Source organism: Lissotriton vulgaris, unplaced genomic scaffold (genome assembly GCF_964263255.1).
Source record: "Lissotriton vulgaris unplaced genomic scaffold, aLisVul1.2 SCAFFOLD_3102, whole genome shotgun sequence".
NCBI lineage: Eukaryota > Metazoa > Chordata > Amphibia > Caudata > Salamandridae > Lissotriton > Lissotriton vulgaris.
The window spans coordinates 7,595-151,773 of NW_028245668.1; the positions used below are offsets into that span (position 1 = coordinate 7,595).

General features: G+C 45.4%; 1 protein-coding gene across 1 annotated transcript; it reads left to right on the forward strand.

Annotated features, from left to right (window-relative positions):
- The first annotated feature begins 24,400 nt into the window (after window positions 1-24,400).
- LOC147666319 (gastric inhibitory polypeptide-like) lies at window positions 24,401-120,947 on the forward strand. Its single transcript, XM_086949138.1, has 6 exons — window positions 24,401-24,446; window positions 34,726-34,856; window positions 78,624-78,770; window positions 81,386-81,529; window positions 107,354-107,431; window positions 120,617-120,947. Exons 2-6 carry the CDS (start codon window positions 34,777-34,779, stop codon window positions 120,624-120,626), a joined length of 459 nt encoding a protein of 152 aa, XP_086805264.1. The 5' UTR covers window positions 24,401-24,446; window positions 34,726-34,776; the 3' UTR covers window positions 120,627-120,947.
- The last annotated feature ends 23,232 nt before the right edge of the window (window positions 120,948-144,179 follow it).

Consider the following 144,179-nt stretch of genomic DNA (forward strand, 5'->3'; position numbering starts at 1 on the left):
TAAGATGTATAACATCAAAGATCCTCTAGAAGTTGATTCTCTTTTAGTGCAGATGCGTGATCAAATTCAAATACAATCCCATTCCTAGTCTGAATACATTTGATTACACTGTATATGCTCAAAACTGAAGCAGTAGAATTTTGTAATAGCTATAGCTATAGCAGTAGCACCTTCAAAATAGTTTTTTTTTTATGAATTCAGGCACGGGGTTCAAAGTGGGCTATAATTAAGGCCCAAAGGAAAGGGAGGCTTTCCCAGGGAGGGAGTGTGTCTCCCCGAGCCTTCTTCTTTCTTTTTTTTCTGTTTATTTTATACACCCACAACCACAATTGTTTTTTTGCACACTTAAGAAGGGGGGGGGGGGCACACGGGGGATGGGAGCAAAGTAGGGAAAAATATAAAAAAAAGTCCTCATCTTAAAGGAAAGGAAACAATCAGGACCCAGTTGGTTAATAATGGAATTCAACTACTTAACAGATAGAGATGGGAAGGAACCTTAAGAATATAAAAATAACTTCTTGGAATGTTCATGGGTTAAGAACTAAGAGCAGGAGACGGACAATCTTTGAATATCTAAAATCTATTGATAGCGAAATTTTAATCTTACAAGAGACACACTTACTTAAAAAAGAATGGGAGGAGATAATTATAACTCTCCACTGGGTCGATGATTATGTATGCACTGACCAACAGTGTGTTATAAAAGGGGTTGTTATCCTCATAAAAAATCTTTGAATGCAAGAATCTTATCATCTGAGACAGACCTTAAGGGGAGATGGGCGTTAGCTAAGATTAGTATACTTAATAACACTTTTATTTTAGCTGGGTACTATGGACCTAACACAGATGATCCTACTCCACTACAATCACTATACTCCCAATTGATTTCGGTAAATTTTCCTGTGATTTTGGGCGGAGACTTTAATATCATCCTAGATCCAAAAGCAGATCGAAATCCTAGAGGAAAACCGGATAGCTTGCCAAAAATGAGGGAATGGTTGGGAGTATACAAAAGAGATTTAAGCCTTACCGATGTATGGAAAGAGAAGGGCATCAAACAGGATAGGTATAGCTTTAATAACAAAAAGCTTGGTATACAATCGAGAATCGATTATTTTTTAATAGATCAGGGGTTAGTAGAAAACATTCATAATGTGATTCACCTTCCCGCTCACCTCTCAGACCATTCGGCTGTCCAAATGACGTTAAAAATAACTAGCGACGGGGGGCGTGGCTAGCAGCCGGTGATGGTGGCAGCTTAGAGGGCGAGCTCCGCGGTTGAAGCGGCCTCCGGACAGATCCGACTAATTATCCGATGCTGAAATTCACCCTGCGGGACAGGCACTGAGGCCCAGGACCGGACGGCACACCCGACAGCAACCAGATTGCGAATCCGACTGCGGGAAGTGAAGTTAGCCGCAGTGCCCACTCAGGCCGCAAGACAGAACTGGAGCCGGTGACCGGCGTAACGCAGAGGGGCCGACAGGAAGTGCTGTGGACTGGGCGAGGAGGTGCCGGAAGCGGCCGCTCGCGGAGGAACACCGGGAACAAGAGGAGTCCGCAGCCCAGCGCGAACGCCAGAGACCCTGATACGTCTGCCCGAGGGACACTTCACCATTAACTGCTGCCCGGTGAGCGGAGGACGCGGCCCAGGCTATTGCACGGCGGTGGACGGACCCATCTCATCTGGGCCTGGGGCCGCCATCTTGACCCCCGGTCATCGGAGGACCCGGAGCGCAGGCCTGCAGGGATGCCACGGAGAGCAACACGGCACCCTGTATGAGACGCCGGGGCCGGGGGCTACACTCGATCGGAACACAGGAGGCCTGGCGCGAGTGGCGCCAACATCGTGAGTAGTGCCGCGAGGCGGCCATTAGCATACCGGAGCGGGGCTCCACCGCAACTGCAGACATTGTCCCTCGGAAGTGATCCGGCGATCCTGGGCTCCCACACCCCGTCATTGGCACATAGTGTCCTAAACTCAGCGGCTGGGACACTGTACTGTTGATCCCCCCGGCACTACAGGGGTAGGGAACCTCACCGCTACTGGGCCTCGCCGTGCCCCCATTGACTCTGCAGGTCTGTGGGCACATCCTTGTGTGTGATTGGGGTGGACCCGGCTAGGACCTGGAGACACCGGGGAGTGCGCCAACCACCCTGGGACTATCAAGAGCACAGTGAGGGCGGCCTCCTAAGGCATGCATCACACACTCCGCCCCGGCCGGGGGTTCCCTCCATTCCTTCAGTGACGTGGGTCTGTGGGGTTGGCGGACCACGCAGCGACATAGCCTTACCTGCCCCTTTTTTCTTCGCCGGTGGGCTAGGAGACGGGGACAAGATCCGAAGCTTCTCTAGACATCAGATAGGCCCAATCACGTTCAGGAGCCACTAATAAAGCGGCGGGCCCCCACCGAGGACACTTCTGGAGGGACTCAGCCTCCTAAGAACTCTGTCCATAGCGACCACTTCACAGCAACGATAGCAGCCATGGCGGGTAAAGGGCCGAAGGGAGGTAACACACAATCGCGACTCGAGAGGTACGCCTACGACAAACCGACTTCCTCCCCTCCAGATGCTAAAACGCAGGCGAACAAGACAGCCGACCCGGCGGGAGGTAAGAAGGCGACCCTGTAGGACGTGATGCGGGCCCTGACGCAGGTACAGGCGACGGTGGGATCGATCTCAACAGAAATAACGCTAATAAGAGCCGACTTCCACAAGATGTCCGAAAAAGTTAATTCAATGGAGATAGTTACCAAATCGTTGGTGGAGGATGTCTCGGAGCTCCAAATCAGTATGGAACGGATCTCGAAGGACAATAAAGAACTGCGTGCAAAGCTGGACGAGCAAGAAGGGCGCTCGAGACGGAACAACATCCGCTTAATAGGGGACCTCTATGTGGAAGAGCTGATCACACAAGAACTCAAACCCAAGGGTCTCTCCGCCTTCTTCTCAGTGGAAAGAGCACATCGGGTCCCGGGGGGACGTCCGAAGAAGGGTGTAGCCCCGCGGCCGATCATTGCACGACTCTTCAATTTTAGAGACAGGGATGCGATCCTACAAGCGGCAAGAACTTCACCCCCAGTTAAAATTCAAAACTCTACCTTGGCGTTCTTTCCAGACTATACGGCAGAGGTCGCACGCAGAAGGAGGACATTCTTTGAAGTCAAGAAGGAACTTAGGGCGAGAGAAATCCCCTATGCCATGCTGTTCCCAGCCAAGTTGAGAATAGTGGCGGACGACAAAACTTGGTTCTTTGACACTCCGGAGGCTGCCCACGACTGGCTAGAAGGCTGGAGGCAGACAGGCCTACCTCCCCGCTCCAACAGATCAAACAAACATCGCGCTAATGGATTCCGTACAGGCTCCCAAGCATCCGGTGGAGACAGAGATCCACATTCGCCCCTGAGCGAGGCTCACGAAACTGAGAATTAACAACGTACTCGCTAGTCATAGTCCATTTCATTTGTTGTACGGGCCATGCCCCTAACGTTACTCCAACCCTTGTTTCCAGACGCATCTTGATTATTTTTCGAACTAATCTACAAACCAACCCCAGTCCCGTCGGACGTGTTTTAAATACGGCGATCGGGTGAGTGCCTCTCTTGTGTGAAGTAACAAGTAGTTATCCGGGAGTTGTTATGATTCCCTAATGGCCAATTATCATTACATTTGACAGAATTGGCATCATCGTTGAAAGTCAGGACTACGACAGGCTTTTCAAACAACATAACTGATGAAATTTATAATATGGTGAGTCATCCTTCTCCTGCTGACAAACCATGTGACGTACTGACCCTTTTATTCCTTTAATGATTACATCGTCCCTCTTTGAATTTTTAACCCCTTAGATCTACTAGATCGACCTTAATACAGACGTCATCGGGTCCTGACTATACCACTCCCGTGGTAAGTTCGACATTCGATGAGTGTATGATCAGTCTTGAACTAGTCCGGATGCCAATAGTCTGTGACATTAATAGTTCCGAACCCCTAGAATGTTTCCCTCATGAGTGTGTTGTCCATGTCCATTGACGACGGCCAGCTTATTCCCAACTGCTCTTGACTTCAGTGATCTAAATAAATTTAAATAATTGTGACGTTTTAACGCAATGTTATGTTCTCCCATTCTATGTCCTAGTAAATTTGGGCGGGATTATGTCAATTCATCTCTCCATGTGCTGATGTGCTTCTTGTCCGTGCTAGACCTAGGGATACATTTTCACGGCTCTAAACTATATATTTTTACATCGAATAGGTTATGTGTCCCACTTTCCTTGTCCTGATGAAGACCCCACAGCAAGAATATTACTGTCTGCACATATGAGGGTCGAAACGTCGACAACTACTTGTCTCTCTATATCAACTCCACTCCAGACTGTTTTCATTTATCGAACTATGTGGAGTATGATTTATGCCTGAATCAGTTGTTTGAACCTAACGGTCCTGTTTTTTGTACAGTTTTATGTAACATATACAATTAATCGATATATTTGTTGATTACACCAGCATCAAAAACTTCCCCTTCTTCTTTCACTACCTCCTTACACTACCACACCCTCCCTTTCTTCTCCACTACTTCGGGGCACTGCAAAAACCACTAATTTATTGCTTTGAATCATTGTATATTCAATATGCTTCCACAGTGTGAATAAAACATTGTGGACTAAGTTGCTTTTTGTTTGATTCTACTTTATTCGTGTGTTTATTACTCCTATGCTACTGGGACCCCTTCCTATCACTAATTGTCCACCCAGGTCCCCGTGACTGTAACTGGGTATAACCCCCCTATCAATATTGTACTTCGTGCAGAAAATGCTCTGCGAGGTTTCACTTCATGTTCAATTTATTTGATCATTACACATCATGGCAGAACTCTTATCCTACTCTGAGGATTATATAGATAAATTACTAGAAGATCCAAACAACGTATTCATTTCCTCTGATATCTCGACCATTGACTTTACACTGAAGGACAAAATTTCACGTCTTGAGCGGCTGGAGAAGAAGCTGGTCCGGACTCGGTGGCACGGCCACCTCCTTACTAAGTACCTTAAGGAAAACATTATCCCTATTGGGTTGCAAATAAAGATCGAGTCAGCTATATTTGTGGAGGTACCAAAGTTTAGAGAGGGTTTCAGTCACGTTGTGAACAACTGCTCCCGTCACTGGATGGTCCTAGGCGTGGAAACCGCCGCTGAACAAATCCAACTAATGACAGCTGAAATCAAGACCTTAAAAGAAGAAATAGCGGCTGATGCAAACTTCGCTAGTGCCAAAGAGACTCTAACCAGCCTAGAAGCAACATTAAAGGATTTTGATCTAACAACTCAAAATCGAAAACTAGAGAAGTTGGCGCGTGATATTAGGCTGTATGACAAAAAGAAAACCTATCCCTATCTCCAAGAGGACTACTTCCGACAAGATAACCAAGGTAGATTTACCAACAGAGGCCGGGGAACACCCAGAGGCAGACGAAACTATTACACCTTCTCGGACTCCTCTTACAGCTCGGAGGGCGAGCAAGAACAACCGGGTCCCAGTTTCCAGCAAAACTACTCGGACTCTGGATATCAGCAGCAATATCAGTATCAAAACCCCCCTTTTTTAGGGCAACGCCAGGGGACATTGCGACCCCCTCGTGGCAGAGGCAACACCTGGCAACGCAGCCAACAGCGTGGATCTCAACAGAACACAAATGCATGGAATGGAGGTCGTGGCCAACCACAAAAACAGGTACATTTCCAGACAGAACCACAACACGGGGAACATGTTACCAGGAACAAAACTTACAGATGGTAGGCAACCACGACAATTATCCCCGATTAAGACTTTTGGGTGGTGCCCCCGAGTCGGCTGTTAGCCCTGTTGTAAACATATCCAAGCACACTCTGAACGAGAATGAAATCAAAATACTGGGTAAAGGATTATCGTATGTACCTACTAACCACCCTGATGCCTTTACCATCCGTGCTGAACTATTCCAATTTTTCCGCAAAATACGGTTAAAATATTTCTTCCGTAACTCTGTGCCAACTATTCAATCGTCTGTAACTGGGCTAAGACCATCAACTTTTGTCCCATTCAATAGTGTCATGTCGCACAAAATATTGGCCTATGAATCGGTGGTTCTACGAGATGTATTACAGCTTCTGGGAACCAAATGCTTTACCAGATACAATACCAGCAAAGAAGAGAAACTGCCCTTGCAATCACTAGCTCGCAATGAGCAACTGATTATTAAACCTGCAGACAAGGGTGGTGCAATCGTGGTGCAGGATGTCACCTCGTACGAGTCTGAAATCTACCGCCAATTAAACAATGGAACTAGTTATCAACAACTACGAGCGGACCCTTCGAAAGCAATTGCCTTAGAAATCCTGGAGATCACCAAGGCTGGCCTTGATCAAGGCTTCCTATCGGAATTGGAATTCAATTTTCTAAACAAACAGCACCCTCGGTTGGCTACAATCTACACTATACCGAAGATTCACAAATCCATGGCTGACCCTCCAGGCCGTCCAATTGTGTCGGGATGCGGCTCCATCCTTGAGCCCTTGGGAAAATACATCGATTTCTTTCTTAAACCGCTTGCAGAGGCCACACCAGCATACCTTCGTGACACCATGCACACCATAAACATTGTTGAAAACTTAACCTTTGATACACAACAACAACGATTGGCGACTTGCGATGTTGTATCGTTATATACGTGTATTCCACAACATGAAGCACTGATGGTTATCACTCGTTGCCTACAACAGCGACCAGCACCAGTTCAAGTGCCCACGGAATTTATTGTGGCCTTACTCCGTATAGCCATGACCAAAAACTTTTTCATCTTCAGGGATAAATTCTACATCCAAACATCGGGAGTAGCAATGGGGGCTCCTTTTGCACCGGATGTAGCTATCCTATACATGGCAGCCTTTGAGCAAGACACTGTGTTGAATCAGGTTAATCCATTCAGAGACCACCTTGGTCTCTGGATGAGATACATAGACGATATTCTACTGATATGGAACGGTAATCTGGAGGAATTAACAAGGTTCTTTGATTGGCTGAATACGCAGTCTCAATTTTTAAAGTTTACCATTCAATCTGACAATCACCAAATAAACTTCCTGGACCTTACCATCTATGAGAATGCAGGACACTTACTAACGAAACTGTACCGCAAACCAGCAGAAAGGAACTCACTGTTACACTATGACAGTCACCACCCGAGAGCCCTAAGAGACAACTTGCCATTCGGGCAATTCCTACGTATACGCCGAAACTGCTCGAACAAAGATGACTATTTTACGGAATCAGAAGAACTTAAGCAGAGACTTTCAAGCAGAGGCTATCCCAAACAACTAATCAAGCGAGCAAGGAAGAGGGCTTGGTTTTACCCCCGAGAAGAATTGTTGACTCCCAAGGTCGACCAAGATCATCCGGAACAAAGAATAGTATGCGTGACTACCTTTAACACCAAAAGTAATAAAATAAGACGCATAATCAACCACCACTGGGAACTCATATCAGATGATATCAAACAAACGGACCGCCTCTACATGCTTTCAAAAAAGCGAGAAGTATCAAAGACCATGTGGTCCGCTCTTTCCTCAAGACACCAATGGATCCTACTGTCACCACTCTGTGGAACCTACCCCCGATAGTCGGTCACTTCAGGTGTGGCAGCTGCAAAGCATGTGACAGCACCATTCAAACCAAAGAATTCACGTACCGTCATCACAAGATCCCGATTAAGACGCACACCAACTGCAATTCATCAAACATCATCTATGCCATCCTTTGTCCATGTCTACTAATATACATTGGCCAGACACAGCAAAAAGCCAAAGTAAGGATACTCCAACATATGAGTAGAATCCGGTGCCAAGTGCCGGGGGCACCGTTGGTGGATCACTTTGCCACAGCTGGACACTCACCTGAAAGTCTGAAATGGGTAATCATTGAAAAGGCCACACTGGGACCCCGGGGTGGGAATATCGCCAACATCCTCAACACCCGGGAGTTAAAATGGATGTACACATTAGACTCAATAGAATCTGGGCTTAACGAACAGGATAGCTCTTTCTCTCAATTAGCCACTTTGTCCTAATTACTGCTTTAATCAATTTATCATGTGTATGGCCTTACCCTCTTGTGAGAGGTACGCCATTTCTCGTAAGTTGGGACATTGTACTAATGTATAGCAACTCCATGTTTCCTGTGTAGCAAATGGCCGTACCCTCTTGTGAGAGGTACGCCATTTCTCGTAAGTTGGGACATTGTACTAATGTATAGCAACTCCATGTTTCCTGTGTAGCAAATCCTACATGTCTCCAATGAATGACACAGTCGCTACCAAATGTTCATCCCCTTAATGATCGGTCGGCCTTGCGATGTGGTCTTTACCCTCGTGTGAGAGGTACACCACTCTCGGTCCGAGAGATGGCCTTTACCCTCATGTGAGAGGTACACCATTTCTGGTTCACATTGTATTTACTTTGGGACAGATCTTTTCTTTTAAAGGGTCTACTTGACATGATGAATATATGATTACCAATATCAGTGTGTCAGGCGCTCTGCGTTTCCTGCAATTACCTAATGTTTATCACAACGTTGATCCATGCTTTGCATTCAATGTCAAACTGAGGTCTAGATCCTATATTTATATTTACAATAATTGACTAACGTTTCAACTAGGTGTCATATAGAGTTTAAGTTACTGAGCGACGCGGATAGTCTTTTCACCATGTCTATGGCTTACAAGCGGTAACTTAGCAACCCATAATAGTCTATCTACCATGCAGATACGGTCTGAGTATATCACGTGATCCCGTTCCCTTGGTGATATTACCAAAGCCGGAACCCAACTTCGCCATTGCGATTTGGAGCAGCGATCAGGACGTGATTCATTCCGTGCTTGGTAAGCATCATCCAAAACCCTTAACAACGTACTCGCTAGTCATAGTCCATTTCATTTGTTGTACGGGCCATGCCCCTAACGTTACTCCAACCCTTGTTTCCAGACGCATCTTGATTGTTTTTCGAACTAATCTACAAACCAACCCCAGTCCCGTCGGACGTGTTTTAAATACGGCGATCGGGTGAGTGCCTCTCTTGTGTGAAGTAACAAGTAGTTATCCGGGAGTTGTTATGATTCCCTAATGGCCAATTATCATTACATTTGACAGAATTGGCATCATCGTTGAAACTCAGGACTACGACAGGCTTTTCAAACAACATAACTGATGAAATTTATAATCTGGTGAGTCATCCTTCTCCTGCTGACAAACCATGTGACGTACTGACCCTTTTATTCCTTTAATGATTACATCGTCCCTCTTTGAATTTTTAACCCCTTAGATCTACTAGATCGACCTTAATACAGACGTCATCGGGTCCTGACTATACCACTCCCGTGGTAAGTTCGACATTCGATGAGTGTATGATCAGTCTTGAACTAGTCCGGATGCCAATAGTCTGTGACATTAATAGTTCCGAACCCCTAGAATGTTTCCCTCATGAGTGTGTTGTCCATGTCCATTGACGACGGCCAGCTTATTCCCAACTGCTCTTGACTTCAGTGATCTAAATAAATTTAAATAATTGTGACGTTTTAACGCAATGTTATGTTCTCCCATTCTATGTCCTAGTAAATTTGGGCGGGATTATGTCAATTCATCTCTCCATGTGCTGATGTGCTTCTTGTCCGTGCTAGACCTAGGGATACATTTTCCCGGCTCTAAACTATATATTTTTTCATCGAATAGGTTATGTGTCCCACTTTCCTTGTCCTGATGAAGACCCCACAGCAAGAATATTACTGTCTGCACATATGAGGGTCGAAACGTCGACAACTACTTGTCTCTCTATATCAACTCCACTCCAGACTGTTTTCATTTATCGAACTATGTGGAGTATGATTTATGCCTGAATCAGTTGCATGAACCTAACGGTCCTGGTTTTTGTACAGTTTTATGTAACATATACAATTAATCGATATATTTGTTGATTACACCAGCATCAAAAACTTCCCCTTCTTCTTTCACTACCTCCTTACACTACCACACCCTCCCTTTCTTCTCCACTACTTCGGGGCACTGCAAAAACCACTAATTTATTGCTTTGAATCATTGTATATTCAATATGCTTCCACAGTGTGAATAAAACATTGTGGACTAAGTTGCTTTTTGTTTGATTCTACTTTATTCGTGTGTTTATTACTCCTATGCTACTGGGACCCCTTCCTATCACTACACGACTGGCTAGAAGGCTGGAGGCAGACGGGCCTACCTCCCCGCTCCAACAGTTCAAACAAACATCGCGCTAATGGATTCCATACAGGCTCCCAAGCATCCGGTGGAGACAGAGATCCACATTCGCCCCTGAGCGAGGCTCACGAAACTGAGAATAACGAAGAACAATGACTTCCCGGACTTACTAAGATAGACTAACTGCAACTCTGGCTGGGCAGGCCGTCAAGGACACTGGGCGGAGGTCCTCCGTGGATATGGAGGGAGGCCGCCGACTCCGGAGAGTCCTTCACCCCAACGAGCAAGTATTGTGTTTGGGGGTAGGGTCAGGCACTCTGCTAAGTTGGGGGGGCGGGCAGTTCTAGGGCCGTTTAGCAGGGGGGCAGGGAGGGGGGGAGTTGGGAATGGGGGGGGTTTGGGTTTTTTGAGTTGTTTTACAGGTATAGATTGGTTTCGCGAGGCACACACACAAAATAGGGCAAGCTCCTGTCAAGGTACTAGTCCGCATTTACTATGGTACATAGATACTCTCCTCCACAGACGCTATGGCACACAACACACGGAATGACATAGGGAGGGGGGAACCTAGGACGGAGCCGGTGGCACCTCTGCAACTTTTGTCCTTGAATGTGAGAGGCCTGGGGGACAAGGTCAAACGAGGTTTAGTGTTACAAAGTATAAGGAGATCTAATCCGGCCCTGGTCCTACTGCAGGAGACGCACCTCACGGGTACAGCCACACGTGCTCTAGACAGGAAAGGATACCGTATGATCGCTCATTCGGAATTCACTAGGGGGTCCCGTGGGACAGGAATATTACTGCACCGATCATCCAGATTCATACTCCACTCCACGAAAGTAGACACCCAGGGGCGCTTCGCAGCGGCACTTGGACAGTGGGAAGGGAGGCAGCTGAATGTAGTCTCGGTGTACATTCCGCCGGCGCTGCACGCGGTTGCTCTCCCAGAACTGGGGAAGTTTCTGTTGGAGCTCCCGGAAGGAGATCTCATAGTAGGGGGGGATTTTAATGCAGTGGCGCACAATACACTAGATAGGTTCCCGGTACGAACACAGGCTCCAGGGTCTTCCCGGCTGAATGACTTCCTAGAAGCGCAAGGCCTGACAGACCTTTGGAGACGCCTACACCCAACTGACCGTCAGTACACCTACCACTCAGCGGTACATGATAGTCTGTCACGGATAGACTATTTTTTTACTCCGGGCCATGGGCTGCTCACGGTAGATGACGTACAGATCAAACCCAGGGGTGTCTCGGACCATTCCCCATTGACGCTGACTCTTTCCAACCCGGAACGGTCCCATAAGCGCATATACCCAATATCCCCGGGGTATCTTAAAATCCCGCAAGTGACCAAAGCACTTAAAACAGCGACGAGGTGTTACCTCGCTGAGAATGTAGGTTCGGTATCATCCCCATCGGTCCTGTGGGAAGCCTATAAAACGGTTCTCCGTGGACAAGCCATTTCCACTATAACGAGTTATAGGCGCACCCAGAAACAGGAACTGCTAGACTTAGAGGACAGACTCGCTAAGGCACACGAAGACCATGTGGCCAACCCGACCGGGGACGCGCTGCACACGCTACAACTGTGTCAACAGCTCCATACTGACTTTCTACGCCGTAGAGTGGTTGACAATATAGCGGCCACGGCGAATAAAGTATACGATGTAGGGGACAAGGCGGGCACACTCCTAGCCTGGCTAGAGAAGAAGCGAGAGGGGCAGAGGGCTATTCTACAACTGAAAGACTCTACGGGGGCGGTGCATACCCGCCCTGCTCTGGTGGTCGAACTCCTGGCTGACCACTTCCAGACGGTCTATACCCCTGAAATAGGGGTTACACAGGAAATGGCGGAGACAGCGCTCGTGGGAGTGCCCACCCGCACCCTGTCGCAGGATAATATAGATGATTTAGAATCAGACCTGACGGCTGAGGAACTACACGCGGCTATTGCAGCGTTGCACTCAGGGAAAGCTTTGGGCCCCAATGGGATTCCGATTGAGTGGTACAAAATCATGTCTGAGACGCTTACTACACCGCTACTCAGCATGTACGTAGACAGTTTAGAACAGGGACACCTGCCACCTGATCAGTGCATGGCTACCATTGTAGCGATCCCGAAACCTGGCAAGCCCCATGAGGAATGTGGCTCCTACCGGCCGATCTCCCTTCTCAATGCCGAAAGTAAGATCTTGGCGAAACTATTGGCCAACAGGCTACTGCCTCACCTCGGACATCTAATTCATCCAGACCAATCGGGATTTATGCCCCACAGGAGTACGGCAATGAATCTCAGGCGCCTGCATGGTGTTATGGCGAGGGCTCCACTATTGACAGACGATGCAGCAATCCTCTCGCTGGACGCCAAAATGGCATTTGACCTGGTGGAGTGGCGGTACCTCTTTGCAGTTTTGCAACATATGGGCTTTGGCCCAAAATTCATAGCGTGGATTAGGCTACTGTATAGGAATCCTATGGCGCGAGTGACGGCAAACGGCCACATCTCCAGAGTCATTTCGTTGGCAAGGGGCACGAGGCAAGGTTGCCCGCTCTCACCGCTACTGTTTGCCCTAGTACTAGAACCCTTGGCGACTATTATTAGGACCACCCAGCTACTGCGGGGCATAACATGGGGAGATGGCTGGGAAGACAGAGTGTCATTATACGCTGATGACATGCTAATATACCTAACAGACCCAGCGGAGGGGATTCCAGTATTATTGGCACTGTGTGACCGACAAGGGTTCGCCTCAGGTTATAAGATCAATTGGATGAAATCAGTGCTTTAAATGCTGCATGGCACCCCTCCACACCTGGAGGCGGAATGCCCCTTGATGGTGGAGACCGTTTCCTTTAGATACTTGGGGATTCAGATCACGCGGGACCATGTGGCCTTTCAGGATCTGAATCTGAGGCCGCTACTCGACAGATTGAAAGCGGACGTGCGCCATTGGAAGACACTTCCGCTGACATTGTTGGGCAGAGCAGCGCTTTTCAAGATGATGGCGCTGCCCCGATTCCTCTATGTTTTGGAAAACACACCAGCACTGGTCCCGCCTTCCTTTTTTAGACAGATATCAGGGCAACTGTCGGGCCTGTTGTGGGGGGATAGACCGGCGAGGGTCGCACAGGTGAAAATGGTTAGAGACTGGTACAGCGGGGGGATTGCGCTCCCAAACCTGGAATTATATTATTGGGCGGCACACCTCAAGGTGATTAATCAATGGGTCCATGCACCGCAGGACGACCCGATGTATTTAGCGGACAGACGGCAGCTTGGCACTAATACACTTCTGGCCCCGCTCTATCACAAAGGTCTGACGGCGAAACTGATCGGCCCGACTAAGCACACTGTAACATTATGGCATAAAGCTCAAACTCGTCTGGAGTGGGGGGGTGTGATCACACAGCTTACACCCTTATGAAATTCTAAGTCCCTGGGTAACCTAAGACGCAGCAAGGGCTTCGACCACTGGGACGATATCGGGATTTCCAAGGTGGGTGATCTATGGATCAGGGATGGGGTGGTTCCGTTCGACACCCTGAGAGAACAGTACGAACTGAGTACTACAGAGACATACCGATACATACAGATTAGACATGCATTGCTGGCTGTACTGACACCGGTCACTAAGATCCCGGAATCGGCTCCTTTGGAAGACCGATTACTCACCGATTACATGGAGGCTAGCGATACTTCCCTCACATACCGCAAATTAGTAAACAACCTGCCTGATTTTACAAAAAAAAAACAACCTGCCTGACCCAGTGCAGAAACTGAAAGAAAAATGGGAAGATGATATTGGGGAATTGGATGAGGCAGGCTGGAATGCTGCAATGGCGTCGCCTAAAGAAGCCGGAATCTCGGCAAAATTCCGATTGGTACAATTCAAGATATTACACCGGGTGTACTACACACGCACCACCCTACACAAACTTAAAAGGGCGGACCACTTGTACTGTTTGAGAAACTGTGGGGAAGAGGGAACACTATTTCATACCCTGTGGTCTTGTCCTAACATGGTGGACTACTGGAGGCGAGTGACACGCACGGTCGCCCAGACTCTGCAACTCCCGGTCACGCCTGACCCTAGAATTTGTCTGTTGAATGTATGGGGCCCGACCAACCTGACTCCACATGGGCGGCGATGGGCAGTTATAGGAATGATGCTAGCAAAGCGGGACATAGCACAGAGGTGGGGGGCATCAGTGGCCCCAACCTTAGCACAATGGTGCAGAAACATGGATATGCTCATGATGAGGGAGCGGGCGGTGTACCAGCAGCGAGCTAACCCACGTAAATGGAATAAAATTTGGTTGCCATGGAACCTGTACAGGGGGGAGCCTCGTGACCCACTACCGGAGGAAGAGGAGATAGATAGCTCGGAGGAGGACGATGATATGGAATAGAGGTGGGAGGAATGACAGGGACATAGGGGTGCGGGTTGTTTCGGGGTCTTCCGGGCCCTCCTGGCATGGACAATGAGTGGACTGCCTATGAGATGTGAAGCCTTGGCCGTGGTTCTGATGCAATCACGAAAGATATTGCTTATTTTCAATGCTTCTGTAATGCCAATCTATTGACCTGAATGTTGGTTGTTATGTTAAGGAAACCAAAACAAAAAAGAAAAAAAAGTTGCAACTTTGATGGGAGGTGGCTGAATGTTGACGCCATTCCCTTTACTGCTCGAAAATACTGAATGCTTTACTATGATGCAACAATAAAAACAAATTTTAAAAAAATAAAAAAAATAACTAGCGACATAACGATTCCGAGATGGACACTGGATCGTTCAGTTCTCCTAGACCCTGTAATAATTGACCTACTTATACAGGAGACGGAACTATATTTCCAGGACAATAACGGGAGTGCCTCACCCCAAACGGTCTGGAAGGCATATAAGGCAGTAATAAGGGGCAAGATCTGTGGCCTAACTATATATAAATCAAGGGAGGCAAAAAAGAGATCCAGACAATAGAAGAGAATATAAAAACACTGGATCGACAGATCTTGATAGATACATCATCCCGAGATGTCAAGACTTAATTAAGGAAAGGCTTAAACTGAAGGAAAACTTATCAATATTACTAGAAGGCAAAATCAAGGAAAGATGGGAAAGTAGTAAACTTGCCCACCATGAATATGGAGAGGGTTGCGGGAAAATGCTTGCGTGGAAGCTTAAAACAGACCAAGCTAGAAATAAAATAAGCAGTATAGATCCAACAGACAGTTCCCAAAATGGGTCCGAAGAACAAGTAATAAAGGAAGAATTTTCAGCCTTCTTTTCCAACCTCTACACAAAGGACTGTAATCCTAAAATCGAGGAAATAATCAAATTTCTAGACGCACAGAACATCCCAGTCTTAACCCTAAGGAAAAAGAAATTTTAAATAGCGAAATAAAAACAGAGGAGGTAGTCCAAGCGATAAAAAAACTAAAGAGAGGTAAAGCAGCAGGTCCTGATGCCCTCCCTAATGAATTCTACATAAGGCTAAAAGACACTCTGGCTCCCCAATTAACAGCGCTATTTAATAAGATTTTTATAAATAATGATAGAATCCCGGAGTCATGGAATGATGCAACCATCTCTATCGTTTTGAAACCAGGTAAAAACCCGAAAAGATGTGAATCTTATCGCCCAATATCCATCCTAAATTGTGATTTCAAGATCTTCACTCAAATTTTGGCAAAAAGACTAGGGAAAATCGCGGGGTCATTAATAAACTCTAATCAGAAGGGCTTCGTGGCAGGAAGGCACCTTCAAGACCTCACACACGAGTTGATCGGGGCAATTGACATCGCCATCGTAGAGAAAATTCCACTATCAATAATTACGATCGACGCTGCCAAAGCGTTTGATAGAGTTAACTGGTGCTACTTAAGTGAGGTATTAAAGAAGTTTAAGTTGGGGATAACATCGTAAAAATTGTAGAAAAAATCTACAACTCTCCTAGAGCTAAAATACTAATTAATGGCAACCTAACAAATAATATCCAGATAGGTATAGGAACACGCCAAGGGTGTCCCCTCTCCCCCTTGCTTTTTAACTTCTATATTGAGCCGATCGCAAAATGCCTTAGGAATCTCCCTTCAATCTCCCCATTTTGTTCTCACGGGTGGCATAAGAAAGTAGCTCTTTATGCAGACGATCTCATGAGCTTTACTTCAGACCTAGAAGAGGCTCTTAAAACAACAGAAGAGACCTTAATAACTTTTGGGAGGATATCTGGTTACCAGATAAATCAAACTAAAACCGAAATTATAAGCTGGAATGAAAATTTCGTATCCCCCTTCTGTAAAGAAAAAATAAGATACCTGGGTATCGATCTAGTAAAAGATATTGATAGAATAACCCAAATAAACTTCCATAGGGTAGAGATTGAGGTAAAAAAGCTCTTGAAAGTATGGAGGGGTCTGCCTTTAACATTCCTGGGTAAATCTAACATCATAAAAATGGCAATTTTGCCAAAATTTACCTTTATTTTTAACGCTATCCCGCTCGAGTTTAATAGAGAAAAAATAAAAAAGATGCAGGGAGATTTATCCAGTTTTATATGGTCTTCTAAAAAACCAAGAATTGCATGGCATAAACTAAGGAGAACTAAAGAGCAGGGAGGTATAGCTAGTCCAGACCTCCTAAAATACTGCAGGGCCTTCCAATTTAAAAGTAGTAGAGTGTTGTTGGGCCCTTACGAAAACTATTCATTATTCCTACAAAATTTAACAAATAACACCAGCCACTTCTTGTATAAATTCGGTCACCGAAGTTCTTTAAAAAAATTAAATTGAAGGTCCTGAAATCAGCCGCTAGACTGTGGTATTGTGTTAGATCTACAGTAGATGTCCCCTTCTATAGCGATAAGGCCCCGATTTGGGATTCTCAGACTACACCAGACTGCCTTAGGGACAGTTTAGCGATCCCTCTAAAATCTGCTGGAATAACAGAATGGGGACAGTTCCTGTTTCAAAATAAACTTCTTGAAGGGGAAATATTATCGCAATGTACAAACTCCACTCTTTTGAAATTCAAATATTACCAACTATTGAGTTGGAGTAAGTCCCTCAAAGAAACTAGGAAAGGTAATATCTCCCTGGAAATAAAGATACAGACGACAAAACCATTTTTGAAAGAAATATCCTTCTGGTACTGGGCCCTAATTTTGGCTGGGGAGGACGACTTCCGAATTCCAGAGAGTATCTGGGGAAAAGACCTGCCGACGCTGGATACAAGCAATTCATGGCAAGTATCTATGAGCATATGCTGGTCGATTGTAACGTCTGCTGCTCTCAAAAGAAATCATTTTCTCACTATACATAGAGCCTACTGGACTCCGAAAAGGCTATCCAAACTGAACGGGCCACAGTGAAGAGCTGCTCAAAATGTGGTTTACAGATGGCTGACGACTTACATATGTTCTGGCGATGTCCCAGTCTTGATGGCTTCTGGAAAGATGTGGGTATTACCTTAGAAGGGGTATTTGGAAGACAACTTTCTGTAAGTATGGACTTAGTTATTTTTGAGGTCACAAGTATGAATGTAGAAAGACCCTTTTCTAGAGCTCAAGAGAACTTAATTTTCATACTGATTCTTTTGGCAAGGAGGGAGATTTGTGTAAAATGGATAAACCCTGTCCCTCCGACCCATAATGAATGGCTGGCGTCAGTTTTGAAAGTGTATAACTTAGATAGAAATAAGAAGTTTGGCTCTAAAAAAATACAAATTCTGGGATTTTGGGAAGAGTTCCATAAGAGGTGATTTAAATGGTGGTGTGTTAATATAACGTATATATATTGTGGTAGTAATATACCTGGATTTCTCATTATACTCCACTGCAATGTCCAATGATTACGCTACCGCAACAATATTGAGGAAGGCTTGCAAGAGTATCCATAATGGCTAGCTCACCCCAATCCGAAACAAGAATCCTCCTCCTTACAAGTATACGGATGTAAGGGGTTCCCTCTCTCAGAGATGCCGCGAAGTTGAGAAGGGTCCCTGAAAACTTCCTTACTTTAAACTGTTGCGTAATGAGGACTTAAAAATTCAAAAAAAAATTTAAAAAATGATGTATTGAAAATCATGGACAATATAGTCATGCTTTCTTATTTCTGCAGCATTCGGTAATGTCATTCACAATATCCTTGTCCTCACCACGAATTAGTCAATAGGTTTCTAAGCAAAGGTCCTAGAGTTGTTGAAATCATACATTGAGAACCTCTCAGAAGTGATTAAAGTACATTATGCATTCTCAAAATCTTAAAATCTCCATAGGAGTGCCCAAGGATTTGTTCTAGCTCTGGCGCTGTACAACCAGGCAGGACCACTGAGAAATCTCCTTAAGAACTCCAACATATACGATCATCAATTTGCATTTGGCACTCAACTTGCATGAGGGTCTCTCCTAGAGTGGCCATCTCTTGACAAAATACAAGCGTGGATGACCTATCATCATCTTAAGCAGACCCACTCCAAATAAATAGAGTTCCTTCTTCTTTCTTTCAACTCAACTTTAGCGCCAGTTGAAAAATGGCTAGTCACAACAAACTGAAAATGCCTGGTTACTCACCGGTAATATTCATTACTCCGAGTCTAGGTCTTCCCGTCCCATTCCTTAACAGTGAGCAGCTAGTCTGCTCCAAAGAAACCTAATACCTAGCAGAGCTTTTTGCCCCTCCCCCAATATGGCGTCACCATCATGTGACAATGAAGGGGGAAGTGCGGCAGAGAAACTTCCTGAGAATACCAAAGAAAAAACAAGAAACGAAACAATCACCCCAAAACCAAATACAGGGAGGGAGGGAAGGGATCAGTAACGGGACGGGGAGACCAGGACTCGGAGTAATGAATATTACCGGTGAGTAACCGAGCATTACCTCCTCGTCCTGTCTCCCAGTCCCATTCCTTAACAGTGAGCCCATACCCAAGCACACGGTGATTGTAGGAAAAACAGACCAGAAAGTGCGAGAAAACAGGTCCATTCAATCAACAGAAAAACAGTACATATCACAAACCATGTACCTCAGACAGGACATGAGCGCCAAAGGAAGCAGAGGCCACCATCCCCAACTGAAGACGAGAATGCGAAACAAACGTATGGGGAGCAGCCCACGTGGCCGCACTACAAATGTCCCTCAAGGAGGCCCCCTTGAACATGGCCCAAGAGGAGGAAACGCCACTGGTCCACCTACACTGAACAGAAGAGGGGAGAGGACAATGGGCAGAATCGTAGGCAGAACTCACAGCACCCTTGACCCAACGAGTCAGGGTGGACAAAGAAGGAAGAAGACCCAGCACAGAAAGGCCATAGGTGACAAACAAGGAATCAACCTTACGGAAACCAGAGGACCGCTCCAAGTAGATGCGGAGAGCCCTCAGCACATCCAACGAATAGAGGACCACCTCCTCCAGAGAGGCAGGGTCCGGAAAAAAAAATAAACTGGGAGAACAATATCCTCTTGAAGGTGAAAAGACAACAACACCTTAGGCAGAAAAAACTGACTGGGACGGAGAATGACCTTGTCTGCACAAAAGCGTAAAAAGGGGGGAGAATCCATCAAAGCCCCAATCTCACCAACCCGCCGCCCAAAAGTAACTGCCACCAGGAAAAGAACAGTAGCAGAGAGGAACTTCAGTGCCACGGAGGTCAAGGGCTCAAAAGGGGGACCCGTCAAGGCCTGGAGAACCAAGGGAAGACCCCAGGCAGGCACAGGAGAGCGAGAAACAGGACGCTGAAGCAAAAAACTCTGTAGAAGGCGAGCCACCAACGGAGAGACAGAGGACCCATAGGAACCCCGAAAGGCAAGAATGGCAGCCCACTGCGCAGGCACAGAAGAAACCGCGAGCCCCAAGACGAAACCATCCCACAAGAAGTCCAACACCCGCACAGCCTCACAGGAGGCAGAAGAGAGACCCTTCCCAAGACACCAGGAGGAGAAAGTATACCAATGACGGGCATAGGACTTCAAGGTGGAAGGGCGTCGCGACAACTGGAGGCACCGGGCAACCACAACCGAGGAACCCTGACCCAACAAACTCAACCTCTCAATTGCCAAACCCCCAGCCAGAGGCGACACAGGGAGGCAATCCCGAGAAGAGGAGCCCGCAGAGGGGCGGGACACAGGGGAAACCTCCAATGGGGGCATACAGATAAGGTCAGCAGCAGAGGGAACCAAAACCGATGAAACCACTCCCGGTACAATCAGGAGTACCTCCGCATGGGCCAACCGAAACCTCCGGAACAACCAGGAGAACCACTGCCCGGTCCAACCGAAACCTCCGGAGGACTCGCGGAAGCAAAGCAAACGGAGGGAAGGCAAACGGGAGCCCCAACGCCCACGGAACCAAGAAAGCATCGGTTGCTCACGCCAACTTGGAGGGAACGAGGCTGCAAAACCAAGGAAGATGGGCAGAATCCTCCGAGGCAAAAAGAGCAAGCCATGGAAGGCGGAACCGGAGGACAATCGGATCGAACAGAGCCAGGACAGACACATGGACACAGAGGAAGGGAACACACTGCCCAAAGAGTTTGCAGGCCCATCCTCCCACCCTAGAAGAGAGACAGCCGTCATAGACAAGAGAGCCCGCCCAGCGCAAAGACTGAACACCCTGGAAGGGAGAAACAGAGACCGGCACAAGCCCCTATGACGAGCAACATAAGCCCGAACAACCAGGTCAAAGGCCTGAACCCAGAAAGCACGGTCCGGAGGAGAGGTGCAAACCAACGAAGAGCCAACCAAACAGCCCGCAACACCCACCAGTCCGAGGACTGGAGAGACACAAAAACGGGACCACCGAGCCATGGTAGTACCCAGGACAGCATCCCAACCCATGGCACAGGCATCCATGGACAACACAACCACCGACTGAGGATGAAGAAGGCCGAAACCCTAGGAAAGAGAACCACAGGGAACACCCCGATGCCCCAGAGCGACAGGAACCAGGACATCATAGACCAGATAGGCAGGACCACCGTGCAACAGGACAAGAAGCAGGAGGGGACAAAAAAGCAGCTGGGTCCAAGGGAGGAGAGGCAGAGGGTAAGCCAACTCCCCATGACTCTGCCACCAGAGACAGGCAGACACCCGGGACATGGACAGAACCCAAGAAAGGTGAAGAAACAAAGCCAACAGGCACTCCCGGGAGAGAAATACCATCCCCAGAAAGGGAAGACACCCGGCGAGTGGCAAGGAACCCATAGGACCCCAGAAGACGACACAACAGGGCCACATCCGACAGAAGCAGACCCCCGGAATGGATAACACCAACCAGAGGTGCAAAGAGATGCGCAAAAATCTGTGGCTCCGAGGAAAGGCGGAAAGGAGGCACCCGGAACTGGAAGAGCCAAGAACCAACCACAAATCGGAGAAACCGCAGAGCTGCAGGATGGATCGGGGCGTGAAGAGAAGCAGCCAACAGGGCCACGAACAACAAAAGCACCAACACATATGGAAGGTGGAGGACGAAGAGAACGATCCCCACCAGAACCAAAACAGGGAGCAGACCTGAAGTATTGTACCCGGAGACCAGGAAGAGGAGTGAATAAAAACTCACGCTCTCACCAGAGGAGCCCAACATCTCCTGCTAGGACATCAGTAGACTGCGAATGCAGAAAAAAAATAACAGGAAGTTACTCTGCCGCACTTCCCCGTTTATTGTCACATGATGGTGACGCCATATTGGGAGAGGGGCAAAAAGCTCTGCTAGGTATTAGGTTTCTGTGGAGCAGACTAGCTGCTCACTGTTAAGAAATGGGACGGGGAGCCAGGACGAGGAGGTAATGGTTGGAGGGCCTTCTCCCTCTCTCTCCCCTAAGACTAAGACATATCCTGCAGGTATTCCGCTGGCTGCATTGGTGGGGGCTACACCTTCTTGATATAATCAAAAAGGAACACCTCTTAATGCCTGTGAGATTGCGATATGAACACTGAACTGAGGTCTTCACATGTTAAAGATTTCTTCTGTGTTTACACTTTAGTACTTATACTATTATTTGCTGTGCTCTGTAAAGTTCTCTGGTGCTCTAAAGCTGGGTGTGAGCTATTTAAAAATATTAAATAAATAAATGAAATAATTAAGGTAGTTCTTGGTGCAAACACACATTACCACTTTATTATGAAGGCGGATTTTTGAGAGGTGGTAATGTGTGGCAAGAAAATGTATGTTTATTAGTTGTGTTGTATTTTGTTGTGGAGGTAATGTGTTCTGCTGTTTTTTGTACTGTTCCATCTTAAATAAACACTTTGAATGCTGAAGCCCCATTTCTCAGTTCAAGCAGTCAAACTAGGGAATTCCCTCCCTAATAAGATTAGAGCAACTGAGAATAATTTACAGTTCAGATGAAGGATTAAGACCATGCTCATCTCAATGTGATTCATCAGAGGATCTATATGCTTTAGTTCACAAAAAAGAGTGTCATCATAAATTCTGACCTCTAAGCCTACAGACTGGAGAGCCCCTGCAGGATCCTCTATTGGAGAACCAAATCAACACAATCCCTTTTCACACATCTCCTTACTAATGTCAGAGGAAAACCAGATCCATCTACAAACATACCACACATGCGTCTGTGATAAATACCTAACAGAATGATCGATTCAAATTGGGAAGATGGATCACAAGCTCTTCTTCAGTGTAACTATTCTTTACAACCAAACAATATCTAACTCCCTCATTCTAATCATCGCACCTAAAATGAAGAAAATACATGAAACAGTTTCCTGAGAACTAAACCTAATCCCAATAAACAACAATAACTAAATACCACTGGATTAACCACAAACTTGGGGTTGTGGAGTAGCTTGCTACCCATCATAATGCGCTTCAGCGCCTCATCAGGGGCAGTTAGTACTATAAATGCAATTACAATACTGCACAATATATATTTACAGAGAGTGAAAGGTATGGAATTTGGTATTACAAACTCACATAAAGTGTAAGTGCTGACAGGTGAGAAAAGGAGAGAGGTGTTGAAGAAAACAGACTAGCTATCACCAAAGAGAATAATTGACGTGGCAGAATCAAAGATCCACCAAAAAATAAATGATTTAAGAGAGTACACATTCATTAAGGTTTCAGACACCTGAGGGTCAAGGATCACAGGGACATTCGTAGCATAATAGGAAAAGGCCTTTGGTTTATGGTTTACAACATGTTACAACATGTTAAGAACAAAAACCTCATGAATGTATAAAGAAAAAAAAGACTGCAGGGTTTAAGAATGTGGTCTGAAATAATACTGCTGCGGTTAGAATTTGTTATCAGTAAGTGATGAGGAGGCCCTGCCAAAATTTCTGCTACGCTGGAATAATCTTGCATAATTTCCAGACTTGCGTGGATTTCACTTTACGTTATTTACGAGAAATGTCCGTAATGACACAATTATGCCAGGTCATGTAATCAGGCCACAGTTTTGGGAAGAAGCCTACCGCAAGAGCAATGAGAATAGGCAGCATGTAAGCAGCTGCGATCCTGATTATGTGTGGTTTAGCACTTTTTTTGCACAAATTGCCTCCTTGCATCCAAAGACAAACTATAGTGCAAATCTTGCCTATTCTCATATAATTCTGTGTATTTTTCATGAAGTTTCGTGTAATTAGACATGAGGAAATACGCGTACACATCCTAAAGAGAGTCAGGAGGAGAGTACATAGGGTAATGGGGTGGAAGTTGGTAAACCAGTGTAAAGGAACATTTCTCATCTATAAACCAATAAATCAGTGTCTAATGTATTCTGAAAGTAGCTCACCAAATTAAACGGCATTTCAATGAGCAGAAAAATATAGCCATATGGAATAGCGCACCATTTTTAAAATCAGAAGGCCCAATGTCCAGGCCACTCCTGATAATATCCACTTAACTACAGAAATTAATGAATTCTACTGTGACAGGTCGTTTGCATCTGACCACAATTTACTTCCGACTCTTATCAGATGGTAAATGTGTGATACAGAAAGGTCAATTACCCTTCATGTGCACACAGGGATATGCCTCCCACAGCTTGGTGGGTTAATGGCTAATGACGCCGCTAATAATTATTGTGAACGGTTTGGACATGACAATTTGTATCGTGTCCTGCTGATAAAGAAAGCCCGAAAGAGTATAAAAGACCATCCCTTGAGCACCATTGTTTCCAGGAGCCTACCTGATTCTCTCGGACTTACCTGGCCCAGTCTACAAGGTAAGGCCAAATAAAATCTCTGCTATTATAATCTCATATTATGAATGAAAACATTTGTTTTTGAGTGATCTTTCACAAAAATACATAACAAAACCTAAAAGCTATGTTTAAGCAATGATGACTAGGTATTTTTTATAGAAACTACTGATCAATGACCATACCAGAAAATCATGTCACTCCAGGAGAGAATCGGGGCGTTACAGCCTGTACAATAGTCCAGTGGGGTAATGTACCAGCTGTAAAAATATATATGTGAAACCTATATTTCGCTGGCTCAGATCTCATCCAGGCCAATTCCGTTTTTGAACTGTCAAGACTAAGAGCCTGATTTAGAGTTGGCAGACTGGTACTTAGTATTAAACTTGGCGGCTAGCCGTCTACCTGATTACAAGGGCCATGCTTCACTTTTGTGACAGAGTAACCCATCCGTCAAACTCTAGATCAGGCCCCTAATGCAATGAGAACTCTTGAGTTGGGCAATACCATCTGATTTTGTCAATTTCCAAAGGAAGCTATTTTTTAGTCAGTTCTGCTAAGGTGGTAGGTGCAAAACCGTAGTTATTTTACTATTCAAATTATATACCACCTCGAACTCTCGTGAGTTTCCATGGAAGCACAATTCGAATAGCACAAGACCTCCTAAATATCAGCTAGATAAATTATTTCCCAAGAGAATGATTCGATATTTTTCTGCACTTTGTCCTTAGTTTCCTCAAGTACATAATTATTACTAGTAGCACATTCTCTAGATTTGCAGCAGTAAATACCGGGTTTCCAAGACTAGTCATTAACATGAAATTTAGGGCCAGGTCACAAACGCTACGATCCTCAACCTCGGACTGTTTGAGACCACAAAAAAGTTATTTTGAATGCACTGAACCGATCTGAGGAGTCCGTATAGATTTGTCAGCTTCTAAACTGGGTTTACAAATGCATACCAAATCACAATTTGGAAGGGGCATGTCGTGCGTGTCCCAACCAAATTGTTATTCAGATCCCAACACATCAATAGTTTGTGACCGGAATTCCGGTTGTAAACCATTGGTAAGTTATCATCTCTCAAGTTGGGGTGGTAACTCATTCTCTAAAGGCAAAGTGTTCCCTTTGCATCCTTTCCCCTTGCAAATTGAGGTATAAGCTTCAGTGGGATGAGGAGGTGGTCCAAGGGAATTTTTACAAACATTGAAACTTAAAAAAAAATGCTTAAAAAAGTATTGATTTCTTGCAAGCAGTTACATAGATTCAGACCCGTATAGGCCACAATCCTTGTGACTTTATCATATATCAATGGGTCGGAATTGCGACCTGCCTAATTAATAGTCAATTAGCAGGTCAGTTTGCGACCCTCTACAAGTTTCTATTTACAAACAGACCCATTCATATATTGGTCCACAAAGAAGGACACTGGTCACAAAAAGAAAAGTCACAATTTGTCCCACTGAGCCATCTGTCCAGTACACGAGCCTCTTCAGGAACATATGCAAACTGACAGACGGGGCTTTATGGTCAGAGATGACAACGTCTGTACAGAGGAACCAGGTGCCAATCTCCGCATTTTCATTGGATTTACAGTATGTCAGAGAGCGATAAAATAGGGATCATTAAGTTTGGTAACAAGATCCCTTCTTATTTACACATGCAAGAAGGCAATTCAGATGCGTGGCGATGGTGAAAGCATTAGCAAGTGTCCTGAACAGTGAGTCCCACCACCACCCATTACATTTTACATACCCCTCTCAGCCCCACTGTGAAAGATCAATGGATAAGCTAATCATTCTACAGACACACCCCTGCTCTGATGACTTCCACAATAGTCCTGGTGACAAGAGCTCCTGCGATTAATTCCATGCTTTGCTGCCGTTGTATCAGTTGAGGGATGAAGGGAGCGCTGCCTGGGTTAGTCAGGTTCCCACGAGTACCAGTACTCTCTTCATTCTATAACAAGCATTTACAATGCAATGGTTTCGCCTTTGGAAAGGTTAGAGCTATTGGCATTGTAAATGACAAAATTTGTTTTTATGTGTTGGTTTTGAAAACAGATAAATAAATGGCATTGTCATTTACATTGCCATTAGCTTAATCTCTAGCAGTCACTTTGCAGTCACTCTGCACTCCCTAGTCACTCTGCACTCCCTAGCACTCCCTAGTCACTCTGCACTCCCTAGCACTCCCTAGTCACTCTGCAGTCCCTAGCACTCCCTAGTCACTCTGCAGTCCCTAGCACTCCCTAGTCACTCTGCAGTCCCTAGCACTCCCTAGTCACTCTGCACTCTCTCTACTCTGCACTCTCTCTACTCTGCACTCTCTCTACTCTGCACTCTCTCTACTCTGCACTCTCTCTACTCTGCACTCTCTCTAATCTGCACTCTCTCTACTCTACCAATAGCACTTTCCCACCTCTCAAAGACCAGCAACCCTACTCTACTAAAAGTCTAACAGAGTAGCAGTCACAATATCACAAGCACTCACAGACAAGCACCACACACTACCAGCAGCGCTAACAACCCTCCGAGAGTAGCAGTCACACCCCTCACAGACTAGCACCAAACACTACCAGCAGCGCTAATAACCCTCAGAGAGTAGCACTCACACCCCTCACAGACTAGCACCACACAGTACCAGCAGCGCTAACCCTCCGAGAGTAGCAGTCACACTATCACAAGCACTCACACCCCTCACAGACTAGCACCACACACTACCAGAAGCGCAAACCACCCTCCGAGAGTAGCAGTCACACTATCACAAGCACTCACACCCCTCACAGACTAGCACCACACACTACCAGCAGCGCTAACAGCCCTCCGAGAGTAGCAGTCACACTATCACAAGCACTCACACCCCTCACAGACTAGCACCACACACTACCAGCAGCGCAAACCACCCTCCGAGAGTAGCAGTCACACTATCACAAGCACTCACACCCCTCACAGACTAGCACCACACACTACCAGCAGCGCTAACAGCCCTCCGAGAGTAGCAGTCACACTATCACAAGCACTCACACCCCTCACAGACTAGCACCACACACTACCAGCAGCGCTAACAGCCCTCCGAGAGTAGCAGTCACACTATCACAAGCACTCACACCCCTCACAGACTAGCACCACACACTACCAGCAGCGCTAACAGCCCTCCGAGAGTAGCAGTCACGCCCCTCACAGACTAGCACAACACACTACCAGCAGGGCTAACAACCCTCCGAATGTTGTAGTCACATGCAACTAAAAGCCCCCCCATCCACCACAGACTAGCAGTCACACACAACTGGAAGCATATTCACTCCCCTCATCGGCTAGCATCCACACGCTACCCGGAGTACTTTTACACATTAGCAGTCACACATTACCTTCACACTCCACACAGATTAGTAATAACACTACCGGCAACACTCACACCCATCACTACTGAAGCACACCAAGTAGGAAACACACTTTTCTAATATAAATAGAGGTGCATAGTACAAATTCGCTTAATAAAGCAAACCTATTTTAATGAGGCAACCAAGCACTCTAGCACTCACAAAAACAATGAAATGCCTGTATTGGCAGAATGTTAGTAACGTTTTCTATAAATGGTGGACATTCTTAAAATAGTGAGGCCTACTGGCTTTGTCTATGCTTCTTATTGTTGAAGTCCGGTTGTATTCATCCTCGCTTCTGCGTATGTCACTCTAGTTCCAGTGGTGCTGCTTTTACACGCAGGAGGTATTAGCGCTTCGGAGGTGGTGATTCCGGGCTGTACTGACAGAAAGAAGCACCACGCTGGGATTGGAGGATGGAATGGCACGTCACTCTGAGCAGCATCTTTTCCATGTTAACACCTCGCGTTGCTTACTTCATTCTTAGATGGGGAACTAAAGCACTCCAGGAATCCCTGACAGAACATGCGCAAGCACAGGCAACAAGCACTGGTAAAGCGAATAGGTGTGGATTTCTCAACGTTTTCAAATACATGTGCAGCACTGCAAACTTGGGAAATGATTAAAACAAAGAGCACAGAGGTACGGGGCACAGAACGAAGTAAGTTGCAAACAGAGACTCCACAATAGTCTGTGTACATCTGTCCAAACCGACATTCGCACGGTAAAGCCAGACCAGTGCTCGTTTTATACCCGAAAGAGCAGCAGGGACGATAAACACAGGATCCATCCGATGTCGCATGTACCACCAATAGAGTCTATAATGACGGCAGTAATTTAAGCACAGCCACGGCCACAGAGAGCTACTCTGCAGAAGGTTAGCGCTTTGGGTCATAAGCAAATGCAAATGCGTTACCAAGTACACTGCACCCGAGCGCTCACGGCTGCCTGTCCCACAGGCTGCGCTTCATTGCGGTCCGACATAACTCAGGGCACGCGCAATTATAATTTTGCACATTTCATTAAAACGCCATCTCCATAAACAAAATAAATAGCATGTATATACGCTTACCACCCTTGAGGAGGCGTTGTAATAATTTAAATATCACTATTTCTTTTAAAGCACTATGGCTATGGAAGGCTTAACTCTAACAAAAGGTAACATTGTTTTAGTGTGTAGTGTACAAAAGTGTGAATCTTCTGCCTCAATCAGGAGGGTTTGCAAGTATACTTGAAATGTGCTCAAATGTACTCATGATACACCTGCTAAACGTATATGTAAGGGCTTAAGATCTGATATCACTTCTTGTGATGCCAGTTCATGTGATGTCACGTGATGCGATGTCACGTGCCGTGATGTCACACGCTGCGATGCCACGCGCTGCGATGCCACTTACATACTGATTAACTAGGCAAGTCCCCCCACTTCTTTTTTAGGACTTGTGCCCTGCTTAGATTGACAAAAGGCTCCTGCTTGCTCACTTCATGTGAAATTTCTAAGGCTGCAACTGGTTTCCTTGCATACACTTCCGTGCCTCCTGGGAAACCCACGTTCCCATCTCTAGCGACGGCTGCTGGGAGCTGATGGCAATTTGCTCATAAAAGTTTTCTTTTAAATCCGTTATATCAGCACACAGTAGTATGTTCCTTTGGGTACTGCATAATCTCGCTGACAAATCAAATGCCTGGAAGTCTGGATGAGTGCGTTCACGTGTTTATGCAAAGTTACAATTACTTTTCTCATAACATTTGGAGGTGACTAAATGAAAGCATATTGGCGTTCTTATTGAGTATAGTAATGTGTCAGACGCAAAACGATGACAATTACTCGTTCTACAATGTATAAGGAGTGCTTGATGAAGTTCGGAGCTGCTGATACAAGTCATCACCAGAGATGGACTGTAACCGAAAAGAGGGATGGGCACAAAATTTAACAAGCACTGGCAAAGCCAACAGTTCTTTACCACGCAAGATCTACTCAGTTTGTCAAATTTTTTTGGCCATGTTGCATAGCAGCGTAGCTGCTGTGTAGCATGGCTGAAGGTTAAAAAGAAAGTGCTATAACGCGGCCAACGCTGGCCACGCCATAGCACTTTTTTTTCTTACTTTCAACCATGTACACCATGGCTAAAAACACTGGCAAAGCCAATAAATCTGGCATGGGCAAGGCCTATTGGCTTTGCCAATGTTTGCTTTTCAGTGCAATTACAGTGCGGGTACAGTGGCAGTGTCTTCTACAACAAGGGCCCAAAACTCTGAAGGCCATAACAGAGATGTATGTTACCTGACTTCTGATTCCCCCCCTAATGTGAAATATCCATTGCCTGTGGTAACACTACACATTTCTGAACATACTACTTCCACTTATGTAAAGGCAATCCCTTTTCAAACTCCGCTTTCTACATTTTAAATACTGTACTGGACAATTTTAATATGAATCACATTGCGTTCCTGGAAAAGTAAATCCAAGGTAAACTCTTGTGCAATAGCCGGTGGCTCACCCTAGCCAATCGGTGGGTTATGAAATGTAAAATAATTAGGTAAAGCAGAGAAGGTTAGATGGACGGTTTAGTTTTTATTTCCTTTTACAAGCTGTCTTTAGTATCTCTTTTTTGTGAACTTGCATCCTAAATCCAAAACACAAAATCAATAAATTGGTAAGATGAACCCTGATCAATTATAAACTCTCTACTAGCAAGATGCAATTCATTGCAGTCTGCATCAGCCAAACCTGAATTTCTGGCTTGTTACTAACAGAACATTGTGCAATGATATAATTATGACTGGATCGCCCATAATTGTTTTATACCTACACTGAAGCCCTACAAGCTGGATGAGAAATTATGGGACAAAATGCCTTGCCATGTGACTGTGATTCTGACCAAATTTATCTCCTTATACAATACTTATAAGAAGTTCATTAAAACTGCTAATGCTCTTTTTTAATTAGTTGAATATCTGTCCTCTTTAACAGACGTATAGAGTTGTTCCCCATTATCAATAATTGCCTAGGTGCTAACCCTCTTCTTTCCATTTCTATGGCTCCAAAAAACAAAATCAATGTTTAGGTTTCAGAAAAGATTCAGAACTATATTGGCATGCCTGAAAAATATCCAAACGTTTTTGAATTTACTTATAGCATGCCAGTTAGATTTGCACCTTCCTGATCTAACTTTTGTCTGCTGAATTGCACTAAATTATTTCTCAGTGGGCTCATGACCAAGCTGCATCACAATGTTTCAGGTAATTTCGTGAACTTGGATCCGCTTGTTTTTCCGGAAATTCTTTTTTTCAGGTAGGCAACGCATATCAGACCCTCTTCTGTTGTCATGTTGGTCCCATGCCGTTTCACCTTTCATGGAGCCTGGTGTATATGACGCAGGCCTAAGGCATCTTTATCCATTGGTATGGCATGATACCCAATTGTGTCATAGGTCCCATGGCTGGCTGACTTTCACAAGCTGGGGGTCTGTATTAGTGCCATAGAAGACTGGATGTATTGTTTGCTCTTAGGGCGGTATTTCTTATTTTAGATGACAATTTTATGTTGTACTGTGTCTTTTATGATTGGAATTATCGAATAAAGACTAACTGACTGACTGACTGACTGGATGCCACATGTTGGGACGTACAAGTCCTCCAGTGGTAATGGATGTGCACCCCTGCCCTGAGTGCCCCAACTGTACTTATGTCTGGATCCCTGATGCTGATCTTTGTTGCCATAGTCAAGCACAGATCATGCCTGTGTGCAATGACATAGGCCTGTCTTGTGGATTGAGGTCTTGTTGGACCGGAAAGGACGCTCAAAGAGCTACCTTAATTTTGGTGAGAGCTTACTGCCTTTGCCGTGATTTAAGCAGGAGTTAAGTAGCATGAGTCCAGTGGTGGCAGCATATTGTCGTAGCTTTCAGTAAGAGTGAACAGGTCCTTTTTACCCGTGTCAGTGGAGTGAGGCTTACAGGCTCACTCACTTAAAGTTCCACTGTTGTGTGTTAAACTCACCCTTCCCCTACGTCAGTGTGGTGTACATCTAGTGGGCGTATGTGTGCCTGTGAATAGTACAATACAGGGGTAATGCAGTACTGTGCCATGTATGTATATTATACGCATTTGCTTGGAGTATGCGTGCTGAGGAGTGGCACAGTATATGAAATATGTAGCGCTGTGCAGTGTGTGCATGTTGTATGCACGTGCTGGAGTATGTGTGCCTGTGGATGGTACACTACAGGGATAATAAGTACTGTGCAGTGCAATCATGTTTTATGCGTGTGCTGAATGTGAGTACACCTGTGAGTGGTACAATACATGAAAGTTGTAGTCCTGTGTAGGCAAGTATGTTATATGCATGTGCTGGGTGTAGGTGTATGTGTGCCTATGAGTGCCTCAGTACATGGCCAACTCCAGGTTCCAGTTTGGGAAACCCAGGGCTGCATGGTGAAACATGAGGAGAAGAGGTAAAGGAATCCCTCCAGACAGATTAGTGTATTGCTGCATACCTGTAAACTGGGTAGAACATACAAGAGAGATGGATAGCCATGTTCCCCAGTACACTTCAAAGGCTGCTCTTGGTTCAGACAGAGGTCACAAGGAAGGAGCCAGGGTGCATCTTGGGAAGGGGATGAAGCTTATAAGAGAATCATAAAGAATAGGGCTGAGGTCCTGGGTTAACCCGTGAACTCCTAGCAACTCCCATGCCCTGTGTTGTGGTGCTATCAGATTTGGGGTCGCTCCCGCTGTGACAGGCTGCTTTCTAGATGAAGAGAGGTCAAAGGAATGAGCACTTCAAATTGAAGCAGACCCCCAAAATTAGCTTCAAAGACTCAGACTCTAAATTACATTTGGTGTCTGGAAATGGACTATAAGAAGGGGAGCTTAAGATCCCCAAAACTGTCCCGCAGCCAGTCAGGCTGTCCGAGAAGAAGCTCTGCAGGACATCTGCCGGTGACCAGGACTGGGGGTTAAGGCTTGCTAGTCTCCCAGCTGAGTGAGGGGACATTAAGAGCACCTGCCCTGGAGCCTGGAGCACCCTCGCCTGCCTGCTTGCCAAGAACAGTCTGCCCTGTGAGGAAAAGAAGAGCTTTGAAGACAGCAAGGTCCAGTAAGGGAATCCTGTCGGATGCATTTCTTCAGCGAGGTGTGAGGAGAGTGCTGTACCGAGTGGGCTGTAGCCCATGTACAAAGCAGGCAACCTTGTATGCCAGGTTCGACTTATATGAAGAGATGCAGCTCTGAGTAAGCTATAACCCTTGTGCAGTGGTGAGCCGGCAAACCCATATGCCAGGAGAGGCTGCTGTAAAGAAACCTGCTGTGCCGAACAGGTCGCATGCATGAGACGGTGACCCCGTATGTCAGCGGGGTCACTGGGACCAAGCAAAAAGTGTAACCTGGTCGGGTTCATCACTAGAGGAAAGAGACTGCTGTGGTAACTCCTATGGGCCTGCACATTGACAGAGGATCAGAGTAAGGACTTTGACACTACCACCCCCACCCACCGTGGGAAGGACCAAAAAACTTAACCAGCTTTGAGGAGTCATGAAGAAACTCCAGTCACTGTGACTGCACAACCGTGTGTGAGGAATCGGAGGTCCACTGAAGGCAGCCCGCCTGGGCCATGATTAAAGAACTTACCAGCGACGGCAGCTGCAGCTGCAGCTCCAGCGCCCCAGGGGAAGTGAGCTTAGGGACTCCAGTCGCTCCGATGCCGCAGGAGCACATAACACTGATTTTGAGGTAGTCTGCCCCAGGGAAACTTGCTTGCCACATAGTGCTTCAGCACTTGAACACTTTTGACTTTTAAACCGAGTCAGACTCCCGAGACTCTGACTAATAAGAGTTCAACTGAAAGTTGCCTATAGTGAAATACCTACCTGACTGTGGAAATTGTCTGTGAATGTCATGTTTCCCTTTCTGCTCACAGCTGTAAAATAAACACTTCTGTTTTTATAAAAGTATTTGACTGCACAATTATTTATTGCTGCTTCGTGTATTTAGAGTTGTGCGCCTGTGTTCACCCCCCTGTATCTACCTCTCCTCCTGAAAAAAACGTAAACTGCTCGACCCCCGCTACTACTGAGAGTCAAGTGCTGAATGAGTATGTGGCCCAATTGCTCAGGATCCATTGTAGGGTGGGCCCAGGGACATCAGAATTTGAAGGCCTCAGCATCCATAGCTGGGCCCAGTAACTCCTGCTTGATCCGTGGCTGTCTGAAAGGGGTTCTGACACACCATCATGCATTTAATCAGTGAAGAGCATTGGTGTAGGTTTGCACAATCTCAGAGCACAGTTAGGTACCCACTGGTAAACGGGTTCTGTACTCCAAGTGAGTCAGTGTTGGCTTCCTGAGTGTGGAAGGGGGGCCTAATCAGACCATGTTGATTCAGCTCAACACTGCCACACTATTGTAAAATATTTTATTTAAACAAATCAGAGTGATCCCTGAGCAACTTTAACACTGATTAGTATTCTATGGATTCTCCAGTATTCTTGAATTACTTTTGTAGTTAGTAATTCCTATTCATATGTATTTGTTGTTGCTATACACTTTGATATCTTGGTAAAATATGTACAGTACACTTTACTCTTGTGGTGGATTACACTGACAAACTTCAAAATAGTAACAGATTAACAAAGACCGAAATAAAATGATAACCACAGAACGTTTAGAGATTTGTCTACTGGAAATTACCTCTGTGAGGCTAGTGTGACTGTGGCAGCGTCAGTGGCAGAGTCGTACACTCCGGTGACATCACCAGCTTATCTTTGAACACTACAAATAGTTACTCTAATAAACAGCTAATCTGGCAGGGACAAGTTATGCTGAACCAAACAGCTACTCTAATGAACAGCTAGCCTGGCAGGGACACGTTATGGTGAACTTGCTGCCTGTAATGACCTACACTTGATTCTTCTACTTCATGTAGGTCTTCAGCTTACCCTTGTGACGCAATCTGAACAGCAGAACGAAAAGAAAAATGATGTCCTTTAAGGTTCTGCCCCTGATCTGTGCCTGCTTGAGCATCGCATTGTCTGAAATAGAAAGGAGCAACCCAAGGTAAGGTCCAAACTGGGAGAAATAAAATATTGCTATGTATTTCCTTGCTTTCTTTCACCATTATTTTGTAATGTTTACAACAAATATGAAATCCGTAAGGCTATTTATTTATCGATATTCAAGATTGTACTTAGCTTGAAAGCTGCGAGCCATTCAACTTCCTAAATATTCATTTGAAGGAACCATCAAGCAATATTATATACCATTGAATTGTTCTGGAAATCCTGAGCACATGAGAATTGCCTTGGTTTTCGCAAGGGTTCTGATGCCTAAGACGGCGTCATTGAATGGCTATAGACTGAGCTTAGGGTGCTTGTGCAGGTCCAGTGGGGCTGGTAGGAGGAGGACATCTGAGGTTGACTGGTGACAGGGAAGGACCTGCTCATGGTATCTTAGAGGCCCAATGCCAGAGGGAACCAGTGCACCAAGAAAAAGTGCCAATATGGCCTGTGTGAATGCCATGATCTTGCCCGGGTCAGAACTTGAAACTCAAGGTACACCGGAGAGAGGTGCAGCATTGGAGCGGGCACCAGGACCAAAGTTGGCTCTGCCACAGGGGTGACATGGACCAATTCTGACTCAGGGAAAATCTCTGTCCATTGAGGAGATGACAGGCATGAAGACCTAACCCTGGATTGGGAACTGCACAGAATCATCTTGCCTGGGTCGCTTCTTATGCTTCTTATGCTTCCTCTTCTCCACTGATTTCAAGGAAGGACAGGACCTGGATTCTGAACAAGACAGAGAGCGCGAACAACATAGAGTTCAACATTCATTCTCTTTTTTTTTAAATTCTTTTTATTGAAGGATTTTTATATATTTACCACCCTCTGGAACACAGAGGGGGCGTGGAACAAGTAAACAATACAACATAACCCAGGAATATTCATACAATACATCTCCATATAACAGACATAGAGTAAGGTAGAACTTATTCTTCAAAACAAAATATAACATCAGTCACGATTAAGATTAACTCAATATCCTAAAATTTATATATTGATTTTGATATCCTTTTATGCATTAAGTATACACTAGATAGTATCGATTATATACAATTTATATACAATTTATATACAAATGCAGTTTATATACATTTTCTATATACATCATCCTTCTTCCTTCCATTTCGTTATGGCCTCCCATATTTTCAAGCCAAGTTTCCTCGAATTTTTCCCCCTTCTTGAGTAGATTGCTCGTTCTAAATTATGTATACTCATCAGCCTGGCTAGCCATTGCTGAAATGATGGTACCGTTTGATCTAACCATGCAGATGCTATACATAGTCTATACACTGCCATAGCGATGAAGATACAATATTTCCCTGCTTCATCTTCATTACTACCATCTGTCCCTAGTAATATAATCGCAGGTGTTAAATTAGCAACTAATTTTAATGCCCTTTGTAAGAACATTTCAATTTCCTTAAGTAATATGACTAAGTTTGGACATGTTGCAAACATATGAATGGCATCCGCGTTTGCACTCGTACACCTGGGACAATGTATACCAGTTGTCGCTCCCCATTGTGCTAATTTAGCCGGGGTATAGTAAAGCCAGTACAAGGTCTTGTATTGCTGTGCCTGTAGTGATGCAGAACACAAAATATTTATCCCTAAGTCTAATGATTCTTTAAAACATTCATGTTCTATACCCAACTTCGCTGACCAACTTTCCCCCCATTTGGCCATATCATCTGATCTATGCTCGTTTAACTCTGCGTAGAACCTTTTAATAGTGCAATCTACTCCACTCTCTATTATTTCTAGTATATTGTTTTTTTCAAATCCTCTCGTCCCCCCTCTTTTATTTTGTAGGAAACTTCTTACTTGTAAATATTTAAAAAAATGACTTCTTGGCAAATTAAATTTTTTCTGTATTGTTCCAAATTGTTTCATCCCTTGTGTCCCCATAATGTCCCCCATTTTTATTACTCCATTTCGAAACCACTCTCTATATATTGAATCAGAAAATATATCTCGCGGAAATGCCATATTATCGTATATCCTCGTATACCTATTGAATTTACCCAAACCAAATTTTTTCATAAACGCCTTCCATAACTTATGAGCTCCAAACATAGTCTTAAAGCGTGTTCTTTTAAAATATGCCATGTCAAAATTTTTCAAAAAAATATTCTTGGTTTCTTCACCCATCAAAATACCATATATTGCTAATGACCCCAGATGATCCTCTCCTTCTGCTTCGGCTCCACCTATTAATCCTATCATATACTGTAGAGCAGCAGCCCAATAATAAAGCTTGATATCTGGTAGTGCCCAACCTCCTCTTTCACGTGGAAGTGCCAGGAATCTCGCCGCCCTTCTAGTCTTGCCTTTGGACCATATAAACTTGTTAATCATGTTCTCAATCTTTTTAAACCAGACATTATCAAACCATAGGGGGATTGTTCGAAAAAGGTATAGAAATTTTGGCATAATTAGCATTTTTATAATGTTTACTCTTCCAACCAAAGTAAGATGGAGATTGTTCAATCTATCCAGCTCGCCCCCTACTTTCTGTATGATAGGATCAATATTTAGTTCTACTACTTTTTCTAGAGCTGAGGTTATAGTTATTCCCAAATATGTTCCTGTCAGTGCCACCCTAGAATCCTGACATAGAGCCTTGTTGTTTTTTATAATTTGTGTTTTTCCAGTGTTCAAGGAATACCCAGACACTTTCCCAAATTCTTTTGCCTCTTCTTCCACATGTCTTATAGCCTCTGTGGGTGAAGATGTTATAACCGCCACATCATCAGCGTACGCCAGGATCTTACACTCCCCCCTGAGTGTGACAATTGGGGGGATATGTCCATTTAACTCTAATTTTCTAATTAGCGGATCTAAATATATAGCAAACAACAACGGGGAGCATGGACACCCCTGCCTTGTGCCCCTCTCAATTTTTACTTTGTCTGTTAACCCCGCATTGATTCTAATTGCAGCGCTCGGGTCTCTATATAGTGTCTTTATCGCTGTCAAAAAGCCGCTGCCAAATCCCACTTTTTCCAGAACGCTCCATAGGTATACCCATGACACACGGTCGAAAGCTTTTTCAGCATCCAGTAATAATACCGCAAATGGATCCCCATTAGCCTCCGTCATGTCCATAAGGGTAATTAATTTCCTTACATGATGCGTGGTCCCACGCCCTGGAATAAAACCGTGCTGAGTAATAGTAACTAACGGTGTTATTACACTGGCAAATCTAATTGCCAATACCTTTGAATAAATCTTTGTATCTGTATTCATAAGGGTAATTGGTCTGTATGACCCTGGGTCAATCGGTATTTTTCCTTTTTTGAGAATAACCACTATTTCAGCCTCAGACCAGGTATTTGGTATTGAGCATCCCTTCTGTGCCTGTTTAAAAGTATACAGCATATCTCCTGCCAACTCCTCCCAGAAAACCTTATAAAATTCTAACGGGATTTTATCTGGGCCAGCAGCCTTCCCTGATGGTAAACTCTTCATAGCTGCTTTTACTTCCTCTAGTTCTAACAAAGTGTCTATCCTCTGTTTCTCTGTTTCATCCAGCTGTCCCCCCTCATAGTCATTCAGATACTCCATTATATCTTCATGATCTTTTATTTGACTCTCAGAGTAAAGCTTCGTATAAAAACTTCTGAAGACTTCCCTTATTTCTTGTACATTAGTTACCATCCTCCCTGAGATATCTTTTATTGCTTTTATCTCACCGAGAGATGCCTTCTGTCTGGTTCTAGCTGCTAGCATTTTGCCGACCCTTTCATTCAACTCATAGCAGTTCTCTCTATTCACTGTATATTGTTTCGCAGCCCTTTCTGCTATGTGCTCTTCTGCTGCCGTTCTTAATTTTACAAGTTTCATATATGAGAGGTCTACTGGGTCTCCATTATCAGTTTGTTCTGTCCTATTGGTTAATTCCTCCTCTGCCAACAACAGTTCCCTCTGTATCCGCTCAGATCTTTCTTTTTCCTCTTTCCTTTTTCTAGCCCCAAAGCTGATAGTCTCACCCCTTACTCCGGCCTTAAAACAATCCCACACTATCCCAGCCGATGCTGTTTGTCTATTTATATTCAAGAACTCAACTATCCATTTCTTCATATGCTGGATGTATGCATCCTCCACGAGCAATGCCCTTTCAAATGTCCACTCGAAAGCCTTCCTTACCGCTTTCATGCCTTTCAAGGTGACGATAAGAGGGTTATGATCCGAAAAGAGCCTTGGTATTCTTTCAATCTCTGCCCCCTCCATGCGTTGGGTACTAATTAAAAAATAATCAAATCTAACGCTTATCCTATGAGGCGATGAATAGTATGTGTAACCATCTTGTCCCGGGTTAAGAGTATCCCATACATCTAATAATCCATTATTCCTAGCTAGGTTATAAACTACTTTAAAAACTCTTCTCTTCCTCCCTTTGTATTTAACTGGAGGTCCTAACCCCAACCCCAAGCCTCCTGCTCCATTAATGTTAAAATCACCCCCTATCAGTATAAAAGGTGCCCAGGTTGCCAACTCTATGTCAATTTCTTCAAAAATCTCCGGATCATCCCCTGTAGACCCGTAGATAGACCCCAGAGTGACCCAAGTTTCTCCAACCATACACTCTACTAGAGCCCATCTACCCCATACATCCTCCCATTTTTTTCTAGTGCATATATTTCTTTGTTTTGCCATCACAGCAACCCCCCTATTCCTAGTGCCCTGCCTAGAGTGTGCTATAACCGTCAGCCCTAACTGATCTAAAAGCCTAATTTCAGATACCTGTATATGGGTTTCCTGCAATATTAAAAAATCCAATCTTAATTGCTTGATCAAGGCTGCCGCCTTCTGCCTTTTTACCCTGTCATTAAGACCACATACATTCCATGTCATGATACGAGTACTCATCCTGGGTTTTTAACAAATATAGCCATAAATTTAATCACTTTAAACAAAAAAAACTTAACACACTTTATTGCCACGGCTTTATACCTCACATATATTTCTTCCATTTTATTAATCTTCTTATTCCATAGTGTCTCTTGTTTACTATATTTCCAAATTCCTCTGTGTTCCTTGCCCCCCCTGTGCCCCCCACCCCTAAACCCCACCCCGGCTGACCCACCCCCCCTACAGGCAAATAGGTCCAAAGGACCTATGTGTGACAGCTGTGTCTGCTTGGATCCCGTGCCCCCCTGCCCCCCCGCACCTGTTGTCTACTGTCCATTGGCAGAAAAAAAAAAATGTGCAGTTTATTACTATCTTTCTACATCTTTCTACAAATTATGTACATCAGAATGCTAAACTGCTCTATTCCTGCTTCTGCTTCTCAAAACTATACCCTAGATCCTACTATCTTTTTGCCGGTAGATCTACCACCAGTTCGCTATCGGCGTGTGCTTGGGATTGTGAATGAGTATGCGAATTCTTTTCTTTCAGCCATTCCAAAAATTCAGCTGCCCTAATTTCCGAATGGAAAATTTTAAATTGGCCGTCTCTTACCACCTTCAATCTGCTAGGGTAGAGTAGGTATGCCTCACAGCCAATTCTCTGGAACGGAGTTATTAGTTCCCGCAATCTCCACCTACGCTCTACCGTCGTGTGGCAGAAGTCTGGTCTAGCGAAAAATTCTACCTCCTGATATCTACATTTTGTCTGTGGCCTTGCTTTCGCCATTATCTCTTCTCTCAACAGATAATTACCCACATATATTAGAATTGCTCTGGGTTTACTTGAACCAGCCCCCTTCCTTTGTACAAATGGGAATCTGTGGGCACGTTGGATTTCTGACTCCCAATCCCAGCCTTTTATATCTGGCAATGCCCCCTTAAGAAGCTCTATTGTGTAGGCTCTAATGTCTTTTCCTTCTCTTCCTTCCGGAATACCTAGGAGTCTGACATTATTCCTCCTCTGCCTGTTCTCAAAATCTTCAAGCTTCCATAACACATCACTGTTAGTTTTTTCCTGATCTTGTCTAAATTCCTTCCAACCTTTCATTTCATCTTCCAGATTCCCTGTTCTTTCTTCAACTTCCGTGAGTCTCCCTGCCAATTCTGTACATGCCTTACTTACTTCCCGAAGGGAGGTTTGTATTTTTTTACTTTCCTGCCTGGCTCTCTGACTCTCTACCCTCGCCTCAGTTTGGATTTGTTTGAGCATTGAGAAAATCATTTCAAGCCCCTTAGGTGAGTCTTGGCCTCGGGAATGTGACTGATTATGAGTCTGGGTGTGAATCTGGGTCTGAATTTCAGATTGCCCTTGCCTAACCCCCTCCTCATTCATCCGTGAAGGGCCCGTAGTTTCATCTAGGCCACCAGTACCCTCTTTGTACATCTGAGATGTGGCTGCGTAATCCCAGTCTAACCTTTTTGCAACGCTAATAGCAGCTGGGCTTATTGACCCTTTCGCTCTTCTCCTTTTTTTGGTCAGGACTTTTGATTTACGTTTTAAAGCTATATCTTGGATAGAACCTGATGTGGTGGTAGACCCTGTTTCTAGCCCTGACAATGTCTGGTCGCTCCCCGAATCTACAATAGAGGGATCCGACTCGCCTCCCCCAACCGCCCCCACCTCCTCTCCTTCCTCTTCACCCTCATTGACAAAAAAAAAGCATTCATCACTAGGAGAGCCAGTTATGGTTATCAATGCCTTAAGGTCGCTGGTAATCATATCCTTCATATTATTAACATCAATATCACCATTGCCATTGTCATTACCATCGCCATCTCCGTTACCGCCTCCTTTTCCAGCCCCCCCTCCATCCGAATGGGTGCTTCTACTACCCTCTTGATTACTTTTCCCTATTACGGGTAGGTTGATAGCATTCAAATTATAAATGTTGAGGCTACTTTCCCCCTCCCTTATCGCCTCAGTTAATGCCTCTGTTAGAGTCAATATATTGACTGCGTCTGCTCCGGGAGGTAAAGCGCTCTCCTCAGCATTATATATGGCTCTGTCATCTTTCGCACTTCCAGTAACCTTATCAGTAACAGTGATCACACCGCCCTCTTTTGCGCATCCTCTTATGTCCTTCTCCAAAGAGTTCTCTTCCCTCTCCTGAAGTAGACTTCCTTGTGACAATTCAGTGTTTTTATATGCTTTTTTATTCAAAATAGTCATGTTTTCTGCCTCTGTCAAAGCACAGGGTATCAGCAAGGTACTGTCTACCCCTTTTATAGGGGCGCCGTGGTCAGGGTCGGGGTCACATTCAGGTACAGGGTCTGGATCACGTACCCTTTCTGGCTGAGCTATGGCCACATTAGTATCAAGCGCCGCAGAGCTAGTAACAGTAACAGGGAAAAAAGCCTCTGAAACTAACGGCTGCCTCAAGTTCCCTTGTTCTGTTAATTTTCCTTTACTTCCTTTAGTCATCACAGCCCCTTTACTTTTCTCTTTTTTCTTTGGTTTCTCCCCCACAAAGCTGCCAGCCTCCTTACTTCTTGCAGCACTCCTTCCTTGTTCGGAAGCACCAACCTCCTCCTGGGTCCGTGTCAGTTTTTTTGCGCGAAGGTTCGCTGCCGGCACATCAGACTCACTCCATGCTGCTTTCTCCTCCTGCAAAGCCTTCGAAATCTTTGGCGCCATTACACGCCAAGCAACTGACAGCGCTGCTGCCGCCAAACTCTGCTGCCGAAAACGCCGCTGCCGCCGTGACTGCCAAAACTGCTCCCTCCAGGAATCCGCCTTCACCATCAGCTGACGAGCATTATCCAATGCACGGGTCAGCACTGTATCCGCCGCCGGGAAGGTTAGTGCCTCCGTCAATGCCTGTGTAAACAACCACATCGGCCGGCTTTCTCCTCGTTACTATACTTTCTCTTTTTAAAATCCGCCGCAACTGCCGCCAATGCACACTGTAAATGCAGTCCGATGTTGTTTTACGTTTCTGCCGATCGGTCACCTCATTGCTCTACCCAGGAACAGGGAGCGGTAGGGAGCACGTCCTCCACCTACAGACTGTCAGCGGCCATCTTGCCCCCGAAAACCCCAACATTCATTCTCACACCAATAATATAACGATTCCCTCTCCTAAATTGCTTTTGAATCCATAAGAATCCATCGGTCAACTTTGAATCGTGCATGCACTCCAAGAACTACAAACAGACCTCATAAGGGTCCAAAATGGATATCTGTCCTTAGCAGGGTTAAAGACATCCAGCCTAGGACTGCAGAAACCTACCTTTTGTAGAAAGAATTCAAATGAGAGCTTCTCTGAATCAACACTGAAGGACAAAGAAAAATATGTAACTGAGTAGGGCTATATGGCTCCAGTGATGTCATGTCCAAGGTGTTACCAGATACTGAGACTGAGTGAAACATCCCATAACACCTCAGGATAACTATAGGACATTTTCCAGATCTAGTCTGGGAATACTCAAAGGTAAAAAATCTACAGGTAGACGAGTCCATCACAAACAGGAGGTAAATGACACTCGTACAGACCTGTGGCAAAAGAGGATTGACCCAAACCTCCTCTATGTATGTATCTTTGTAAATGTATATAAATATCTGTGAGGCAATAAATAGTATATTTTAATGTAATAAACTGGGATTTGATATAAGCAGTGTAGTAATACATTCATTGAAGTGCTTTTACAAGTATAGTTGCTCTAAATAAGACTCATTTGGGTCACAATTATTTTCACTGGTATTGAATAAATATATATAAATTGAATGAACTTCTATTAAATGTGAAAAGCTGTGGTAAGATGAATAAGATTTTACAGGGTAGGAGCCCGCTCCCCCACATCACCCAACTTTTTACCTAGTGGTGCTCTGCTGACACACTCTGAATGCCACATGAATTCCAGAGTCACAGACCGAGGTATGCAAAGTGAAAAAAGGCTATTATTACAAAATTCGACAACAATATTCAATAATCTCTAAGTAAGAATGGTACAGTGTGGATGAAAGTGATGCCTCTGGAGGCATCCTGATATGTTCCTGCTTGTGCTTTTCACCCGACAGCTGTCTAGTATTGCCATGCTGTAGCACTGATTCTGTTCGTAGGTGAAATGAAGATGTGTGTGTCATGCCATCAGCAAGCAGCAAGATCGTCTCTGCCTGACTAGTTTGCAGTGTGTCCTGCTGCCAATGTTTCATGCTCACGCTTTTTAGGCAGATTTAGAGTGTAGTCAGTGTTGAAGATGATCTTCATAAAGATGAGCAGCTCGCTACTTCAAAATAGGGACCTACCCAGAAATCATAGCTATCTTAGGCAACCCTCACAGGAGACGGTCACTTAAGAACAAAATACCTGTGACAGACTAACCCAGTAAAGAAACTCCTGGTAAAAAAAAACACTGAACAGATTGAAATGGGAAAATGTCAATACAGCATGAATGATAAATCTTAACTCCACCAAAAAGTATTATCAAAATAAAGACAATTATTAAAAATGTCAAATGATGAAAAGATAATACTCAACAAAATCACATTTTAGACACAAATGAAGACGAATTAGGCTAAAGGCCTGCATGTGGGTTCATCATAATCGATGACAATATACATCATTGTTAATAGGGACCGTTCAAGCTTTAGACTTTTATGAATTTTATATTTTAAACCCTTGTTTTTAATTTTTATTTCATTTTATCTTTTAAGCACAGTATTGCCTACCATAGACATGTTTTTACTAGGGAATGCTAAATTAACATTTTAAACAATTTATTTATACAGATGACATACAGTATTCCTCGTACAAGAACCACGTATGCTAATGTTTAAACAAATCAAAGATAATTTCAATATTTCCCTTAAACTAAATTTAAATACAAACTGAAACCAGATTATTTAGATGTTATTGCTAGTACTTAATGGAGTCTGCTTTAATTTTATAGCTATGTCTTATTGTACTTTATCACTGTCAATGTTTGAACTCAAAATGCCCGTTGCACTAATCAGATAGTCTTTGTAACCTTAAACCCTCATACGTGTTGCTCAGTTTCCAAACATTAAAGAAATGATTGTGGGCTATAGTATGTTATGTGAATAAACATTTGTTCCCAAAAGTTGAAGCGGTCAGAAACTCCGCTGAGACAAGTACTTAAATAACTGAAAGGAGGGCTGGCTCTTTGTAGCGATAAGGGAAGTTGAGAGAGCTTTAGCAAATACAATGGATTACCTGGAAGAAAGGCACAACAGTAGCTAAGCACTGGAGCAGGTTGGTGTGGACTGGAATCTGAATACTAGCCAGAAACTGGGTAATACGCGCAGCAGACTAAAATAGAAAGACTACACCTATCATCCAATGAACAGCTGGAAAGGCAACAGCAAAGTATAAAATGGAAGAACGGTTGACTAAATATCAAAATTTATAGGCTACATTAATTTGTCTGCTCTGTGGGAAATGATTTGTTTGTAACAACAAATATCAAAGGAAAAGACAGATATTCTCATAGTCATGGAAGATACCCTACTACTCAAATGAAAGAAGCGTGCTAACTGAATTCCTGTGCATGAGGCACTAAGAATCAGAACTCACTGGAACACTCTAGTAATAACAATGAACATTTGAACACAAACACAAGAGAAACAAAGGAAATGGAACAAAAGAATCAGAGGCCTAAGAAAAGACCGACTGGATTCTCACAAACAAGCAACTGGGGAAATGTGACGTAGGAAATGACCATCTCCTGTAGGATGTCTCACCATATTTTTGCATTAACTGTATTTGCTGGCTGTAGAACTATGTACTGTGCTCCTGCTAACCGGTGACAATGTGCCTGTGCTCCTTCTTTCAACATAATGAAATTGGTATACTCGAAATTAGCATATTTAACTTACATATACGTTCCTAGTAGGTGGGACAAAGTGCACTGTCAGTTAAATGTCTTAGCTGACTGCAGCACCTATTGTGCCATCCACTAAAGTGACAGTACAGTATAAAATATGGCTGCAGGCCTACCAGTGTGGTCTGACTGTAGCAGTTTACAAACTGTAATTTGACCTTGTGAGAAAGTGCCATCTTTCTTGCATGGTATGCCCCCACTTTTTGCTGAATTTCGGATGTGCTTTGACTGAGTGTGCCCTGGGCTGCTGCCAACCAGGTGCCCAGGGCCTGTGTTCCTTCCCTATAACTGTGTTGAAACTGAAACCCAATTGGCATCTCTGGCCACCTGCCAGCCCATAGTAAATGGTACCCTAGGTACCCCGGGCATGGTGACCAGAAAAGAGCCCTAAAGGCTGCAGCACTCATTGTGCCACCCTTAGGGGCCCTGTACCCTGACACCCACACTGCATTTGCAGGCTGAGCGTCTAGGTGCAGAAAAAAGTCGAGATGGCACACATCCCTGTGTGCCATGCCCACAAGCTCACTGCCCTAGCATCCATCAGTCACCCCTCTAGCTGGGTGCCCTATGCCAGTGGTGTGGGCACAGGTGCATGAGCCCTGTGCCCCTACAATACCCAGGGCCATACCTGGGCACTGTAAGTGCAGTGCTGCCATTAAGAGTATATGCTGCTGGGAGGTTGTCATTACGAACTCCACAGCACTATGATGGCTTCACTGAAGAAAGTTTGATATTAAACTTCTCAGCACATTAAACCCGCATTGATGCCATTGTGGGATTTAATGTAAAATGCACGCTAGAGGGCATCTTAGAGATGCCCGCTGAAACCTAACCAACTCCTAGTGTCCTGACTGCATGGCTACCGAGGCTGCCACCACCAGACATGTTTCTGGACCCCTGGGTCGAGAGCCTGCCACTCTCGGGGGCCTGAAACAATGCACATCCTGGGACGAGGTGCCAAGCCTCCTCCCCCAGGACGGGCAGGGGAAGCTTCAAAGGCATGCCACCTTCGTGAGCTTCTCCAGGCCATTTGCTGTACTCAGCAACTGGCCCCCACCGGTTCTGACCCCTACTCTGGCGGGAAGAATGGCGGGAAACCCTAAGTGAGAAAAGGGGGTGTGCCAACCTTTGCCAACTCCACCCCTCAGGTGGGAGAGGCGAGGTGAAGCACGACTCCGGGCTCCGGCCACCTTGAGGATGGGGAGCCCTACCCAATCAGAGATAGGCTCCTGCAACCCTACCACAGGAGAAGATCAGGCCAGGGGGTGTACTCACCCCAGGACAGGGACTCATTGGTCCCTGCCGTTGCCTTAACTGTAACACCCCTAAATTTAGTATTTAGGGGCACCCTGAACCTTTCTTCCTCAGATCCCGATTGCAACAAGAAGAAGAACAAGAAACAAGAAGACCTGCAGTGCAGCTGCTAACAAGAGGACGACACCAACTGACTTGGCCTCAGAACCCTACAGGCCTATTGATCTTTGAACCTGCTCCTGCGAAACCCCGGCATCTCCTGCGGACAGCAACCTCGAAAACCCCCGGAGGACCTGCCTGCCTTTAATCTCTAAAAAGACTGGGACTACCACGAGCAGTGGTTCTGCTCAAACAGAAATACCCCTGGTGACAGCCAGGAACCGCAAATCCAGCACACTCTGCACCCGCCAAGCCCGACCTGTGCCTGAGTGACCCAAGACCACGAGGACAACCCCCCGGCGACTGTGACCCGGAGTCCAGTGCCCAAAGACCCTCCTCGATGACCCAGACGACGCCTGCAGCATCAGAACCAGGGGCCCCTCCACCCGTGACCAGCTGAGGGTAAGATTTCCCGAAGACAAAAGACACCCCTGCACCCGTCGCCACGGGGCCCCCCTGTACCTTCCTTTGGGATACTTACCTCTTCTCCAAGATCCCAACTTACCTCTCGAAGTGGTGGTCGCACCTGAAGAATCTCCGTCCCAGAGTCTGCAGCCTTTGTTTACTTTTTAACTTTCCCATTGGATAACATTGAGCGCCCAACGGCTCAAAAGCATGCTGCACCCAGCCGCCCGAGTGCCGCTGGAAGTGCAACTACTACTCTACTCTACTTCCCCACTTGCCCTGAGTAAGTGACCAGGAGCTAAACTCCCACAGCCGTGTGGCCTGCAAGCCAGCAGCCACCAACCGAAGGCCCCCTACCCTCCATAGGATTTTAGTGGCCCTACTCTCTCTGCACCCGCTGCCCCGGTGCCGCTGAGGGTGCAACAACTGTACCTTTCCGACCCTGGGGGACCCCTGAGTCTATTCCCAGAACCTTAACTGTACCAGTCGAGTACTTACCTAAAAGCCGATAACTAAGTGTGGAGTTTTTAAACTTTTAAATATTCATTTAAAATCAGCGGAATAACGAATTTAGATTTACTCACCTGTGATCAGGAGAGAAGCCAGTGCAGCACCTTTCTGCCCAGCACTGAACCGAAAAAGTAATTATAACTGTACTTACCAGTATCTTGAATTTCCTCCCATAGGATAACATTGCTTGTTTTTAACATTGCTTGGTTTTCACTGAAAAGTTTCCAAGTGTCAACTTTGAAAATACAATTATATTCCTTAAAAAACACTACTGTAACCAAAACGCTTTTACTTAACTGTTTACAGCGTATGTCCCGGGACTGAATCTAGGATCCAGTCCTGTGGTTAGAAAAGTAATCTAAAAAGTAATCAATTGCATTTATCTAGAAAAACCCATTGAGCTCAATGTTAAATTGTGTTTGAAATTGTGTTGCCTATTGCAACCACGGTAGCTATTGTACTTACAAAGTCTATTGCCTATTTGCAAAGTAATTACCTAAAGTCACTCATATTGAGAAAAGTATATTTTGATACCTTGTTGGTTCTAAAATAAAACAACTATATCTTTTGATATATAACAATTGGCCTAGAGTTTGGTCCTTGAGTGTGTGAGACCATTTGTTGACCAAATGTGTACAACAAATGTTTTACACTGTCCTGTTATACTGCCTTACTGCTCGACCAAGCTACCACTTCAGAGAGTAAGGTTATATCTAACTTTAGCCTCTGCCAAACCTCTGGGGACTTGGGACTCTATACACACTGTACCTTACATTGGTCCAGTATATATAGAGCCACTTTCCTACATTGGTGGATTAGCGGTGGGATACAAACTTGCATTTGTTGGACTACTTGGTTACCATCTGATCACACAACAGAACTCATAAATTACCTTTAGAAGTCTGAAATTAGTTTTCCCAAAATACTAAAAGTCTTGTCAGGGCCTTGCTTAAGTCCCATTAGAATTTTAGAAAAATAAACTTCACTGTAGCCAGGGTAGAGGGTTACAACTGTCAGGTTAGAATGTCTCTAAAGAACCCAGCTACTATTGAAGCTAATAACATTCAGGACCTGATGGAGGAACTTGACCTCACACCTTACTTATACTTGACTTTCAAGGATTTGAGGTCCTTATGCAAACTTAAAAACATAAGGAATTAGTTACTTACCTGTACACTATAGTTCTCCAGTATTATCTTTCATAGATTCACATGCTTGTATCTTCCCCGTCGTCATGGTGGGAGTCTCACGGTAACAGAATGACCAAGCAGTATCATAGAGAAGAAAAACTGCATAGAAAATCCCCATAGGGGCTGTACTATTTGGTAACCAGACCATTTCTTTGTTTTGGTCCAAAAGCCAGACAATCAGAATTGCTGCCCTGCCCTCACACTCCCCAGCAGCAGCTTCCTGCCTCAGATTTCCGTCCCCGAGTGAGAGACATGGATAAATACCGAGAACAAGATCTGCCTGAGAAACGGGGAGGCGGGCGGGCGCATGTGAATCTATGAAAGATAATACTGGAGAACTATAGTGTACAGGTAAGTAACTAATTCCTTCTCCAGTATTACATCTTTCATAGATTCACATGCTTGTATCAGAGTAGTAAGCAGTGCTCACCATACTTGTAGCGTTTCCAGGACAGAACCTAGAAGGAAGCTCTGCCGCAAAGCAATGACATAATAGTAGCAAGGAAAGCATCAGCAATACGATAAATGCATGTAAGTACAAGGCAAAGTACTGTATAGCAAAAAACAATATGCCATTAGGCCATACCTTACTGGAATAGACGCTTCAGAACAGCCTGTCCCACTGCCGTGTCCTCCTTCCACGCAGTGTCTAGACAGTAGTGTCTTGTAAATGAATGCACACTCTTCCACGTTGCTGCTCTGCAGATGTCTGGCAGTGCCACTCCTGCGAACAAGGCCATCGAGGTTGCCATCTTCCTCGTTGAATGTGCATACACTTTAGAACATAGCGGCTTCCCCGCTTTTTCGTGACATTTCAGGATAGCTGAGGATATCCATCTAGCAATACTCAGTCTCGACAATGGAAGACCTTTTCTCTGCCCTTCAAATGCAATGAATAATTGCTTGGACTTGCGGAACGTTTTTGTCCTTTCAATGTAGAACTTTAGGCATCTAGAAATGTCTAGAGAGTGTAAGGCTCTTTCTGCTTCCGAGGAAGGCTTGCTGAAGAACGTAGGTAAAATAATGGGTTCGTTGAGGTGAAAAGATGTCGCCACCTTGGGAATAAAGGTAGGATTTGTTCTCAATATAACCCTGTCCTGACGAAATTGTAAGAAGGGTTCCTCCACTGAAAAGGCCTGGATTTCGCTAACCCTCCTTGCAGATGTTAAGGCGAGAAGGAGGGCTGTTTTCCATGACAGGAACTGCAAGTCTGTCTTATGTATGGGCTCAAAGGGTGGCCTCATAAGCTGCGATAGAACTGTATTGAGGTGCCACGGCACAGGTGGGCGTTGGATGGGTGGGAAGACTCTAAAAAGTCCCTTGATAAATTCCTTTATTACTCTGGATGACCAGAGAGATGGTTCATTTGGCTTTCGCCTGAATCGTGATATTGCTGCTAAGTGCACTTTGACTGAAGCATGTGACAGGCCTGACTTTGATAGTGAAAGCAGGTAAGGCAGGATACCTTCAGGCTGAACCTCAAACGGATGCAAGTTTTGTCTGTTGCACCAGTGACAGAAACGGGTCCATTTTGCTGTATATGTTTTGTTCGTTGATACAGCTCTCGCTTGTGAGAGAATATGCCTGCACTCTTGCGAAATATCTAGATTCTGAAATTCACGCTCGTGAGGTTCCATGCGGACAACTTTAGAGAGTGTAGGTCCGGATGCAGAATCTGCCCTTTCTTCATGGAGATGAGGTCTTGAAATGTCGGGAGCTGGATCTTGTCGCCCCTCGACAATTGAAGGAGGTCTGAAAACCACGCCTGTCTTGGCCAGGCTGGTGCAATCATTATGATCCGGCACGGTTCCAATCTCATCTTGCGCAGGATGCGCGGTATCAACGGGAACGGAGGGAACGCGTATGCAAACCTTCCTGTCCAGTCCATGAGGAATGCATTTCCTAAGGATCCCTGTTGACGGTACCTTGACGCAAAGTGAGCGCACTTTGAATTGCTTTGAGTCGCGAACAAATCTAATGTGGGAGTGCCCCACCTTTGAAACAGAATGCGAATCTGAGTGTCGTGTAGCTCCCACTCGTGTGTCGCATTGGGAGTGCGGCTCAGGGCGTCCGCCCGAGTGTTGAGGACTCCCTGTATATGCTGAACTTGGATCGAAATTTCGTTGGTTATGAGCCATTTCCAGATCCTTTGCGCCAGTGTCGACAGCTGTTTGGATCTCGTCCCGCCCTGTTTCAGCAGGTAAAACATGGTCATGGTGCTGTCCGTTTGGATAAGTACTGACGATTGTCGTATTCTGGGAAGGAATGCTTGGAGCCCTAGGAACACCGCCTTGAGCTCCAACATGTTTATGTGAAGCTGAGCTTCCCAATCTGACCAAAGGCCCTGAATTTCCAGCTCTTGAAGATGCGCGCCCCATCCTTTCAGCGAAGCGTCCGTCGTCATCACGAAATCGTGATCTCGATGAATGAAGCTCAGTCCCTGGTTCAGGTTCTTTTGGATCTTCCACCATGACATGGCCACCTTCATACGGATTGTGATGGTAATGCGATCCTCGAAGGTTCCACTGGCCTGTACCCACTGTTCGTCGAGCTGTTCCTGCAAAGGTCTCATTCGCAGACGACAGTTTGGTACCAATGGGATGCAGGATGACATCATCCCCAACATGGACTTGTAAATCCTCACGGAAGTGGACTTTTTTGCTTGAAGGGAAGCCGTTAGCCCCCTGATCTTTCTCATCCGATCTTCGGAAGGGTAGGCTTTCCCTGCTCTGGTGCATATCCATGCCCCCAGGAACTGAATGCCTTGGGCCGGAGTCAGCGAGGACTTCTCTAAGTTGGTTCTCAGACCTAATCGCTGAAACAATCGGATGCAGCTCTGTAGAGCTTCTGCTGCGTCCCTGAAAGATGGACCCGTCACCAACCAGTCGTCCAGGTATGGGTAAATGTAATGCCCTTGCAGTCTTAAGTGGGCCGCCACCGGGGCCATGCATTTGGTGAATACCCTCGGGGCTGATTTGAGTCCGAATGGCAGGACTTTGAACTGGAAGTGGCGACTCTCCACAACAAACCTTAAATACTTCCTGTGCTTCCGATGGATGGGAATATGGAAGTACGCATCCATGAGATCCAAGGACGCCAAGTAGTCTTTGTCCTTTAACATGAGTAAGATCTCTTGCAACGACAACATTCTGAAGGGTATCTTTTTTATGTATTGATTGAGATCCCTCAGGTCCAATACCTGTCTCCATTTCTGGGCCTGTTTCTTTCTGATGAGGAAGAAATGTGAATAGAAGCCTCTCCCTCTGAGATGCTGTGGTACTTCCTCTATGGCTCCCTTTTGTAGAAGCGAGAGAACTTCCTTCTGCATTTCTTTGCGATGATGGTTGAGCCTGAGTACTGGAGGGTGGTCCGGTGGTATCTCCACAAATTCCAGTGTGTGGCCCCTGCTTATGACATCCAGGACCCATTTGTCCGATGTTATGGACATCCAGTTGGTGTAGTCTTGAGACAGATAGTGGTCGTTGTCCGGGATCTTTTGTGTGGGGAGCGCCTGCCTGAAATCATTGAAGTCTATTAGACTGCTGATTTTTCCCCCTGGCGTTGGATTTACCTCTGGACTGTTGTTGGTAAGAGGAGTTAGAGGATCTGAACTGGTTGTTGGTGTTAAACTGACGATATCCCTGCTGATTGTACGGTTGATATCGGTTGGATTGAAAACAGGATCTTTGATTAAATTGGCCTCTTGCACCCCTCTTTCGAAAGGACTGAAACTTTCCCTACTGAAGAGATCCCAGCGCTCTAGCCGTATCCGTGTCCGACTTTATGCCTTGCAATGCCTCATCAATATGTTTCCCAAATAGGTTTTCACCATCAAAGGGCATATCGACAATCTTCGCCTGCACTTCTGGTCGAAAAGAAGTCACCTTGAGCCAGCCCTGTCTGCGAAGAGAGACCGCCCCGGCCATTTGTCTGAAGGCCAAAGACGAAACATCCATGGCGATGTCGATAGACTCAGCAGCCGATTTTGCTCCTTCTTTGAGAAGGGCTGCCGCTTCTTCCTTTCGATCCTCTGGAAGCGCTGACAGGATGGGAGCTAGATCTGACCATATCTGCCTGTTGTAACGGCCAAGCAGAGCCATAGCATTTGCCGCTTTAATGGTAGAGGCTGCCATGACCGCAAACCTCTTACCTGCTCCATCCATTCTCCTCCCTTCCTTGTCTGGTGGCACTAGTGAAGTAGCCACCGGGTTTTTAGAATTTCTTTGTGCCGCTTGTGTCACAACCGATTCCGGCCTGGGATGTCCAATGAGGCAGGCTGCCGTAGATTCTGGAGCTCTGTATTTCTTTTCAATCCGTGGAACTGAAACCGCTATAGAAGCTGGTGTTTTTAGAATCTTGAGTCCCTCCTCCCATATATGCGGGATAATAGGAATTGAGCGAAGTGACCTTTTGTTATCATCCTTGAAATCGTACAAGAAACAATCCGTCTCTTGCACTTCCACATCCAGACTGAATCTCTTGGCCGCCCTTTCCATGATATCATGGAAGCCTCCGATGTCTTGAAAAGGGGAGGTAGATTTGAGTGGTTCAGGTGATGCAGCCGATGGCAAGACGTATTCGTCCCATTCCTTCCCCGAGGCATCATGAACTAGCTCTCCTTCTTCGGGCTCTTCATCGTCATCGGAGTCCGTTAGGTCGTCCCTAATAGTAACCACCTGCGGAGATTTAACCCCTTGATCTTGAGGGGCAGGTGCTTTTTTAGGTGTCTGCGTGGGAGGCGTGTGCGTAACTGGTTGCGAGGAATTCGCCTCTGGGAAGCGACGATAGTAGTCGTTTAGCATCAATCTAAGATCAGACACAAGGGTGAGGGGTATAGAAACTGTCTCTTGACGTTCCTCCTCCCGTGAGTCCTCGTGCTGCTCTTCTTCATCTTCATAATCACCAGATTCCTGGAATGATTCATATCTGGAAGAGTGTGGTCTGTCCCTAAAGGAAAAACTTTCCTCCTCATCCGTATCTTGGCTTTTTATCTGAAGCTGAGAAGGACTGTAGGCGGCACCTGAGGACTCCTCTCCATCTGAATCCTGCTCCAGCAGCGATGATGGCGGCAAGGGAGAAATCTTTGTCCAGGAGGTGAACTCTGCGGACTTACTGATGGTAGCCGAACCTCTTGTCGACTGAAAAGAGCGGATGGAGATCATGGTCTTCGACTGAGGAGAACTGTACGCTTTAGCCGATGAAAGCAAGATTTTCGTCGACGGAACCATCGTCGACGGCACCACCGTCGACGGGACCATCGTCGACGGGACCATCGTCGACGGGACCATCGTCGACGGGACCATCGTCGACGGGACCTTCGTCGACGGAACCTTCGTCGACGGAACCTTCGTCGACGGGACCTTCGTCGACGGGACCTTCGTCGACGGAACCTGCGTCGACGGGGCCCCCGTCGACATCCGTGACATCGAACCTGTCGTCGACGGAGTCGTCGTCGACGGTCCTGACAGAGACATCTTACTCATCGATGTCGTTGCCGTAGACGTCGTGGTCGTCAACGCAGCCTTAGATCCTGTCGTCGACGAAGCTGTAGTCGACGGAACTGAAGTTTTCACCACAGACTTAGTAGCAGAAGCCATCGAATTGGTAGAAGGTGCAGATCCAGGTCCTTTAAGACTTGACTGCTTCTCCTGAGGAGTAATAGGAAGAGATGATGTCGATTTTTCCTTAGATTTACTCCTTTTAGACTCCACTTTCTCCACAGAAACAGAGGCTTTTCTTTTCTTGGGAGTGGAGTGAGAAGATTCTTCCTCAGAATCTGAGCCTGATGTGGCCTTCTTCTTCTGAAGCCATAACAGTAATCTAGCCTCTCTGTCACGTTTAGTTTTGTCAGAAAATTTTCTACAAAGCTTACAGTCCTTCACCAGGTGTTTAGGGTAGAGGCAGTAAAGGCAGTCCTCATGTGGGTCCTCAGAGAAAAGTCTGGCCTTCCCACAGGATCTGCATGGCCTGAACAGCCTCTTTTTAGAGCTTTCAGCCATCATAAGCAATATGAGTACACACAATACCTCAAAGTAGAAGGCAGGAAACAAGATTCCCAAGGGTCAAAAGTTCACACAGGAACAGAAGAAAACTGAGCAGAGCTCAGGGAGACTCCTTTCTCACACGAAGGCGGTTGGAAATCTGAGGCAGGAAGCTGCTGCTGGGGAGTGTGAGGGCAGGGCAGCAATTCTGATTGGCTGGCTTTTGGACCAAAACAAAGAAATGGTCTGGTTACCAAATAGTACAGCCCCTATGGGGATTTTCTATGCAGTTTTTCTTCTCTATGATACTGCTTGGTCATTCTGTTACCGTGAGACTCCCACCATGACGACGGGGAAGATACAAGCATGTGAATCTATGAAAGATGTAATACTGGAGAACAATGGGCCTGCATCCAACCAAACAAGGGCTCCAGGAGCTCCTGGCTGAGTATGCTAAAGGCCACCCCTCTGATCATGGTGACAACCAGTCAGAGGAGGAAGAAGAGGAGGAGGAGGATGATGGTAATCCCCCCCCCCCCATCTCTAGGGACGTGAGGGTCCCAATACCCTTATCTCCAAGAGTCCATCTCTGGGAGCCTAGGAACCACACAGGTGAATCAGGTCCCAGAGAACACATTGAGGAGAGCCCCAATGAAGAGGACAGCTTTCTAGCAAAGTTGGCCAAGAGATTAGATCCAGACTCCTTACTCTAGAAAAGGAAAGGAAAGAGAAGGGTTTAGCACCCATCAATGGTGGCAGCAATACAAATAAGAAGGATAAAGAGCAATCTTATGATTCTAAAATCCCCAAAGGGATTGTCCCTAAACTTGAGGAAGGTGATGACATCACCAAGTGGTTCACAGCCTTTGAGAAGGCTTGTGATATGAGAAAGGTAAAGAAACCTCTCTTTCCTAGGGCACTCCTGTGGGAACTGTTCTCTGGTAACTGCAGAGACATGTTTCTGACCCTCTCTGGGCCCAAAGCAGGGTCCTATGACCTCATGAAGAAGACTCTGATTGAGGGATTTGGGCTCAATACTGAGGAGTACAGAATTAGGTTCAGGGAGGCTCACAAAACTCAGACCCAGTCCTGGATATATTTTGTAGATTACTCAGTAAAGACACTGGATGGTTGGTTAACAGGACACAATGTGCATGACTTTTCTGGACTTTACAATTTGTTTATGAAGGAACACAATTTGAGTACTTGTACAAAGGAAAAGTTGCATCAGCATTTGGTAGACCAAGGTCTAATTTTTCCCCAAGAATTGGGAAAGAAGGCAAACCACTGGGTCAAGACAAGGGTGGCAAGGACAGCCAGTGGGTGTGACCAGAAGAAGATGGTTACAAAACCTCCCCAGGGGAAAGAAGGTGAGAATCCACAATATAAAAAGTCAGAGTCTTCTAAAGGGCCCCAAAAACCTGTACAGGTGGGAGGGTCCCAAACTACTTTCGATGTGCCTCTGCCCTATAGGGGGAAGAACTTTGATCCTAACAAGGCCATTGTAACAACTGTAAAAAGTTGGGACATTTAACTGTAGATAAAGCTTGCCCCCACAACAAGGCCCCTAAGGCAGCCACTCCAGCTACACCTAGGATGGCAAGTATACAGATAGGATCAACAGTGTGCTGAGAGCAAATCAGGATGTACAGTTCTGGTTTCATAAGGGGAAGTTGAGTTTGCCACTGTAGCTGTGTGGCTACCTAACTTAAAGAAGTATTTGTAATACCCTTACCTTAATGGAACTAGGATAGAAGCCCTGAGGAATACAGGTGCCAGTGTCACTATGGTGAGAAATACACTGGTTTCCCCAGAGCAATACCTGATTGGGAAAACTCACCCAGTCACCAATGCTGACCACTAATCATCCAATGGCTATGGTGACATTAAGCTGGGGGTGGGGGTTGGAGGGGGGGGGGGGGGTTACGGGCCTGAAACAGGTAGTTGTCTCCTAGAAGTTGCCAGCTGACTGTCTGCTTGAAAATGACCAAGAAACCCCAGCCTGGGCTGAGGTTGAGCAAGTAACCCATGCAGCTATGCTGGGTATCCCTGAATTGGTGTGTGTGCAAACAAGAGCACAAAGCAGAAAAAAGGGTGAACAAGTAGGTTTGGAGCCTGAAAGTATGGCCCAACCAACCAAGAGAAAAAGCAAGACTGGGGGACCAGCTTCTACACAGAAAACCTCTCAGGACCCATCTCCTCAGGGAGAGGACTTTGAAACCCTAGAGGGAACTGAGCCCATGGAGCTTGAGCCGTACCAGATTGAACTCTTGGGCCCAGGGGGACCCACTAGAGAAGAGCTGTGCCAGGGTCAGCATGACTGTCCCACAATTGAAAGCCTGAGGAAGCAAGCAGTTTCAGAAGCACAGGGAGATGTCAGTGGTACCCGCAGAACTTATTGGGAAGAGGGATTACTGTATGCTTAGGCAAGAAACCCCACTACTGGAGCCACCTGGAGAGTGGTAGTGCCACAGGCGTACAGGGAGTTCCTCCTAACTTTGGCTCATGACACCCCCCTAGCTGGACATCTGGGGCAAACCAAAACTTGGGAAAGGCTAGTTAGTCACTTCTACTGGCCCCAGGTGCATCAAAAGGTGAAGGAGTTTGTGAGCTCATGTGTTACCTGTCAGGCCAGTGGCAAGACAGGTGGCCACCCAAAGGCCCCCGATACTACTGCCAGTGGTAGGGTACCTTTTGAAAGGGTAGGTGTGGACATTGTGGGTCCACTTGAACCTCCCACAGCCTCAGGGAACAAATTCATTCTAGTATTAGTGGATCATGCTACTAGGTACCCTGAAGCAATTCCCATTAGGACTACTACAGCTCTTGCAGTAGACAAGGCCCTCCTGGGTGTCGTCACCGGGGTAGGGTTTCCTAAGGAGGTGGTTTCAGATAGAGGTTCCAACTTCATGTCTGCTTACCTGAAGCACATGTGGAAGGAGTGTGGTGTGCAGTACAAGTTTATTACCCCATACCATCCACAAACCAATGGCCTTGTTGAGAGATTCAACAAGACATTGAAAGGTATGATGATGGGGCTCCCTGAAAAACTCAAAAGGAGATGGGATGTCCTGTTACCATGCCAGCTTTTTGCTTATAAGGAAGTGCCACAGAAGGGAGTAGGGTTTTCCCCCTTTGAACTTATGTTTGGTCATCCTGTAAGGGGACCACTTTGTCTTGTGAAAGAGGGTTGTTTGGGTTCTTGGAGAGGCCTCTCCCAACCCTCTTTCACAATGTATTGTTTGGGTTCTTGGAGAGGCCTCTCCAAGAACCCAAACAAGACATTGTGTACTATGTGCTTGGCCTAAGGTCCAGAATTGCTGAGTATATGGAATATGGAAAAGGCATCCAAGAATCTTGAGGCCAGCCAGGAGCTTCAGAAGCACTGGTATGACCAAAAGGCTGCACTGGTTGAATTTCAAACTGGGCAACAGGTTGGGTTTTGGAGCCAGTGGCACCAAGGGCTCTCCAAGACAGATGGAGTGTCCCTTACCCTATCCTGGAGAAAAAGAATGAGGTCACCTACTTAGTTAACCTGGGCACAAGCAGGACACCCAAAAGGGTTATCCATGTGAACCGCCTTAAACTCTACAATGACAGGGCTGCCATCACCATGCTGATGGTGATTAATGAGGAACAGGAAGCAGAGAGTGAACCTCTCCCTGATCAATTCTCTTACAGTCCTAAAAGATGGGTCAGTGGATGGAGTGGTCTTTTCAGACACCCTCTCTGCCCAACAGCAAACTGATTGCAAGCAATTCTTGCAACAGTATGCTAGTCTCTGTTCCCTGACCCCTGGTCTGACCAACTGGTGTACCCATGATGTGGACACTTGTGACAGTAACCCTGTCAAAAACAAAATCTATCGACAATCAGATCAAATCAAGGAAAGCATCAAAGCTGAAGTCAGCAAGATGCTGGAGTTAGGGGTTATTGAACCCTCTGAGAGCCCCTGGGCGAGCCCAGTGGTTCTGGTCCCGAAACCTCATCCACAGGGTGGAAAGAGAGAGATGAGGTTTTGTGTGGAGTATAGTATAGAGGGCTCAAGATGTCCACACCATTCCAAGAGCAGATTAGTAGATAGATAAGTTGGGGGCAGCCACATTTCTCAGTACCTTTGACTTAAGTGCAGGGTACTGGCAGATTGGAATGGCCCCAGGAGCAAAAGAGAAAACAGCATTCTCCACACCTGATGGACACTATCAGTTTACTGTAATGCCTTTTGGGTTAAAGAATGCCCCTGCCACCTTCCAGAGGTTGGTGACTCAAGTCCTGGCTGGGTTGGAGTCCTTTAGTGCAGCTTATCTTGATGATATTGCTGTCTTTAGCTCCACCTGGCAGGATCACCTGATCCACCTTGGGAAGGTTTTACACGCCCTGCAATCTACAGGTCTAACTATCAAGGAACCCTAATGCCAGATAGGGCAGGGCACTGTGGTGTACTTGGGCCACCTTGTTGGTGGAAGCCAGGTACAACCCTTACAGTCCAATATCCAGAGTATCATGGACTGGGCAGCTCCAACAACCCATACACAAGTCAGGGCATTCCTTGGCTTGACTGGGAACTACAGGAGGTTTGTGAAGGGATATGGGTCCATTGTGACCCCCCTCACAAAACTCACCTCCAAGAAAATGCCCAAGAAAGTCAACTTGACTGTTAGTTTCCAAAAGGCTTTTGGCACCCTAAAAGAAGTAATGTGCTCAGCACCAATTCTAAAAGCACCAGATTATTCCAAGCAGTTCATAGTGCAGACTGATGCCTCTGAGCTAGGGATACGAGCGGTCCTATCCCAGATCAATGAAGAAGGCCAAGAACAACCTGTTGCTTTTTAAGCAGGAGGCTACTCCCCAGAGAGGAGCGTTGGAGGCCTTTGCTGTGGTTTGGTCCCTGAAGAAGTTGAGGCCCTACTTGTTTGGAACTCACTTCCTGGTTCAAACTGACCACAGACTTCTCAGATGGCTAATGCAAATGAAAGGGGAAAATCCAAAACTACTAAAATGGTCCATCTTCCTACAGGGAATGGACTTTGAAGTGGAACACCGACCAGGGACTGCCCATGCCAATGCAGATGGACTTTCCAGGTCCTTCCACTTAGACAATGAAGAGTCCCTAGGGAAAGTTAGTCTCATAACCTTTCGTTTGGGGGGGTGGGGGAGGTTGTGTGAGAAAGTGCCATCTTACTTGCATGGTATGCCCCCACTTTTTACTGAATTGCTGATGTGCTTTGACTGAGTATGCCCTGGGCTCCTACCAACGAGGTGTCCAGGTCCTGTGTTCATTCCATAAAAAAACTGTGTTGAAACTGAAACCCAATTGGCATCTCTGGCCACCTGTCATCCCCTAGTAAATGGTACCCAGGTACCCATGTCATGATGACCAGAGAAGACCCCTAAGGGCTGCAGGACTCAAAGTCAAGTCAAAATATTCTTTATTCGGCATTTAAGTAACACCATAAAAGCACAGATTAAAAAAGACAATATAGACAGTTATTATGTTAAAAAACACCTCATAGGGAATACAGTACTGCTAATGGCTTATATTATTTATAAAACAAACCCACCATCCACCCAATGCTTGTGCAATTTTAGTTCATTTTTAGTCAGCAAATACCTCTTGTGTTTCTTAGTTTAACTGCTGCTCTTAAAAAGTTTGTATGCACAAAACAGTATCCCAAGGGGTATAATTGAACAAATTATTAAACAATATCTAGTCAGGATACCTATACAGTATTATCCTAAAAAGGATCAAGGAGTCATTATTTTGTTCATGGCAGTGCTGAAAAGCATCATTTTATAATTCAAAGAGCATAGAGGGTGGGGAAAAAAAATATATACTTAAAAAGTTTATCACACAAAAGAGAGTAAGGGGATCTCTGGCCATTTTCAAAAATTCAAGGGCTTCCTTCACATGTCTGAAGTTAGCTTTTGTGAGAAGACCAATTAAAAAACGACATCTGGGCATAAGATAAAATGGGCATATTAATACAAAATGAAAGTATCCTGTGGAGATCGCTGATCACAGCCGCAGGGCCCCTTTGACTCAACTTGATTAATAAAACCCACAGGACCAGCTAAAAGGTGGTGTAAAAAGTTGAGTCTAAAAGGTGTAAATAAAAACCTGTCCTAGGCGAGATAGGGCTCCAGACCTCTACAGGACCTTACTGTAACATGTTCCTGAACTGAATGTTTATTTCTGTCCTTTACCTCTCGAGCTCTGGCTCTATGTTCGAGAACCATCTCTTTTACTCTGACCTGGTCCTGTTTTACTATACGGGAAGGTGTCAGAAAGAGGTCCTTGCATCCTATGCTTTCCAAGCCTCCCTTCACGTATTTAAGCCAGGGGATGGACAGCCCCATTTCCCTACCCATACAGTCCTTTATTATCTGTTTGGTTAAACTGGCTTCTGGATTGACCCAGATCTTTAACCAGGCAATGAGAGGCCTGCACCCCACCCTGTCCTCTAAGTGCTCACATCCTAATTCTTCATGTATAATCTGGGCAGGGACAAACTGGGGAACTTTAAGGAGCAGTCTCAAGTGTTTGTTATCCTCCACTTGCAATTTAGGTACCTCCACCATTCCCCATAGTTCTGCCCCATATGCCACCTTGGCATAGCAAATGGCGTTGTCTAGAGTCAGCATCTGCTCAGGAGACCATCGCCCCAATCGGCGACCAAAATTCATAATTGCTCCTGTGCTTGATGCTAGTTTGTTACAACGTTCCTCAATCAAAGATCTAAAATTTAAACCCCAATCAAATAAAATTCCCAGATAAGAGAAAGTCTGTACCTTCGCTATACTCTCTGTCCCTGTTTTGTAATTAAAATGCTTCCCCACATTTTTTGGGCCCACCTCCATAACATATGATTTAGACAAGTTGGCCGCTAAGTCCAGGCTACTCATAAAGTCTCTAAATCCGTCTATCAACCAGACTGGAGTGCGAGCCAATAAAACTGCATCGTCTGCATAGAGCAGAACGGCAATTTGCCTGTTTCCTATTCTGAGTGAGTCCACTTTTAATTTCAATAGAGACTGTTCAAGACCATTAATGTATATGGAAAACAGGAAGGGGGCCAGAATACACCCCCGCCTGACTCCGCTGGTACACTTGAAGGGCTCGGTGGTGTCTCCCTCCAGGTTGTACCTCCCTTTGGCAGAGGTATTATGATGGAGATCTCTCAGAATCCTAATGAGGCCAGCTTCCACCCCTAAATTGGCCAAAATAGTCCACAGCTTCTCCCTATGTAGTCGAAAGCTGCAGCTAAATCCATAAAAGCTAAATATATCTTTTCTCTGCTAGCTTCTGTGTATTTGGTCATCAATAGGTAGAGATTTAAACTCTGATCAGTTGTGGATCTACTTGCCCGAAAACCATACTGAACATCAGTGAGAATGTGGTGTTCTTCTTCCCAACTCATCAAACGGTTCAGAATGGCCCTACCTAGTACTTTGGCTGATACATCCATCAATGATATCGGGCGGTAACACTAGGCAGAATCCCTACTCCTTTTTTTAAAAATGGGCACTATTGTGGCGGTTGACCATGAGCGGGGTAGCCCTGACGAAATAGCAGCATTTATTACTCTAGTAAGGACTGGACCCCACAGTTCTACATTGCTCAAAAAAGGTCCGGCGGGATTCCATCAGGGCCTGGGGCCTTGTTTCTTGTCAGGCCCTTGATACCCCCCGCGATTTCCTCTAGGGTAAATTCGGGCACCTCTATGACTCCCCCATTCTGCTCGAGCTCCACATTCTCACTGGTCCCCCTGTTATACAGTCCACTATAGTGTTCTACCCATTGTTCTGGGAGGACATTAGATGCTATTTGTGGGCAATTGGAATCCTTAAAACAGGGCCTATTGACTATCGACCAAAAGGAGGAAAGGTCTCTTCTTTCGGCCGCTTCTCTGAGATCTTCCAATGTTTGTGTTTGACGCATGGTTTTCCAGCGCATTATTGATTGTTTATAGGTTAGCCAAAATCAATGACCCTTTGCTTATCTCTTGGCTTATTTCTAAGATCCATTTTAAGGTTCCTATGGGCTAGGGAACACCCTCTGTCAAACCATTTAGGCTTGCTTCCCTTCTTATTGCTCACCTTCACATGTAGTAGGCTATCTACTAGCCGCCCTATCTCTTCAAACGCATCTACAATCCTGGGTCCATTAACCTCTGGGTTTAGGCATACCTCTATTTGCTGTTTTCCCTCTCCTAGGAGTGATTTGTAGAAGTTTTCGCCATTGATCTTGGACCATTTTAGGCACCGCCCTTGATCTGTAGCCTTCACCCAAATATCATCTGCCACCCTCCTCGATTCCTTTCTAACACATGACCCTGCCACAGTCACTGTTAGTGGATTGTGGTCACTAAAAGCACTACACTTGATAGTAAAGCCCAGGATTCTCTGTTTCAGCAGCTGGTAAACAAGTATAAAGCCAATAAATGAGCCATGTCCTCCTCCTTTAAAGGTGGGGTTGACCTGCTCATTAGGTGTAATAGATAACAGGTCCATTGTATGTTACAGGTTATGACTATTCAGTGCCTTGCTCAGTTCCCTTCCTTCCGCAGTGTGATCAAAATGGGCTCCCTCTTCTACATTACAAGATGCCCATGTGTTCGTGAGTGGTATCAGGTTCAGACAAAAATGACAGTTAAAATCCCCTGCTACTAAAATAAGTAGGGCCATGCCGCCCGTGTCCCGCTCTCTCTGTGACCCTAATTTTTCATCCAACTCTATGGTTCTACAGCCTCCTGCGTTATAGAAATTGACTAGGATTAAATTTAGGTCTTTGCATTTATACTGAACAGCAATCATAGAGTCAGAGTTCCATTTTAAGTCCTTCCAACTACCCTCCATAGTCAAATGAACCCATATAAGTAGGCCACTCTTGGCCCTAAGCATGAGCGAATTTTGCGGATCTCGCGTTCGCGAATTTTGCGGATTTGCGGATTCGCAATCCGCAAAATCCGCGAATTCCCGCGAATTTTTTTTTTTTTGTGTTCGCCCGTGTTTCTGCCAGTTCGCGAGGGTTTTGTACACTTTCGCAAATTGCGAACTTACCTGTCGGGTCGCAAGTTTCGCGAACTTGTTGTTTCTACGTGTCCAGCCTGTTTGGGACACTCTTCTTCATCACTGCCACTCTCTGTCACCACTGCCACTCTCTGACTACTCATGCCACCCTCTGGCCCACCCATGCCACCCTCTGTTTCATCACCACACCCTCTGGTTGTCCAGTGTACATTATTTTCGGCAAAGCAAAGCACACCTTCCCTGCCTCAAGTGACCTGAATTAATTTGGGGCTGATTAATGTGTCACAGAATATTTTTTTAGCTGGCACCTGCTTCCTTAGTGCGCCCTGATTAGTGATCTTTTGCACTTGCTAAGTGCTTTCATTGTTGCAAAATTAGTTACAACACCTGCCCTGCCCCAACTGACAATAATGAATTAGGGGCTGATTAATGGATTTTAACTTCCAGCCTGGCTCCTGCTTGTCTCCCTTAGCTGTAATTCAGGACCTTTGTGGCATATGTGTAACTATTCTGAGGTTCAGAGCAGGGTCACATAATAGTTTCAACTGGCAACTGAACTCTGGAGGGGCCCCTCAGGAAGCACTACAGGAAATGGCTACAAATGATGAGCCTGAACTTTTGAACCTGGTAAGTAGTTACTTTCAGTTTTGCTAAGATCGTATTTCTGCAATTTTGCACTTATTCGCGGGGCGCGAACTCACGCGAACTCACGCGAACAGTGCGAGCAGTGCGAGCAAAATCCGCTGCTCGCGGATTTGCGGATTTTGCGCGAGATTCGCAAATCTCGCGGATTGCGGATTTCCCGAAAATCCGCAAAATCCGCGAGCGGAACAGATTTTCCGCCCATGCCTACTTGGCCCTCCCTGCCCTGGATCTAACTGCTGGAGTACTAAAGGATTTGAAGCCAACTAGGTTAAACTTGGATGGTTCCACTTCCCACGTTTCCTGTAAACAGATTACCTCGAATCCATTAACATATTCCAACCACTCTGTATTTTGGAATTTGGCGGAGAGACGCGCCACGTTCCAAGACACTAATTCGAAGGAACTCCCCTGACTGCTATTAAGGAGTCCGGCGATTGGAGCTGGCTCAGTCTGTATAATCCTTGGGCTAACTTGATGTACATTGCCTTCCGCCAGATTGCTCATATTTGGGTGTACCCCATCTAGGGCCTCCTCTACTTGTTTCCTTGCTTTTGATTCCCTTGCCTTACCTGTTTTCCCTTTGGGTAGTCAATCTATATCGCTAAGGAGTCTGCCCCCCCCCCCCACCCAACGGTGTATAGTTATACAACGGGAGCGCAAACCTATCCCTCAAACTGGTGACCTGATTTTCAAGGGTGTGTGCCACCTGGTCAGAAGTTGCCCAGCCCTTCCGCATCTCACTTTAACTCAGTCACCACCCTCTGCGTGGCCGCTCCCTCCACCTTCTTTCTTCCTCCCGAAACCCTCCCAGGTGCGCTTTTTCCCCAGGGTTATAAAAGTGGCTTAAATCATATGCCTCTATATTCGATTGCCTGCACATAGGGGGATCCTGGGTAACATACCTTGCTACTTTGGGGTCCTTAAAGGTCACTACAATACAGTCCCCCACTATATCTTTTTGCCTATTTCCAACCCACCTAACTCTTCTTACGAAGAGGATCTTACAATAGGCATCTCGGGGTAAGGGTCTGTTTTGATTCAACTAGTGGGTTGCTTATTTTTAAGTTGGTCATATGATCCCTCTCCTTCTACTTTCAACCCAGGGACCCCCGTCAGGACCACAACATAGGGTGCACAGTCTGGGGGTAGATTTAAATGGGGCTGCACAATCTTTATCGTATTCCTTTCCTTCCCTTCATTGGTTGGTGCCCCCTGTGCCCTATCAGGGACTGTCGCCGCATTATCTCTCAATTCTTCCCCTGGGTTATCACTTGGTGAATTTTGCACTAGATTATCTGATCTTGGGCTAGCAATAGTAATTATGGCCTCTGCGCCTTCCTTTTTCCCCTCCCGTTCTGTGGACTTCTATGCTTACTCTTTTCTATCTTTCCCTCTATTCTGCCCAAAGTACACATTATGTCTCCCTCAGCCTTCTCTGCACTCATTGTGCCACCCTTAGGGGCCCTGTACCCTGACACCCATACACTGCCTTTGCAGGCTGAGTGTCTAGGTGCAGAACTAAACAAAGAGTCGACATGGCACACATCCCTGTGTGCCATCCCCACAAGCTCACTGCCTTGGCATCCATCAGTCATCCCTCTAGCTGGGTGCCGTGTGCCAGTGGTGTGGGCACAGGTGCATGAGCCCTGTGCCCCAGTACCCAGGGCCATTCCTGGGCACTGTAAGTGCAGTGCTGCCATTAAGAGTATATGGTGCTGGGAGGTTGTCATTACGAATTCCACAGCACCATGATGGCTTCACTGAAGACTGAGAAGTCTAATATCAAACTTCTCAGCACATTAAACCTGCACTGATGCCAGTGTGGGATTTAATGTAAAATGCATGACAGAGGGCATCTTAGAGATGCCCCCTGAAACCTAACCAACTCCCAGTGTCCTGACTGCGTAGCTACCGAGGCTGCCACTACAAGGCATGTTTCTGGACCCCTGGGGCGAGAGCCTGCCGCTCTCGGGGGCCTGAAACAATGCACATCCTGGGACGAGGTGCCAAGCCTCCTCCACAGGATGGGCAGGAGAAGCTTCAAAGGCATGCCGCCTTTGTGAGCTTCTCCGGGCCACTTGCTGTACTCAGCAACTGGTCCCCACCGGTTCTGAGCCCCACTGTATCGGGAAGAACGGCGGGAAACCCTAAGTGAGGAAAGGGGGTGTGCCAGCCTATACCAACTCCACCCCTCAGGTGGGAGAGGCAACGTGAAGCACGACTCTGGCCATCTTGAGGACACAACAGGACAGAGACCCATTGGTCCCTGGCCTTGCCCTAACTGTAACGCCCCTAAATTCAGTATTTAGGGGCACCCTGAACCTTCCTTCCTCAGATCCCGATTGCAACAAGAAGAAGAACAACAAACAAGAAGAGCTGCAGTGCAGCTGCTAACAAGAGGACGACACCAACTGACTTGGCCCCAGAACCCTACAGGCCTGTTGATCCTTGAACCTGCTCCTGCGAAACTCCGGCATCTCCTGCGGGGACAGCAACCTCGAAAACCCTGGAGGACCTGCCTGCCTTGACCCTCAAAAAATACTGGGACTCCCACGAGCAGTGGTTCTGCTCAAACAGCCAGGAACCGCAAATCCAGCACACTCTGCACCCGCCAAGCCCGGCCTGTGCCTGAGTGACCCAAGACCACGAGGACGACCCCCCGCGACTGTGACCCGGAGTCCAGTGCCCAAAGACCCTCCTCGATGACCCAGACGACGTCTGCAGCCTCAGAACCAGGGAGCCCTCCAACCGCGACCAGCTGAGGGTAAGATTTCCCGACGGCAAAAGACAACCCTGCACCCGGCGCCCTGCGGCCCCCTGTGCCTTCCTTTGGGGTACCTACCTCTTCTCCAAGACCCTAACTTACCTCTCGAAATGGTGGTCGTACCTGAAGAATCTCCGTCCCCGAGTCTTCAGCCTTTGTTCACTTTTTAACTTTCCAATTGGATAACATTGAGCGCCCGACGGCTCAAAAGCACGTTGCACCCAGCCGCCCGAGTGCCGCTGGAAGTGCAACTACTACCCTTCTCTACTTCCCCACTTGCCCAGAGTAAGTGACCAGGAGCTCAGCTCCCACAGCCGCGTCGCCTGCTAGCCAGCAGCCACCAACCGAAGGCCCCCTACCCTCCATAGGATTGCATTGGCTCTACTCTCTCTGCACCCGGCTGCCCCTACCTTTCTGACCAAGGGAGACCCCTGAGTCTATGCCCAGAACCTTAACTCTACCAGTCGAGTACAAACCTAAAAGCCGATAACTCATTTTCCTTCCATAGCCTAACATTGACTGGTTTCACTTCAAAATTCTTCTAAGTGTGAAGTTTTGAAACGTTAAAATATTCATTTAAAATCAGCCGAATAACTAATTCCGATTTACTCACCTGTGATCAGGAGAGAAACCAGTGCTGCACCTTTCTGCCCAGCACTGAACCGAAAAAGTAATTATAACTGTACTTACCAGTATCTTGAATTTCCTCCCATAGGATAACATTGCTTGGTTTTAACATTGCTTGGTTTTCACTGATAAACTTCCAAGTGTCAACTTTGAAAATACAATTATATTCCTTAAAAATCACTACTGTAACCAAAACGCTTTTACTTAACTGTTTACAGCTTATGTCCCGGGACTGAATTTAGGATCCAGTACGGTGGTTAGAAAAGTAATCTAAAAAGTAATCAATTGCATTTATCTAGAAAAACCCGTTGAGCTCAATGTTAAATTGTGTTTGAAATTGTGTTGCCTATTGCAACCACAGTAGCTATTATACTTACAAAGTCTATTGACTATTTGCAAAGTAATTACCTAAAGTCACTCATATTGAGAAAAGTATATTTTGATACCTTGTTGGTTCTACAAAAAAACAACTATAGCTTTTGATATAAAACAATTGGCCTAGAGTTTGGTCCTTGAGTGTGTGAGACCATTTGCTGACTGAGTGTGTACAACAAATGCTTTACACTGTCCTTTGATACTGCCTTACTGCTCGACCAAGCTACCACTTTAGAGAGTAAGGTTATATCTAATTTTAGCCTCTGCCAAACCTCTGGGGACTCTATACACACTGTACCTTACATTGGTCCAGTATATATAGAGCCACTTTCTTACAGATCTGTCAAAATAAACATTTTGACAGGTCAAAACCTATGTTTAAAATTTTAGTAAGTCACCTTTAGATAGGTGTTGTAGTTCACAAGGCAGGGTGCATGGGATTTAAAAGTTAGTACATGTAGAAATGTAATGTTAACATCCCTTTAAAGTGACCAGCGCCCAAAAACTATTTTTCATTATGGCATGCCTAGATGTATTATGTAGAAAACCAGAGTACAGATAAAAATCCTAATACTGTGTCTCGGGAAAGAGAATAGCTAGAAAAATAATTAAACAACTATTTTTAATAGTTATTACAAATCCAATTCCATGGGGAAGTTGGAGTCTTAATAAATATTAAAGAAGAGTAACTTTTAAAAGCTATCTTTTACCTGCCTTAAGTTCTAGGAGGATAATTTGCATTTGCACTCCAGCTTCTCATAGCCAATGATCTGCATTTGATAAGGTGTGACGTGCTTTAAAGGAGTAAACAAAGCTGACTTGATAGGGGAGATAGCTCCTCAGACCCTGACAGAATATGCAGGGCAGAGTCTGGGAGCATCCTTTTTGACACTAGTGTCAAAATCTACTTAAGCGCAAATTCCTACTTGACAGGTCTGCTGGGTTTATTTATGCAGAAAGTTTTATATAGCGCGAACATGGCCACCGAGGGTATCGGAGCGCCTTACTGATTGTGCAGTGGGACGAGTACATGCAAATAAAAATAATAAACATATCGAAAAGTACATAGACTTAGAATGTCCAAATATAAGACTTGGGAATACTTGAAAGGTAGAGAACAGGATGGCAAGACAGTTCCTGTGTATCCCCTGTCTGGTTGCTGAAGAACCCTGCTTTTGTCCTCCCAAACATCTGTCTCTAGGTTTGTTGTGGGTACAGTAGCTACCCCAAACTGTATGTTAGTGTTCGATGTGGGAGGACACTAGGATTGACACAGAACACTCCTCAATCACATCCCAACCCTTAGAACCCAAGTTTAGTGTGGCCAAAGACTTTTGCTATCTTTAAAACGCTCAAAGTGGGAAGGGTTGGCCTCTGGAACTTTTACGCCATTGGTTAGGTAGGGCATGCCGATTAGTCATTCCCATCCAATACCTAGTGCCAGGCATAAATGTGGCACCTCAAAGCACCCACTGCAGAACACTTTCCTGGACATGAGGTAAAACAAAGGAAGGCTGGACCTGCTGTGTCCTGAGAGGATCTCCGAAGGACTGGCCCTGCTTCCTCTAGTACCCAGGACAAAGAAGTGGACTTTAAGGATCATATGACGACCTCATGTTCAAGCTACTGAGATACAACAAGCTACAAGTGACCTCTCCTGCATCTGCCTAGCTGACCAGTGGCAAATGAACCTGACATGAGCCTACTGTTGGCCTCTTCTTTACATCCTGTAAGTCTCTAAGTCTCTCCTCCAAGGCCTTCGGGGGACTTTAAATGTGTATTCCTGTGGTGAATTGGGATTTAAAGAACTATGTCAGAAGGTAAATCTTTGATCAGAATCAACCTGGTAGGTGTATCCGACCCGCACTCCATCATAGTCAGCCACACTGCACCAAGATCCCTGTCTACCACGAACATGGAGTATCATTGGTGCTTTGTGGCCCTAATTCTATTTAAAACTTTAAAAGTTTATATCTCCAGTTCCCCTTATTGGATTTTTGTCATTTTGCCTTTACTTTATTTTTCTAAATTGGTTTAGGAGTTTTATTGTATTGCATTTTGACTTTATTACATTTTTTTGTACTGCATAAATACGTTACACATTTCCCTAATTTAACCCTGTCTGCTCTGTAAAAATAGCTACCAGGGGGTCAAGCTCAGGTTAATTTAATGTCTTTACTGTTTCAATCTGAAAAGGGTTGTGATTATTCCTTGGGGTGGATAGTCAACCAGTCCAAATATGAATCCAACATCTTACAAGTAACAATACAGAAATGGGTCTTAGGAAAGGTAGGACTCGATTCCAAGGAACAGAGAATGGGTTGACAGACCAATCTAATCAACTAACTGGGAATACAAAACAAATACAGTAAACAGGGAGGGGCAGAAATGAGGAGCTGGGATAAGTATATGAAAATAGAACACGGATTCCTGAAGCAAGGGATAAGGTTATACAGTTTAAGAGAACAGGTTCAAGGATAGAGGAGTTATAGTATCAAGGTAAAATCTGAGAAATCAAGGAAACGAATAAGTAAGCTCACGGCTACTAATAACAAGTCTTGAAGTACAGCAGAACAGTTTACATTCTCAGCAGTGAGTTGGATGCAAGAACATTGAGCACTGAGCTCAAACGGAAGATATAGATGGCACCTAAACAAGGAGCATGGGTGCAGAAAGCGAGCCAGGTGAAAGCAATTGGCAAGGTGCTGAAAATCAAAGATATTATACCACCAACAGTGCTTAATTTGTGCAGGTGCTTTCAGGTGCTGAGCACTGTCACCTATTTCTCAGGGCCGGGCCTATTGCATTTTTCTCCCATGCACAGCAAGCCCGGTGCACAGGCCATTGAAAAGCCCTATCCTCGAGCGAGGCTTGTGCAGCTGTACATTCAGAATTGGTGCATGATGCTAGTGTGCTTGCTTTGGCGGGCACCAGTGCCTGGTCTTCAGGGTGGGGAAGGGCAGGTGTGTTGTGTCATGCGCAGTATAAACTGCATGAACGATGACTTGGGAGCATAATTCCAGCTGCGCTACTCAGCAGTCTGCGCTTTCCAGTGTAGCCAAAGCTGCAAGGTTAGGTGAGTTGTGTGTGCGTTATTTTACACACAACTGTTATCTTACAGGTGACAGAATAGTGCTTGGCCGTGGGACACCATCAATACATTCCTGCACAGTGGCACCCGCAGGAAACTGCCCAGTAGCTGCCTGCCTCAGGAGCCCAGACAAGGCCTTGCAGCATAGTAACAAAATACGAGAAGCAGCCGAGGGTGGTCCGAAAGTGAAAACATTTCTTCCTGCCAGTCAGTGTATTAGCACCACACTCCTACCTGTCCCAGTACCATCTCGTCCCTATCACACCCGTCCTCTCCCTTCTACAATGGGCGCCGTTGCAGCCACAAGCACCTTGAAGAACACCACACATCCCTGCCACTGTGACTGTGCCCCACCGCTACCTCCGACAGTGCCCCTCTCTCCACAGTGGCCTTCTCCCACTAGCCTAGTGCCCCTTTCTCCACAGTGCCTTTCTCACCTGTATCTCAGTTCCCCTCTGCTTACAGTCCCCTTCCCCTCTGTATCACAATGCCCCTCTCTGAAACAACACTCGCTCACTCCTGTTACAGTACCCCTTGGCTCCCTCCCTCACTCTCAGAGCCCCCCTCCCCACCATCGCTTTGTATTAAAGCTTGCACTGGGCCCTGAGTATCCATACCTTGAGTTCACACGTGAGACCGAAAAGCCCTACTCAGTCTTGGCCACTCGAACCAGGAGGCTTTCCCAATTACCCCCTAACCAGAGAGAGGATTCCCAGGGAATTTCTCAGCGTTGACCTGGAGAAAAATAGCATTGATTCAAAACGTGCTATCAGAGGGGCTTGGCTGTGTTGGGCGCTCTCTACCTCCCCCCACCCCTACAAGCCTGCTGAGATCTATCTCCCCACACCTTCTCTTCAACTCCAAAGACCCATGTCCCGTAAACCCCTGCTGCATACTTACAGCCTTATGTGCCTGTTGGAGAGAGATCCGAATTTTGTCTAGTTGAAGTTTTGACTGTAGCACAGTGGGGTAATGTAGAACATGTACCATGCAGATGACAGAACTATATTTATGTGGATAGCTCAGTGGGTTTCTGTTTTTTGTCACAGATGTACTTTTGTTACTCGCTGATCATAAATTGTTGATTGTTGATTGTGGGTTTCTAAAGCGCTAGAATCGACTCCCGAAGGAGTATCTCTGCGCTGTAGACCGCTGGGGAACCCGTCCTGGCTTTTCCTGTGAGATGGTCCCTAATGGGTATCTCCAAGGTGAAACCAGGCATCCCCGGCGTATGTGGGGGGCCATTGTGGAGATGAGGCAAGCTATTGCCCAGAGTTGCCGAGTGTGATCCCTAGTTAGAGTAGGCACCGAGGCGAGAATTATCGAGTCCGTTGACCCTGGTCCAAGGCCCTGCCGCGTCGGGAATTAACCCTGGTCCCAGGCCGTCCTCTGCTCCCGGGTCTGCCGCCTCTAACCAGTGAGCCACACCACTCCACCTCCACCTCCACATTACAATCCTAATATAGCACAGGCGGCAGACTCAGTTGAATTTTGTGCTTTATTAGTAAAAAAGTATGTGTGGAAGCCTGTCTGAATGGAGTTGAATGTCTGACTGCATTTGAAAATAGGTGGCAGTGGGATTTTGCCACTTATAGTCTGAACATGTAATAGAACTATTTGTTTGAAGCATGAGAGTGTGGTTCTCCATCAAGGTGTAATCCCAATGGTATAACTGACACTTTATTATGTTTTATCAGGAATACCTATTGTGACATAACAAAACATCTTTTTATGGCATAAAATTAACATAGTTAAAGAATCGCTATTGTATGTCTTGGACAACATTGCTATGCATTGATGAGACAGGCCAAGAATGAGACACTCCTGTCACCTCTCAACTTTACATAATTAATGACTGTATATTTAATAAAGCAGAGGTGTACTCTTTGCTTGCTCTATCTCAGTATCTGCTTTTCGTCCACCCCTTCACACCATACTCCTTTACTTCTCTCCAATCTTACTTCACTTTCTGCCCTACATTTGCGTTTTCTCTTAATCACCACCTCCCCTCATTAAATGCTTTTCATTGTTCACCTTTCCATCTTTCCCTTCCACTCTACTCTCACACGCTCCCCACTGTCCGCTTTCCTTCCCTTGCCTTTCTCCTTTTTTCACTTTTTCTTCTCATCAGGTTCCACTCCAATCTTGCAATCCCAATCTCTGCTTTCCACATTTCTCTTCACATTGTCTACTGCATCTATATTTGCCTTTAGACCTCTTCTCCTCCCTCACTCTCCCTTTTAATGTTTTCCTTCTTGCACATATGTTTTTATTTACTACAGGAATCGGTGTTCTATCTCAGGATCATAAATTGAAATCTTGGTGTGGCCACTCATTCTTACATCTTTAGATAAAATGTGTGCAATTGAGATGGATAACAACATGTTTGATTTGGTGTCAAGGCCCCCTCTAGTGAATATGTGCTTTACAAACATACATGGTGTGTTTCTCCCTCTATCCCTTAATTTCTTCCTTTCACATCTTTTCTTATTTTCTCCTTCTTTCATCCATTACTTATTTCCTTACTCCAGTGCTCCTCTTCCTGTTCCTGCCTGCATTTGTTACTGCCTTCTATAATGTATTCCTTCCTTCATTCTTTTCTTTCTTTTAAACAGCGCAGTGCAAGCACATTTTCTTTTGTTTTCAAAGCTGCCTCAAGTCCTCAAATGACCTTTCTCTAATTTGAGTTCACTTTTAAGTTTTTGTCATAGGCTTCCAATATGTTATATTATGTTATATTGATTTGTATAGCACACTTATCACCCAGGAGGGTATCCAGGGATTTGGGAAGGTGTGTAGGTGTGAGGTGCCTGATTTGCTTTTGTGAAGAGCCAGCCTTTCATCTTCTTGCGTAACTCAATAAGGGAGGAGGTGACTCCGATGTGTTGAGGCTTGTGGATGTGGGTGGAGCCAATAAAGGGTAGTGGGTGGGGGCACTGGAGAGAGTGGGCGGAGCTAGGGAAGTGGGTGTGGCCTCGGTAAAGACTGTGAGCACCTGCACTTCATATTTTACAAATTAAGCACTGACCACCAATATAGTGCAGGCTGCTCTGGGACCTGGAGACGGAAAGGCTAGAGAATCAAAATAGTGTATGAAGAGAAACAGGAAAGTCAGGAAAGGAGTAGGGATTAGAGCCAAGACAAGGGAAGGTTAAGACTAGGTTAAAACTAAATCTGTCAGTTGGGGAATCTGTGGGTATCAGGAACCATAATAGCACATACAAATCCACCTCTAGGAAGTGGTTGTGGAAGGTTTGAGAAAGAAAGGCTCTACATAGACCATAATGCATCCCTATGGCACTGTGAACACCAAGATGAATCGAAAAGTGGTGTAACATTTATAGTGTGTCACAAATAATTCTACTGTACACTGGTGTGAAGGCAGATTCTACCAGCACCCAAAAGATCACCACCTAGCAGCAGGATGGTCAAATACCAACAGAAACTGTCCATGGATACTCTCTGTCCAGTTAATGGAAAAGGAATAGTGGCGGTCCGTGACCCTTAACACTGGAGAGACGTGGGGGGCAACAAAGCTGGAGGGTGGATGGGGGGAGGGGTAATTGAAAAAAAAAATTACTTATTCATGTTTCGCTCTGAATTTTGTTCTTTCTTCTGCAGTCAGCACGAAGGCACACCTCATGAAACTTCAGGCAAACCCCTTCTGCAAATCCTGACGCTGCTCTCATGCTGCAGATGAGCAGCACGACAGCAGTACCAGGATTGGCTGGAGCGGGCTGCCTCGTCGCTCCAGAAGGCCCATTAGGCCTGTGCCTGCTCTCGACTCAGCTATCTGAGACAGCTAGGTGGAGAGGTTTACACAAGTCAGGCTGGCCAGTGCAAGGCGGCCGGCCAAAGTGACTTGTGCAGTGTATACTGGTAGAATGAGCGCCACTCCCCTGCTGCCAGTCAGCAGCAGCCCCGGTTCCAAACACTGCTCGGGCTGGGAGCAATGAAAAATAAAACGGTAATTCATTTTATTACCGTTTTATTTTTCATTTTTGCTGCACTGCACAGGTGGGCGACGTTCCTCTGCACTAGTGGAGGAGGGGGGGTGGGGGGGGGGGGGAGGGAGGGGGAGCTACCAGGCACATCTCCCCACTGTTAGCCCGTACCTGGTCTTCAGGTTGAAGAACTTTTTATACTTCTTGCCATTATGCCATTGCTTCAGTGCACTGTTTGTTTTCCAGCTGCGTCAAGCCTATGCTACTTTTTCTGTCAAGAAATAGGATACTGTAATTATACTGCATGCCTCTTCCACTCTTATACAGCAACCACAAGTTTATTTTTGTGTTAGAAACGTCAAAAACTATATTTTATTCTACGATTCCAAACTTAAGAAATTCAAATGCCATCTTTAATTCCCATCTACTTTCTGTAGGGCCTTTTAATCAAAGGATTCTGACAAAAAACAATGGGGATTAATGCCTAGGATACATTGACCAAAAGGAGTATTTTTGAGAGCTGTTTCCTCTGAATGGCAATTTTGGCTGGGAGAAAGTGAGTTAGGTGACAGAAGAGTCTGAAGTTTCTACTTGTCTTACAGAGCTAACAACCAGTCACGAAATCCCAAAATGTTAAGACAACCTACGGAAAAATACTTTCAGAACTTATTCCATGGTTATGATTTATTCACCCATGTGGATTTAGAACTGTGCTACAACTCATCTCTGGGCAGGCTCTGAGTGCTTTGGGAGTTGGGCATTTACAAAAAGGGTCATAATTAGAACAAAAGGGACCAGATGACTTTAAAAAAAAAATCTTGATCTTTTTTCCAGAGATCTTGTGCTATAAATCAGCTTTGCACACGGTCTGCCTTATTTACCGGTTGGCCTTGAAAATATGATTTATTTCATATAAAAAAGGGATATAATTTAAAGTTATAATAAAATACTATCATGCTTGAATACTTATTCCAAATATCAGATCGGGTATCCACATGAACAGAATCCCATCTGTGTTTGGTGTAAGCCCATCACCATACGAACTCAAACATGACCAAATTAAATTATGCAAATATTGCTTTGTGATGGATTCTGCACCATACGAGTTTATGATGATCCAAATAGTCTTTGTTCTAACAAGAATGTCCCTGCATGGCATAAACAACATGGAGCCCTGTCCTGAATTTTCCAGAGAGCAACTCTCAGGATATTTTTTTAATTAGGGCAGCCCACAATCACGAATACAATCTGAGGAACCACATTGAAATGGATGGCGTCCCAGAGATGGGCACTGCAGTTTGGCGGGGCACACCATGTTAACCCACCCTTTTCTGAGAATGTCTACCATCATCTCACTGGGCCAGAGAGGGCTGACAATGATGGCAGTGACTGATTACAGTTGCAAGACAGGCCCTTTGTACATATTAATTGAACAGAGAGTGATGCCTAGCAGCCTTTCCCATTTAAATGGTCTGCGACTTTCATGCAACCGGGTCCTTTGCTCTATTTGTTGCATGTATGTTTACACAGTATGTTTAGCAACACGAGTGTGCTGTGGCTGACATACAGGAATACATTTAGGAACTCCTGTAGGTGGATGTGTGTACACTGGAGGATGGAGAGAGCCTGCCTCACAACGAAGTGAAATGCAGGACTCCACATGTAAAGAAGGAGCTGTGGCTAGATGCCATTCTCTCCTTTGTACATTTGTTTTGAGGTTCCGTGAGGAACTCTCACCACCCTCTTTGCTGCTGATACTGAAGAGCGACTGTGGCTTGACCACTCTAGGAAGAATACACAACATGGCAGGTAATACCTAAAATCAGTCCCAGAGTTAAGCCTGGCGAATTCACAAACTCTACCTGGTAACTGTGCACAATCATAGGGCAGAAGCCTGAAGTCAGTGATTCAGGAATGTCAAACTGACCAGTATCGCGGCAATACCATCTAGGGTGTTAAAGACTTCTGTGATTCAGGGATGACTTCCTTCACAGCCTGCCTCGTACCCAGGAACAGAACCTGAAGCCCAAGAAATCCTGTCAGACGTTTTGAAGAACTGCCAGAAGACAGGAGCATGCCTTTGGTGAAGAGAAGCACTCCTGCAGTAAAAAGTTGCCAGATGGAGATACCAGCCCAGCTGTCAGAAGTAACTGGACTAGTCCTGTATTGCCTCATAGAACTACACTGTGAGACCCGGGGCGACTAACTGAGCTGCAAAAGACTGTGTTGAGCTCCTGCACTTCTAGTGTGCTCATGGCTCAAATATGCTCGGTCATTATCGGAGCCTGGGAAGATTTGGCGGGTTCTTATCCTTGTCTGGGAAGGTTTGGTGGATTGTGGCTTTAAGAATCTTACACCACACAACTATGGCACGATGACACCTTTGTGTGGAAGTCTTACTGTCCTGAAGGACTTTGCAAACCCCATGGATTCTCCCTGAAGCTCACCGAAGAGCACAGTGCTTTGTAGCCACAAATTCAATTGCTGGGTTCCCACTTGCCAGACTTCACATATGTAGTTGTGCGAAGGTTGGGTGGTGGTGATTAGGCCTGTGGCAGCTTGAGACCCAGACGGTAGCCGCTCCTCGCTCTATCATAGCCTCTCCGCTATGCAACAGAGGAGTGAGCACGAAAAGGCAAGGCCAGGTCTAAATGCGGGAAAAGATAGGGGTCTGCATTGGCAATGCACCACAAACGGATCCACACACTAGTGGGTACATGGTAAAAATCTGTAAGCGATTTGTGCATGAGTGGGATTCGCAAAACAGTTATTCTAACACTTACAAATCTGAGATGCACAATAGAGTGCACACTGACACGAAGTATTTGGAGAGGCCTCAATGTCAAAAGACAAAAAGCTTAACTATCCTGAGTATCAATTACTAAAGGGTGTGCATGATTTTCAGTTAAAGGTGTAACAGGTAAAGGGCCCCATATCAACACAGGAACAGCTTCTTTTTGCCTGTGGTATGATGGATCTACTTCCCACTCAATCATACCTTTTCTTTTTTTCTTTCTTTCATTTTCTTTACAGAGAGGAAGTGAATACTCCGAGTACCCCTTCACTGGAACGACGTTATGCAGAGGGCACCCTAGCCAGTGACTACAGTCGGGTGATGGACAGTATGCTCAAGAAGAATTTTGTAGAATGGTTGCTGACCCGCAGGGAGAAGAAAAGCGGGTGCGTTTATGATTTCATTCTATTATGAAACTAAGGGTCTTATTTAGATCCTGGTGGATGGAATTCGCTGTCACAAACATGACGGATATCCCGTCCGTCCGTCGTAATACAAACTCTATAGATATAATGGAATCATAATATTGCGGACGAAAGATTCGTTACGTTTTTGACGGTGTATTACCCTCCGCAAAGATCTAAATCCGGCCCTTAGTCAGCAGTATCAAATAAATAAACGAGGGCATCGGCGAGGAGTAGGGTTGCTTCATAGCTCGATAAAGGGTGACAGGGTCTTTTGGGAATCTTCTCTGAGCAGCCTGAGCTGGAAGACATCATCACCAACTGGGTGTGAAGGTAACTAGCTGAAGATGCAAGAGGGGATTACTTGTCGGAAAACTTCCGCAAACACAATCCATTCACTAATCAAAACAGAAACACATATAAAGAAATGAAGAATTGATAACATTTCGTAAAAATGTTTGTGCTTCTAAAATGGCATTAAGGCTGGGCAATAATCAGTCAAATGACAGACTCAGAATAACTTCTCCAGTACTTTTAAACTTTTATGATCTACCAATCTTTCTTCAGGTCAAGTGCTTGCTGGATCTGGACTCTGTGGTGAACGCTACAACTCGAGAACAGAAAAAAAGATTATTGGTTAAGCAGTCAATGAGAAATGAGCACTTCTTCAATAAGTGCTGTGTCTGATGTATAAATAAGCAAAGCGCTCAACTTTGCAATTGTTTTCAAAACCTTTGCAGGCCCTCTAGCTGTTATTGATTCTGTGATCAATTCAAGTGAGACCAAATCTGTTATCAAAGATACTCATAAAAAGACACCAACTTGGGTAACTGTCCTTCTGTTCTACAAGTTAGTTATTTGTGGAGACCAGATAACTTGTAAACTCATGGCACATGTAATTTAGGTCTGGACTGGGCATATGACACACAAGGACAACGGCCATTTGTCTCAGGACCAGGGGTCTGGTTTTAGGGATGGATGGAATAAGGGAGCCTAGTAAAAGGTCCCGAGACAACACAGACCACCTTCTTGTGGAGTGGTATTTAATATATACCCTTCTAACTTCATGGAGACTAGGGGGTTTGTGTAAAAACATTTTTGAGAGTTGTTTAGTTCTTGGTCCCCCAATGTTTGGGTAGAGTACCTCATTTTGTACGAACGTACTGTCGATCACTAGACTATGAAGAGGATTCCAGCACCTCAGTTCTTTGTTTAAAAGCAATGTATGCCTATTTCGATTCAACATCATAGTATGCGCACAACGTGACATTCCCTCCTCCCCAAATTCCAGCACCTTACCCCCACTACGTCCAAGAACTCTCAGAATCAAGATATGTTGTCCACGGCGTAGCTTTTTATTCACATCAATCCAAGGAATTAACCACAGACCATTACCATGTAAAGTATCCTTCTTGGTTATACAATAATTATTCACAGCATCACACTTTAGCTGCATCAACATGTTAACGGCAGTAAGGAATTTAGGTACGACATTACATTTTAACTTTAACTCGGCCATACACTAGAACAACTTGGCCTTGGCCGTCTCGGCCATCAATGTCCCACTCTGCTGCGCACATTGTGCCGGCAGGCCCCAATGCGCTACAGCCAACAGTTGCACTATTTGACATCCAGGGCACCGCATAACGCACCGGCCCACCGGGGTGCCTGCACACAGGCAGCCTCCCCAATATTCTTCTCAGTCCATACCTTGTGGGTTAGAGCAGTAGAGTCCAGGACTACCGGCAGGTCAGTCCCTCCTTCCCGCCGATCCACGGCACACATGGAATCTACCCCCTCCTGGTGTCCATGGAATGGCTGCACCTCCATTGTTGTGCATACGTCTTTGTTGTTAACAGTCAGCGCTCCGCAACGCTTGCTCTTCCGCCGGGTGGGTGGGTGGTCGCCGACGCTCCTGTAATCCAGGCTGTAGTCAGAGGGGACAAAGAGAACGAAACCCCCGTGGCACAGCCTTATATAGCCTGCTAGGTTTCATTTCTTCTAAGTTTCATTTCTCAGGCCTCCCAATGATATCACCCCGGTCAGCCAACCCCCTTCGTTGGCCAGGGGCCCCGGAGGAGGCTCAGCCCTGTGGCGCAACTAAGGGCGCCCCTCCCCTAGTCGCGGGGGGCGTCTGTCATTTCTTCAAAATCGATTGTTTCATCTTGCTATATTTTTCATCGCAACAGAACACATTTAGTCAATCAATGTCACTATTTTCTGAAGAGTCTTGCAAGAGTTAATTTCAAACAAATGTCTTGATATGTTCAAAGTCTAATTTCAGCAAATATTAGAAACCCGAATGAACCCCTGTGTTTATAGTACACCCATACAGTGGGCTTCTACGGTTCTACAATCATTGTAAGATGAAGGAAGGGAATCCATTTTGATGCAGTCTTTTTGCCAACGATTAGTTGTTAATGTTAGATTTAAAATAAGCATGCATGCCTTTCCATTATTAAGGGTAACTTTAGAATCATGCTTCACTCGAATATTCTCCTCATCTGACACCCACAGCTACTGTCATGTTGTGTTGTGCCGTGCAACCATTGTATGTGTAAACTTAAAGACATATTTTAACAACTTTCTCTGCACAGTCCTAGGCAAGAACCCTCCAAGAGAGAAGCTGGATCAGAAAATGCTGCTGCTGCTGCCAGCACAGAGGATGGAGGTTCCCAGACTGAGTCACAGGGCAGGAAACCATTCTTTACTTGGATTTTAAGAAATATGCAAAAAGAAAGGTAGGTTTCTGGGGGAAGGCCAGAGGAAGTACTTTTGTTGAAACCCTTGTCCTAATTTTCTACTAAAACATGTATTTGCCTTAATTAGCTTCCATTCTCAACCCAACAATACCTCTGCACATATATCTCACCTTACACACCTCAAAAATTCAACTTTTTGACGCAGTCCTCCTGTCAGTGGATGCCAAGAAGGCGTTTGACAGGGTGGACTGGGGATACCTGGACGCTGTCCTAGCGTGCTTTGGGATTGGGGACCGGTTTCGCACGTGGGTCGCTAGCTGCTACGCCGCTCCGCAAGCCACAATCAGCGTCAACGGGGTGCGTTCAAGGCCATTAAACATCCAGAGGGGCACCAGACAGGGGTGTCCTCTATCACCTCTCCTATTTGCCTTGTACATCGAGCCACTGGCGCAGCGGGTCCGCGACAATCGATCCATTGTGGGAGTTCGCTTTGGCGGAGAACCACAGACCATAAGTCTCTACGCGGACGATGTCCTGGCAGCTCTAGAGGATCCCTCAACGTCGGTACCGGCCTTCCTATCAGAAATGGAGAACTTCGGAAAAGTATTGGGGTTCAAGATGAATGTTGAGAAGTCACTGATCCTGCCCCTGGGGCGGAATGCAAAAGCTGCACTGCGAGGTCAGCTGCAATATGGAGGTCTTCGGACCCAGATGTCGTTGCCCTACCTAGGCATCTCCCTAACCCCGAGCATGACCCAAACGGTTGAACAAAACTATTCGACCTTACTGGCTGCCCTGCAAGGCGACCTGGCGTCGGCAACCTCTCTCGTGGTTGGGACGAGTGGCGGCGGTAAAAATGACTCTCTTACCAAAGGTCCTGTATTTGTTCCAGACCATCCCAATAACCCCTCCAATAGGCATGCTTAAACAATTACAGGACAGCATTACACAATTTATATGGGCCAACAAGCACCCGAGGCTCCGCAGGGACTTGAACACACGGGCTACGTCGGAGGGCGGCCTTGGGGTTCCAGACCTACTTCGCTACTTCCACGCGACTCAGCTGCGTTACCTTTTAGAATGGCAGAGACCCAAATCGGAGAAGCGGTGGCTATTTCAAGACCGGGCTATGGCCCAGATGTCATTGTGGAAGGTCCCTTTCCTAAAGTGCGTGGACAGGCCTTCATATCTTAAAAAATCGCCCATCACGAGGACGGTGATGCGAGTGTGGGACAAGGTAGCGGTCTCAAGAGGCCTCACCACGTTTCCGTCCCCGGTGTCGCCTCTGTTTGAGAACCCGGCCTTCCCTCAGGGGATGATCCCTGGGTCGTTCCCACAGTGGCGGGCGTCAGAGTGCAAGGCAGCTGGCGACCTTTTCAACCCCGCAGGCTTCATGCAGATGCATACCCTACAGGAATACTATACACTCCCACAGACCCTCTGTATTCAATATTTTCAGATCAGACACTGGCTCACAGGGAAAGAAGTGCAACCCACGTAAACAGACCCGTGGGAACGAGAATTGGGACGCTCCCTCACGGACAAAGAATGGCAGGACATATATTTCAGGGCCCACCACACCACCAGCAATGTAGCCAGCAAAGAGGCGGCGGTGAAAATAGCATATTACTGGCATCTCACGCCATCAAGGCTGCACCAGAGCAATCCACGTAGGGACCCCGGGTGCTGGAGGGGTTGTGGTCACCAGGGGACACTCACTCATATCCTGTGGGAATGCCCGGAGGTCCAGGGGTACTGGGAAGAGGTGCTGAAGACTTTTGATGAACACACGCTTCTCGATCTCCCCAACGCCATCACATTCACACTTAAATCGCTTAGAGGGAGGAAGATGGGGCTGGCAATGGGGGCGGCCACCCAACATATTCTGTCACTCTGGGGCACTTCTAGGAAACCCACTCACACGGGCTGGCTCCATCGACTGTGGTACATCATGGGCATGGAAAAGATACAAGCCTCCCTCACCCAAACCCGAGACACGTTCCTCGACACGTGGCAGCCCCTGGTCTCTCTCCTGTCAGGGGAATTCACGGAGATCACATGCCCAAGATATCTCAGGGTCCTCCGGCTACCAGAGGACTTCAGAGGGGACCCCAGCTCGCCCACCTGAATTACACACTTTCTATAGGCCTTAACACATCCAGCAGCAGTGTACTTACCACACCGGGGAAGGGGAACGAGGGAGGGACGGGAGTTGGGGGATGGAGGGTTAGGGATTGTCGGTTGTTAATGGGACCACTTCAGAATTTTGCTACCCCCTCAGGGTCCTCACTAGCATACAAGGACACATTCTACGCAGCAACAGTGAGAAGCGCTCCTATGGTGGAGAGGGGTAGACGCCAATCTAGGGGCATTTGCCCGTACTGTCGAATGTTCCTTCTGTCCTATGTTTGTTTTTTCAGAAACTCAATAAAAAGATTTAAACAAAAAAAAAAAAAAATTAAACTTTTATATAATCAATTGATATGCGCCTTTTCAGCCCCAACACTGCTAATACGTGTTATGATGTCAAATTAATGCTGTTTCTCATTGTTATCACAAGCAAACTCTGCCAGGACAACAGATAAAAATAGAAAAAATAGGGGACGATCACATGGAACAACAAAAGTAGATCATTTTCTTGTCTCAAGGCTAGCCAACTTCAACTTATCACTTCAAATCGTCTATTTTTCAATAATTGTATCTAGTTTTTTCAAAGATATAGCAAAAGCAACAACTAAATTACAATTCCAAATTTTAGATAAGCATACATGTTATGTTATGTTAAAGGAACTTGTAGAGCGCACGTACACCAGGTGATTTCATGGCTCTGAGGACAGAGGAGGAGCGGCACTCACAGCATAATCGGCTTACTGATAGGACTGAGAAAATAGGAAGGTCTTTAACAGTTTTCTGAAGTGTTCATAGGGGTTGCCAACCTCACGTTCGTGGGGAGCGAGTTCCAAAATTGCGAGGCTAAGACAGCAAATCTGAGCCCTCCATGTTTTTTACATTTAAATGAAAGGGTGATCAGGAGATTACAATTGGACGAGCGCAAATTGCGGGGAGGAGTATAGTGCTGGATCCTAGAGGAGATAAAGTCTGGTCCTATCCTGGATAAGGCTTTAAAGATGGTACATCCTATCTTGAAGGCGCACCGATTGGCCACCAGGATCCAGTGTAGGTTTTTCATAAGGGGTGTGATAAGATGTCGCAAAGGTTGCCGGGCAATCAGCCTTGCTGACTGATTTTGCACCACTAGCTGTAAACGACGCAATTGATAAGCCGGGATATCGGCATATAGTGAGTTAGCATTATCAATGCGTGAGATTACCAGTGCTAGCACAACCAGAGTTAAGGCCTCAGTGGTTAAGAACCTACTGATCTTACGGATTCTTCGAAGATGGTAAAAACAAGAGGAGACCACTGTGCTGATTTCTGCTTTCATGGATAAGTTGCTGATGATCAAGACCCCCAGGCTCTTGACAGAGCTACCAGAAAGAGGAGGACTGCTCAGCATAGAGGGCCAAAAGTTGGAATTCCATGGGTTGGCTGTTCCTCCAGTAAGGATGAGCTCCGTTTTATCGGGATTTAATTTCAGGTGATTATTATTCATCCAGTGACTGATGAAACACAAGATAGATTGAAAATTAGACGCTGAAGAGGTGGAAGAGTAGATGTCAAACACTAGCTGAAGGTCATCAGCGTAGTTGAAAGTTTCAACCATTTTTCTGCGTAAGGAGTTAATCAGAGGCAAGAGATACAGGTAAAACAAGAGGGGCGAAAGGGAAGACCCCAGGGGAACCCCACAAATCACTTTCTTTTTGTGGGAGGAGAAGCGAGCAAGGCAAACTGCTTGATGTCTGTCGCTAAGGTAGGAAGAAATCCACCTAAGTGCCAGGCCCTGGATTCCGGCTTTGCCAACACGGTCCATCAGGAGACCATGATCGACTGTGTCAAACGCGGCAGATAGATCAAGGAGTACCAGAGCTTGGGTAAGGCCCTTGTCAGTTCCTCTTCTGAGCTCGTCCATGACGGCCAGGATGACTGACTCGGTTGAGTGGGCGGGTCTAAATCCTGCCTGGCAGGAGTCAAGGAAGTGAGATTGTTTGATAAAGGAACAAAGGCAGTCTGTTACGTGGGCTTCTAAGATTTTGCCTAAATAGGGCAGCAAAGAAATAGGGCGATAGTTACTGAGGACCAGGGGATCTGCATTGGGTTTCTTTACGATGGGAACAATTTCGGCGGATTTAAGGGTGCCGTGGACAACACCCAATTGAAGGGAGGCGTTGAGGAGTAAGAGGGGAGGATCTGGGGAGGTGAGAAAGACTTCGCGTAGGATATGGGGAGGGCAACAGTCAGTAGGAGAGCCAGAACTGACCCTTTTGAGTAGACTGCAAAAACCTTTCATTAGAGATTAAGGGAATTTTGTTTAGGGAAGATGGGTTTTTACATAAATCAGAAAATGGAAGTGGGCCTTGGAGGGGGATACTGGCCTTAATAGAGGCAATTTTCTCTATAAAATAAGAATTGAGAGAGTCACATAGTACCTATGAAGGAACAAATTTCATGGTGACTCTGTCTGGGTTGGTAAGTTCATCCACTATAGAGAAGATGTCTTTATACTTATTGGCCGAGTTAGTGACTTTTAAGGAAAAGTAGTCTACTTTAGTTTGGAGAATGTTTTTTTATATTCTTTTAGTTGAATTACATAAAGGGCTTTTTTATCTGGAGAATAGTCTTGCCTCCAACTGCGTTCAGCTTGCTGCAATGTCAATTTGTTTAGTTTCAAATCATTGGAAAACCAGCGTTGGACATTGTGAGGTCGCTTTATTCTGATTTTCTTAAGAGGGGCAAGTTGATCACTTGCGGATTTAAGCCATGTCTCGATGTTATTAGCCTGAGTGTCGAGAGATTCCTGTACCATAGGGGCAGTGGTAGTAAGTAATGAGCAGGAATCTTGAATATTGACGCGGTTCCAGTTTCTTGCCAAATGATTTCTTTCCAGTAAATTTTTAGGGGGGGAATATTAGATATCGTAAATGAGATGATATGGTGATCGGACCATGTACAAGGCAAGATTGTAGGCTTAGCGATTTCTAGGTTAGAGGACAGGCTTGATCTATGATATGCCCCTTTATGTGGGTGGCTACATTTATATGTTGGATGCAGTTCATACTGGAGAGGAGGTCAGTGAGCTCAAGAGAATCAGTGCTGTCCCGTACATCGCTGGGCCAATAATTTAAATCTCCAATTATGATAAGTCTGGCATGGTTGATGGCTAAGTGTGAGATCATATCACCTATCAGTTGGGGGAAACTGGGCATGTTGTAGGTAGGTCTATAAAATGAGCAGCAGATAAAAGGAGACTGGGATTATTCAATTTCATCCTCAGAACGGTGAATTGAAGCTTTTGGTGTATAATAGCTGCGATCCCTCCCCCAGCTTTACTAGGGGGCCTGTTTGACTGAGGGATGTAATCATTTTCAGGGACTGCTGCTAAGATGTCGGGCCAGATTCATCGGAGAGCCACGTTTCTGTAAGGAGGATGTCAGGTTTGTCAGAGTCAATAAGCTGAAATAATTCGAGCTGATGTTTTACAATTGAGCAAATGTTTAGATAGCTGACTGTGATGTCCTTCACCTCAGAAGTAATGGTAACTGAGGGGGACTTATTGTGTGTGTAGGTTTCCCCGACATAAGTGACTTCTAATATTGTGTCCCCATGTGTCAAGATCCCTAACTCATCAAGGGTAGTCAGAGTCTTAGGATCTAGGAGCTATGTCCCCTGCAAATGTCTGGTTCAGCTGCAGAATACGTAATGAGCCGGGCATAATGGCTGGCCACTGGCCCCGGTCGGCAGCAGACAGGTGCAGATAGGCTTGCCTTTGGCACGCCCACTGCGTGCGTCTGCTGCGCGTGAGAAAAGGCATGTGACTTATGTAGGCAGTCCCCCTCCGCCCCCAGCAGCCCCCAGCAAATCGAAAGCTGGGATTTCAAAGAACCAGCACTCTTCACATCTATCGGGGAAACCCCGTGGGGGACCGGAGTGCAGCGTGAAAATGCTGACAGCTGAGGAAAAGTGCAGGTAAGGGAGCCCCAGCACACAATTTTAAAAACGAAACAGTATCGGCAATATAAAATGAATAACAGAAATGTACATCAGATTTTTAAAAGTGCTCCAGAGATCTATTCAGTATCGCTGTTAGACTCGTAAATGGGCGCGTGAGAAAAGGCATGCGACTTATGTAAGCAGTCCCCATCCGCCCCCACCAAATCGAAAGCCGGGATTTCAAAGCGCCGGCACTCTCCACATCAATCGGGGAAACCCCGTGGTGGACCGGAGTGTGGCGTGAAAATGCTGACACTGAGGAAAAGTGCAGGCAAAGGGAGCCCCAGTACACAATTTTGCGCTGGAGGTGAATGGCCGCTGCGGTTCCCCAACACGTTGATGGCTCGGATATCTACCGGCTTTTTAGCGGCTCTTGAGTGGCTGTTTTGGGGAGATTGGTGAGCGACTGAGCGGAAGCTGAAGCGAGGCTGGAGCGAGGGACCATTAAAGCACCTGGATGTGCCCCGAGCGCTGAGCACCGAGCTCCAAGCAAAAGCTCCAAAGCTCCATGCAAAAGCATAAGTAAGCGAGTGAGCAACAGTGGGGCTGGGAAGAGATTAACCGGCGAGTCTGGAAGAGAGTTGCGCAAAGAGGGGCTAAGATCAGGATTTTATACAAGGGTTTTTGCTGATTAGCCTGCGCATTGCCCCACAACCTGGACATTCTAAAAGCAATTAGGGACATGCACTTGGTTGCCGCCTAATGCCGGGAGGGGAACGGCTCTTCTATTCAACCTCCTCCACTTACTAGTCATCCTCCTGGCTGCTTGGGACAGGGGCTGTGCGCGAGGCCCCTCTGGATCGGGACCGCCGTGAGGGAAGCGGCCATCGCTGAAACCAAGCCAGGGCACTACAGATCCCAACAGCCCCCCACAGGTGTGCCCTGGTAGCGTCATCAACAGGCGCCTGCGGCCCTCATTAGCGCTTCACGCTTGTCCGTCAGTGACCGGAAGAGCCCTACCTGTCCCCAGGTTCATCATAGGGGGCTGACCGCTGCACCCTTGGAACGCGGAGGGGGCTCTGCTGCCGCAACCCTCGCCTGCTGTGCTGTCATTGTGTGGGGGCTGTCCTGTGACTAAAGAACTACCACTCCAAGGCTGCCTAGCGAGGCGCACACCGATAGCGTCACTACCGACACTACTAAGCGCCCGGAGGCGCTTAAATCAACACCACGCCTCCCGCAACCCGCCGAAGCCAGGGCAGGGCCATCCCCCTTATCTTTTGTGATCGGGACTGTGGTTTCTTGAACTCTTGAAAGATACTGTAGTGGTTAACAACTTTCTTTTCAGAGGACTTCTGATTTATTATAACATTGTGATTACCCCTCTACCTTCCCATGTTCATGTGACTAATCGAGGAGCGGGATTAGTACGTATTTAGGAACACCTGGAGTACACCTAATTTAATTTAGTAGCTGCTGTCCCGTGTGTGTCCGAGTGCCATGGGGAAAAGGAAAGCACATGATGAGAGCGGGGAGGGAATTGAGGGTGTTCTAAAGAAGAATAGTAGGAAAAAGATAAAAAAATCCCCTAAGGCTGTCATTAACAACTTTGTCATTGATCGGATTGATAATCTGATCAGTGAGTGTAATGAAATCCTGGAATCGGCCCCCCTTATCGCTCCCACCCCTGCCTGCAGTAAATCCCCACTCCAGCAGAAGCCAAATTGCAAATCTAAAAAGAGTAAATTACCAAATTTAGCTGGTGTAATGAGGTCTGAAGGTGCATCCGATGATTGCATTAGAGCCCATAGCAGTGGGGGGAGGGTGCTAGTATGGACCAGACCGCTCATGTCAACCCTATTGTTATCTGTACCAATAGATATGCTGTATTTGGGGAGGCTCACCTAGCAAGCGGGGAGAATGATAAGGTTCTACAGAGTGTTATTTCCTCAACGCCAACTGCCAGCCATGCCTGTGAATGTAACACTATAACTGGTGTACGAGAGCAATCTCTAGGCAAACTAACTCAGGAAGTGTTAACATTGAAGAGTGAAGTACAGGAACTGAAGGGCTCACTAGCTGAGAAACTCACATTGGTTCGGTCCCTAACCATAAGAGCAGATTATGAAGCATGCCTGCCTGCTCAGATCTCCAAGACGTCGAGAGTCCCGATGGAACCCCCAGTTATTGTTCCTGCGGGACCTCGGGCAAGCCCATGTCCCTTAGAGGTTATAATGGCAGGCGTGCCTAGCTATATGGGCCCAAATAATGCAACTAGTCGAGGCCCTAATGGCATAATTGCTCATCCATCAAGGGTTACTGCTTTAAAGGAAACCTCTATCATCCGTGAACCTGTACGCAGGAGAGACCCTAGTACTCACCCTCTCCTTAGGGCTACTCTATGTGCACCAAAGGGAAATGGCGTTGCAGAGAAGGGTTTGGGACAAGCGAGAGGGAATGGTTTGTTTACAAATGAGCCTTTTAGAATTTACATGGCTAATGTTCCAAAATTAACAAGTCACACTGCTAGCGAGAATGCAGACTCATTGATAAATAAAGCCATCCATTGGATCAGACATGTGAGGGGGTGTCGATCATTGATTAGGGAGGACATCTTGGCTGCACGTCAGATCTCGTCACGGGATCAACCTTTGGATAGCATTGAACTGTCTTTGAAAAGTGCTGACATCGTTGAAAATCTGTTTACATTGGAATTCCGTACTACCGGCCCATAACACTCAAGAATACAATTTAGGCGTTCTCCTTTTGGTTACAGGGCTTGTCAGGGATTCTGAAGACTCCAAGGCTCATCAAGCCTTGAGGCAAATGATTGACTAAAACCACTGAGCACCCCAAGGGATTTGATTATCAAAACGTCTTTGCCCAACACCCAGGGGCCTGTAGAGAGGCCACTGTCTAACTATATTTGTAATGGGGCTCCAAATAGAAACAGCAAAGGAGGATCCGCTTCAGTAACTATTTCCAAGTCTATTCCAATCATGCCCCAGTTCTCAGCTGCTAGGCACCCTGAAAGTCCCATAAAGCTATTGAGCTGGAATATTGCAGGCCTTAGCTCGAAATTATCCTTACCAGAATGGAACACCTTTATCAAATCTTACGATATCTGTGCATTTCAAGAGAGCTGGGCACTTATACCTATGTTCTGTGTAGGATATTTGAATTTTTCTATACCAGCTGTGAAGGAAGGGAAGGGCAGGCCCTCTGGAGGCTTAACATTGTGGGTTCAGAAAGAGCTCCAACCAAACATACAGGCCATTCCAATTCAGAACAAGGATTTCCAAGCGATAGAACTGACCACTAATACCGATATACTAATTGTGTTAGTCAACATTTACGTTAGAGGTACCAGGGGGAAGCATTCTGGGATCTTATCGGCTCTGGAAGAGCTACTCGATACACTACCAGGTAACACTAGGATAATGGTCATGGGTGATTTTAACACAACCTTTGAACCACTCACCTTAGAGGATGCCACATGGATGGAGGCAGAAGATAGGAAATGGTCTGTACCTACACTTTAGTCGATACCCATTGGGAAGTGGTCTGATGTGATCATCCAGCTAAATAGCATTTGCATGGAACAAGGCCTAAGGGCCCTGAATGGGCGTACTAAGTCAGATAGATCAGGAGCTCCAACATTTAACAATGGACACTTTGCTAGCAGGATTGATTATATCTTGGTGAGTCTGAGTCTCTGGTCCTTGGTGGTGATATGATGATCACTGATAAGTTGGAAAGTGATCATAACCCGTTTTGTTGTTTCATGCTTTAACTTGTTCCACTACAGATAGGCATCTGAGGGATAGTGATCCTATAGGGGAGGTTGTCCCCACAAATGACTTTAGGAGACTTAAATGGACTCAGGTAAAAGAGTCCCCTAATCTGCTTGATAACATAGAGCAAAGCTTGCAACTTGCTATTAAGGAGCTCGAGGGCTGTGCTTTGCAGGTAGGAGCCCATGATAGATCAGGGTGTGTCCACACTTCTTTTTTTAATCTCTTACGTACATTCTTTGAGAAGAAGGGAAGTAAGCCTAAAACGCCCATGCAGCCAGAGGGTCGATGGTATAATGATGATTGCCGGAGGGCACGGGAGGCTTTAGGGAAGGTTATCAAGGGGGGTGTTCCTTCTAAGGTTCGTGAAGCTAGAGCACTCTACAAGGCTGCTCAACTCCAGGCCAAAAAAGCCTGGGAAGTACAAAGATGGCAGGACCTGAGGGAGACGTGTATTTCCAAGGACGCTAAGCTATTCTGGAACACGTTTCAGCAACAGCTGGAGTCAATCATTTTAAACCTCAATACTCTTCTAACCCCCCGGGCGGGGGACGTAGAAGTTATACATTTGATGTATCAAGGGGAAACCTTTACCATGAGGGAGGCAGAGAAAGCGCTTAATTCTATCCTACCTGGGAAAGCGCCTGGGCCAGATGGGATACTGGGTGATACACTGTTATATGATAAATCTAGCTGGTGCCGTTATATTTTTCTGCTTTCTAATGCAATTGCACAAGGGGCTTCGATTCTTATATCTTGGAAAAACGCAGAAATCATCCCTGTCTTCAAGAAAGGGGCAAAGATTGCCCGGGGAACTACAGGCCAATCATCCTTATTGACTGCTCCCAGAAAATAATTGGAAGGATGGTGCTTAATAGACTCCAAGGGTGGATTGAGGAGTTCGGAATTTTATCACCCCTACAAGCCGGATTTAGAGCAGCCACAAGCACCATTGATCAGGTCTTCCATTTCATTTAATTACTTTGTGCAAGGGTAGCCTTTATGCTGCCTTTGTAGATCCTAGGGGCGGCATTTGATTTAGTTCCCCGTTGGAAATTATGGCTTGTTCTGAAACAACTAGGCCTTCCACTGGACCTCTTAACTCTGATCTGTAGACTTCACGAAGATAACATGGCCTAAATCAGATGGAGGGGGACATGGGGAAGTCACTGAATCATTTCATGTGGAACGCATCATTGGACAAGGCTGTGTGATGGCTCCTACGCTGTTCAAGTTATATAATAACGGACTAGCCGAACGCATGAGCAGTATATCTACCGACGCTCCCAGCTTAGCTGGGGTAAAGGTACCCATCCTGATGTTTGCCGACAACATGTTGATTCTCTCCAAGACCCCTAGTGGATTAAAGAAAGCTCTTAAAATCGTTGAAGATTTTTGTTGTGAGAGGGGCTTGGAGGTCAACGTGTCGAAGACTAAGTTAATGGCGTTCAATGTGCGTAAGGAAAACACAAGAGGCTTTGCAATGAAGGAAGGGCCCCTAGAAGTAGTTGAGGAGTTTACATATCAAGGAGTTAATTTCCAGGGTAGTATGAAATGGGACAGGCAAATGGACTTCGCCTCTCTCAAACATAGACAGATATCCGGGGCTCTCTGTCAGGAGTATAACTGTTCCCTATTTAAGCCAATCAGTCCAGCCCTTGAAATTTATAATTTGAAAGCTGTTAGCTCTGCATTGTATGGTTCATAGGTATGGGGTTGTGGGAGCCTTGTAGCCCCCACCACAGCTGAAAACAGGTTTTTAAGAAACATCACAGGACTTCCCCAGAGCACCCCAATGTGTCCACTGCTATTCGATATGGCTAAGAAACCAATAGCAGCTGTATCTAAACTGCACCCCCTCCTGTACTGGAGAAGATTATGGACTACTCCCGAACTAGCTGGCTACGCCCAGGGTTTTTTAGATGTTATCAAGGCAGACACACTGCACCGTATCAAATGGCTAGGGGCAGTCCAAACCCTTTTAGGGAGCTAGGATTGACCGTGCTGTGGACAGATCCCTTAAATTCCATTTGCTAAAAGCTAAGTATTGGGAACTGTTCCTAGCGAAAGGTGCAAGACAACAAGTGTCTACTTCTCTCACTAGCCGGTTTATGGATCACAAGGTGGCCCTCAGACAGGAATTATATTGGGATGCAATCACAAAACCCATGGATCGCAAACTGTACTTCCAGTTCAGGGTGGGGACTCTGCCTCTAAGGTCCTTTACGATGAAATGGTCATCTCATTCGTTGGCTGGATGTCCGGGAAGTAGTGCCACTATTGAGTCTTTGGCACACATCCTTTGGGTTTGTGATTCTTATGCAGACCCATGTCGGGCTTGGCTGATACCAATCGTAGGCCTCTAGGCACCAGAGAGGCTGCGCATGTCGAACGTATATTGCGTACTGATACATCACTGCCCATTCTAATAGCTCTGGCGAAATTCTTAGGCTGGGTCTGGATCCTGAGGGCGCGCCTAATTGCCCAGTGTCCTTGATCAGATTTATACATTTTTATACTGCAATATGTGCACATGTCTTAATATTCTATCATTGTATGTATTGGTTTTAATGTTTAAATGGATGTTTTTATTCTTGGGCCAGAGTAAATTTTACATTTCATAGCTGTTTTAACTCTGATGTATTTGCTGTTGTATATGCTTTTATGATTGTAAAAATCAAATAAAGCTTTATGAAACGAAATGAAACGTACACAATTTTAAAAGCGAAACAATATCGGCAAAATAAAATGAATACCAGAAATGTACATAAGATTTTTAAAAGTGCTCCAGAGATCTATTCAGTATCGCTGTTAGACTCGTAAATGCGCGCGTCCGATGCCGCATACAACTAGATAAAATTGAGTGTCTCCCATATGTAAAATAACATCTACTCATTCATTCATGACTATATTAACTTTTGTCTGAAGTGACCCAGAACCTTAAGTTAGTCTAATAACTCCTAAACACCTAGGGCAGGTGACTTGAAAAATTATGATGTCTGATGTCGACTTAGCAGAGTCTGCACTACTAGAAAGTCCCCGAAAGTGTCCTTAATACAGTGAAATAGTTTCTTCATTGTTATGAGCTGCAGAGCATCCAATATGAATCATGAGTTGTAGAAATCTGTGCCCCGTCAAATTTAGACATAAATAATTGTTTTGTTGCTAGCAAAAGTTAAACCCTAACCCTGTTCGATGCCTAGTGAAAAGGATTTTTTTTTTAAGTTCAAGTTTATTGAAACCAAAAACATAGCATAAAATACAGAATGTAATACAATCAATCAATGAGAGGCATAAGAGGTACACAAATAAAATGTAAGAAGATATAATAAAACGGAATCAATAAACACCTATAGCTAAATCATGAGAAAGAAAAACAAGGGAGGGAGAAAGAAAACAAAATAAAAGAGAAATGGAGTCTAACAATTCATAAAACATAACATTGTATGCAAATAATGAAAGTAAATAAGGAATGTGTGATAGACAGCAAGTTATAAATAAGCGTAAAACTTTGTAAATTGAAGTAAAAAGAGAAATAAGCAAAATCATGGCGGTCTGTGAACATCATCAGATAGATTTTGGTGATTAACAATAACATTTTGAGGAGAGGAAGAGGTCTTGGAAAGGTAGGTAGTAAGAACTGCAGATTCTACATTTTCACTCTGAATTCAGAGACCTCTTGATAATCATTCAGTAGTAGCTTTGGGTCTTCTAGCAACATCAGACCATCATCAACAAACTGAGAGCTTAAATTCCGACTCACTGTACATTATGATTGGCTCATATCTGCTGAACTGATTAGTTACTCTAAATTCATTAACACATTTTCAAGGGACTCCAACCACCCTATCAAATACCTTCTCATGTGAAGAGAAAGCTATACTTCAGGACCGCTGGAGCTTTATGTCTGACTTTCCCCAAACTGTAACACAAATTAACCACTGCTGATCCACACCCACCTACTGAGTAGGAGAATCAATAAAATCTGGATGCAAGGATTATGGAGAAAATCTGCGCATCCCCGCCCTGTACAAGAGAGTAAATGGTCTGAAGGAACACAAGAGGCTGTTGTGTATGCATAGTTTAGGGATTACTGAACTTAATGCTTTAAACATCGATGAGGCAATGGTCTTTGGTCTTCTAAACTTGTATAATTCTGAATTCTGCATGAGACAAAGTTGGGGCATTTATTGATCAGATTGCTCGTGGCTCGCAAATGCTCGTAGATTTGTCGCTCTGTTCTTGGTAGGTAGCCTTTCCCGTCAGGTTCACATGATACATCCCAGACCTACAACTGAACTCAAGAATAAATGTATTGAAATAAATTAAATTCAGTTTTCCTATTATATCGTACCTCGATGACACCCATTTCTTCCAACAATTATTAAAATCCTCCCATGTGAGTGAGTTCTGGAACTACATCAATTTCCCAGGTTGACAGACTTCCTTTCTTTTCAACATCATGAACACAACACACCCTATTCATGGGTCTGTATACCTTAAAATCTTATTCGATAAGACGGGTGAATAGATCGGATTTCCCCGCTAACCGAGTTTCAGCAGTTGTCAGAGTTGATGTCTTGTAATTAACGCCCGTGGATGCCAGAGGTTGTTGTTCGGGGCAGATGCGGGGTGCGTGCGTTGAGAGTATTTATCTTAGGTAGACAATCGGATCATTCTCGGCGACTCACTGGAGTGCCTCAAAGCTACTGCTTCTGGCACTGGCACCTGGCAGTAGACGCATGTGCGATGACGTCATACTCCCCTCGCGCTATGTTGCTAGCTAAATTCCTCTCGTGCTTTATCAGCTTGTTTGCATAATATAATGCTTTGCGTCTTCATAGCATAGCGCACATATCTACTGATCTTTACGTTAGTCCAGATTATTTTGTCAAAAAAGATGCCAAGGTTGTGTAAAAAGCTATTTGTGCACTTACAACAGTAAACGTGTATGCTCTAAGGAGTTGAAAAAATCGGAATAAGGATTTCCATAATATTTTTGGTATTCTTAGTTCTTGCTCGACTATATAAAGAAATGGTTAGAAGGACATGAAAACAAATTCTCCGAAATATGTTAACACTTTCAAATTCTTGCAACTGAGGTCAAATTGAGTGTCCTGTTTTTGTCGCACTGGCTTGTTTCATAGTGATGCATCGTGATCTATTCATGGCCACTTAATTTTTCATACCATGTACCAAGGCAAAGGCTTAGGTAGTGGAAGTAGCGACGGCATTACGAAAAAGCAAAAAATAAGAGTCCTGGAATCACTTTGATGGTAGGGCTCTCTTACTCTTTTGTTCTTTCTAGTCTATACATCCGATCCAAATTTTTGAACATCTGATTTCACAGCCCCATAAATGACGAGAAAGGGGAAAGTATATGCCAGAAAAGGTCTCTGAGAAAAATCAAAGGGGATGATTGACGGAGCGTTGACAATACAAACACTCACGCCCAGTCAACTGATCTGGGTTTAATCCATCACCGTTCTTTAGCTCACTCCGCCACCCCAGTTCAGACATGGCCATATGCAAATCAGTCTGACCCTGTGCCTCATGGGAACAGTCCAGCCCGAACTGTCAAGCCATGTCTTCCCTGGACCGGAATCAAGCTTTCCAGGACCGGTTTCTGGCATTACAGCCGTCTTCAGCCGGGCTTGCTTGAATCCAGTGGCAAAGTGAGCAAGGGACTCACGTCTGAGCATACCCTGCCAACTTAGGGCGAACAAAGAAAAACCAAAGGGGGTGATGGACGGAGCGTTGACAATACAAACACTCACCCCCAGTCAACTGATCTGGGTTTAATCCATCACCGTTCTTTAGCTCACTCCACCACCCCAGTTCAGACATGGCCATATGCAAATCAGTCTGACCCTGTGCCTCATGGGAACCGTCCAGCCCGAACTGCCAAGCCATGTCTTCCCTGGACCGGAATCAAGCTTCCCAGGACCGGTTTCTGGCATTACAGCCGTCTTCAGCCGGGCTTGCTTGAATCCAGTGGCAAAGTAAGCAAGGGACTCACGTCTGAGTGCACCCTGCCAACTTAGGGCGAACAAAGAAAAACCAAAGGGGATGATGGACGGAGCGTTGACAATACAAACACTCACCACCAGTCAACTGATCTGGGTTTAATCCATCACCGTTCTTTAGCTCACTCCGCCACACCAGTTCAGACATGGCCATATGCAAATCAGTCTGACCCTGTGCCTCATGGGAACAGTCCAGCCGGGACTGCCAAGCCATGTCTTCCCTGGACCGGAATCAAGCTTCCCAGGACCGGTTTCTGGCATTACAGCCGTCTTCAGCCGGGCTTGCTTCAATCCAGTGGCAAAGAGAGCAAGGCACTCACGTCTGAGCATACCCTGCCAACTTAGGGCGAACAAAGAAAAACCAAAGGGGATGATGGACGGAGCGTTGACAATACAAACACTCACCCCCAGTCAACTGATCTGGGTTTAATCCATCACCGTTCTTTAGCTCACTCCGCCACCCCAGTTCAGACATGGCCATATGCAAATCAGTCTGACCCTGTGCCTCATGGGAACTGTCCAGCCCGAACTGCCAAGCCATGTCTTCCCTGGACCGGAATCAAGCTTCCCAAGACTGGTTTCTGGCATTACAGCCGTCTTCAGCCGGGCTTGCTTGAATCACGTCTGAGCAGTTCGGGCTAGACTGTTCCCATGAGACACAGGTTCAAGGCTGATTTGCATATGGCCATGTCTGAACTAGGGTGGTGTGGAGTGCAAAAAAACGATGGATTTAGGCCCAGATCTCTGTACTGGGATGAATGTATGATATTGTTCTGCATTCTGTCCATCAACTGTTGTTTTGCATTTTGTCACCCAGAGTGGGATGGGTATGCTCAGACGTGAGTCCCATGCTCTCTACACCACTGGAGTCAAGCTATCCTGGCTGAAGACCGCTGATAGCCAGAGACCAGTCCTAGGATGCTTGATTCTGGTCCAGGAAACATATGGCTTGGCAGTTCGGGCTACACTGTTCCCATGAGGCACAGGGTCAAGGCTGATTTGCATATGGCCATGTCTGAACTGGGGTGGTGTGGAGTGCAAATAAAACGATGGATTTAGTCCCAGGTCTCTGTACTGGGGTGAATGTATGACATTGTTCTGCATTCTGTCCATCAACTGTTGTTTTGCATTTTGTTACCCCGAGTGGGATGGGTATGCTCAGATGCGAGTCCCATGCTCTCCACATCACTGGAGTCAAGCTATCCTGGCTGAAGACGGCTGATAGCCAGAAACTGGTCCTAGGATGCTTGATTTCGGTCCAGGAAAGACATGGCTTGGCAGTTTGGGCTAGACTGTTCCCATGAGGCACAGGGTCAAGGCTGATTTGCATATGGCCATGTCTGAACTGGGGTGGTGTGGAGTGCAAAAAAACGATGGATTTAGGCCCAGATCTCTGTACTGGGGTGAATGTATGACATTGTTCTGCATTCTGCACATCAACTGTTGTTTTGCATTTTGTCACCCGAGTGGGATGGGTATGCTCAGACGTGAGTCCCATGCTCTCCACACCACTGGAGTCAGGGTATCCTGGCTGAAGACCGCTGAAAGCCAGAAACCGGTCCTAGGATGCTTGATTCCGGTCCAGGAAACATATGGCTTGGTAGTTCGGGCTAGACTGTTCCCATGAGGCACAGGGTCAAGGCTGATTTGTATATGGCCATGTCTGAGCTGGGGTGGTGTGGAGTGCAAAAAAATTATGGATTTAGGCCCAGATCTCTGTACTGGGGTGAATGTATGACATCGTTCTGCATTCTGTCCATCAACTGTTGTTTTGCATTTTGTCACCCCGAGTGGGATGGGTATGCTCAGACGTGAGTCCCATGCTCTCCACACCACTGGAGTCAAGCTATCCTGGCTGAAGACGGCTGATAGCCAGAAACCGGTCCTAGGATGCTTGATTCCGGTCCAGGAAAGACATGGCTTCGCAGTTCGGGCTAGACTGTTCCCATGAGGCACAGGGTCAAGGCTGATTTGCATATGGCCATGTCTGAACTGGGGTGGTGTGGAATGCAAAAAAACGATGGATTTAGGCCCAGATCTCTGTACTGGGGTGAATGTATGACATTGTTCTGCATTCTGTCCATCAACTGTTGTTTTGCATTTTGTCACCGAGTGGGATCGGTATGCTCAGACGTGAGTCCCATGCTCTCCACACCACTGGAGTCAAGCTATCCTGGCTGAAGACGGCTGATAGCCAGAAACCGGTCCTAGGATGCCTGATTCCGGTCCAGGAAAGACATGGCTTGGCAGTTCGGGCTAGACTGTTCCCATGAGGCACAGGGTCATGGCTGATTTGCATATGGCCATGTCTGAACTGGGGTGGTGTTGAGTGCAAAAAAACGATGGATTTAGGCCCAGATCTCTGTACTGGGGTGAATGTATGATATTGTTCTGCATTCTGTACATCAACTGTTGTTTTGCATTTTGTCACCAGAGTGGGATGGGTATGCTCAGATGCGAGTCCCATGCTCTCCACATCACTGGAGTCAAGCTATCCTGGCTGAAGACGGCTGATAGCCAGAAACTGGTCCTAGGATGCTTGATTTCGGTCCAGGAAAGACATGGCTTGGCAGTTTGGGCTAGACTGTTCCCATGAGGCACAGGGTCAAGGCTGATTTTCATATGGCCATGTCTGAACTGGGGTGGTGTGGAGTGCAAAAAAACGATGGATTTAGGCCCATATCTCTGTACTGGGGTGAATGTATGACATTGTTCTGCATTCTGTACATCAACTGTTGTTTTGCATTTTGTCACCCGAGTGAGATGGGTATGCTCAGACGTGAGTCCCATGCTCTCCACACCACTGGAGTCAGGGTATCCTGGCTGAAGACCGCTGATAGCCAGAAACCGGTCCTAGGATGCTTGATTCCGGTCCAGGAAACATATGGCTTGGCAGTTCGGGCTAGACTGTTCCCATGAGGCACAGGGTCAAGGCTGATTTGTATATGGCCATGTCTGAACTGGGGTGGGGTGGAGTGCAAAAAAATTATGGATTTAGGCCCAGATCTCTGTACTGGGGTGAATGTATGACATTGTTCTGCATTCTGTCCATCAACTGTTGTTTTGCATTTTGTCACCCCGAGTGGGATGGGTATGCTCAGACCTGAGTCCCATGCTCTCCACACCACTGGAGTCAAGCTATCCTGGCTGAAGACGGCTGATAGCCAGAAACCGGTCCTAGGATGCTTGATTCCGGTCCAGGAAAGACATGGCTTGGCAGTTCGGGCTAGACTGTTCCCATGAGGCACAGGGTCAAGGCTGATTTGCATATGGCCATGTCTGAACTGGGGTGGGGTGGAATGCAAAAAAACGATGGATTTAGGCCCAGATCTCTGTACTGGGGTGAATGTATGACATTATTCTGCATTCTGTCCATCAACTGTTGTTTTGCATTTTGTCACCCCGAGTGGGATCGGTATGCTCAGACGTGAGTCCCATGCTCTCCACACCACTGGAGTCAAGCTATACTGGCTGAAGACGGCTGATAGCCAGAAACCGGTCCTAGGATGCTTGATTCCGGTCCAGGAAAGACATGGCTTGGCAGTTCGGGCTAGACTGTTCCCATGAGGCACATGGTAAAGGCTGGTTTGCATATGGCCATGTCTGAACTGGGGTAGTGTGGAGTGCAAAAAAACGATGGATTTAGGCCCAGATCTCTGTACTGGGGTGAAAGTATGACATTGTTCTGCATTCTGTCCATCAACTGCTGTTTTGCCGAAATGGTCTCTGCCCAACAGGTTGCACACAACATCCAGGCCAAAGGTAGTTGAAATTATCAATGTGGGATGAGAAATTTCAGCAACAGGCAGTGCGTTAAATGGCCCGGTACTGAGTACCAGCACTTCTTTATTTCACAAGGGAGAGAACCAGAACCTCTCAAGAGCGACGTAATACTTTTAATTGGAGAGTACCGGCACTTCTCAGAAACAAGAAGGTACTCTGCTAAATAGTACCTGCACTTTTATTTTTCCATTTTAAGCACTGGCAATAGGTACATGCTTCTGAAAATCCACTGATTCTTCATTAGCTCCGGTGGAATTAGTGTGAAGTCTCAGAGGTGGATGAACTCCTCATGTTGGAGTATTCAAGTTGCATTAGACCATCGAACTGTCAACAGTCACCTTAAGCAAAAGGTGGTCTTTTTTTTCAAGTAAAATGAAAGGCCGTTGAACATTCCAGGTTACGGAGAGTTCATCAGCAGAGAAGACAAGAGGTCTTAGCAGAATAACATTAAGATATAATTTCTAGTTAATATTAAATGTTGTCAGATCCATCATATTAAAGAGGCAATTTTTCTCAGTACTGCCTTTTTATCCGAATATTGATATTTGAGACGAGAGTCTGAGGCTCAGCTAATAGTCTTTCTGAGATCACAAAACTAGAAAGATCCCTCCATATTAAAAAGATACATTGCCAACAAATGCCCAAAGTTCTAAAGGTTGGTACACTAAAGGAGAAAGGGCTTAGCTGATATCCAATTGGGAGTACAAATTCAGACACATTTAAAAGTAGGCGAACCTCAAAGTGATTTCTTCTAGCCCGGTTTTCAAGGACACAACCTTTTATCCCTTTTATGATAGGAAGATAGAGGCCAGGCACACACTGCATGAATCAACTGGGTTCCCAGAATCACCTTTGTCACAAATGATGAGAGAGTATCAAAAAAAACCAGAAGACTGTTGAGGAGATACGCAAGCGCCCAAAGAAAAAAGTGAAAGCATTTGATTATATACTGGCAGCTAGTGAAGCCTTTCCTGGTTGCCACATGACACAAGGTTGTGTTTCTTACAAGTCTAGGTGCACATACACCAATTTCTCTCAAACCATGCATTGAACTTTAATAATGGTATTGTGGGATAGATAATTATTCATCCATTCTCAACAAGGAAATTTGGAGTCTGAGTAAAGTCCAAAATCAGATTCTTAAATCCCGGCTAGAAAGGGTCCATGTGAATTACCTCCATGGTGTTACAAATCATGATTTTAACAAGGGTCCTATGAATCAAATAAGTTGGTAGAAAGGCATAAAATAACATACCCACAAACCTATATGAAGAGCATCCCCAGGGAATTCAATCCTATTTACATACAAGATGCGAACTGGCGTCGTCATTAATAACTGTTCTTCATAGCAAAAGGGTCAATCGGAAGCAACTTCATTTACCTTAGATTAATGTCAAATTAAATTGAGTACCTTAAAATTAGTGAAAAGCCTGGTACAACCTGCACTAAGTGTCCACTCGAGTGTTGCTTTTTGCGCATAAATGAACAGCTATGAAAAAGATGTTCTTGGAAATCTCCCAGTTTCGCAGCTAGAGAGCTAGCTGATAAAGGGAACAAGCTTTTGTTCCATTCTTCTTGCTCAAGTGGAGTAATCTTGCTGTTCTGTTTGGGAGGGCTCGCACTGTCTCCCTCTGTGTAAAGGGATGAATTACCTAAGATTGAGAAATATGGCTTTTAGTTTGAGGTCATTGATTTGGAGTCTCAATTGCTGAGCGGACTATAATTTTTGCATGTTTAGGCCCTGTCAGTGAGTTACCCATCAATATGAGAGGAGTTATCTGTCATTGTTATTGAGTTGGCTGCTGAAAAGAACGTTCTTTGAGAAGAATGGATTCTTGAAACCATCTTGATTTAGTCGACAAACAACCTAGAGGTAAGGGCTGTCTTACTCTCGCAGTTGGTTCAATGAAGAGAGAGATTGAGCTTTAATTTTCAAACAGCCAAGATGAACTATATCTACATGGTTCCTCTTGTCAGTTCGAAAATGAGAGTTTTAAGTTTTCCTCAAATAGACATTTGAAAATGAGAGCTTCAAGCCTTTCTTCAGTGGCCCAACTGTGAAAGCCAAAGCAATGCAATGAGGCATCCAAACCTCTGGAATAATCATGCATATATACCTATGGTCTTCATGACAAGCCATTATCTATCTTCTTCAGCACTCTTAAACACTCTAGTGACTAGGCCATACTCAGAGAAACATGTAAGAGAGATCCGATAAACAGTAGTCTGACTGAGGCATTTTAATATTTATAGAATGCATGCAAGTTGTGGTGCTGTACACAAAGAGAAAGTTACTGAATGTCTTTTTCTCCACAGACTAACATTTAATCAATCCATTGAGAAGATAAATGTATAGGTTAACTCCTGTAGGCAATGATGAAAGTCTAACACAACAAGCACATTTGTAAAATCATTAAGACCTCACTTAAGGCTGAATACAAGCCATCTGAGTTGATCGTGCTGACCCAGATAGAAAACCTGGAGACACTGAATATCCTCTTTGTTGATTGGAATAGGAAAGTAGGCATCTAGGAGCTCAAAAGATCCCAGCTAGTACCCTGACGCAACACATCCAGATTCTGTACCATAATTATCATGTGAAACATGGCCAGTAGGAGAAATTTCCACAGGTCATGCAGGTAAAGGCCTCTGGTCTTTCTGGGAACAACAAAGCACCTAGCAAAAACCACTAGCCCTTCTCCAGATTCATACCCAGTTTGACAGCTCCAAGAAGTGGATACTTCTGAATTTCCTGTTGAAACGCTGAAGATTTATGGCACCTTGAAGGAGATGCGATTTGGGGGTGTAAAGGAGGTGTCAAGAAAGACATTTATATACTATTTTCCATACTCATTGGTTTTTGGTAACAGAAAGCTGGTGAGTTTGTAAGGGGAGGGAACTGCGACTAGTTTGTTGATGACGGGATTAGACACACCCAAAGGAAGCCATACAGATCTGTCCTTTTCAAAAAACCTACATTGTCTGGTATACATATTAGAAAGTGTAAGATTATATTCCATTGTAAAGTATGCATGGAACTACATTTTTTGAATGGATGTATACAATGACAAACTCCACTGTTGTCCTGAGAAAATACAAAACTAAGATTTAGTTGCCACTAGCCCTGTTTAGGGTTCCCACGTAAAGTACTAGTTTGTGAACTTCTACTAAATGGCCTCATAAGGGGCCAAGACCTGAGCCACAAGTGTCTGCGTATAGAGGCGGAGGTATTCATAGCTCTAGCCACTGTGTCCACATGTCAATAGCTGGGTGTAGCGTGCTCTAGAACTTTCGAGTCGTGGTTTCCCAGAGATAGGGACAACGACATCCGGTAGAAAGAGTACTCCTACAGATTAAGTTTTAGCAAGAGATGTTCACAGAGATGACCCACCTGAGAAGAAGAAAAAGCGCAAAGGTTTAAAAAAAACCTTCAGGTGATTAAGTTGTGGAAAAAGAGTCAGTTGAACAGAGAGGTATGGCACCAATTAGGCAGCAAGACTAAATGATCAAATTACCCTCAGAAGAAGCACAGTTCCCCAGTCAAGAATTTCAGCAGACGATGAACCATTGAAGGGACTCCAGCTACACTGCGCGCAGAGGAGAGATAATTCCATCCCCTTTTATACGATGGAAAAAAATAGAAAACAGAAATCTGTAAGGACCGGAAGTAGCATCACCATGGATTGGTCAGTTTCGTTATCGATTATGATGGAAGACATTCATTTTTCTTAACTTTTGAGATCAAGCCAGATCGAGTGTCTTTAGGGCAATAGGGCCGAAAATATATTGATGATAGATTGTAGTGCGTCTCACCATTCCCCTTACTATCACTAGGTTAGGTGGGCAAACGGTAGATAGGAACGTAGGTGCTGTGACACATGGTCGGCGGGTTTGTGGAAGACTGAAGTGTTTTCTCATCATGGTGTTTCTTTCTCACCTGAGTTGTCAGCTGTGGCTAGCACCTCGCCTGCACTACCTCTCACAAGAGAATGCCCTATTTTCTTCCCTGCCCAACCTACTGGAGCAGGACACAGGTGTGTGAGTACTGTCTTTTTTAAATTCAGGCCTTTACTTTTATTGTGTTCTCTTTGGTGCCAGTCTGGAGGGAATGATTTTTCACCAACCTCACGCTCCGATTTAATTATCAATTCTTCTAATAGACACCAGACTTTGGACAAGATGGCATCATTTCCAGATTTCCAGTTTCTTCTGTTTTTCCTTTCTTGAAAAAGGGCAGTGACATATTTTGCTATGGCCAAATCAACATCTTTTAAACCACCTGTGTTACATCTGCTATTAGCCCAATCCTTTGTGGCGATATAAATTCCTGCATGCGACTTCATGCTTCTCCCTATGTAAGGAGTTGCAACCAGCAGTACTCTGCTGCTGAAACATTCTGTAATTTTTGTAGCCGTGTTCTTTGCCTTGTTACTGATTTCTATCCACAAGTTCTTCTTCAGAGATGTTTCCTAGGTTCTGAATCTCTTCCGCTCCTTCTGGTATTCTGCTCCTGTCCTCACCAACTACAGTTTTGTATTTGTAAGTGGCAGGCTTCTCTATAATTATTAACCTTGGATATTACCTCTCTGGATGGAGGTTTTTTATGTCACTTGGCTATTTGCCCTTACTTCTTGCAGCGTTGGCAACAGAAAAAGGTACATCATTGTGTCCAGCAATTGATATGAGAAGAAATTCCCAGGTGGAACAAAGAAATAGTGTTAAGATTATAATTCCATCCTTGTTCCCAAGTCACCTAAACGTGTATTCAGTGGCTTACTACTTTCTGCCTGGGCATGAACCTCCAATTCCCTAAAGCAAGACACACCACAACGGTACTGGTGCTGAACTGTTGCACTCAGATTTTTTTTCTTAATTTTCCCTCTACTCTTGTTGTTCGTGCAGTGAACACAAGAAGAAGCATCCTAAGAAGACATGTGTATAACAATATGTAACAGAAACTGTAAACTTTAGTAGTACAGCCAAAAGGTAGAGGCAAGTGGATTAGAGTTTTTCAGGCTACCCATATTGCATCAGACGAAAGTAACACAGGTACTCAACTGCTGGAACTCAGGAGTGGTAGTTTTTGGAATACAGGCTACTGGCCCTCGTGGAGGATTAGGGAGCCTCATATATCCTATAGTTTTCTGAGCCATTTAGGTTGAGTTCCAACGCAGGAACACTCCTCTGCAGTACTGCAATGGCCTTATGTGGTTTGAATAAGTTTGACTGTACCTATGACTAGATACTTTCCAACCAATATGTACTCTAAAGTTGTGTTGCAGCTGGAATTACCTATTGAATAGACACTGAGGGCCCAGGAACAGGGGAGGTGATCCTCATGCCTGTATGGGAGGGCAATGATGAAGATGGTACTTCAACCTTTCATAAGCCCTAATAACTAAAATGTAATGTGTAGGTTTTTGTTACAAAGTCAGTGGTCTCCTGAGGTTTCTGAATATACCTTCGACTGCAAAACAAATCCTATCCTTAGACACCTTACCTGAATTCCAGCATAGGTTACCAAATGGAAGACCCCCATGCAAAGTCACATATTTTGCGAGAAGTAGCCACAGAGAGGAAACTGCTGCACAAAAAAACATTTCTGTTCCTCAGTTGCGTGAGTGGAAGAGGGAGGGACCCCAATTATCCAAGTATTTTTTTCCTCGAGTCAAATCAAACTTAATACATCGAATCCAAACATGCCATCTCCAGGAAAAAAAGTAAAACCTATTCAGAATTCACCCCAAAAAACCCTATCTTTACGTCTACTTACGAGCAGAAAAAAACAAACAGAAAATGAGCAAGGATTGTTAGTAAGCTACTACTAGTTGTCAAGGATGGTGCACAAGATTGGGATGCTTAAGACAAGATACGTTTACAAGACTTTTACGGACATACCCTGTTTTGGAGAAGCTTTTCTCAATCCTGCTTGGAGTGCTAGCATTCACCGTCATCTGGGAAGGAGAGAGAGAAAAGAAACCTAGCTATTCTTAACTGTAACATTAACCATTTGTGCATATATTCCAAGTGAAACATGCAAGCGTAAATGCAAAGTAGTGCATGTTAGTATATAAACTTATTTTGTATTATTTGGAAGATCCACGCTCAAAATGTATGTCATGTATTCGATGTGTTTAGTGTAACCCCAAAGTTAACATGACAATAATACTACTTTCTTGTTCCAATATCGATTTGCAACACTCATTTCTTAGCTTTCCAGCAGACGTGAAGGCCACTTTAAGCCAGAAGATATTGGATTTGATGGTTTCTGAAGATCTTTGCCCGGAGAGGTGAGTTATTTTAATAAAAAGTTGCATAGTGTCACGATGAGGATTTTCACACAAAAGATACTCACCTGTCAGGATGATTTATGTATTTATTTATTCATTATCAGTGTTCTATAGCGGAGACCAGACCCGGCAGGTGACTAGTACTTTATGGCGTAGGTACCAGTCACAGGGAAAAAAATGTCTATGGACACTCTAATATCAAACAATAAAAGGTTACCCGTCACATGAAAGGGTGCTATGCATAATACTGATTCACAAAGTTCAGCTCCGTAGACCACTGCAGCAACTGCTTTCATTTTATAGATCTGAATTATAGCACTTATTAGGTCACATTATATTTTGCTCTTATAAATTATGGCAATCCACATGCATCGTCTCAGGGTGCAATCCGTTTGTTGTATTTGCGTTATCCAGAGTAGCAGATAGTTGTTTCAGAGACTTGAATAATCAAAGTGAAAAGTTTCTTTAAGGTTCAACCTTGATTAAAAAACAGTTAATCACGGCATTTTGTTGGTTCTGTTAGTGTCAATAGCACTACATAGTCTGCAAACAAAACGATTGCAATGTTTTTACTACCTAGATTCATTGTTTCTAGTATGAGATTAGGAGTCTATGCAGACATGTTTATCTACAGATATAAGGTGTGTTGGGGGGTGGGGTGGTTTGCAGTACACAACCCTGCCTAACCCCAGTTGTGATCTAGATTTCTGGATTGTCTTTGGCTTCAATACCTGAGCTAGACTACTAATAGTTCTTAAAAATGATGTAATGCGGTGAGTGGATACTCCAGCACGCCTTCTTGTGGTTGTCATTGCCATAGCCGTGCTCAATTCATGAGATCAAATTCAGTTTTCAGATTAATAAAGGTAGCAAACAAGAGGATATTTTTGCCCAAGCCATATCTGATGATTAGCAAATATACTACGAAGTCCTGTCATTCGGGCATACTGCTCTACTAAATCCAGCTTGGAGGTTGCTGAAACTGCTTTTACTATTGGTCCACTACTAGATATGGTTTATCATGACTACCATAGATCTTCCTAGTTCCATCCAGAAGAAGGGAAATAGGTGATAGTTTCCCAGGTCATGTTGCACGTCTTTTTTGAATATTGACACAACAGTTGACAACCCCCAGGAATCGAGTGCATAGATGCTATTGATAACGTGGTTGTGCATAGCTGTGAGCGTTAGTAGCTACAATTTTGGACTTCCACGGAATATGTCGACATAAACAATATCTGGTCAAGGCTTTTTATTAGGTTTCGGATTGTAGGTTGCGGGTTCTTCTTCTACTGGTGCAATTTCTTCTGCTAGCACAGAGCGTTTTTATGGTTGAGTGTAAAGGACTGATCTAATGGCTGGCAAGCATAAATACACATCAAGTTTCTAAAATGTGCAACCTAGTCTTATGCACTTACTTCATTAGCAAGACATATAATATTTACAGTGCAGCCCATGTAACAATCTCACAGATTTTTTGCTGTGTTAATTTACCATGCACAGCTGTTTTTAGTGCCTCCCAAAATTTCCCGTGTCTCATCTTTTCTTGGATCCTACAAGATTTTTGTATTCTTACTTTAAGGACCTAAAAACAAGATCATTTTGAGTTCTATGATGCCATGACCTCAGCTGAAAATTTGTAATAAACAGTAATTTGACATTTTCCTGATCACATTTTCAAATGCCTAAACTAGGAGCTGCTGTTATCACATCTCTGCTGCTGGTGGTGGGGGCAGGAGGAGCAGAATCACGGTCCCAGCGCTTATAGAGATATTCAGCTTGATTCATCAAAGACCCGTTTTGCGAGTCTTTAATAGCGATTCATAAGGAATCGCTATTACAGACTCGCAAAACGGGATTCATGTAGGAATCGCAAAATAAAATGCGATAAGGAATAACTCCGCATTCATTCCTATGGGCCAAAAGGCCCATAGGAATGAATGGGGAGTATTCCTTATTTGCGATTAGCAATTAGCTAATCGCAAATAAGATAGCGATTTAAAGGGTGCCAGGGGTGTCCAAAGGACACCCTGTAGCACCCCTTAAATGCAAATTTAAACAGGTGTTGCGCACACACATGTCCAAAGGACATGTGTGTGTGCAACATGCAACTTAGAAAATGCTTTTAAAAGCATTTTCTACGTTTTCGCTATTTACCACGAGGTTTGACCTCTCTGTAAATAGCGGGCCGAAATTGCGAATTCGCAATTTAAAAATAGATGATGAATTGCATTTAAGGAATCTCAAATAGAGATTCCTTAAATGTAATTCCTTGCAAAATAGCAAAATCGCTATTACCGATTTTTGCATTTGGGATGATGAATCCCAAATGCAAACATCGCACTCGCAAAGGGCCAGATTCTCAGAATCTGGCCCTTTGCGAGCGCAATTCAGCTTGATGAATCAGGCTACAAGTCTACTCCTATGGGACACGAAAACACCTGGCCTAGTACTCCGAGGCATCTCTGCTGCAAGTGGGGGAGGGGTGCCAAGGGGAGGAGCATCACAGCCCCAGCACTTATATCGCTTTGTCTTCTCCTATGGCGCACAATGCGCCTACTTGAAGAGCGGACCAGTCTACACTCGCCTGAGCCTGATTTGGTTTGGCTAGGCCCTCTCTCTATCGCTAATATCAGAAGGTCCTTCGTTCTCAAGCTATTTAAGAAAGTGATTCCTGATCTATCATGGATAAGCAAGGTTGTTCCATCCACTGTGCATCGAAGAGTTACTAGTAAGATATCGGTTGGCTTCTATACCTTCAAGTATGTGAAGCAAGGCCATCTTGGGGTACCAACTGCGTGCACTGTAATGCAAATACTAACCCTGGGCGGTGAACTCCACTCTGCTCGCAGAGTTTGTGCGTTTTCAGCACTCTGCGTTACGCGGAGCTTGCGGAGATCCGAAAAACTCTGCATAGCAGAGACGAGCAGAGTTTTTTTCCTCGCTCACGTTCGTCAACGTCAAGTTGGTGACCGCAAGAGAGGAAAATCAACCTCCCGGCGCAACTTTTTTTCTCGTTCGCGATTGTCAACATCAAGTTGGCGCCAGTGAGCATGGAAAATCAATGTCCCGGCGATTTTCTCAGCTCACGTTGAGGAACTGCTTGCACTGTGCATGGTGTCGTTTGCAATAATTCCACAGTGTGGACAAGCATCCGGCACTGTGCAATCACCATGAACGGCATTTTTCTATCGTAGTGCGGCAGTCTTTTTTGCACTTTGAGGAGTTCCGAGTAGTGCAACTCCACAAACTCCGCCCAGGGTTAGCAAATACTCCAGATTAAAAGGTTTGAATGGATGGGCAGACCCAGGTGGTTTGGAAGAAGTGCCCTATTAAGTTTTATACCTAAGGCGCTTCGGGAAGTGCCTCAGCCCATGCACCACAGCCTGTTGCAGGAGTATTAAATACCATGGAGGTGGTTCAACTGAATGAGGCAATAATGTGATGAGACAGACACTTCCCTGAGGCACAGGAATTTGTGTCAATTAGAGGTGCAACATCACCCTACCAGGCATTATGAAGAGCAGAGGTTGAATTAAAGAGCAGAGCTCAATACAGTTGAGCGATAGGGGGCTTTTTTTAACTTGGCATCTAACAGGCTAAAGTCTGCCTATTTGTCCAAGTCTTTGAGGAGGTGGGTGCCAGCATGCTGAAGGTGGACATAATGCAAGAAATGGGACCAATGAAGATTGAATTTCACCTTGAGAGCTAAAAACAAATGCAGGTGTAATTGGGATGTCACATTTCTGAGCGGAGATAACTGTGATGGTGGTTCACCCACTAAAACTCTCTCTGCGAGAGAGGATACGTCTCCCAATCATGTCCGAAACCATAGCAGCGGTTCTCTTACTGATCTGTGTGATGGGATCACAGGTAGGAAGTCCAGCCAGATAATGAATACCAGTTTAGCGGCAGGCAACGTGGTTGAAGGGGTGCAACCTCTACAGAGATAGGGCAAGGAGGTGCAATTGCACATCTTTCAGTGGCGCAGACATAATCATTCCGAGGACTGCTAAGCCAGTAGGGGATGTATGACGATACAACGCATACATTCCCAACGCATACCATTACAACAAAACTTTTACAACGCAGGATCCATTACAACGCAGCTGCTATTACAACTCATGCCATTACAACGTAAGTATGGGTAAGTATTTTTTTTTTTTTAATTAATGTGAATGTAATAGTAGTGTAACTGTTGGATAGTGTAGGGGCTAAAATTACTATTCTAACTCCAGGGGGGTGTAATAGTAGGGTAAGTGGTGGATAGTGTAGGGCTTTAAATTACTATTCTAACTCCAGGGGGGCGTAATAGTAGGGTAAGTGTTGGATGGTGTAGGGGTTAAAATGTAATTAAATACTTACCCATACTTACGTTGTAATGGCATGCGTTGTAATAGCAGCTGCGTTGTAATGGATCCTGCGTTGTAAAAGTTTTGTTGTAATGGCAGTGCATTGTTTTAGTTGCGTAGTAATGGCTGTTTCCCCCAGTAGGCGATAAGGCGGGGGAGCCCTATCGTATGAGAAGACGTCCATTATTTTAAACCCCTTTAAATTGGATCTTGTAGCATTATGCCATGAATCTCTTGGGGCCCTATTGTCCCACAGAAAGTTTTGAAGCAAGGTATCTCTCTTTGCAAAGAAAGAGGGCGAATGTGAAAATAAATAGTTTTGTAACACATTATGTTGTTTGGGCAGGGATACTATCTTAATGATAGCCACTCCTCCTATTTTAGATAAGGGACTATCCAATGGCTCAGGTCTCTTTCAGAGTCTCTAAAGGCAGTGGGATGTTACCCTACCATCCACTTAACATCAATGACAAAACATAAACTCCCAAATTTCAGAATACATCCAGAGCCACCGTCAACTGCCTTAGTCCACGTCATGGGTACAGAATCGACTTCAGTTGGTTAGCTTTAAGTCACATACCTGTCTGAAGCTAATGAGGAGTCTAAGGAGCCGTGAATCTAAGTTCTTGTAATTGCCCAACTTAATCAACAGGTCGTGAGCATAAAAGGAAATCCAGTCTTCAATCCAGACCCCCAGTGAAAGCCTTATATAATTTGGTATGCCCTCTGAAGCCCAGCTTGGAGCTCAAAGACTAAAGCGAACAGCAGGGGAGAAGGACAGGGCATCCTGGTTGGGCCCCCTTCCAAATTGGGAAGACCATGGACAGGATCCCATACACTCAAACCTGGGCTGCTGAACAAGTGTATATTAGAAGGCATAGGCCAGTATTTGGAGCCGTGGCCTATGGTCAACATTACTGAGAACAATTGGCCAGACCTATTGAAATGGAATTTTTTATAATCTATCAGGAAGACCAGAGGCCAATCCCAGCAGGACGAAGGAGCGATTGCGTTCTGTATCCGTCTGATGTTCTTGTAGTCCGTATGAATGGGGAAATGACTATGTGGGTTTGATCTGTTTAGCAAGAACCTGCTCAAGTGTTTTAGTTTCAGCATTGGCCTTAGGGATATAGGCCAGGTTTCAGCAGGACGCTTATGTAGGCTTCACAAAGGTCCAGTACCGACTCTCCAGTATCTAAAGCCCCAAGAAACATGCCTGTGTAGTGTAGTGTCAGTTTATAAGAGTGACAGTGAAGAATTAAGTGGAGAACCCAATTGGGCTCAGGGGTTTCCTATAGATGAATTGGAAATTAGCATCAGCATCTGTCACAATTTCATGGTTAAGTTTATCTGTATCAAATGTGGTGGGACTCATAATCGGAGCATCTGCTATGAGCAGTTCAATATTGCTCAGCAGCTGCTGTCTGTCTCAATTATAAAGATGTACATAGTGATGAGGTGATTGACTATGTTACCAATCACCTATTTTGACACTACTGCACCGAGTCAGTAGTAATGTGATTCAAGGGATGTTTACGCTTACTTTATCACAATGCTCATATATTCAATACTGGGATGCAAAGCAGATGTTTTCAGAGTTCTCTTTTCAGTGCAGCTTCAGAGCGGTTTGGAACAGTTCCAGTGTTTGTATGAATTGAAGCACAAGAACTAACAATTAGTGGGGACAGGTCATGTCAGTAGAGTAGAGCCTGCAAATACCCCAATCAAAAGACCAATTAATGAGGCCCATAAGTGGCCCTCAAGGATACTCAGATATGCCATATATTTCACAGGTCATGTCCAATGATGGAGTCACAGTCAACATCACAAGAGGGCAGAAGAAGGGAGTGAAAAGGAAACATTCCTTGCCTCTGTCCCGTCAATTTATATCCCTCAATTGTATAACCAATCGGCAAAGGAGGAGTGAAATCAGCAATCCATACTTGGTTCTTATCCTAATTACCTCTACCAACTCACTACTCCCCCAGGTGTCCTCAACTCCTAGGTTCTGGGATGTGGGCAAGCAGGACATCTGGCATGTCCAAAGTCTCACATCCACCTATCCACAGCGAGAAGCTACCAGCCACGTGGTAGCTCTATGGCGGTAAGGGGGTTCAACAGCCAGTCCTACACTCACCCCGATCCCCTGAAAGCATCGTCACTAGCACTCACCCTGTCAGCAGCCAACTGCTGCATGACACCAAGGGGGGAGGCATAAGCACCCACTGTACAAGCCCACTGGCAGCATAACGGCCGCAGGGATGAGCTGCTTACCCAGATCATGCGTCTATCCTTAGTCAGCTGCCACCCTGCCTTGGAGTAACTTCAGATATCTCTGGGTCTTTTTAGCCCAGGTGCAGCTGGGATAATTCACCCCCCAAAACCCCACCATAAATTATAGTGTGAGAAGGAGATAGATAGAAAAGGCTGACTATATGCAGGAGCATGGAGCTTTGCCTCAGTAAGACCTTCCTACATTCCATTCGCAGCTAATAGCCTCCACCCCCAACCTGCAGTACTGTGGTCATCTAGGGACCAAGGGTGAAAGGAGAGTTTCAGAGAGTCGCAGCTGCAGAATGGTCCCTTAGTCATAACTTCATCCTATCTTTGTGCGCCAATGATGGCCAGCTTGCCAAGAACCAGAAGCGCAGCCCTGTTCTGATGGAGGCGACGCAATCAGAACCGAGCAACCACATGGCACAAAAGACAGCAGAGGGTCATAAGTCAAGGAAGACCATTCATTTGGGAAGATGCTGCTCGTACTGGCAGGATTTTATGGGCATGGGAATGGAGCTCCCTTAGAAAGCATCTGCCATCCTTGCACTTCAAGCCGCGCCTTCTTGTCCAACAGTGCTATGGATGTTCAAGGTGACAACTTCTCTTTCAGACTCTTTCCCAATTCCTCCCAAGCTCGTTCAGGCCATTGGAAAGTCAAATAAAACACATGCTCCTCCCACCTGGAAATAAAGGTCCTCAAATACTTAGAAGGCCCCATCCCCTGCAAGAAAATGAGTGTTAATCTATTGAAAGTCAGATCTGCTGTCGGAGTGGTAGACCTTGTTCACAAAGGTCTTTGAAGCTGGTCAGTTGGAGACCTCCCCTTGGACAATAAAGTATCAAATACTAGCTCCCAGGGGACCCAGCTATAAAGGATCGATTAAGTCACCAGTTTAGTGTTTGAAAACCATTAAGTAGCTACGTGACAACCTAACAGAAGTATTTTTTACAATCTAGCTTAATACAAATATAATGCGTCTGTTAATTTCTACTTCCTTAAAGATTGAAATGCTACAGGACTGATATTTCTAGCTACTTACTAACAGCAGTTAGCAAAAACTATTAATAAATGCATTTAAAAAGGCGTTTTTAAGCTTCTACTTACACAAACATGGCTCTATGTCTCTGTTTTGGCAGCATGTCAGACCAGATTTAGTTTTGAGATTTACATACCAAGAGGCTATGTACGCCTAATTTGAATACACTGTATAGCTGACTTGCAAAGTAGTAAATCGGTCATTCAAATTGTAAAATCTGCTCAGCTTTTACTTTTGATACACGTCCGGCTTGCATTTGTACTACAAGCATAGGTTATTGCAAGTTTTGATCCAAATATCAGTAGATAAAGTTTTCTATGCAGGCTTAATTACATTTAGAATTTGGCTATAAGGCAGACTGCACCATTTGAACATATTACAGCTAACTTACACAAATGTAAGGAATAGCAATTTAACAACAGTGAAGTGCATATGCAGTTGGGAGCTGCTTAGCAGGCCTCTAAAGCCCAAGGGTCAAAATATACATTTATATTGTCAAAATCCTAACTGAAGAAAAGCGTGACAAACAAAATCGATTTTCTACTCCCATATACATCAAATATCAGGAAATGTAAACCTATAAAAATATCAACAAAACGGGCTGCAGTGAGTATTCAGAACACCCAATTATGTTCCCACAGGCACCTTGACATCTACTCTAGTCAGAAGACAAAAGGGATAGCAAATATCAACAAAGACAACATTGTAACATTGAACAAGAAACTCTCTCTATCAGTGGCAGACAAAAACATATCTGCCTAACCAATGAAGTCTGTTTCACCGGTAGTGCTGGTTTTTCTATTTGATTGTATAAACACTGCATTCACCCCAAAAGAAACAATAAGAACAAGCATTGGCATAGCCCAATAGGTCTCGTCATTGTGATCTTAGAAGGTAAATTAAAGGCATTGCTATTTTAATAAATAAAATGAATACACTTCGATTATCCATTAATCTGAAAAAATGCCCTGCATACTAAGCTTTATTACTTTGCAGTGTGGTAAAAAAAAAATGTACAACATGATCCTAAATATTTGTTTTCAAGAATCCATGCACGGGTGTCCAACCTCAAACTGCTCAGCCTCCACCTGTTGCAACGACTCAAAGACTAAAGTATTTTTCAACAAGATTCATGGTTGTATTTGCACCACCATATTGAAAGCGAAACTCCAAGTTCCAGAACGCTACCCGCTGTAGGGCAGAAAGTGTAACACGTGGCCTATAAGCACTTAGTAGTTGTGACTCGCAATGTTACAACTTCGCAAAGAGCTGCCAGCCTATTAGGGCTGCTCATGGGCGAATGGTGTCAAAATGCTACTTAAGAAGTTATTCCTCTGCCACTAAAACGCAGATTTGCATAGACGTTGTATCTGTTCCTCGGCTCCTGTTCGATCTTCCAGTCTGTGTCTACCTTCCTTCTAAACCGTCAAAACATTTGACAAAGGACGGATACACAGAAAGGGAGGCGCGAACGGGGGGAAGTTTATACTACAACTCAGAAACAAACACAAGTTATCAGGCTACATTGCCGCCGAGGAAACCAAAAAGGGACTTTGAGAGATACCCATAGAAGCCCACGGTGTTCTAAATAAAGGCCAATAGCATTGCGCCTGAATATGACCACTTAGGCAATGCATCCGAATCATGCCTATACAGCGGCCATTTCGTTACTGTAATGTTTGTCATTCATTGTAGGAAACAAAATGTGAAAATACAGGTAAAACAAAACTAACTGGTTTAAAACCACACAAATGTTTTATGTATTACAAATTGTCAAATGTTTATCACCCTAAATATATCGAAAGACCCAAGATCGATTTAAAACAATGTTGGTTGGTTAACCACTGGGTTCTCTCACCGCACCATGTGTAAGTAGCGTTATAGTGCAAGAAATATCTTCGGAAATAGTCGCTCCCTTTAGTCTAAGTATTTAAAAGGCACAGACATTTCTTTATTCTTCGGACTTCTGAGCAGCTAATCTAAGATGCGACTCGCGTGCTATTGCAAGTCAACATGGGATTAAATAAACAAGCATTGCGACTATTTTAGGCTGCTCCTTTTCTCTCTTCGTGTTAACTGTAGTTTCGTTTACAAGAGGAGGCGACACCCCAGATGGTGCAAAGCTAGGGGAAAAAAAGCATTTAAAAGAAAATCAGAGCGGCGCGTTAAAAGCAATTAGTAACAGGATACTAGGTTAAGCAAGGGCGGCCATGTTAGTAGGAAAGGCAATAAATTGCTTTATCAGATAACAAAAGCACGTGACAAAGGTGGTATGCAGCTGCAGCTGCCAGCCTGCTCGCTCTCGAGAGCAAATCGCAATGGGAGTGAACATTTTAAGCGCGGCATGCACCCGTCTTTGGCCAATTGCGTGCTTTCATTTATTGAAAGCCACACGCAAAGGCCAATAGAATTCAACAACCAGACCCACAAGCTTTCTGAAAGGTTTCAGAATGCCTGGAGTGATTCCAAGAGGTACAGCAAAAATGCAGGCAAACTCTGAGCAATGCACAAGTGACTTGTGCATTGCTCAGAGTTTGCCTGCATTTTTGCTGTATGTCTTATTGTCTTGATTAAGTGTGTCCAAAGGGAATTGCTTTCTTGACATTGTCAATAGTTGGTACCCCATCCCTTTGGTAGAGGGTCCCTCTCTCTTTTATTAGTGATTCCAAGAGGCCCTCTTAGAGCATCGCATGCACGCTGCGCTAGGCTCGACCTAAAAAGGGCACTTCCTGCCTCAGGACTTCAGAAAATGCTCAGATGGTAGAACTGAAAATCCACAGAAACAAACGCCACAACACATTTTTTATGGCTCATACAGATTGTACCCAGATTCGACCATCCAAGAAAAAGTAGGCAATAATAAAACCTGCTTCACTTTAAGCAGTTAGTAAGAAGTAGAAAATTAATCTGTAGCTGTTGAAAACACCCAGCTTATCTCCAACAGTTTATTTTTCATTGTCAGGATATCTAATAATCAACATCTAGAGTTTTCGTTTGCTTATGTGCCTGTACACTCGTCAAGATACCCCTACGTACGTATACACATGTATACGCGCGCACACACAGACAAACAAACACACATATATATACATATACATATATATATATACATATACATATATATATACATATACATATATACATATATACATATATATATATACATATACATATATATACATATACATATATATACATATACATATATATATATACATATACATATATACATATACATATATATACATATACATATATATATACATATACACATATATACATATACATATATATATATACATATACATATATACATATACATATATATACATATAAATATATATACATATACATATATATATACATATACACATATATATATATATATACATATATATATATATACATATACATATATATATATATACATATACATATATACATATACATATATACATACATAGACATATATATATACATATACATATACATACATATACATATATATACATATATATATACATACACATATATATATATATATATACATACACATATATATATATATATATATATATATATACATACACACATATATATATATATATATATATATACAAACAACAAGGGTTCCCCTCATGAAGACGCCTACACGGGGAGTTTAGTCACCTTTTTATTGCGGATCACAGCAGTAATAAAGTTCCATCTCAGATCCTCATTAAAAGCCAAACGCGTTTCGGAAATGTCTCTTTCCTTGATCACTGTCACTCGAAAAGGAGAAGCAACAGCAGAAATGAGGAACGTCCATATATGCCACCAAGTCCCGCCCATGTGGGCGTGTGCTAAAAAGCCTCATGGTACTTGCAGTTCCCCGATATACATCTCTCCCAAGTGGGTGCTGTTGTGTCCTTAATTTCATCATTTTTCTTACCCCCAGTGGGTTGATACAGATGTGGAAAACCAATATTCTGCTGCCTTAAAATACCACGCAATGTCTGTTTTTTAGCACACGCCCACATCTCACTAAAAATTCTGAGTGCTCATACACAGAAATTGTAGTCATTACCATTATTTCTTGTGGGTGTTTATTAGTAATAATAGCTGTAACGCAATAGAATCTAGAATAAGAACTAATGAAGATACATGATTACTATGGTACCTCATGATTCATTATATCTGCAGTGAAGACGGGGTGGAACCCCCACTTATGACGAACAATGAGTTCATTGATCACCCAATCTGTATCGTATCATCTGGCCTAACTGTCAGTAGTACTACATATACAGTCATGAAACTCTCACTACATCACACAGTCAATGCTGGAATAGGAAGCGTTACAGACTAGGGGCCAGATGTACGACCCATTAATTAGCGAGTGGCAAACTGCGTCACATTTGCGACTCACAACTTGTGACTTTGCAACTTGCGACTCGCTGACTGGTATGCACAACATTGTCTGAAACAATGTTTACGATTCCCAATGGGGTCGCAAATTGCATGCCTCATGCATATTAATGAGGCTGTCGCAATTTGCGACCCCATTGGGAATGGCTGGCACTCCCAGGAATAATGGCCTGCTGGAGTCAGCAGACCTCCATATCTGCGACTGCTTTTAAATAAAGCAGTTTTATTTTTTAAATGAAGCCCGTTTTTCTTAAAGGAAAACGGGATGCATTTAAAAATTTAACTTTTCTGTTTCATTTTTTAAGGGTAGGCACTGCCTGCCCTTAAAAAATATTTGCACATGCATTCCCAAAGGGTAAGGTGTCCCCTGGCGACCCTTCCCCTTTGCGAGTGCTTTACCACCCTTCTGAGAAGGATGGCAAACTGAGAGTGTTTTGCGACTGCAATTGTGGTCGCAAAACATTCTTACATAGCTTAAGTAGTTGCTATTAGGAAGCGACGCCTTTGGAATGGACCTTCCTGATAGCAAGTCGCAATTTGATTTATGACTCGCAAAATAGGATTGGTACATGGGCCACAGGTTTTTTGCTGGCGCAAACAGGTTTAAAACCCATTTGCGCCCCAAGAGAGCAAACTGATACCTACCAGGACATAAGGCAGGTTGACAAAACATATAACTACTTACAGTAAGTACAAAGTGAATCCAAATGAAACATAGGCCAACGGCAATACCACAATAACTACAAGCTACAAAACCCTTCATTACTGCCAGCTACAATGCATTTCATCGCCGAAATTATCGGACATCAATCTCTTACCTACCACAATGTAATAAAAAAATGCAGCTCTCTTAGAGTGACCAGCAACAAACCTTTAGCCTCACACAATATAATCAGAGACAGATTTTTCGAATTATTAAAGCATTGAATATAGGGTAATAATTTGATAGTGAGACAAAACACAGATTAAAATTGTAAAGAAAATATGTCTCACTGTTTAAGAGATCAAGATTAAAATATTACTGTCAAAAATCTCTGATGTACCTACCTACTGAACAACAAGACGTTTATGCTTGGTGGCGTATATTAACTAGTTTCTCACCTTTATTTTTATAGAACCGAGTAACTTGGAATACATTTCCTGTGAACATTTGGACTTGAAACAAACATCATGACCTAGAGAAAAAAGGATTTCACGGCAAAAACCTTCTGCTTTAGTTACACATTTTACAATACTGCAGTGTGAAATAATAAAGTACTTCATTCAAAAAACATACTATGCAGATCTATTTTTGTTCATGAGAAAACCCTATTGTGACCTCCAGTAAACATTTGGACTTCAATAAAATATCATGAGCCACAGACAAAAAGGATTTCAAAGCAATAACCCTCTGCTTCAGTTAAACATTTCACAATATTGTAATGCAAATAATAAAGTATTTCAATCAAACATTATACTATCCAGATCTATTTTTGCTCATGAACTAAGCCTGTGGTAACTTTGATTCGTAGTTGTCTCTCTTCCGTTATAAACTTAAAGGTTCCACATCATACAACACAGGACAAAAACTTTCTATAGTTGTTCAATCAATCTTTGCACAACCAGTGTAACACCTGGATAAACCGTAGCACAAATTAGCATGTTTTCATATTAAATTAGGAAACATTCAATATTTGTTTTGGGCCCATAAAAGAGGATGGCCAGAAGGGTTTGATAATAAAAGCGGGCCTACAGATCAGGAGTAACAGCCACCATGAATTTCTTTGTATCCCACTTCTGCATACCAAATTCTCTGTGGGCAGAAACGACAGTACGGAGAATAAACAGGGCTTTTAAGTATGAGAGAAGGCATGTGCATAATTTAAGTTGTAGGAATTTAATTCGTTGAAGTATAAAGAAAATAGAGCTCAGCCAACGCAATCCTTCCAGTACTCCAGGCAGGGGATAAACAACTCTCCATGGAATCGTGGTACATCACCTACTCTGTAAGCAGAGGAAATGTATGCACCTGGTACAGCACTGTGAGGGGACGCTCTTAAACGTTCTTTAACTGTGTAACAAACAATGATTTTTTTTATGTTATTGTTTAGTTAATTAAAAGCGTAACAATGTTCCTTACTGTTTGTAGCAGCTATGATAAAAAGAATCAATCAAATTTTGAAATCATTCAGCTGTCAAATATCACACCAATAAATAGATTTATAATCAACTGTTAACCAGAAGTATGTTCTAAGGTTCAATGAAATAGCGCCTGTACTCTACTTTTTTCAACATGGTTTGCAGGAGTGAACCGGCAATTAACAGATGACAAGAGTTAGTCACTTCGGTACCAGCGACAAGTCGTAATGATTGAGAATAGTGGTCTCTACGTCCGGGATGATCCGGTCCACTTGCTCCCTCATTGAGGTACCGTCCTCAGGACTGTTTTTCAAAAGCATCAATTATTGCTGGTGTTAGATCTTCTGTAAGTGGACCCTCTCGTTGCTGTATTGACTTTGTCGCCTGTTCATGTATACGCAGGAACTTAACCAGTTTACAGTTTATCTGAGGGTCAGATGGATCAAACCCTTTGATAAAAGCTGCCCGGCATGATTGTATTTCTCTGTCCAAAAAAGCTGTTCTTAGTAAAGTGATTAGTGCTGGGTGAAGTTTCTTGCAGATGCATATTAGGTGATTAAGATCTTCTTTTGGACTTCCACATAGGAGACACATTTTTACTTCAATATTTTTCCACTTTGGGGCATCAATCATAGCAATCAATTATAGCATTTGTAAAGCGCACTACATACCCGTGAGGGTCTGAAGGCGCTAGGGGGAGGGCGGGAACGCTATTACTGTTCGAAGAGACAGGTCTTGACGAGTCTCCTGAAGGTCAGGAGGTCTTCGGTCTGCCGTAGGCAGATGGGGAGGGTGTTCCACGTCTTGGCGGCGAGGTGGGAGAATGATCTTCCGCCGGCGGTCACTCTTTGGATGCGGGGGACGGTGGCAAGGGTGCGGTCTGCAGAGCGGAGATGGAGGGCGGGGTGGAGTGGCTGAGTCAACTGTTGAGGTACGCTGGTCCAGTGTTGTGGAGTACCTTGTGTGCGTGCGTGTGGAGCTTGAAGGTTATCCTCTTGTTGATGGGGAGCCAGTGCAGGTCCTTCAGGTGGGGTGTAATGAGGCTGTGGCGGGGGATGTCAAAGATCAGGCGTGCGGAGGCGTTCTGGATGCGTTGGAGTCGTTTCAGGAGTTTGGCCAGGGCTCCTGCGTAGATTGCATTGCCGTAGTCTAGTCTACTGCTGATGAGGGCCTGGGTGACCGTCCTTCTAGTTTCTCTGGGGATCCACTTGAAGATCCTGCGAAGCATGCGAAGGGTGTAGAAGCAGGAGGAGAAGACGGCGTTGACCTGCTTTGTTATGGAGAGTGTGGAGTCGAGGATGACTCCTAGTTTGCGTGCGTGGTCGGTGGGTGTTGGGGGTGTTCCTAGTGCAGACGGCCACCAGGAGTCGTCCCAGGCCGAGGGGGTGGATCCGAGGATGAGGAACTCTGTCTTGTCCGAGTTCAGCTTCAGTCGGCTGATCCACTTCCAGTCGGCGACGGTCTTCATGCCTTTGTGGAGGTTGGTTTTGGTGGTGTGGGGGTCCTTGGTGAGGGAGAGGATCAGCTGGGTGTCGTCGGTGTAGGAGATGTTGTTTAGGTCATGCTGTCGGGCAACGTGGGCGAGCGGTGCCATGTAGATGTTGAACAACATTGGGCTGAGGGATGAGCCTTGGGGTATGCCGCAGATGATCTCAGTGGCTTCGGAGCGGAAGGGGGGAGGCGGACACTCTGGGTTCTCCCGGTGAGGAAGGAGGTGGTCCAGTCCAGGGCCTTCTCTTGGATTCCGGCGTCGTGGAGGCGTGCTCTTAGTGTACGGTGGCAGACTGTGTCGAAAGCGGCTGACAGGTCCAGGAGGATGAGGGCCTCGGTTTCTCCATCGTCGAGCAGGATTCTGATGTCGTCGGTGGCGGCAATGAGGGCAGTTTCAGTGCTGTGGTTGCTGCGAAACCCGGACTGGAACGGGTCCAGGATGTTGTTCTCTTTGAGGAAGCCGGTCAAGTGTTAGTTGACGGCCTTTTCGATGACCTTCGCCGGGAGCAGGGAGAAGGGTCGGAAGTTCTTAAGGTCCTTGGGGTCCGCCTTGGGTTTCTTTAGTAGGGCGTTGATCTATGCGTGCTTCCAGCTCTACGGGAAGGTCGCTGTCTTGAAGGAGATGTTGATGATTTTCCAGAGGTGGGGTGCGATCGTGTTGGTGGCTTTGTTAAAAGGGGTTCAAAGACAACCAGTAACCAAAGACCCCTTTATGTTGCCCGGCGGTGTCGCCTCTATGACCCACCAATATTAATCAATGAAGAAGCAGGCGCTGGAGACTGGAAGGCAGGAAACGAGGATTTTATTCTCTCCGGAGGAGAACACATCAATTCAGACAGCAAGTATCGTCACGAGGTGCTCTAACCACATCTCTGAGGCCTGGCCTCTTATACTAGGGTTTATGACCTTTATTGCACGTAACACATTCTCGCAACACTTTGATATTTGAAAGAACCTCCTCGGAATCTCCCCTTCAGGCCCGTTCCCACATACATTTACAGTTGAATTCCCCACCCCGGTCACAACAGGTGATGATTGTTGCGCAGCAGGGCATTCCGCCGGTTCACGGAATGCGTGGAGTTGATCGGATCTCATAGGGTGGGGGCTTTGATCAGCTCGAGGGTCTTTTGATGGGGAGGGGAAGCTTCCTACTGTACAGGGTGATAAACAGTATCCGCAGGGCCAGGTGGTGGCCTGGGAACAAGGAAGACAAACGGGGACACAGGAAAAAGGGGTTTTGCATCAAAGGACCTGAGACCATGAAAGGAATGAAGGGAGGTGTCGCGCTGGGAACAGGATGGGATTCTGTGGCGGAGCTGCGCTGAAGAGGGGTTTATGATCCAAGGCATGAGAGAGCGGGGGTTGTCAGCGTGCGGGGGATGCTTGCGAGGTTAGGAGAGAGAGAGAGAGACGCGCCGGCTATCAGCGAGGGGCAGGGAGGCCATGGTGTTTAAAATGGCTGCTGCTTATGCGCAAGGCATGTGAGAGTGGGAATGACCGGTGCGTGGGGGTCTTTCGTGAGGGTGATTCTGATCGTAACGGCTAAAATATGGCGGATGTGCATGACGAAAAGTGTGGCATCGGAAAAAGGCAAGATGGCGTAGATAATGTTCACCAAACTGTATTAATTTTCCACAGTCCTCCCTTTAACATTTCCAAGACATCTTGCTGGCCTATTTCCTATCTATACCTATTGCAGCGGTCATAAGTAAGGGAGAGGGGACTTAGGCAAAAGAACTGTACATAAACATCACATTATAAACATCACATTGAAAAATCTCATCATCTAGTAGGCGGGTTCATCGTTAAGTTGGTTGCAGAAAAAGTCATAGTACTGCAATATCAGACTAGAATGATGTAGCGAAGGCGTTGGGTACAGGTCATAGATACTTATAGTCATTTGGAATAGGAACTGGTAAGTTATCATATAAGTAAGTCCTTTTTGTACTCGGCGGGAGCATAGTCAGTCCAATGGTGGTTGGGAGAGAAATGAGATATAATAAAAATAAAAATCAGAGTTCTCAGTGTCTTTGTCGTCTTCTGTTGGCACTGTTAAGCACCTGGATTACAATTCGTTCTGTCAACAGGAATGTTCATGTGGATTGAGTCGTTGGAGGTCTGCGGGCAGGGGTACATTTTGTTTTGTTTCGCCAGACCTCATAGGAGAAATGCGTTACGGTTCTGGAGCAGGTGCATTTTCTTCCGTAACCCAGAGCATAGTTATTAGGAGGCAGAAAAAGGATTGTGATGAAAAGTGCAATTGTCTTTGAGTTGTGGGGTCTGTTTGTTTCTTGAGTCACTGTGGTGGGTATTTCCTGTTGCTTCCATCATCATCGAGGCGTTCAGCAGCGGGTAGAACCACATACTTCGTTCATCTTCTCTTTAGGGGCGACCCTTGGTGGAGTTCTAGGTCACCGTTCTGAGATTAACATAGTTCGTGGTCTACTTAGTCGGAGCTCCCTCCCTTTTGACGCAGGGAATACCCTTCTCTGGATAGCTCAGTAGGATTTGGAGGAACTTGGAAGTTCAGGTGGAAAGGTGTGTGTGTGAACAGTCCTTATGGTAGGTCGGAGGAGGAGGGGATGGAGCAGGGCCAAGTCGGGAACAGATCAGGGGGACGGAGAATTTGAGACAGGCGGGTCCATAACCAGGTTCAGAGAGCGGGGACTTTTTTGGCACACGTCGATCATAGAGCAGGGGCTTCAGGTCAGCCCTTTCCTTAGCTTTGTCTGAAACAGTGCCTCATCCTGCGACTCCTTACTGCTGTGGTCTCGCCTTGGCCTCCGTCGCTGAGGTTCCACGATCCGCAGTCAGGCCGCGTGCTCCCACATCCGGTCTCTTTCTCCTCCGACAGTGGTACCCTTAAATGAGTTCGAAAAGACAGTCTTTAGAGATTTTGCAGAAGAAGGTAATTACATAAACCTATTTCTCTCCCAACACCAAGCAACTGGGGTAAACATCCGCTACATTGAGGTTTGCAGCCAACGTATAAACAATTGATGATGGGTTTGCTGGATTTCCTACAACTTCCCTTTGTGGCTAATTCTTTGGCGTTTTGTTGGTTATTACATTCATTTGTCGTGGTACGAGGTCTGGTACCCATTCATTGCATTCGTCTATTACAGTAGATGTCAGTTCTTCTGGTAGAGACCCATTTCCCTAGTACGAGTCTTGCAAGGCTAGGCCGGTCTTCAGGGCTTTGTATCTTACGGAAAAGTGCAACGTGCTATTCACCATAGTCTGATAGGCATCCTTCTGAGAGATGAACATAGGCTAAACGACTCTCCATTACATCAATGCGTCCTATCTTTTAGCTAAACATCCTATTTTCAACAAGGTTTACTGCAACAAGTTCTTTCGGTTTTCGATCTAATTTTAACTTTGCACACATCTTTCTAACTTTCTATATAGATTCTCGCAACCTGGTTACTACAAAAACTCGGGGGGGCTTGCGATAATTATTAAACTTATCCTTGGGGTGGGTGGGATCTTATGGAAAACAACTAGGAACACAGCGAATTGGAGCAAGGGGCGTTTTTCAGATTCTCGTTCAGGGCAGCTGATACCAAACTGGGGGCATTTTGGGAAGACGGGGGTGTCTCGATCATTTCTTACTGCTTGGGGTATGGAGACAATTTGGAATGGGGAAGGTCGCATTACCACAGACATTTTTTTTTTTTATCATAGAAGCCACTGACAAATAGTTCCCTGACTGTGGGTCAAATTTAGGGAACCTTAGTCGTCTTACCTGTCCCTTTCCTTTTGGCCAATTTAATTTTCATCCATATTTAGCAGAAAAGGAGAGGTAGTAACGTGGTATCGATACAATTTTATTTAGGACGAATTTGTGCAAATACTTGTGGTATTTGGGGCCAATCAGGAGGTGCACCAGGTTCGCCAATTAGGTGCCAGTCGCTAGGAAGAGGGAAAGTGTGGAGGGGTGAAAGAGAGAGAGAGAGAGAGAGAGAGAGAGAGAGAGAGAGAGAGAGAGAGAGAGAGAGAGAGAGAGAGAGAGAGAGAGAGAGAGAGAGAGAGAGAGAGAGAGAGAGAGTAACAATAGGCCAAATAGTACACGTGTGACATGGAGAATGACCGTGTATTGTTTGGGCTATTCAGTGCATTACCCAACGTTAGACGTTTCGGGTCTGTGTTAGGATGTAGAAAGCATGCAGTTTTGGGACGGAAGAGCATTAGGTCAGGTACAAAAAGGTCGCGCATTGAGTAGGGCGTCTTTTTGTGTCGTCTTGCAGCGTTAGTCCGTTTTCATGCATCGGGCGTGACGTGGCTCCAGATCCTTTACGATACCCTAATCGGGACTCCAATGTAACCTGCAGAGGGAAAAGGGAGGAAAAGGGAGGGGGAACAACATTCGAGCACATCAAATGTACGGGCACGAAAGTCCTTTACTTACCACATACTCGTACTTATCTCCTCGGGATATAATCCCTAGGGTCTTGGTTTCTGAAGTCAAGGGGGCGGGCAGTGTGATAGGTGGTTCATGGGGGGTTCGAGGGTGGCATTATGGATCGTGTGTAGGGAAACGCTAAAAAGAGGAATCAGAGGTGCCTAGCGCGAGGTACCTGGTTTTGTAGATGTATCTGGCCATCGGGATCCTTAAATCATTCCCAAAGCTGTGATGTTCTAAGGCATATCAGTTCTTCGGTCAGCCCTGTCCCTTAGTACCTTCGACCACCATACCTTTATAACATTCTATCAATCACACCGCTTTACTTTACCCATTCTCAGAAGTCGAGGTCCTTCTTCATACGTTAGTTCCTGAGCTTAGTCGCATATTTTGGAGGCAGCGTATCATACCTTTGATTCGATCATCAATCCAGGGCCGAACAACCATTTTTCAGATAACCTTAAAAAAGAGCAGAACGGTTGCGCACAGAAAAAGCCCTCCCACCAATTCCCACATTTACAAAAGTATGTGATGCCTAATCATAGTTTGGAAAACCTTTATTTGCATAATCGTTCAGTACGTAAAATGTGAGAGTGCAATCATATTTTGGCCGGACATGTCGACGATGGAAGCACATACAGTAGGGGGGTTATTTTGCGGCACAAGAACATGTTAGAAAGGCCTAATTAATTATTTGCAAGTAACTAAAAACGTTTCATTGCGTGATGAGGGATCAGGGGCATTTCAGTTCATAAATGGAAACACAGTCAAGCTCATTGTAATCACATTTCCTAGATGTATACCGTGGGTGTGCATCATAAGCGACGTTATGTACCAGTTACAATAAATATCAAAATAAATCGTTCATTGAAATCAACATTTTTACGGGACCCCTTTCAAATGTTCGTCAAGTGAACCCTCCTCCCTTTTTCATCAAGTGCGCAGAGGTTCGTATATAAATCTTAGTACATCAAGTTTCATTAGCTAAGGAACACCACGAGGCATCCGTTAGTTCCTATTGATACCGGCGCCATTTTGGGCGAGGCCGGTTTAGTCCGGAAGTAGCATCAGGGGCAAAAATGTCTCCGACGATTGGCGGTTGGACCAGGGTCCCTTTCGGCAGTTCAAAAAACCTGTGCTAACAGAGGGGCTGGTGGTGTGGACCGTCAATCAAGAGAGGGAGGGAGGTAGAGTCTTTCTTACCGGGTCATGTTGATGTTCAGCCGGAACTTACTCGAGTTCGTTAGCCCATAATGTTCCTGGGTGGTTCAGACGGAAGCTGATGCAGACACGAGAGCACCGCCATCTTGTTGCTGTGCTGTGGTTATTTCATTAGTGATCAATGCAGCTGTTCCCCACCGGAAGCCTGAAGGGGCTGAGGGCTCTTGGGACTTTGGTAGAATCTTCAAAGTCGAGGGGATGTTTGTCGATGGTGGGGGCTTGCGCCCAGGTGGGCAAGTGCCCGAGTTGCAATTTCGGACAAAGTTACTCCAGCGGCCTAGACCCGCCTTCCGAGGGCCCAGACGCCATTTTGAGACCCTGCGGCAGCCGCCCTCCGTCGTATCTTTCAGGAGTGGAAGAAACTTCTTGTGGCGACAAAGACAGAACATCATGCTGTTGGAGCAGGACATTTTGGTTCGAGGCGCCAGGGTGCAGCAGTGGAGCCTTCGTCTGGGGAGGTGAGGGAGGCTCGTCCGTGCCGCCTCCCTCTCCCGGCGCATCCCACGCCGTCCCTTTGAATCAGGGGTGCACATGATGACCACCCTACACCCCTGATTCCGACTTTTGGGGGACCATTGTACGTCCGGTGCTGCGCAAGTATGCCCGTCGAACATTGTATGTCCTGTGCTGCGGAAATATATGTGCGTCGGACATTGTAAGTTCTGTGCTGCGCAGGTATATGGCCGTCGCCCGGCTGGAGGACATCGGCGCCGGGCCAGGGCTGGGAAACCTCCTACCTGCGGAGGCGGGAGAGGCTCGTCCGCGTCGCCTCTCCCTCCCTGCCCACCCTGCATCAGTTCGATGGAGGAATTCGTGATGGCCGGACCAGGAGATACGAGGGAGGGGGTCATTTGCATCCGCCCCCTCCTTACTCGTGGCCCGGGGGACGCCATCCCTGGAAGGGTAGTATGGGAAGACCATTTCATTGCATGCTTTGAGGAGCCTCCTGTACCTTCTCGCCGGCGATCTCTTTTGGTCTATGGCTGTTGGCAGGCCCCGCCCCACACGTGCTATGTGTTTCGGGTGGGCGGGACCGTCGAACTGTTACATTTCGAGGACTTCCGGAGTGAGCGTAATATGTTTTGTATTTCTCCTATTAGTACAGTTTGCTTTAGAGAGTGTTCTACTAGTTATTCTATTTACCGTTGGTTGTGTGTTATCTTTACCGTAGTTAAATCCTAAGTTATATAACAGATGCTTGGCTTCCTTGAGTCCTTTCTCTAACGGGGGTTGTTTACACTGGCCTGTAATTGTGTTTGTTTTTCAGAGTGGGGGAGCAACAGAGAGCAATCAGTCCCAGAACTCTAACATGTCGTTAAAATTGGTCTGACGAAATCTGTGCCATCGAGCATAATCAAACGGGGTGGTTCTATCTGTTCTGTCTGCACTAGTCTGATTGGTTTTTATCTCGCGCCTTTTCCCTTTCTGTCGGCCTGTTCTTTCTGTCGACCCTCCGTTCTTACCTATGCTCTGTAGAGTCGGGCATTGGGCTTTCCAGTGCCCGAGACATCTACAGAAAGCACATTGGTTTTGTTTTAAATCTGTTCGTCCTGTGCATAGTGTCGGGGGATTACTTTCGGGTCGTTGTGTCCCGGGGTTGTCCTGTCGGCACATCCCTTTACACCGTTCCCTTTTCATGTCTACTCCTCGGAACTGTGCCATCGCTGGCCCTTCCCTTTGCCTACTAGACGTTTGGAGGGTTGTCCGTCGTGTCTCTTCACCCTTTCTGACTTCATCGCTTTCCTTTCGTCGTGTGGCTTCTTTGCGCCACATACCGAGACTATCGAGCATAATAGGTGTTGTTTCATTCCTACGAAGGGTTATTTCTACTGTTTCTATTTTGTCAAGATCGAAGGATCCTATCAGTGGCCACTGACTTTCTCGATCCCTTTTCGTATATTTATGCCACAGCTCGCTATAGGCTATAGCGATCAATCCATGCTTCATGAACATGTCCTTATTAGGGGTGCCTTCCAGCGGAGCCGGATGGTTCATCTCTAATAAGCGGTCCGGGCTAAACAGGCTACTAACCAGTGGGGAGAAGACAGGCATGACGGATCACAATGGGGATAATAGTCAGCACTACCTATCTTATCACTGCGTGCAAAGACTAGACAGAATATTTCTATTCTACGTTGTTTGCAGGCAGTGAATACCTCATGAACCAATCTTGAGCAATCAATGTTAGGTCAAAAATAAAAAATCAATATGGTCAATGGGGAGAATAAGTAGGCTCGCAAAGGTCCGCGTCACCTACCCTTTCACTATCTGCAAAGAGGGGACCTATTCTTCCCTGTTTGCAGACAGAGAATCTCCAGAAAACAATCTATAACAGTTAATCAATGGGGGAGGGGCAATTGTTCAGTGGGGGAGAAAGATAGGTCCGATGGATGCGTACCTATCCTTCACTGTTTATAAAGGGAGAGCCTGTTGTTTCTCCGTTTGCAGACAGTGAATCTCCAAATAAATTAACAAAAAGTAATACTAGTATTTTCTCATCAATTATCAATCACTTTCGCAATTCGTCGTGTTTACACGACCTTACCCGGACCGCATGGACAGTTTCTTGTCTTCCGAATCCAGCGCCCGATCGTCCTCTTCTCTTCGTACTTCTTGTGGCACTCCTGATGGTTCCCAGTCAGGACCGCAGATCACTCGAGAGAGGTCTGTTCGGAACCAGTGAAGTTCGGATGATCGGCTGTCAGACGAGGGTCTATCGGACAGGGTACCTTCCGATCATTGCAGTCGTTCACTCTGTCGTCAGGACCTCTCCCACTGGATCCACGAGTCGCTGATGGGCCCCACGCTTGGGACGCCAATTGTTAAAAGGGGTTCAAAGACAACCAGTAACCAAAGACCCCTTTATGTTGCCCGGCGGTGTCGCCTCTATGACCCACCAATATTAATCAATGAAGAAGCAGGCGCTGGAGACTGGAAGGCAGGAAACGAGGATTTTATTCTCTCCGGAGGAGAACACATCAATTCAGACAGCAAGTATCGTCACGAGGTGCTCTAACCACATCTCTGAGGCCTGGCCCCTTATACTAGGGTTTATGACCTTTATTGCACGTAACACATTCTCGCAACACTTTGATATTTGAAAGAACCTCCTCGGAATCTCCCCTTCAGGCCCGTTCCCACATACATTTACAGTTGAATTCCCCACCCCGGTCACAACAGGTGATGATTGTCGCGCAGCAGGGCATTCCGCCGGTTCACGGAATGCGTGGAGTTGATCGGATCTCATAGGGTGGGGGCTTTGATCAGCTCGAGGGTCTTTTGATGGGGAGGGGAAGCTTCCTACTGTACAGGGTGATAAACAGTATCCGCAGGGCCAGGTGGTGGCCTGGGAACAAGGAAGACAAACGGGGACACAGGAAAAAGGGGTTTTGCATCAAAGGACCTGAGACCATGAAAGGAATGAAGGGAGGTGTCGCGCTGGGAACAGGATGGGATTCTGTGGCGGAGCTGCGCTGAAGAGGGGTTTATGATCCAAGGCATGAGAGAGCGGGGGTTGTCAGCGTGCGGGGGATGCTTGCGAGGTTAGGAGAGAGAGAGAGAGACGCGCCGGCTATCAGCGAGGGGCAGGGAGGCCATGGTGTTTAAAATGGCTGCTGCTTATGCGCAAGGCATGTGAGAGTGGGAATGACCGGTGCGTTGGGGTCTTTCGTGAGGGTGATTCTGATCGTAACGGCTAAAATATGGCGGATGTGCATGACGAAAAGTGTGGCATCGGAAAAAGGCAAGATGGCGTAGATAATGTTCACCAAACTGTATTAATTTTCCACAGCTTTGTTAAAAATGTGGTGTGGGCAGGAGGCTTCCGGGAATCCGTAGTGGATGGTGTTCATGATCTTTATGGTGTCGTTGTCGTTAATGTTGGTCCAGGCGAGCAGGGGGTTGGTGCGGGCGGCGGTCGTGGGAGCGGGGGTGGCGGCGGTTGCGGGGGCGGGGGGGCGTCATCGAAGCTGTCGTGGATGTCTGCTATCTTGCGATGGAAGAAGGTGGCTAGTGAGTCGCACAGGTCTTGTGCAGCGGGATGTCATTGATGTTGGAGCTGGGGTTGGAGAGTGCCTTCACAATGCTGAAGAGTTATTTGCTGTTGTGTGTGTTGTTGTCTATGCGGTCTCTCAAGGCGGTCCTTTTCACCGGATCTGATGAGTTTGTGGTGGCGGTGGATGGCGTTCCTGTGGGCTGTGTAGCTTTCCGGAGTTCTTTGGTGGGTCCAGTTTTTTTCTAGTTTTCGGCAGGTTCACTTGCAGGGCTGGAGGTTTTCAGTGAACCAGCTGGCTCTTTTGCTGGTGTGGGTGTTGGGGGGCTTTTTGAGCAGGGTGACCGTGTTGGCGCAGTCGTTGATCCATCATCTGAGGCTTCGAGCTGCGGCGTTGGGGTTGGTCGGGTCCACGGGTGGGCTCTGGACGAGGGCGGCGGTTAGTTGGTCCTCGGTGATCTTGCCCCAGCTGCTGCACGGCATCAGCTGGGTGCGTGTTGTGTGGTGGGTTTCTGGAAGGTGAAGTGGACGCAGCGGTGGTCGGTCCAGTGTAGTTCATGGTGCGGTCGAAGAAGACGTGGATGCTTGCTGAGAAGATGGGATCAGGCGTGTTGCCGGAGTGAGTGGGTGTTGTGACGAGTTGTCTGAGTCCGAGGTTGCTGAGGTTGTCGATCAGGGTGGAAGAGTTGGCGTTGTTGTTGTTCTCGAGGTGGAAGTTCAGGTCCCCGAGGAGGATGTAGGCCGTGGAGTAGAGGGCGTGTGTGCTGATGAAGTCGGTGATGGAGTCGCTGAACTGCGGTCTGGGTCCGGGGGGGGGGGGGGGGGGGTCTTTAGATGAGGGTGCCTCTGAGGGTGGTGTTGGGATCGGTGTGGATCTGGAAGTGCAGGTGTTTGGCGGTGCTGAGGGTGTCGTTGGCGTGAGTCGAGATTTTGAGGGTGTTTCTGTGGACGATGGCAATTCCGCCTCCTATTCTATTGGGGCGGTCCTTGCGGGTGATCTTGTAGCCTTCCAGGATGGCTATGGCAATGTCAGGTGCCGAGGAGGGGAGTCAGCCAGGTCTTTGTCAGGAAGGCGATGTCTGGGGCGTTGGTGTCGAGTAGGTCCCATAGTTCGACTGAGTGTTTGCGGGCGGAGAGGGTGTTGAGCAGGATGCATCTGAGGAAGTTGGGATCCTTGTTGGTCGGGTGGGCGGGCCGGATGCTGGTGAAGCTGCAGTTCCAGCAGGAGAAGGGTCCTTTGGTACACTTCAGGGCGGCCAGGCAGCAGGTGCCTAATCGTCCGGCGTTGAGTGTGTGGAGGGTGCAGGAGTCGTAGCGGAGGCAGGCGTCATGGGATTTGCGGGGGACAGGGGTCCTGGCGCTGGGCGCGGTCCAGGCGCAGACGGGCACAGAAGGGCTTGCCTGCGTGCCCGCCATAAGAAGGGGAGGTGGGAGGGAGGAGCAGCTGGGAGGGGGGAATGGGCGAATGGGAGCGGGGGGCGGGGTCGCAGCGGCAGGAAGCGGGACCAGCTAGGGAGTGGGGGGGTCAAAAAAATAGGCACAAGCAAAGGCAAAACAAGAAGCAAGAGAACACAAAACAAGCACAGGTAAAAGGCTAAACAAGAAATTAAAAAACAATACTGTGGTCGCAAGGCACAATAATCAGAGCGCACAAAAAGCGAGCAGAAAACATACCTAAGACCTACCACTGGCCACTAGGGATGAGGCGCAGGTGGTAGCCTGCGGGTGGAGGTGGGCCTCGTACTCAGTAGCAGCTGAGTCCTGGACACGGCGCACTCAGGTGGAGCTATGCGGCATTGGGAGCGACCTCCCTTCAACAGGAAAGGATATTTTCCAAAACGCAAAGCCATAAACTGTTTTTTTAGGTGGACCGGAAATGTTAAATCTAAGTAAGCTGCTGATTTGAGAACCTTGTAGTTGTTGAGAATTATCCAGGTGTGGGATCTCTGGCTCATAATACTTTTGTCAAACAAGAGCGAGTGAAGTTTTGCAATTTTACTAAGTGTGGACTTCAATGTTACAAAAGAGAAATTTTTGTTCTAAAGTACAAGCAGATTTAAGTGCATTGTGCAAATAGCACATATGTGATACGTTAGGACTAACCACAAAGCCTCATTTAGTTTAGAGTCCACCGAATTTTGCTTTATACGGTCCCACACTTTAATTGTTGAGTATAACCTGACAACTGTCTCGTTCATTAAACCAAATTCCAATCGCAATTCAGCAGGGGACGCCATTTGAGGGAGCTGAAAAAACCTTTTGAACATGCTGGTTGTTAGGTTGTTTGAGTAAAGTTGCATCTTTTCCTTGGAAGGCAACGCTGGCATAGGTTAAAGTTGGCAGTGTTTTCGCCGTTATTACAGTGATCAGTGGTTTGAGTGAGGAGCCCCCAATTGTACTGCCAGGGTCTTATAGGCAAAGGTTAATGCACATGCCTGTTGACCCATATAGTTTTACTGTTCTTGCTGGTTTAATTTATTATCAAGGTAGAATACCAAGTATTTGTAGCTTGACACGTTTCCCAAGACTTTGTTTCAAGACAGATGTTATACGGACGGGCTGGCCAGTTGCTAATTGCATTGCATTGTTTTTGTTGTATACATTTCTAGATTGTTTACTGTTAGGAATTCTACAAGACCCGTTCTTAGGCTCGTGAGACCAGTATTTTTTTTATTTTTTTTTAGTTCAACCATCTTTATTTGATCATACAGAAGTGACACAGCGTTACGCCTACAACCCTGGGGCCAGCGGCATTACCAGCAGTTGCACGTGCATTCGTCAATTTTAACCAGAGTAACACAGCCTGTATACCGGCAACCCGGGGGTCCGGCGGCAAGTTTAAGGTGTCTGTAGCATTTATATCACACTCACGTATAAAATAATTACTAAAGCACATTGGTAGAACTATTTTTTCAGTTGTAGTAAACTCGTAACCTGATACAAGACCAAACAAAACATTAACAGTGATCACTGCTCCACAACACTCTCCCTTCCGCCTCACACTTGATAACTGTTGTAATACTTTATTCGATAAATATATCATAAAAGTACAGACATAAAAATACATGAGACAATTTACCAGGTATTACTACAATTTCATTAAGAATCGTCAATACAAACAAGTTAAAAATAGAAGGAGGTCTACACAGAGTTAAAAAAAAATATATACATTCTTGGTGTAAATCTGTGCAAACATTGCATAACAACCTTGACCATATAAACCAAGCACTGGCAAGATACTTGGCGACCCCGCAAACAATGTACATAGAGGTAGTGTTAGTTAAAATAATACGCAGAGCTGATCTATGATCCCTAACTCCCAACTCCCTACACACATGTTTTAACCATTTTGCTCTAACCTGCTTATAGGCTTTACATGCGAACAAAAAGTGGCCAAGGGATTCTTCCAGACATGGACAACCTGGACAATTTAAGTCATGCACCCTCCTGACCTTCCACCCTTCAGTAAATTTTTTGAGAGGGAGGGTACCGTATCTTAGTTTCAGGAACAAAGTTCTATCTCCAGGGGTCTGGAAGAAGTCCAGGAATGGTTCTAGCTTTCTGGAAGGTTTATGTTCAAGAAAGTTATTCGTCAAAGGTCCCCAACTTGTATTATTGAAATCCTTGGCCTCTACCCAATCCCAGTATAATTTTTTAACAATTTGTTTAGCGGGGGGGGGGGACTGTGAGGCCCAGAACTCAGCCAAACCTATAGACTCTACCAGTTTCTTTAGATTATTGAGCCACTTTATATTGTTGGATACATTCAAGGTAATTAATTCGTCCAACACTAGAGCATATTTTGCTAATTCAGGGGTCCTTATAAGGTGCAGTCAGAATAGCAAAGGGCGGAGTCGAACTATTTCTGAAATTGATCTTTTACCCATATCAAGGAATAATGGTTTCAAAGGGGTCGAGGGAGGAAGTGAAACTATGTCTCTCATAAACTTGTTCTCTGCAGTTACCAATGCCTTAGTATTCTCGGCACCCCACAGTTCAGAGCCATAAACTGCAGAGGCTAGAGCTTTCCCCTCGTAAACTGCCAGGGCAGGGGCTACTGATCTACTAATAGAGAGGCGCTAATTCTTCAATATGGCTCCAGAGACCCTTTTAAGGTTTAGGACCATTTTTGATATGTGGGAGTCCCATCTCATGTTGTTACATAGCCTGACCCCAAGGTAGTCGAATTCATCCACCACCTTTAGAGAGGACCCATTCAAAGAGAGATAAACTTTCCTAGGATTTCTTTTTGCAGATAATACCATCAGCTTCGTTTTCGTGGTGTTAACCGTTAATCCACTGTCTTTACAAAAAACGCTGAAACGGTCAAGCAATTTTTGGACACCCTTAGGGGTATTGGACATCAGGAGGGTATCATCCGCAAAGAGGAGTGTGGGGGTTTTCTCCCCAGCAAGGACAGGGGCATCCTTAGGGTCCTCCCTCAAATGGTCCACCACCCCATTTATAAAGAGGGAGAACAGTGTCGGAGCCATCACACATCCCTGCCGCACCCCTCTATTGACTGGTACCCGCCCTGTCAATTGACCCTGGCTCCCCCACCGAATCCTTGCATAATTATCCTCATGGAGCTTGATGATGAATTGCAGCAAATAGCTAGGAAAACCCATGTCCAATAGGACCCCCCAGAGTTTGGCACGTGGAATAACATTGAACACTGTTTTCAGGTCTATGAAAGCCAAGTAGAGGCTACCCTTGGTGGTGGACACTGACTTCCAATAGACCGCACAAAACCGAAATACCTGATCCATCGCACCAACATTACGCCTAAACCCCGCCTGGAAGTGGGTCAAAATTCTATCGTCTATTAGCCATGTCTCTATTCGGTTTATGATGACCCTGCCAACTACCTTTTGAATGGTATCAATTAAACTTATTGGTCTGTAGTTGGCAGGGTCCTCTCTATCACCTTTCTTGTATATAGTGATAACCTCCGCGCCCTTCCAGGATTCAGGGACAGGGTGGCCATGCTGAATTAAGTTCATTAAACAGGCTATAAGGTCTGCCCATATGTTGGGGTCATGCAGTAGTAAATCCCCAGGCAGGCCGTCTGGGCCGGCCGCCTTCCCTGGTGATATTTTTAAAATAGCATCTTGAACTTCCCTCGGGGAGAATGGCTCTTCCTTACTTCCTATCTCCATGCTAGGTTCGCTCTGGATTTCCACTGCTGGAGATATTAATTGACCTTGAACACTATCCTCACAGTACAATTTAAAAAAATGGGAATACCATTGATATTCATTTATATGGTTTAAAATCGGCTCTGCCCCCCTTCTATCAAGGGCATTGACCAGTTTCCAAAACAAAATAGAATTTTTCCCACAGGCAGAAACCTTAAGCTGCTGCCAATGCTCCTCCTCCCAATCCTTCTTAGCTGAGGTTATGCTTCTGCGGTACTCCTTCCTGGCTAATCTCACTGCTATGGAGTCCTTGCTTTTTATAGCTAGCGTAATGGCCTTCCTCTTTCCTCTACAATTTGCCGTGTACGAGGGGTTGCCCTTAGGGGGTCATTGTATTGACGTGGATGTCCCCTGTGACCTCTTAAGAAAGAACTCTCCTATTTTGTCTGTTAGGTTCTTGTACGAGGCTGGCAGGTTTGATCAGGGAGGATGAGGCGCTGCTAGAGCGACAGCAGCAAGGCTACAAGTTTCAGCTAAAACTAACTCTTTAATACTATTAAGTTTCCCCTCTTCACACTTGACCACACTCCATTTTAACTTCCGGTTGCAGTTGGAAGGAAAAACCTCTTTAGTAAGCATCTCTGAACCTCCACTCTTACCAATCCCATTTACCCAGTGGATTTCCATGCATAATGGGTTGTGATCACTGTCTGATGATTGCCTAACCTCCATATCAACTAGACTTGCCCAAGATTGAATGTCCAGGAAAATATAATCAATTCGTGACGGGCAACCTATCCTGTTTTAAGTCATTGCCCCATCGCGATCTGAGACAGTCCGCCCATTAAGAGGCCGTAGATTATGTTCTAAGGCCAGAACATTCAACTGGATTGCTCTGGCTGTCCATTTCTTAATGGGAGCAAGGACTAAAGGAGGTATGGTCTGCCTCCAGTCCTCTGAACTAAAACCTAATTCCTCTTCATCATCCAGAGGTTCAAATGTGCAATTAAACCCCCCCCTACTAGTATTTTAGACCTAGATGGAAGATATGATAACTTCACATCTAGCAGCTCTATTGTGGGCGAGATTAAACCACCCTGTAAGCCTCTTGCATAGACAAAAAAGAGTTCAAAAATGATACCCCCACACGGGCTTTTTAGGGAGATATGCAGAATGTCATTGGAATAGACTTCATGGGTGGTTCAAATTCACCTTGACCCAAATATGCAGGCCACCGGAAGGGCGACCTTTCCCCACCGTAACTGCTGGAATAGAATAAGTGGAGTACCCATTTTTATATTGCAGGGTCAGGCACCAGGTTTCTTGGAACATACATATGTGGAATGTGTTAATAAAATCGTTCCAGTCAGGGTTAGCAAGATTTATTTTAGCCCTGCTATATTCCAGGAGAGAATATTAATGAAGATAGGAGCTACAGTTAATTCCTTGTAACTGGAATGCTAAGTTCCTTTTCTCCTAAGCTAGGACTAATGATTCCCAAACTAGCTGGGCCATCCCTGCCGATTTCAATTCCATCCCGTGGGGAAGCTGCCACCTTCCTCTTTCCAATTTGTCCAGGAGACTGAGTTGGAAGTCAATCGACTGCTTCCAATCCACTGCAACAATTGTAACAGGGGATTAGGGGAAAATTAAGCTGTGGGCCAAACCATTCCCTGTTGAACTGGTTGCCACCAGGAATGGGCCTCCTTGCTCTTCTTCGTACTATGTTCCAACCTCCATCATCGCCCCCACCCCAGGATAACTGTATTACCTTGTCTACTTAGATACTTCTTTTTACATCTCTTCACTGAGGATCTGTCAGCGGTCTTTCTTGCAGATATTTAATTAAATAAATCCAATAGTCTTTGGACCAGGAGCTTACCGGTAACTCCTCTTCATAAGTTGCCAGTGTGTCCTTGCAATAAGCTAGATCTTCTAACCAATTTCTCAGCGTTGGCCACCTCGAGCCATTCCAGTTAATAGGGATCCTTCTCTTTGCCATCAATAGCGCTATCACACAGAACTTCCGTTTTTTTGCTCTGATTTGCGGTACCAGGCCCAGCAAGCACACTCGTATGGTACAGTCAATGGGTGTCTCTAACATAATGCTCAGTGCCTCTGTCACCTGGACCCAGTAGTTCGCTATTTTCGGGCAGTGCCAGGCCAGATGAATGAAATCTGCCCCCTCCGCTTTGCATCTTTTACATCTAGAGTCTGGAGATAGTCTGTATTTATATAGTCTTTGTGGTGTGTAATACATTTGGTGTATGTATTTATAATGAATTATTCGCAAATTACCATTTGGAGTTAGCATGTTGGTTAGCATACACGTTATAGACCATTCGTCTGTGGTTATCTGTTCAGACGCTATGTCATTCCATTTTTGTCTCATTATTTCAGTGTTCCCTGCTATATCCTCTTGCAGTCTATTGTATAGCCTCGATACCATGTGAGCTGCCGTAGGCGCTGTAATTATGTATTGCAATGAGGTCATTTGTGGGGGTTCTGTTGGGTATGTTTTGTACAGTTCTTTCATCGCCCGTTGAAGTCTGTAGTGAGTAAAGCTAAACAGCAGTGTGGGGTTACTTATATAACTCAAGTCCCCCAGCGATTTAAATTGGCCTTCTTCATATAGATCTCCCATTTTATCTATTCCGGCTTGTCGTAGGAGACCCATGCCCATTTCCTCTTGCGTGACCGAGAGTCCTGGGTGATGCGTCAGTGGCAGAGCCGGTGCATATAATGGTAGTTTCCCTGCTTTCTTACCCATCAAATACCAGGCCGTGTTCGTTGCATCAATAGTGTTTATATCGCGGGAGTGCAATGGCGGCCTTTTGTGCGGTAGGATGGCCGATAGGGTGATGGGTTGAGCATCACCTGTTTCTACCGCCACATGCGACATGAACGGCATGATACCAATAGTGTGCAAATTGTGCTTGTGCACATAAATAATATAGATATAATATAGATACAGGTCTGGCACCTTAAACCCTCCCTTTGAATATGGCAGTGTAAGAGTTTGCAACTCCAATCTCGCTTGTTTACCTGCCCAGATGAGACTGAGCACCAGCTTGGTTATATTACGAAGGACTTCCATCGGTGGCCTGATAGGCATGTTATTGAAAAGATTAGGAAATTTGGGCAGCAGCACCATTTTTACTATGGCAGCTCTATCTGCTAGCGAGAGTGGCAGTTTGTTCCAGCGATCTATTTTCTCCTCTAGTTCTAACACGGCCCTTCCATAGTTTGTACGTATCACCATCTCTGGATCTCTATGGTACCAGATGCCCAGATAACACGTGGGATCCTCTCGCCATTCTAGCGGGTAATCTAGTGTAAACTGGGTGGTGCTGTCTGTCAGTGCCAATATTTGGGATTTGGCCAGTTGATTTGCAAGCCTGAGTGTTGTCCAAATTTTATGTACTGCTGGAGTAGGAGATTAAGGTTTTCATCCGGGTTTTTAACATATAACACCATGTCATCCGCATATAGGGATATGTGTAGGGGTCGTGTAGGGAGTTGGATTGCCTAATTTTGCATGCGAGTGGCTCTAGCACCAGTGCGAATAGCATTGGTGACAAGGGGCACCCCTGCCTAGTTCCTCTGTTTATTGTGATCGGGTCCGAGACATAGCCGTTCACTTTTATGCGGGCAGTGAGGTTTGTGTAGAGCATTTTTATCCACTGCATAAAGATGATTGGAAAGCCCATATGCTGAAGCACTGCGTGCAAATATGTCCATTCTATCATGTTGAAGGCCTTCGCGGCATCTAATAAGATCGCCGCTGCCTTGGTCTCGGGTGTTAGGTAATGTGAAAGTGCAAAAAGTGTTCGTGTATTGTGCGTCGTGGACCTTTCCGGTATAAAGCCAGATTGATCCAGTCTAATCAGCAATGGCATCAGAGGTTTGAGCCGTGCCGCAAGGACACTTGCTATGATCTTGGTATCAACATTTATAAGGGATAATGGGCTGTAGGAATCACAATGCTCTGGATCCTTCCCCGGTTTTAACAATGCGACTAACATTGCTTCTCGTAGAGATTCTGGGAGTGTCTGCTTTTCATGGGCCTCTCCATACATCCTAAGTGCGGTGCCAATAGGTCTGTGAATGCCTTATAAAATTCGCTTGTAAAGCCGTCTGGGCCCGGTGCTTTTCCGTTAGGGAGGGCTTTAATTGTGTCAGTGATTTCTTCAACTGTGATGGGGCGGGACAAGTATGCTCTATGTGCATCTGACAGCCATGCTATTTCCACGTCTGCCATATAGTCTAGTATATCGGCCATTGATACGTTTAGGCGGGATTCATACAATTGGCCATATGTCAGTTGGAATTCATGCATAATGCCCTCTATGACATATTTTGCTGTGCCTGCGAGTCCTTTATTATATGTATGTGTTGTGAGGCACGTCCGGTACATATCTTTTGAGCTAGGGCCCTCCCTGGTCTACCTCCCTCTCCATATGCCCTTGCTATCCCTCGTTTCGAAACATACTTCATTTCATCAGTGGCATAGTCCTGATGCTCTGACAGGGTCGATTTTATCTCTCCTAATATTGTCGAGTCCCTCCTTTGGGCGTAGCGCTGCTCCAGATCACTTAGTTTAGCTTCCCTGATATTTAATTGCCGCCTGATGTCTTTTAGGATTACCGCATTGCTACTGATGCACCGACCTCGTATTGTCGCTTTAAATGCGTCCCATAGTAGCCCCTGATCCTCTGTAGTGGTTGCATTAAGTTCAAAATATCCCTCTATTGCTTTGTGAATGGTGTCAGTGTATGTAGAGTCGAGGAGTGCCGTGGCATTGAACCTCCAGGCGAAATGGGGGGGTTATAATGTGGTAAGTGTAAGGAGAGGAGCACCGGGCTATGATCAGATAGTGTGCGCGGGAAGTGCTTGATAGAGGAAGTCCATAGCAAGATCTCACTGGATCCTAGCCAATAGTCTATTCTCGACCAGCTATTGTGCGCTGCAGTTATGTGTGTGGCTTCTAGTTGGTCTGGATAGCGTGCTCTCCAAAGGTCAGTTAGTCGTAGATCAGTGATGATATCCCGTAGTTCTACAAGTGCCCTTCTGTGTGGTTCCGTTGTATTCGGGGAGCGGTCCAGACCATCTTTCAGTGCAATATTAAAATATCCCCCCCATACTATGTTTCCTACTTGAATTGCAGAGATAGCATGCCAAAGGTCAGTATAAAACCCTGGATCGTCTGTGTTTGGGCCATAAGTGTTTATGAGCACTATTTTTTGGTTTCGAAGAAGGCCAATCACCATGACATATCTGCCCTCTGTGTCTTTTAACACCTTGGAGACTTGAAAGTTGACCCCCTTGCGTATGAGGATACTGACCCCCCGTGCATATGAGGAGTAATTTGAGGGTATACTGCCTCAGCCCATCTTTTGCCCAGTTGGCCGGTGCCGTAGGTGCAATATGTGTCTCTTGGAGGTAGGCTAAGTCTACCTGTAGCCTAGTGAAGTATGTGAATATTTGGCGGATTTTTTTGGGTTATTCAGACCCCTGACGTTCCAGGTGATCAAGTTTAGCAGTGTTGCCTTCATTCTATTTGAAAGTTATCTTCGTACATCTTATCTTGTTGAAGTCTCTTATCTCAATCATACTGTGATGTGCCAGATCGTCCAGCACAAGGAAATCAACTATTACGTTTTTGCTATGTGAACTGGAGTTTGCAGTGCTTCTCAGGTGCAGTGATCTATAAAGAACATTCCCAAATAACCTCGCCCTCCCTCCTCCCACTTCAGCGACCCAACCCTGCCAAAGCCATATCCCGGAGTCAAACAAACTGTGAAACAAACTTATGGGGGGGAGCACCCTTCTAGGGGGTCCACTAGGTGCACACATCTCCACCCACATTTGAAAGTTATCTTCGTACATCTTATCTTGTTGAAGTCTCTTATCTCAATCATACTGTGATGTGCCAGATCGTCCAGCACAAGGAAATCAACTATTACGTTTTTGCTATGTGAACTGGAGTTTGCAGTGCTTCTCAGGTGCAGTGATCTATAAAGAACATTCCCAAATAACCTCGCCCTCCCTCCTCCCACTTCAGCGACCCAACCCTGCCAAAGCCATATCCCGGAGTCAAACAAACTGTGAAACAAACTTATGGGGGGGAGCACCCTTCTAGGGGGTCCACTAGGTGCACACATCTCCACCCACATTTGAAAGTTATCTTCGTACATCTTATCTTGTTGAAGTCTCTTATCTCTATCATACTGTGATGTGCCAGATCGTCCAGCACAAGGAAATCAACTATTACGTTTTTGCTATGTGAACTGGAGTTTGCAGTGCTTCTCAGG

What these genes read in the sequence shown, in the direction of transcription:
- LOC147666319 (XM_086949138.1), top strand. Translation starts at nt 34,777, where the DNA reads ATGATGTCCTTTAAGGTTCTGCCCCTGATCTGTGCCTGCTTGAGCATC. An exon ending in ATAGAAAGGAGCAACCCAAG is followed by an intron (nt 34,857 to 78,623) that starts GTAAGGTCCAAA and finishes TTTTCTTTACAG; the next exon opens with AGAGGAAGTGAATACTCCGA. An exon ending in AGAAATATGCAAAAAGAAAG is followed by an intron (nt 81,530 to 107,353) that starts GTAGGTTTCTGG and finishes CTCATTTCTTAG; the next exon opens with CTTTCCAGCAGACGTGAAGG.